At 46.1% G+C, this 144,179-nt stretch overlaps 1 protein-coding gene across 1 annotated transcript; it reads right to left on the bottom strand.

Moving 5' to 3' along the window:
* Positions 1-46,197: 46,197 nt before the first annotated feature.
* On the bottom strand, positions 46,198-116,358 carry LOC138480450 (vomeronasal type-2 receptor 26-like). The gene is made up of 3 exons (XM_069612235.1): positions 116,257-116,358; positions 111,161-111,284; positions 46,198-47,099 (listed from the first exon to the last, which is right to left on the bottom strand). Exons 1-3 carry the CDS (start codon positions 116,356-116,358, stop codon positions 46,198-46,200), a joined length of 1,128 nt encoding a protein of 375 aa, XP_069468336.1.
* Positions 116,359-144,179: the final 27,821 nt, after the last annotated feature.

Raw genomic sequence — 144,179 nt, 5'->3', positions numbered from 1 at the left:
GTCCCATACTTGCTGAGTGGATATTACCAGATCCCAATGCATCTGCCAAATTGTGAGAAGATGGCTTTCATCTGTCTGTTGGGATTTTACAAGTTTGTCTGGATGCATCAGGGGATCTCTGGTGTGCCAGCGCCTTATGGAGAAGACGGTTGATGATATGAACCTCCTGGAGGTACTGGTTTACCTGGATGACATCATTGTGTTCGGGAGGACCCTGGAAGAACACAACAGGTGGCTCATGAAGATGCTGGATCTCCTGTGGGAGAAAGGAAAGGTCAGTGTGGACAAGTTCTAGTTTTGCCAGACAAGTGTCAAGTACATTGGACACATCGTCTCAGCAGACGGCATCACTGTGGATCCAGCAAAGATGGCTGCTCTCCTCACCTGGCCAATACCTCAGACCCCCAAGGAGTTACAGAGTTTCCTGACATTCTGTAACTACTACATGGGGTTTGTCCTGGAATATGCCAACATTGTCTGACCACTTGTGGACCTCCCCAAAAGACACCCACTTACTCAGAGGAGATATAGGAATATCGTCAACTCTGAGGGCCATCTATATGGTTATTGAACATTTATATAGCGCCCTATATATCATTGGTATGATCTCAAAGTGCTTGTGAGTTGAACGCCCTTGGGGACCGCAGTCCAGGCCAGTCGAGAGAGCAGGGTAGTATAGGATGCTTGGGTGCACTCAATATGTGTGCAGCAAATGTGATTTCCTGATGGTAGCTTCATCCTAACATTAGGTGTGGTGGGACTGAGAGATCAGTTGAATGTGCGCAGTCAGGTGGTTGGTCTCCGGGACTGCATTCTGGCAGCATTAGGCCTATGTAAGATATTTATGTATGCATTGAGTTTCTGGGGGAAGGTGAGGAAAGGGAGAATGCCTCTGAGGAGGTGCAGCTGAAAGTGGGTCTTATTGACGTGGTCCGTGATGTGAAGCCGGAAGGAGAGAGAGGAGTCAAATATGACACTAAGGTTTTTTTGTCTCACCAGAGGATGAGGGGAGGGGGGTCCATGGAGGGCGGCCAGAGCATAGGAGGGAAGGAGGGAGCTGGGGTCCCAATGAGAAGGAACTCAGTCTTACTAGCATTAAGGGAGAGATAGTTAGCAGTATACCATGCCTGAATGGCAGGCAGACAGTTAGGAATGAGAGAGGAAGAGGAGGAGGCAGAGGAGGGAAGCTTGAAGGAGAACTGAGGGTTGTCCGCATAACAGTGGAAGTTAGTAGAGAAGGCAGAGATCAGATGGGTTAGAGGGGCAAAGTAGAAGTTGAAAAGCCATGGCGAGAGGATAGAGCCCTGAAGGACACCACATGTGGAGAGAGAAATGGAGGAGAGAAAAAGGCTCAGTTGAACCTGGGAATGTCATTCAAAGAGGAAAGAGGTCAACCAGCCCAGAGCGAGGTCCATGATGCCAAGGGTATCACAGAGCCGATTTATAAGGGTGGCATTATTGCCCATATCAAAGGCAGAAGAAAGGTCAAGAAGGATGAGATTGGAAGGAGAGTTGGAATCGGGATTAGAGAGCAAGTCTTCACAGGTGTTCAGGAGAGCGGTTTAAGTGCCTCTGGCAGCTCTGAAGCCAGACTGGTGGTCGAACACAACCAACAGATTCAGTGTGGGGGATCAGCTGGGAGATGACCAGCTTCTCCAAGAGTTTACCCAGGAAGAAGTTAATGGATATAGGATGGTAGTTAGCCAGGCAGGAAGGGTTTGCAGAAGGCCTTTTGAGGAGAGAGGGCGTACAAGAGAGTGCTTGAGGAGTAACGGGAAGGATTGCAGTGGCAAAGGATTGCAGAAATCAGCCAAGGCTGGAGCAAGGGAGGCAATGTTGTCCTTGATAGTTCTAGAGGAAGAGGGGAGCATCTGTTTAGATGTGACTTTCATAGCGGGGATTTGTCTAGAAACCTGATCAGGTGAAATAGGGGAGAAAGAGGAGAATAGGGGGGAAGAGGGAGGGGGGCCAAGGGAGGCTTGAGAGCGTGTGAGGGAGAAGGAAGAGGTGTACAGGAGTGTGAGGACAGGATGTCCTGAGTTTTAGTGATGAAGTGAGAGGACAGTGCACTGCATAGGGCCAGCGATGGCAGAGGAGAAATTGAGACTAGGGTAGGATTGGTGAGTTCCTTGCAGTTTTTGAAAAGTTCAGCCGTGTTGGTAGTGGCCCCCGAGATGCGGGCTTGGATGTAGGCCCTCTTCTTCAAGCAGATGGAAAGTCTGTATTGCCTTTGGAGCCGGCAGCAGGCCAGTTTGTCAGAGGATGTGCTTGAAGCCTGCCATTTCCGCTAAGCTACTCTGCACTTGCATTTCAGAGAGGTTAGGTCAGAGTCATACCAGGTGTTGCCCTTGGAGGCAGGTTTCATACAGATCCTCATGACTGGGGCAAGGAAGTCCAGAGTGTTGCAGATGGAGAGATGAAGATTAGTAAGCGTTGTGTCAGAGTGAGAGTCAGTGGCAGGTGAGGGAAGGGGAATGAAGGTGGCAGAAAAAGCAGCAGTTGACACTCACTTTGTAGGTTGAATAACAGAGAAGGATACCGACAGTGCGGGCAGAGGCTTTGTTGGGGGACCCAGGCTGTCCAGGTGAGAGGACAGGAGAGCATGATCCGACCAGGAGAGAGGAGTAGTCAGAGGGTTGGAGATGGGGAGGTCTGCAGAGATGAAAACATGCAAGGTGTGTCCTGCTAAGTGCGTGGGACCGGAGGGAAGAATGGAGAGGCAAAGAGAGTTACAGAGGTTGTGGAAGAGTCTAGAGGCACATCAGAGGAGTCAAGGTGAATATTGAAGTCTTAGAGGAGGAGAAGCTTGGAGGTGGAGGCCAGGAGAGAAGAGGTGAGGTCATCCCACTTTGAGAGGAAGAGGGAAACTGGGACAAGAGGCCAGTAGGTGGTGGCCAGAGTCAGTGAGGGGATAGGAGAGACACCAAGCCTGAAGACAAAGCATTCAAAGGAGGAGTAGAACTGAGTGAGTATGACAGTAGCAGGGACCCATTCATGGAAAATCAAGGCCACTCCGCCCCGAATGATTAGGCTATGGCTTAGAGAGGATCTTGTAGCCCTTTGGGAGGAGGGTGTCAAAACTCATGAGAGAGCTGGCCGTGAATCACGTCTTGGTGAGAGCAAGGACGTTGAGGATGAGGTCTTCCAGGAGGTAGCAAATGTCAGAGGAGTGTTTGACGGCAGAGCGAGAGTTGAAGGTAGATAAGTGAAGCTGGTTTCCACTTTTGAAGGTCTTCCGAGGAGGGGTACAAGGATGTGATACACCTGTCGGTGGTGACACAGGGACCAGAGGGGTGGCAGAAGGAGGAGTTGCAGGAGAAGGGAAGAAGTTGATGAGCGATGGAAGACGCCTATCAAGAAGAAGGTGATTAGGCTGAGAGCCCTGGACCATGACAGTGCCATTTTGGTAGACATTATGGATGGCCCTAGAGGAAAGGAAGTGTGCCAAAAGTGCTTCCCAATGGGTTCCACCATTAATGGGAGAGGAAGAGAAATGGCAGAGCACTGAGACCATATGGGGAATACAAAGGTGCGGAGCAGGAAAGACAAAGAGGATGTCAGTGACAGACTGCCTAGAAGAAGCATTGGCATAGGTGTCAGTAATGGGCAGGTCTAGATTGGAGACCAGGAGATCCTTCTTGAACGTTTTCCTTCCAGACTTCAAAAGAGAGATAAGATAAGTGATAGAATAGCAGTTAGAGAAGATAGGGGAGATTGAAAGCATCATGGAGGGACAGCATGGAGAGCAGGAAGGAGAGGGTGAGACTGCTGTGCATGATACCAAACTACAACACATAGCAAATCAACAATCTAGTATCAAGTGTCTGGGATAAAGGGAAAGCCCTAGGTTTCTGCGTACAGTAGAAGTTAGACAGCTAAAAGCAAGATATCTGGTCAGAGGGAAAGAATCCTAGATAGAGGGACGAGGGAAAAGCCTAATGTTAAAACACAAAAACAAATGCAAAAACAAACAGATTCAACTTTTCCAAACAACCTCATTTTTTAATAGAACAGCAATAGAAAAACACGCACACATGACTTTCCCAGAAAGAGGGGAAAAGCCCCAGTGGCTAACTACAAGAATTCACCTAGTGCCAGATATGGATAACATACAACTGCAGTGTGCGGCAGACTGCAAGATGAGCTAATAGGAGTAATAAGAGAGAAGGGAAAATTAAATAGGGAGCAGTAATGGCAGTCCCCCCTACCCGCTCCTACCTTACCTTGTCATTTGCTGCTGGTTGATGGCTGCGCTGCATGCACCAACAGCGAAAACTGGCAAACACCATCGGGACCTGCTTTTTTAGGACCTGCCCTTTGCCTCTGGGCCCTTAGCCAAAGTAGCTGCAACGGACAGTGGGCTGCCCTGGGGGATGGTCCTAAAGAGAAGCTGGAGCCATTCGGGTGGTGGGCAAGCTTCGAGGAGCAGGGAAACCACAAATCACAAATCACAAGGATCCTGAACACTGGTGTGCAAGCCCGGAAAAAGATGGTGCGAGAGAGCGCACATCTGGAACAGATAGAATAAAATGCCTTTTTAAAGTATTCTGAAGTATGTAAAGCCACCCAACTCATCTACGAGGCCGCTGAGGGAGAATGCACAACTCAAGGCTATTATTCATGTGTTCATGTTTTCCTCTTCAAGACTGGTCTGTAGTGTGTTTAGGTATGATGTGTATTTTAGTAATCGGTTCTGTTATTATATAAATGAAGCCATCAATGTACTTCGAAGCATCGCTCCATAAAAGATAACATAAAAGGATATTAACTTTTCTAAAAAAAATATCAAAATACATTAAATATTACATCCCAATTCATTAATATTTCAATAAAAAAAGAAAATCCATGGTAGAAATCTCATTGCAGACACAGTCTATTTTGTAACAAGTCTGCAAGAAGCTGCTTTGATGCTTCTAAAAACATGTGAACAGCTGCTGCTGCTGCCTCTCTGGATGGTAAAGAGAGTATGCATTGCAATGCCTTTTTAGTCGACCTGCAATTTAACAATTTCAAAAACATGTAAACAGCCGCTGCTGCCTCTCTGTATGATATGACATGATAGTTTATTTATATAGTGCCTACACACAATGTGTTTCAAAGCGCTTCAAGGCAAGGAAGGGAACAAGGGAAAATACAACATTCTTACAGGCCATGAACAGTAAGGATGTGAAATTAAATATCGCACTCGGCCTGACGACATTTCAGATGGTGCAAGAGCTAAGGCATAGATAAGGAAGGGAGGGGGAGAGTGGAAAGGAAATGGAAACAGACAGGCGACTACCGTACTAGGCCTGATGACATTTCTGGTAGAGCCGGAGAAAAACCAAAAGGTGAGGGAGAGAGGTGCAGAAAGGGAGGGGAGGAACAAAACAAGCGACTATCATACTAGGGCTGACGACATTTCTGATAGTGCTGGAGGGGATCGAGGGGGATCAAGCATGGCGAGGGGGGAGGAGACAGATGAGGTTGCTATCATACTAGGTCCAGGGACAATTCTGATAGAGTAAGTGCATAGAAGAAAGTAAGGGGAGGAGATAGGAAAAGGGAGAAAGGGAGAGGAGGAGAGAACAGAGAGTAAGCAGTCAAAAAGAGAGGAGAAGCAAGAGGGGAGAGTGAATACAATTGCAGAAGTCGGTAGTAACACATAGGGCCTCATTACGACCCAGGCGGTAAGTTACCGCCTGGGCCGTGACTTTACCACCATGGCGTAAACTACGTTTACGCCATGGTGGTTGGCGGACTTACCGCCCCATTCCGACCTTGGCGGGGCGGTAAGTCCCCAATCCCCATTTACCCTTCCCCATTCCCATTTTTGCCCCATAGGGCATAATGGGAGTGGGGAAGGCGTTAATTACGCCACCGTAAATTACGGTGGCGTAATTAACTCCATGGTCCCTTAGCGCCATGGATTTTAACACCTGCTAAAAGCAGGTGTTAAGTCTGCCATGGCGCTAAGGGACCTCGTACTCAGGCGGTAAGGGTCGGCGCTGTTTACGCCGCCGTAAAACCCTTACCGCCTGGGTCGTAATGAGGCCCATAATGTTGCAAGCCAGGATACAAGATTAAGATTGGAACAGCATGATTCAGGGCCACCATGAGTACAAGATGCAAAGCAAATCCAGCATGAGAGTTGAGAAAGGGTGACAGACTGTGATTCAATGAAGTCCATAAAAGTCAAATCCAGCATTGGCTACAAGACGGTGGTGGTGAAACCAGAATGTATCAGGACAGACTCCTGCAGAAGTAGGGTGGATGGGGGTGGGGGAGAGCAGGGTAGAAGAATCAAGCAAACAGGCAACACCTGTGCGTGAGAAGGGAGGTGGACACAAGGGTGCATCACGGGGGGATCAGAGGGGGTGAGGATGGCCTGTGGGGACAGAGGGAGTAAACACATGTTGGTGCATGCTTACCTGCTGTCTGAGCAGGGGTTCAGTACCGGGAACCACCTGGTCTGATCAGGTCCAAACAAGAATTGCCCTTTCCTTTGTCTGCCCTTTGCTTGGGCTAGAGACATCTTTCATGTAAGAGTTAAGAGCTGGAAGGAAGAGGCAGAACTAAGAAGGTGGGTGTGCTTAGGCCAGGTGACCTAGATCAACTTGCACCTGCTCCCCACCTGCAAAGGATAAGAGGCTGGAGGGTTCCTTAGTGTGGTAAAGAGAGTGTGCATTGCAATGCCTCTTTAGTCGACCTGCAATTTAACATCGGTAGGACTGGAATTAAAAACGTTTTTCTTGGTCATAATAAGATGGACATAAAAACAAAAAAGGACCACATATGAAGCATTGATTTCTGATCAGTGTTTCTGCTGCCACAGACCTCACTTCTGTGGCACTATACACCCGGACCTGAAATCAATGATTTTCTAAGTGATTTTACCGCATGATATGGTTCTGTGGTATAGAGCCACCCATGGGAAGTATTTACCACCTTGTTGTTTGGAAGCTTCCACAATTGACCTACCGCTTTGGAGAGAACACCCAGTCCTGAGCCCTTATTACCAATATCAGCCTAAGGTGCAGTGTTATCTATGTTTACCTGTTTATTTTTATTAATGAAACAACCAAGTTCTGGTACAGATTTGAGCACATATCAATGCGTGTTCATGTTCACTTGTGTATCATACAGTGGACTGTTCACTGTTCTTTGAATGTGCAAATCTGAGGCCAGCACACCTTTACATTCAAGGAATAGCGCATTGGTTTTGGGACACTCTGGGATTCAAGCAAAGCATCCCAAGCCTGGGAAAGACTCAAAGGGGAAAGTGGTAACCTCGCTGTGCTAATGCACTTTTTATATCTTCAATTTCTCTTTCCTGTATTAATGCTTTGTATTCCTGTCTATCATCTCTTACACTTCCCTTGAACAGGTCAAATGAGCGCGTTATGCACTAGAAGTATGAATGTGCACACTGCAGAATACGTTACCTATGTGCGTGTGCAAGAGTAAGGATTCTGCTGTGCAAAGAGACCTATGCAGAAATGCACCACATCCATCATATACAAACCCTGCAGGAATGTGCTCACAAAGCACACAATAAGAAAGACAATGGCCTTGGGAAAATATCTATATTGACTTTCCTTTACTAAGTGATCAAAGGGTGCTTCCTGTGACATCATGCTTCCACTACAGGCTGCACCACCAGAGGCGTCAAAGCCCCTCTTTTCGTTTGAGGGTTGCATCAGGCTGAGAGGCGCTGTTATTGCCCCCAATACATCCTTCTATCAAGGGATCATCCTCGTTTTTTTTACACAAAAAGGGTCTTACATCTTCTCTTTCCTTTTCCCTCAATCAACATAAAATCCAGCTAATGGGGTCGAAAGCACCAGCATTGAACTGCTAAAATCCTAGTGCTCTAGAGTACATGTGAAGAGCCTCACACCGTGTACATCCTAAAGCACTGACAAAGCATCACACTACTGGAAGAAGCTTCATTCTGCCAAACCTCCAACTAAAGGCCACAAAAGACTCCTCTGGAAAAAACAACAAAGAAAAAAAATCGCCTCATCTCACCAACTCCACGAACAAAATCACAGAGACGAACCATTTATTGACTAGGTGATCAGGTGACTAGAGTGTGTGATGTTACATCTGGTTTCTAGCTTCACCTACTGTTTGTGGCTCGACTTCCTGTCAGTGACATCACTTCCTATGGCCATCTTAATACAGCCCAACCTCCAGCTAAATGCCACAAGAGACTCCCCTGGGACACCAAACAAGAAGATATCACATCACCCCAGCAACATCTGGGACAAAATCAGAGAAAGCAACAACTGATTGATTAGGAGATCAGGTGATGAGAGCGTGTGATGTCTTAACTGTACTCCCTAGGGGGATCCAGCAGGGGGCGTCCCAGTTATGGGCCAAACAATAAAGGATGAAGACCAGCCTCTTTGCCTCATGGCATATGAGCTTTTGCATATGCCTGCCCACCTGCCCCACTTGAGAGCACAGCTATCTTGCTAATTACTGTGCTGTCTTTCCACACTGCAGTACTCACCTATAATGCATTCACTCCTGCTTCTCCTGCTGCTCCCACTACTCAATCTCTCTTGCTCCTCCTACTTCCAACACACCACCCTAACGCCTATTCACTTGACCTCTCTTCTTCCGAGGCTCAACTTTTCCCCTCTTCCTTACCTCATCATCTGAACATTGCACTCTGGAATGCTCAGTCAGCATTCAACAGAACTTCCTGTAGCACTGACTGCTTGCCAGCGCTCCTCCCATAGATCTCCTGAAACATGGATTTCTTCTTCTGACACTGACACCCCGGTGGCCCTGCATGACCCCAAACTATCTCCATTCACTCTCCTCAGAGGTGAAGGCATCGGACACCTACTCTCACCCCCTCATCTCCTCCCAATTCTCCAGTACCACATCCTCTCCTTTCTTAGGTGACTTTAACCATCCCTACCCAATCACTTCTCAGAAATCTGAACTTCAGTATTTTCCCAGTGACCACACTCTCCACTCTAACGATTACCTACCAACCCATCCCGGGAGTAACTCTCTGGATCTCTTAATCATCTCCACATCGCTCTCAGTCACTAATACTACTGGTTCACTGTCCCTATTTGATCACTCCTTTGTTTCTCCTGTGCACCCTCTGACTTTCCTTATCACTTGTCCCACCTATTACTAAAAGAAAATGTAAACCTTTTGCCATTCCCCAATTCCCTCTGACCTACAGTTCTCAATCTCCTCCTTCCTTGCCTAAGCTACTATCACTGCCTTCTCCAGCTTCCAATCCCTTCAATCGGACTCATTCTTCTCTCACCTCTCACTGCTATCCTTGTTAATATGTTGTTGTTGAATTAAATGCTACGAGGGGCTTATGATATGTGTAACTGGCGAAAGCAAATTAATTGATGTTTCATTTTAGAAGTTTCACTGTGCTTACTTGGAGAACAATATTTCATATGGATCTTCGTGTTCACTTTTAGTGAAACTGTACTGGTCTGATCGATAGCCAACGGCAGGGAGTACTAAACTACATGTGCATGTGTTGAGTGTGTCTTGGTTAATGTCAGTGATGGGACGGCATATTGAAAGACTTTGTTTTTCCTTGTCGCAATTTTCTATTCTTGTATTAAGGGTGTGATTTAGAGAAATAGTTGTGATGGTGCATTCACAGGCAACAGTATTTACAGGGAATGCAGAGGAACTGGTTGTAATGGGTAGGTTTTGTTTTCTTTATTGGTGGTATACAATTGTTTTTGTTGGGTTTGGTACTTGCATACGTTGCCTTTACTTTGTTATTTATTTTACGCATCCATTGATTTTAAGGGAATTGTTGTAGGCCTAGCACATTTTCTTATAGATGTTTCTCTGCCTTGCAGGTAGAACGTCACCAGGAAGGTTACGGCATTCTGACCTGCTTGGATTTTTTGCTCTGCATCTTTTGGGATAGTCCTTGACTAACAGTGCATTTCCTTTCATAAGATCTTGAATCCTCTTCCAAATATTTGGATGACTATATTGCAGCCAGATCATATCTGTCTGAGATTGTATTAAATAAACGACATAGTCTGTGCAGATCTTTGGGGTTAGAGTGATAGTTGATAAACAGCCTTTAATTCCTTTGGATGGTCATGGATGAGCAGGTGGGAATCAATGTCCCAGAGATAATTTACACTGTTTCACTAATTTCCTGCAGTGCTATTTGATGGATTAGAGCCTCCACATGGATTATCGACTTCATTAAAAGGGAGCCGGTCTGGAAATAAGGTGCCGGTAATGTTGTTACAGTACCTTTTCTGGACCGGCTCACTCCGTGTTAGCCTGTAGGTGCTGTGAACTACCTGCAGGCCGTACCTGCCGCTAGTTCAGGCCCCTACCGGCAGCTAAATCACTGAAGCACCGGCACCATTAAACACAGTGCTAGTGCCTCAATGTTACCATTGCCATGAAGTCCTATGGGACAACATGGGAATGCGAACTTACCACTCTGCTGACACCCGTAATTTCCCAGTAATACAAGGATATCAGGTGGCATAAACCGTAAGCTTAGGTTGCTGGTAGGCCGCCGGTACTATTGGCGTCCAACCGGCAGCCTCGTAATTAAACCTTGTGTCACTGCAGAATTGGCAAGTATGCTGGTTCCTGGGATTTGGTTGTAGAATTCATCAACTTTTACATGTGTTTATGGAATTCTTCCACTTTTTTACAGTTCAAGGGTTAGTGTGTGAATGCCTCACTGCCTTGCATTTCCAGGATTATAGGTCTAGATATGTTTAGTGGAGTTCAAGTGTCTAATATAAGTGGGATTTTTTGTTTGGAACTGTTAGGCAGAATCATATGCAGTACCCTTTGGGAACACTACACACAATTAAGACTGCAAGTGACAGTACAAATTCACCTTTGGTACAAGCCTGTACTAGACAGTACATTGGTAGTGATGGCTGAGCAGCCAGACTTATCTCAAGAGTAAAGTGAGCAGTACAAGAAGTTACACAAAGGACAGAAATTACTATGGTTCAAACAAACACTGACTCAAGGTTTCTGAGTAAAAGAATATACATTAATTTACACATCAGTTATTAAACAGTTCACTATCATAAAGCAGCAGAAAATCACAGTGTTAATACACTACAACAACACCCAATCAATTATGAACAAGTTAAGCTCAAAATGAAGTGTGAGCAAAATGTCACTCCAGCAATTTTAAAGGGAGAAAAGACAAGGTTATTCAAAATCAATAACACCAACGAGCTATAGGCAGGGCAATCTAGAAAAGGCTACTACAACTAGGATTCAAGGTCTGGGCCAATGTTAATGGTTCAGAGTCTCTGCAGAGGATCACACAGTTCAAAGTAGTTTGCGGTTAAGTCTTTGCCAAGAGTTCAAAACGAAGCTGGTCGGAGGAAATGTTATTCAAAGGAGAAGAGAACGACAAGCCTTTGGAGAGGCGAAAGATTTCAAGCCCTTTTAATGCAGTCGGATGGAACGAATGACCGAGTTGGCACAGTACCATAAAAGAAGAGGTAGTTGTTCCTGGCAGTTCCTGCAGGCTCACGGTTCCTGAAGCTTCAGTCGTGGCGACAAGAAGGAGGATGGCTGGAGGGTCCTGCAATGCCCAGGGAAGAAGCCAGCCACGGAGCAAAACGTTGAATAAAAGGTGCGCTCCTTAAAACCCAAACTGGTTCTCTTCCCACTGGCTATCCGATCCACTGCAGCGATGCGCAGCAAATTCGGCCAGGATGAGGACCGGTGTCTGGCGTTTGGCGAGCTGGTTGTTCCCACCAAGTTCAAGGGGAGAAGATTCCTTGCAGATGTCCTCTGTCGTCGAAGTTTCAGGCGATTCAGACCTACAACAGGGCTTCACTGAGTGTCCAGTAGTTGCAGCAGTCCTCTTCCTTCAGCTTCTCGTTGGTTCTCTCGTTCCAGTGGTGAGTCTGTCTTCCAGTCCCAGAGACTAACGTTTTATGCACCAAATCCCCCATTCACACAGCCTGGCTGTCAATCAACCAGCAGGGTGGCTGTCCTGGCAGGGCAGCCACCTATCCAATCAAACAAGAGTGCGACTTGGGTCTCCAGGGAGACCCTGTGCAGGGGGCCTCAAACCCCTCCGTCACATCCTGCCCACCCAGACACTCAGGTGTCTAAGGAGGGCTTCTGTGCAGAAGCCTGCCAAAGGACGGCGAACAAAGGAACCAAACCTGGTTTGGCACGCAGAGTAAAACACGAGAAAGACCTTTACAAAAAGATATGGCAAAACAACTCGACCGGAACTAAGTTAAATTAAAAGTGGATTACCGGGTCTGAGTTTGAGGCTACCACGATAGCCCCTAATGGTACCAAAGGCTATTTTCATAGCTCACGGTAGAATAAAAATGGTAGATTCCACTGCTACCAGCCAAATCTTAGAGAAAGGCGAACCTACTAATGTTCCATGATAATCAGACAAAGGGGATAACTATTAACCCCTCCAGTACTCAATTAGAAGATAGGGTGTACTGGGACTGTAAATTTAAAAAGACTAGTAAAGTCAATGGTAACTTTACATGTTCTGGGAGACTGTAGTCAGTCCCAGAAAATGGAGTTTATAGTGGGAAGTCTGAAAAGACAACCCTGTGTCACTGCACTGAAGCTGCTGTGTGACACACAGTAAAATGATGATTCTTATGGGGTGGGTGAGACTCCATAGTCCATGAGCAAACATGTACAACACACTTAAAATGAAAGGTTTAAAGCCCAAAAATGTAGCAAAAGAGCTGGAGGGCTCTAAGGTAGAGGGAATTTAGCACTTGTGTGAGAAATCTCCCTAACAGGTGCCAAAAGCAATACAGGAGATGATTTAATTATCACTATTAGTGCTGCAAATATACATTATAAATCATTTAATCACTGACGAGAAAGATACATTTCAGATAACGTCTTTTCTTGGTTGCCAGTGATTGTGCTTTTGCAGTGTGATGTAAAAAAGTCTTACATAGCCCACCATTGCCCTTTTGAAGGCCTCTTAGTACCTGGTACTGGAACGAAGGGGGAAGTTAACAAGACATTAGTGAGGGGTCGAGAAAGAGGCAGATGTGAAACCTGATGTGTTTGGTGCAAGTCCTGTGAAATAACATTATTCTACCTGGTTTGTGGCAATAGCGGTAGGAAATTCATTTGGACCCATACATCTGGAAAATTATCTTCCCAGTATAAAAGAGTTGGTTCAATGATTTTAATAAGATTATTATCACCCATATCTCCAAAGCCCTCCCTCCAGCCCCAGTGGAGTGTCCAAGAAGACCCCCAGCACGAGTTGTGGCATTAATAGAGATAGGGAAGAGCACACACCTGTCACTGCACATCAGTAAAGACAGCAGGCATTCAACCCAGTGCAGTGGGGGGCTGCTACTCATCCAATAGCACGGGAGAGGTTTACTAATGTCACATTCTTTGTTACTGATAGCTCACTTTTCATATCTTCCAGTATCCTTCCATAACTGTACTAAAATGCAGGTACTATGTACAACATCAATACAAAATACATTTAAATAGATGCCCCACACTTAATATTCAAACTTCTCAGTAATGAAAAATCCCTACATGCTTCTTACACTCTCATGTATAAAGTAAATATGTTAATTATGAGAAATAAGTAATAAAGAAACACTGCTACCATAATGAACAGTATGCACGACACACTTAATATGGTAAAGTAACCAATGCACATGCAGCATTCATTTGCAAGTTTCTTCTACATCTACTCCAGACTTAGGACTCATCAACCTTATCCAGGCCTTGCTCGAAACTTCACCAAATACTGCAAGGCAATCTTCATAGAATCCTAAAAGCACTTCCCGTTTCAATACCTCAATACCTTTCTCCATGTGATATCAATGAACGGTACGCATCTTCTCACCCTCGCTATTTGTAGAAAGTAGGGTGATGAAAGGGCTGGAAATTGAGACTGGACGTGATGCTTTGGACGGTCTACAATCCAGGAAAAATGCCAATGTCAAAAACCACCTATTAAAGCACCATGATCTTGAAAAATAGGAACAATGATTCAAACAGAGTTCATGTCAATTGGGATTGACCATGGTGCCAGCATGTAGCCAAGCAAGAATAAGATCTGTTCAAAGGTGGTGAGCTGATTTGCCTTGGGGGAGGGTGGGAGCAACATATTCCCCATACTGCATAATCAAAATCAACAGTGTATCACCCTGAGAAGAGCCGGCTGCAGCAGGTACTGGTCAGCAGACAATCTTCAGTTGTTGATGGTCGCTGATGAATCAGAGATGGGTGGTTTTTCTTCACACAAAAGGATCCTAACAGTTTTCATCAGTTAGTCAGGATACAGCTTTGGTGCATTGAACACGTTCTCTGTTATTTCTCATGGCAAAACAAAAAGATGATCAGGATGAACACAGCTGCGAGGATGTAGAACACAGGGGAGACCCCCGAGGCTATCTTTGCAAAAAAAGTCCAGAATGCTTTTCAATGGATTGGAAGAAAAAACTGTATTTGTCAGTCAGTTTGTAATGGATCTCAGGATGGAGTGCCCATTTGTTGGAGTGGAGCTCTCAAGTAGGGCTTGAATCTCTTCTGACCACCCTGGTTTTCTCTCCATTAGGTCTATGTCCAACCACAGTGCTCTGTTTGATGCTTCCACGAAAGTCTCTGTGGTGCTAGTGATGTGTATCTTAATATCCAGGTGGCATGCCAGTCTCAGTGACAACAGTGGGAACCTTGTATGTGTTAGCTTCACCTCAGTCCAATTGAATAGCACTAGCTCAGTCCGCACTAGTGGATGAAGAATGAATAATGATGTTGCAACATTTTCACACCTTTGAGACAGTGATCAAGCTGGCAATCCCCACAGTCACACCACAATATGAAGCGTTAAACTGCATGATGTAGGATTCATTAGGTAGTAGTAGAACTTTGCTACTGTAGGTTTTCATTCGAATTGCACTCAGCGTGCAATTGATTGAGTTTGAATTCTGCTCACATAGACTGATCTTAGCAATGTTCTAGCATCTTGTATAGGGTGTCCCCACACAGTCTTTCAGGGAATAAGGTTGTACTGTAGAGTCTTCATGAGTCACACAGGCATGGCTATACGACACCTCATTGATGTTCAGAATCCCATGCACGGTCCATGACATAACGTTTTTATCCCATGCTGATATTCCGACATACATGTAGACACCTCTAGAGAGTGTGTCTAGGAAGTCGTTGATATTCAGAAGTTCACCATTGCTTGTTGTTCATTCTGTAGTTTCCAAGTCTTCTTGGATAATCTGCACCATATCTACTACCACTGCTCTCAGCTTGTAGATTCCTTGATGCAATGCAATGAAGTTGCCATCAGCTGCAAAATAGCTCATCTCGATGGGCAGTTCAGCCAGTCCTTGGATTTCCAGGACAGCTTTCTTCCATGTAAGTTCAGCTTCTTTTGCCTCCTATTTGTTCCTAGCCCTTTCTAGGTGACCTATCCTGTCTAGGATTGCTGACCAATTACCTGACCTTCCCCATGTGCCCATTTCACTAACAACCCCATTTAAAGGTGCTTGCTTTCATTTAGTTGACACAATATGATATTTTATTTGTATGGCACCCATACACAAGTGCCAGGAGGCAGTGCAGTGAGTGGCTGAGAGGGCAGGTATCTGAGGGTAACCAGGTGCCCGGTGCCAAAGCAGACGGATTAGCAGGGGAGAGGAAGAGTGAATGCAGAAGCAAAGAGGAAGGTCTTGAGTTGCTTCCGGAACCGTAGATGGTTCTCTTCAAGTTTCAGAGAGGAAGGGAGGCTGCTCCAGAGGAAGGCACAAGCCGAAGACAGAGATCTACCCCCAGCTCGTTTCTTGGAGAAGCGACTGACCCTGATGGAGTTGGAGGTGAAGGAGAGAAGAGCTCGAGTAGAAATGTATTTAGGAGGGAGAGTTGGAGGCATTGTGGATACGATCCCAGGGCTTGAGGCCAAGGACAAGTCTCGCAGTCCTGTTCTGGATGAGCTGCAGCTATTGCAATAGTCTAGCCTAAAGAGAACCAGAGCTCTGGAGACAGGGAGCTTTTGGGGTAAAAAGAGGAAAGGAAGAATACATCTGAGGAGGTGCAGTTGGTAGCGAGACTTTTTTGAGACGTCAGAGATGTCAGGAGAAAAGGAAAGTGTGGAATCAAAGATGACCCTGAGGTTCTTAGAATCGCAAGTGGGAGCGGGGAGATAGCTAATGGAAGCCAGCCAGAGAGTGACAGAAAATGGAAGTGCAGGTTTGCCAATGAGGAGGATCTCTGTCCTACTGGCATTGAGGCAGAGGTTGTTGGCGGCGCACCACTCCTGGATTGCAGACAGACAGTCGAAGATGAGAGAGGGTGAGGAGGTGACAGAGGGGGGCTTGAAAATAAGTTGGGTGTCATCCGCATAGCATTGAAAGTTTGAGCAGAGAGCAGCGATGAAGTGGGCGAGCAGTAGCAGGTATTGGTTGAAAAGCCAGGAAGAGAGGCTAGACCCCTGGGGAACACCACAGGTAGAAAGTGAGATAGAGGAAAGGAAGATCCCAAGTTAGACCTGGGAGGGTCGATTGGAGACGAAGGAGGTCAGCCAGGCGAGGTCCTGATAAGTTATACCCAGAATTTCACAGAGGTGATTCAGCAGGATGGCATGGTTGACCGTGTCAAAGGCAGAAGAAAGATCGAGTAGGATGAGGACAGATGGGATATTACAATCAATGTTGGAGAGCAGGTCTTCACGGATGTTCAGGAGAGCAGTTTCTGTACTTCTGGCAGCTCTGAAGCCAGACTAATGATCATGGAGACAACCAACAGAATCGATGTGAAGATAAAGCTGAGAGATGGCCCGCTTTTCCAAAAGTTTGCCAAGGAAAGGAGTAATAGAGATCGGGCGATAGTTAACCGGGCAAGAGAGGTCGGCTGTGGGTTTTTTGAGAAGAAAGTGCACAAGAGAGTGCTTCAGAGGGGAGGGGAAGAGTCCAGAGGTGAAGGAGGGTCTGCAGAAGTCAGCCAGAGCAGGATCAAGGGTGTCAATGTGGTCCTTGATGGTTTTGGACGAACAGGGAAGCATCTGTTTTGACAAGACTTTCATACATCGAACTTGTCTGGAAATCTTGTCAGGGGAAAACAGAGGAAAAGATGAGAAAGAAGGAGGAGAGGCAGCTGCAGGGGAGCCAGGGGTATCGGAGCGAGAAGGGGGAGGAGGAGGAGAGGACGAGAGGGTGGACAGGATGTCCTGTTTTTTATTTTTATTTTTAGATGAAATGAGATGCAAGGGCCTTGCAGAGAGCCTGGGAGGCAACAGGAGAGGTAGAGACTGCAGCAGGGTTGGCCAGCTCCTTACAGATTTTAAAGAGGTTGGTCGAGTTGTTAGAGGCTGCAGAGATGCGGGCTTGGACAAGGGCTCTCTTCTTAGTGCAGACAAGGATTCGGTATTGCCTTTGGAGCAGGTGGCAGGCCAGTTTGTCAGAGGATGCACAGGAAGCCTGCCATTTCCTGTCAGCCACCTAGGTCAGAGTTGTACCAAGAGTTGCACTTGGCTTTGGGGTTCAAGCGGATCCTCATGAGAGGGGCAGGAACATGAAGAGCATCGGAGATAGAAGAGTGGAGCATGGAAAGGGCTTTGTCACGATGTGAGTCAGCCAGAGGTGGAGTAGGGGGAGAGAAAGTGGTGGCGAAAGCATCAACTGACACACGCTTTATGGGTCAGATGACTGAGAAGGTGGGTTGCAGTGTTGGAGTTGGCTTGGCCTGCGGGGTAGAGAGGGTGAGATGGGAGGAAAGGAGAGAGTGATCACTCCAGGAGAGAGGAGTGGTCAGAGGGATAGAGAGGGAGAGGTCTGAAGAGATCAGAGCATCCAGAGTGTGTCCTGCAGAATGAGTCAGCCGGAGGGGAGATTAGAAAGAGAGAGAGAGCCGCAGAGATCGCGAAAGAGTCCAGAGGAGCAACAGGAAGCATCCAGATGAATGTTGAAGTATCCAAGAAGGAGGAGTTGAGTGGTCGCGACCAGGAAGGAGGAGGAGAGGTCCGCCCACTTAGAGAGGAAGGAGGAGGTCTGAACAGGTGGCCGATAGATAGTGGCCATGGTAAGGGAGTGGCCTGGAGAGAGAGAGCCTGCAGACAAGGCATTCAAAAGAGGAGTAGGCCTGCATAGGAATGACAGAGGCAGGAATCCACTCCCGGAAGATCAAGGCTTCACCACCTCCAGGGCAGTTGGGACTGGGCGCCGAGAGAATCTTGTATCCATCAGGGAGGAGAGTGTTGAAGCTTGTGATAGAACTAACCGAGAACCATATCTCAGTGAGACCGAGAATATCGAGGTCAAGTTCTTCCAGGAGGCGGCAGATGTCAGAGGAGGGTTTGACAGCTGAGCAAGATTTGAGAGTGGTGATATGGAGAAGGTTGCAATCCTTGAGAGACTTTTGTGAAACGGTACAAAAGCCCTGCAGAGGTTTAGAAGGAGCCTGAGGGGGTGCAGAAGAGGAAGGGGTAGAGGGAAAGGTAGCCAAGGCAGAGGCAGAGGGGGGGAGGCAAGGAAGCTGAAGAAGGGAGAGACAGGACAGCAGGAGAAGAAAGGAAATTGATGAGGCGAGGGAAGCATCTATCAAAGAGGAGAAGGTTGGCCTGAGGGCCTTGGACCACGACGGTGCCATTGAGCTAGACATTCATGATTATCTTAGAGGAATGGAAGGGGTCCAGGAGTGCCTCCCACCGGGTGCCACCATTAATGAGTGAGGGAGAGAAGGGAGAGAGCACAGAGACCATATGAGGAGTCCAAAGCTCCGGAGAAGGAACAACGAAGAGGACATCCTGACATCAGTGAGGGTCCGTCTGGAGGAAGCGCTGGAGTAGGTGTCAGCGATAGGGAGACCAGGGTTAGAGGCCAAGATATAATTTTTGAACTTCTTCCTACCAGACTTAGTGAGAAGGGAAGGATAGTCAATGGACAAATTGGAGAGACAGAGAGTGCCATAGGTGTCCCAAAGGGGGGAGAAAAGAAAGAGCAGTGGAGGGAGGGTGAAGGGAGACAGGATGTGGAGAAAAACAGGATGGGGTAACACAGGCTAGTCACTGGGCACAGCGACATTCAGAATAGCAGCAGATGGTATGAATAGCAACAAATGGTACAAACAGCTAACTTCAAAAAACAGCAGCAAATGGTACTAATAGCTAATTCTGGAGTAGCAACAGATGTTACTAACAGCTAAATTCAAAATAGTGACAGATGGTTCTAACATCTAAATTCGAAATAGCAGTAAATGGTATTAACAGCTAACTTTTGAGTAGCAACATATGATACTAACAGCGAAATCAAAAATTGCAGTAAATGGTACTAACAGCTAACTTTGGAGTAGCAACAGATGGAACTAACCGTTAACTTTGGAGTAGCAGCAGATGTTACTAAAAGCGAAATTCAAAATAGCAGTAAATGGTACTAACAGCTAACTTTGGAGTAGCAACAGATGGTACTAAAAGATAAATTTGGAGTAGCAGCACAGCTAACTTTGGAAAAGCAACAGATGGTACTGAAAGCTAACTTTGGAGTAGCAGCAGATGTTACTAAAAGCTAAATTTAAAATAGCAGTAAATGGTACTAACAACTAACTTTGGGGTAGCAACAGATGGTACTAACAGCTAATTTTGGAGTAGCAGGAGATGGTACTAACAGCAAAATTTGAAATAGCAATAGATGGTGCTAAACACAGTCCAGTCGCAGGCAATAAATGTGGGAAGAAGGGTTAGATGGGGTGAGGGTGGAAAAGGTCTGGGGTGTAGAGTGTCAAAATAGGGGTGACTAACCCATGGTTGCAGAGGTGATAGTTTCATGGTAGTCCGGTTCTCGGAGAACGTGAGAGCTTTTTCCTCAAGGTGCTTGAGAGGGGTCCAGTGAGACCTCACGCCCCAGAACTGGCAGCGGACAGGGAGCAGAGAGGGGCCTTAGAAAGTGGGCTTTTGAATGAGGGGGCCGGCTAAAACTTGCCGGCCCCTGATAGGCCACTTTAGGAATGCCAGGGCCCAATCAGCGCGCAGGGAGACCCACAGCACACAATCAGGGAGCCTTTACAACTGGAAAAAGGTGGTGGCCCTCTTGTAAATGCCACAAGATGGCATGAAAAAGGCACAAAGATACAAAGATGGTACGAAGGTGTACTTGTACCTTAAATTTATTTATTTAATTTATTTATTGCGTATTTGTAAGGCGCTCATACATCATGTAATTTTTGTTTTAAAGCGCCCACAGGGGACAGGGGAGGAAACATGGGAATGAAAGGCAAATACAAGAATGAAAGAGAGAGGTTTTCCTACTAGGCCTTGTGAGCATTCAGAATGTGCAAGTGCGGAGAGAGAGAAGGGATGGGGCAGGGGGCATAAGTGCTAGGATTACCACAGATGGAAGTGCTAGGGAGTAATATGTAAGCAGCTGTTAAGTGACTAGCAGAGATCACTTGGTAAGAGTGGTCAGCTACCAATAAATAAGTGCAGGCCTGTGCTAGCATAGGCCTGTGGATACCAAGACAAGTGTTGTGAGTGGGCAGAGGCTGAAGGTATTTGAGGGTGGGAGGCCAGGACCCAGGTGGACACATAAGGGCCCTGGTCACCAATATAAGCGACTGTGGGATTAGCAAAGGGTGGAGAGGGGGAGTGAGGGGGGTGAAAAGGAAAGTTTTGTAGAGCTTCTGGACTACGAGGAGGTCCAGCTCAAGACTAACAAGAATGGGGAGGCTCTTCCATATTAGGGAGCAAGCTGAGGAAAGAGATCAGCAACCAGCCTGCTGTTTGGTGAAGCGGTTGACACACAGAGAGTTGGTGCCGGAGCACTGTAAAGATCTGGAGGTAGAGTATTTAGTAAGAGCCATTTGAAAAAAGCATGGTCAAGGCCCCAGACAACCTTATGGATGATGCAGAGGGATTTGAATTTGATCCTTGTAGCAACCGGAAGCCAGTGGAGAGATTTTAATTCTGGAGAGAGGCGGTTCCTGGGCTTGAGGCCAAGGATAAATCTTGCAGCCCTGTTCTGGATTAGCTGGATGGGACGTAGAGAGGAAGAAGGTAGATTAAGGAACAGGCTATTTCAATAGTCTATCCTAGAGAGAATCAGAGCTCTAGATACATTGAGCTACTGTGGGGAAGTGAGGATATAAAGGATTCCTTTGAGGAGGTGGCGTTGAAAGTGGGCCTTCTTGGCAAGTTCCTGGATGTGAGGGAGGAAGGAAAGAGAGGAGTCGAAGATGACTCCAAGGTTTTTGGCATCAGATGAAGGAGAAGGGGGAGGAACCCATAGAGGGTAGCCAGAGTGAGGGGAAGTAAGAGTGAGCAGGAGTCCCAATGGGAAGGATCTCAGTCTTGCTGGCATTGCGTCAGAGGTCATTGGAGGCATACCAGGACTGGGTGGCAGATAGGCAATCAGGAATGATGGAGGAAGTAAGGAGAGGATCATAGGGGAGTTTGAAGAAGAGTTGGGTGTCATCTGCAGAACACTGGAAGGGGAGAAGGTGGAAATTAGGTATGCAAGCAGAGCAAGATAGATGTTAAAGAGTCTGGGAGAAAGGTTGGAGCCCTGGTGGACGCCACAGGTGGAGAAAGAGGTGGGAGAGGAGAAAGAGTCCAGGCTAACCTGGGAGGGATAGTTATTGAGGAAGGAGGTCAGCCAGTCCAGTACCCGCTCTGAGATACCTAGGGTATTGTGGAGCCATTTTATGAGGATAGAGTTTATGACCATGTCAAATGCAGAGGAGAGATCAAGCAGAATGAGAACAGCTGGAGAGTTGGAATGAAGAGGTGCAAGCAGTTTTCACGGGTGTAACAGTTTACGTGACTCTGGAAGCTCAGAATCCAGATTGATGGAGTAGCCAATCAACACGTTCAGTGTGCTGTGTAAGTTGGTGGGGAAGACCAGCTTCTCCAAGAGTTTCCAAAGGAATGGGGAGAGAGATGTGATAGTAGTTAGCTGGACAGTCTGTAGAAGATTTTTTCAGGACGAGGCGCACAATAGAATGCTTGAGGGAAGAGTGGAAAGACCCAGTAGCAAAATAGTGATTGCAGAAATTGGCAAGTGCAGGGGCAAGAAAGCCAATATTGTCCTTAATAATTAGTGAAGAACAGGGAAAAACCTGTTTGGAGGAGACCTTCATAGGGCTGACAACTCTAGTGAGTTGTTCAGCTTGTTGTTATATGTTGTGCGTCTCTGTGGGTGCTCTAATTGCTATGGGCGAGTTTGTGCTGTAGAAAAACAAATATAGATAGATAGATAGATAGATAGATAGATAGATAGATAGATAGATAGATAGATAGATAGATAGATAGATAGATAGATAGATAGGAGAAAGTTGGGGGGGATGGGACGCCATAGGTGGCAGGGAGGTGGGGGAACAGGAGGGGGAAAGGGAAGCAAGGATGCTCAGGTTGTCCTGAGTTTTCACAGTGAAGTGTGTGGCCAGTGCATTGCAGACAGCCTGGGAGGGAAGAGGTGAGGTGGAGACTGTGGAAGGGTTGGCTAGTTCCTTGCAGATTTTAAAGAGTTCAGCCATGTTGTTGGATGCACCACAGATGCAAGCCTGGATGTGGGCCCTTTTCTTTGGAGCGAATGGAGAGTCGGTATTGCTTTTGGAGCAGGGGACAGACCAGTTTGTCAGAGGGTGAGCCTGAGGTCTGCCATTTCCGTTCTGCAGCTCTGCACTTGCATTACAGGTCTGTAAGTTCAGAGTCTTACCAGGTGTTACGCTTCGGGGCATATTTCAGGCAGATCCTCATGACTGGGGCAAGAATGTCAAGAGTATTAGTAATGGAAATGTGGAGGTTGCTGAGAGCGGAGTCAGAGGTAATGTCTACGGTGAGGGGCAGGGGGGAAGAAGGTGGATGTGAAGGCAGCAGCTGACACTCGTTTCATCAGACAAATGTTCGTGAACGAGGTTGGCAGGGCTGGGGGAGGTGCGATCAGACAGCAGAGTGGACCCAGGTGAGAGGAGAGGAGAGAATGGTCTGACCAGCAGGAGAGTGATGTGGTGAGTAGGCAGGAAAGCAAGAGATCAGTGTGGATGATGGCATCAAGAGTGTATCCAGCCGAGTGGGGAGGAGCAGAGGGGAGAATGGAGAGGGGGAGCGAGGTGCAGAGGTCACGAACGAGAGTAGATGCAGTGACTGAGGAGTCAAGCTGGATGTTGAAGTCACCCTTGAGAAGAAGTTTGGAGGTGGATGTGAGGAGAGAGGAGGAGAAATCAGCCCATTCAGAGAGGAACAGGGTGGTAGAGATGGGTGGCCTGTAGACAGTGGGAATGGTCAGGGTGGAAGTGGGAGAGATGACCAGCTTGCAAATCAGACTCTCGAAGGAAGAGTAAGACTGGGTGGGTATGAGGGAAGAAGGGACCCACTCAGGGAAGAGAAGGGTAACCCCACCGCTATCACGGTTAGGACAAGGCTTGTAGATGATCTTGTAGCCATCAGGGAGAAGGGAGTCAAAAGCAGTGACTGAGCTGGCATTGTTCTCAGTAAGAACGAGGATATCTAGGTCAGGGTCTTTAAGGAGGAGGCAGGTGTCAACAGAGTGTTTAATAGCAGAGCGAGCATTAAGCATGGCTAGATGCAAGATGTCACTGCCTTTGAAGGTTTTCCCAGGAAGGGTACTGGGGTGTGGTACACTAATCGGAAGGGGGGCAGAGAGAGAGAGGAGGGAGTTGCAGGTGTGGGAAGTAACTTTATGCGGGACGGCAAGCACCGGTCAAAGAGGAGGAGGTTGGGTTGAGGACCCTGAGCCATGATAGTGCCATTGCGATAGACATTAATGATACACCTGGATGATGAGAAGCGCGCCAAGAGCACAGGTGGCGAGTTCAGAAAAGGAACAGGACAATGATCCCAGTAGGTATCTCTAACCACTGTACTGGTTTTTGCATATAGAAAAGAAAGGTGTCAAAATATGTCACAAACCATACATGATCTGCCATGTCATCTAAACTTTCTAGATCATCTTCAGGATCTAACTTTGCTTCTCCACCCCCAGGGTCAGGATACAGAGCAATGGCCTTTCCCTGGCCCCCTGTGCAGAGGATCCCAATGGATCACATGGTAGACTGGCCATCTTCTCCCACCAAATAAATGCCTGTGTGTCACCACTGGATCTTGAATGATACCTCTCCCTCTTACTTGTTTTAAACAGATGCTGGTGTAAGAATTCATAGAATACCTCACTCCTGACTGTATAACCGCCATTTGAGCCTTGTCCCTGCACACATAACCCACTGAAACCTCTGAATTATCCTCTCCTCATGTGAGGACGAGCCACTCCGGCATGTATCAGGCTATTGCAGGGCAACTGTGACACAGAGATAGCACAAAGAGTACGGCCTAAGGTCCTTTCCTCTGGGTGCTCCGCCCCCTCAGAGCTGTGCATGAGCAGGACTCTGGTAGTAATACCTGGGGCATCGCAATGGCCCAGTGAACTCCAAAGGAATCGGAAGTCAGAAGTGTCTATTAATTTAATTAATTAATTGTGTATTTTTTATAGTTCCTTTCACCATAATTATGATCCCAACGTGCTGTTGGTTGAACAGACTTAGAGGGACCAGAGTCCACATGTGGGAACATTGGGGGGTAATTTTATTTGTGTGTGCATTTCAGCCATTATAGATATGTGAGGCTGGCCAGGACCCTGATAGTCACCCATGTCTAAATGGTGTGTGGATGGGCACAGCCACGTTACACAATGAACTAAACAGGGCTGGATTGTGTTTAAGGAGGGAGATAATTATGTGGGAAGCTACAATTCAAATTTGTGTCATTACAGGTAGCTTCATTCTTATGGCGGGGGTGTTGTGCAATAGTGTTTGCCTTATATGTGAGTGCAGGGTGTGTGGAATGTGCCTGAGCCTTCCGCTAGGTTACGAAGGTTCAGTGTGCAAGGGGAGAAATGGATTCGCTGTAGAAACAACAATTTCTACTTCCTGGCTTCCATCTATGTATCTTACACAATTTGGACTATTGCAAGATATGGCTGCCCAACATATAAGGGTCAGAAACAACATATGGCTACCATACACAACTATGCCAAGTGTGAGACATGACCGACTAACACAAATGGGCTTGAAGCAACGTAAGGCTACCTTACACAATTAGACAAAATGCAAAATATGGCTACCTTACACAGTTATTCTAAAATGTAAGATATGGCTGACTAACACAAATGAGCTAGAAGCAAGGTAAGGCTACTGTACACAATTAGGCTAAATGCAAGATATGACTGGCTAACACAAATGGGCTAAAAGCAAGGTAAGGCTACCTTACCCAATTGGGCTAAAAGCAAGATATGGCTGGCTAACACAAATGGGCTAAAAGCAAGGTAAGGCTACCTTACCCAATTGGGCTAAAAGCAAGGTAAGGCTTCCTTACACAATTAGCCTAAAGGCAAGATATGGCTGGCTAACACAAATGGGTGAAAAGCAAGGTAAGGCTACCTTACACATTTAGGCTATATTATAATAGGTAATAAGAGTGGTGGGGTTTGAATGGAGTACAGTAATGGCTGTACTCACTGCCCACACCAGGCATAACTTATCCTTTGCTGTAGGTAGTCTGTGTCAGGCGTTCCAGGTGAACACGGCCAAAAACAGAATGGAGCTGCTTTGGAGGGAGCTGCCTTTTGCCTCTGGCCCGTAGCCAATGGCTGCCCTGGCAAGGATGCCCTCGGGAACTTTCTAAAGAAGGCTGGTTCCAGCCACATGGGACAGTGCAGGCCAATCCACACCAGTCTTGGAGGGGAAGGAGGAGAAACAGGGGAGGGAAGGGGGTTTCAAATACAAAATTAAACTATAGGCTCGGTGTGGGTGAGAACGGGCAAAATAACTATATAAATGCGGGCGGGAAGGGGATAAATATATAGATGTGTGCAGGAAGGGGATAAAAATATATAAATGCAGGTGGGAAGGGGATACATAAATATATATAAATTGGAGGGGCTGGGAGGAGCAGGCATCGAGAGTCAGGGGACAGAAGCGAGACCAGAAAAGAGAGGGCAGGGAGGAGGCATTTACCTGCAGGTGTTTCCGATTTGCTTGTGCAATGGAAAGGGAATTCCCTGGGTTCAAGCCAACTGAGTGACCCCCATGGCAGGACTGCAGCTCCGGCCACGTGGAACAGTGAAGGCCAATCCGCACCGGTCTGGGAGGGGAGGGAGGTGGGACAGGGGAGAGAAGGTTGGTTCATTAAACTATAGGCTGGGGTGGGGTTTCTTGGTGCACTTTCACTGTCTTCTCTGTGACATGCTCTGTCCATATATGTGCGTATGTCTGTTCCACGAGTGCCACAGTTCTTTCAGGAACCCAAAAAGTCCTTTAGCTTTAAACATGAGGGTCATTTCTTGACGCGTGTTGTTTACGTATTTCGCTCCTTCGATCACCAAGTTGGGTTGCTTTAAACAGTTGGAGTTGGTCAGACTTTTTTTTCATTTCTGGGCATTTGAATCAATAACTTCTAGATGCACATTACCTGCGTGGAAAGTGCCTCTGAGCCTACATAGCGCAAGATGAATCAGGCATTGTGCCTCTATAATTGTTACTTCTTGTGGTACTAGAACCTTGGGTGCCCCAGATGTGTGCCGTATTAAGGAGCACACATAACAACTGCTTTTAGTTGTTTGCCTTCCCAATACACTCCTGTCGGAATACCAACTGTTGGGAGTGCTCGGGATGATGGATATCTTCCACTGCATCGATTCCTAAGCCATGGTATGTGTCATATTTAGGTTTACCTGCTTGTCTTTTTATTATGTTATGGTGTGATATGTGTCTTTTTGTCCATCTGTTTCTACTGTTCATGATCTTTACACTATTATTTGTACTACACAAAAGGTTTTGGACATTTGCATGTAATACTTCAAACATTTTTCAGTACACACACTCAGGCGGGTATTGCTTTCATTAGTTGGGGTTGTGTAATACATGTATTGGTCGTGTTTTCTTGTTCTGATAAACCGAAGGATGGGCTTTCATTCAGGCTTTCATTCAGGTTCAGGCTTGGGGTCAATTCAGCTAAATTAAAGGGTGTACTTTCGTTTAAATTACAGTTCCCCGTGTTCCCTCCCCCAGATGAAAGATGCCCCCCAATATATCCCTAACAAAAACATTAGAAAGGTAAACAAAATGAACGCAAAATAATAGGCCTCACTGAAAGGAATGCATTCTAGTGCTACTGATTACTTTCCTTTCACTAGGCAAAGAACAATTTGATGCTGAAGTCTTCATCTTTTCAACACCTGCAGTGGGAATAAGAAGGGGTAAAACAGAGGGTATTGGGAATGGGAGGGTAAGGGGATGAGGTTAAATAGGGTGAAAACTGGGGAGGGGCAAGGAGGAAAGAGAGAGAGAGTTTTAATTTAAGCAGCGTGTGCCTTTAGCAGCAATGCATGTTTGTATATCTCTTGTACAGGCACTTATACAGTTAGCATTAAGCTACATGAGATGAGGTAGACTTGTTGGGTTAGATTTGAGTAGCTGGTGTGGAATTGGGTGGGACCCTGCAAATGTCTGAGAGGTGTATCCAACATCAGCCCTTTCACCTTCACTGCGAGAGGGGTGGAAAACACAACCTTGTATGGTCCATGGAACCTGAGGTTGTTCCATTTTCTTACAAAACTTCTGACATACACCAGCTCCACTGGGAATAATGGTTGGGTGGGTTCTGGGTTAGCTGGTGGAGCTGCCACATTTTGTTCATCCTCTGGGTGCAGCAGTGCCATCTGTCGTGACACGCACTTGATTGCACGTGTTAGCTGTATCAAATATCGCTTGAATTCCACCGTCAGACTTGCTTCCACTCTATGGGCATCTTATCCTCACAGGGGAGATGGGCATTTGCAGGCGTCTGCCAGTTACCATTTCGAACTGAGGGTAGATCTTTGTCTTCGGCTGGGGCCTCCCTTTGGAACAGCCTCCATGCAACCTTGAAACTTGAGGAGAACCATCTCTGGTTCCGGAAGCAGCTCAAGACCTTCCTCTTCGCTTCTGCCTTCTCCCCCTTTCTCCTCTGCTGATCTGCTTTCTCTCTCGGCACTGTGCACCTGGCCACCCTCTGTTGTCCGGGCCTAGGTAGCTGCTTACTCTGCATTCCCTCTGCACTGCCTCTGGGCCACCCCCTGCACTGGGGTCTGTATCTGTAGCCATACATTGCCCCACTCTTTTATTCTGCACTTATCAGATACACCCTATCTGACCAACCCTGCACTTTGCCACTTGCTGGCTGCACTTTTTTAATCGCCATATCTATCTATTTATTTTTTATTTATTATTATTTATTCTGTTTCTCTCCCCTGTTGCACTTTCCACTACTCCTCCCTTCTTTGTACTTTCTCCCCTTTTTCACTTCCTCATGCACTTTCCCACTCTTAATTGTCACTGGGTCTCGTATGATTGCTGTTTATTTTTTTGTTCTCCCCTGTTCCCCTCCCTTTGCCGGGTCACGCTCTGAAACACTTGTGTATGAGCGCGATATAAATAAAATATCAATCAATCAATCAATCAATCATGGGGGGAGAGGTGGTGGTCCTTGTTGGACTGAGTACCTACATTGAACAGGGCCAGGGGTAGGCAGTATACCCAATTCTTTTTCAGGGTGTTGCATAATTTGGAGAGCCTACTTTTGACGAGGCCATTCATCTGTTGCACAACCCCATTTGCTTGACGGTGATAAATCGAACACATGCAGTGTTTGATACCCAACAGTGCTGTGATCTCTTTGAAGAGTTAATTGAAAAAATAGGTGCCCTTGTCGGATCTTAGAATGTCACATACCACCTATCGGGGAACACCTCATATATGAGGAATTTTGTGGTACATTTAGCATCTGGGTGGGAGCATCGACCGGCCTGAACCCACCTCGAAAATGGACACTCCACCACAATAAGGTATCGAGCCCCATTACATCTCTCCCGCATAGCTGCATGGTCAATGTGCAGCTCGCGAAATGGTCTGATTGGGGCGGGGTAGGGTGCCTCGCAATGTTCTGATTGTCATCCCTGTACTAATCTCTTGGCAGGTGGTACATTGAATGACCATCGTTGAGAGGTGGTCTTGGAGATTAGGTATAAAACAGTCTTCCTGGATGTCTGCTGTAATGTCCTGTTTGGAGCTGTGAGACGGGTGGTGCAACTGTTCAAAGGTTGGGTGCAGCAGCTCCACGGGCATCACTACTTTCTCAGTGCATTGTTGTCTCCATAAGAGGGTTGTCAGGGACTGCACGCACCCCCGTTTAAGTTGCAGTTCTTGCTCATACTGTGGTACCCTACGCTGAATCTCTATTATCTCCGTTATGGGCAGGGCAGTATATGGATCTGTCTCTGGCCCTGTGGTGACAGCTGCAACAACATACTCAGCGTGCGTGGGCACCGAAAGGTAGGCTGCAGCCTTTGCTGCCGCATCTACGGCTGTAATCCCCAACGAGATTTCACCAGTGTTGTTGGTGTGTGCTGTGCATTTGATGACTCCAACTACAGATGGTTCTGCGAGGGCGGAAATGAGTGTGTTTAGCCGGGCGGCATGTTGCACTGGTGAGCTGTCCACCTGGCTGAAGCTTCTCCTTCTCCAGCATGAAAGACCTGCATACACCACTGTGGTGAGGTATGCAGAGTCTGAGTAGATGGTGGTATAACACCCCTTGGAAGCCCGATATGCCTCAATAATTGCTACGTGTTCCGCTGCTTGGGCTGAGTAGTGCATGGGCAACCTTTTCATTACTAGTGTCTCATAGTCCTCATAGTCATCCGCCTCTAAGTGCACCACTGCCACCCCAGCATGTCTCTGCCCTGTGTCCTGGTGAATTGTCGCTGACCCATCAACAAAAAGTACCTCACTTTCCTTGGCTTTGAGGATATCATCTTCCATGGATCGATGGGGCTAGCAGATCTCCATTGTGGGATCTGCCCAGGCAGGAAGGAGGCAGCCTATGCAGTGCCCTGGATCCCGCCCTGTCCGGGGACATATTAAAGTTGCAACGGGCACAGATGGACTAATTCCCAAGCCCTCTCTGGCTGCAAATATTTGTTTACTCCAAATAAAGCATTGCTTCAGAGATTTTCCTAGTCCTATCCCAGCACGGCTGATGCAGCCCCTCCTCATTGTGAGGGTGACCCTTGTTGCAACCTAAATATTGCTATAAAACACCTACCATTGCATGTTCAGGAAGAAGTGTCTTGTCATAAAGCCCTTTATCAATATGTGATTTGATTATGATAATTAAAGTAAACATCAATCTTGAGAACGTTTCCTGACACTAGGAATCCTTCTGGTTCTACATCTCAGCAGAATAGAGTCACTTATGAACTTATATCTCTAAGGAATGTGGATTGATTTATTTCTGAGCTGCTTCAGTTCTGCTTAAGGTGAGGGGACATCTAAAAATAAATGGTCATCAATAGTGGTGTGAGTAATTGCATGCCGGAGACAACTGAGAATAATCTACGTTTCCAAACTGGAGTGGAAAAAACAAAGATTAAAAACAGACAAACTCACCTTTACACCTTCCTTTTACAGTCCCTTCTCAAACAAACTGTAACTACAACCTCCATATAATCACAGCATTGCCATGGAATCCTTCATGGTCAAAACAGGGAGGTTTCATAGGAATCATTTCTTTTACGCGATGGCTGGGTAAAAGCCTTTGAAGGAGGTCCTCAGGAGGAGGAGGAATGGACAGTCGGCAGCTCATTCCGCAAATTAGGGTAAATTGCCTGGTGAGGAGCGCTTATGTTTGCACTTACGTTCAAACAGGTACCCTCCGGGCAGTTTTCATCATTTGCACTGCTGAGTGCATAAGAACAGTGTAAAGTGACGCAAACACCTGTTTATGCCCCTCTTCTGCACACTGCAGTGCAAAATGAGTAGTTGCCACTGCATGGCAGGCAGCGTTTACAATTATTTCCTAAATCTGCCTTTTTTCTGCTGGTGTAAAAGGCAGGCGGATTACATAGGATATCATTGGTTTTACGCCAACGTGTAAATCTCATGCTGGAATAAAACCCAGATGTTTTTGAAGGTTGAGGGGAAAAGAGAGGTAAAAATGTAACTCTTGTTCCGTCCCGCCCTCTGCTTTAAAAAGCAATGAAAATGCCCTGGAGCGTGAATGCAAATGTTAAGAGAGCTTGACGTAGTCATGTGTTTTATTTATGATATTATATAACGATACGATCCCTTAGGTATCTGAGCGCTGCTTATTTCCCACAGTGTGTGGTGCTCATTTATCAACCTCAGAAGGATGAAAGGCTGAGTATGGCCCCACCAGCAGACTCTGCACGGATGTCAAAGTGAGCTCTCTACTGGCTGTGCTATCTGACCCGCAATCTGACCGGCTTGTGAATTTGTAAGGCTATTATATATCAGGTAAATTGTGTTTCAAAGTGCCCACAGGGCAACAGGGAGGGAACATGGGAATGAAAGGCAAATATAACAATGAAAGAGAGAGGGGGTCCTACTAGGCCTTGTGAGCATTCAGACTGTGCAAGTTCAGGGAGAGAGAAGGGATAGGGGATGGGAGAGGTAAGTGCTAGGAGTATCACAGAGGGAAATGGTAGGGAGTAAGTTGCAAGCAGAAGTTAAGTGCCTGGCAGAGATCTCTTGGTAAGAGTGTTAGGGAGAATTCTCTGTTAAGGCTAATTTCCCAAACCTAGTGAGTCCCCAGCAGCTTTGCTGGATTTTTGGGGTTTATTTTTTTCTCCTGCTAAGAGTGAGACTCTTTTTCTCCCACTCTTAGGCATGATTTGAGAATGTCCTTTGACTGTGAATGTGTTTTATGGGCTATGGGGTCTTTTACTCCATAGGGCTTCATGTGTTTTTGGTATGTGTGTTACACAGCACCATCAGTGCAGTAACACAGGGGTGTCATAGTGACCCCCAAACATAGACTCCCTACCCTGGGACTGATTACTGTCTCCCAGGGCATGTAAAGTCACCATTGACTTTACTAGTCTTAAATTGTGAACAGAACCAGTACAAACTATCATATTGTGGAAGTACTGGTAGGGGTAATTCGATTGCCCCTGGGTCTGTTTTCCAAGGGGGCACTGTCCAGTCCCCCCTTGTCGAGTTTCTGGCTGGTGGCAGTGGATACCACGCAAAATATTCCACCAGAATATTTCTTATGGGATTTTCCCATTGATTTAAGAGCACCACTTATTTGGTGCAATGTTAAAGATACCGCTGGGTTATTTATTTAATATTTATTGCCCGGTTGGGTCTTTTTGCCAGGACTCGGTTTTAAAATGGCGTTTGTGTTCGCCTCTGAAAGTCTAACCCAAGTCGAGCCCTTTGTTCCACTTTTTGGCGGGCTTCTGCACAGAAGCCCTCCAAATGGTGCCACTCTGGGGTCAACAGGATGTGTGGGAGGGGGATTAGGCACCCTGGACTGAGTTGCCTCGGCAACTCAAGTCACACTCTTGTGTGATTGGCCCAGTGGTGAGCCACCCAGCTCAACACTTAGCATGTTTGAGTGACAGCTAGGCTGTTGAATAGGTTTTTTTCTGCATAAAAGCAGGGCTTTGGGGGCTGGAACTTCAGAAGTAGCCACAGGACCTAAAGAATCCGAAGAGGGGAAAAGCTGAGCCATCTACAACGATGACACCACCGGTGGAGCCCTGCTGTATGAACTCACCACTTCCCCAACAACAGAGGAGATCTTCTTCCAGGAGAGCCTTCTTCCCTTTGAGCTGGTGGGACCAACTAGTTCGCCTTTTTCGCCTTCCTGGATGTCTTGTGGTCGAATCGCCCGTGCCAAGCACCCCGGCGGCCGGATAGCCACGCTTCACCAGTACCACGAATAAAAGGGTTGTACCTTTTAATCGGGATCTCCGCGGCTGGTTTCTTCCCTGGCAGTGCAACAACCTCCAGCTTTCTTCCTCGTCGAGATCATCTCTTCCTCTGGTCGAAGCCACGACTTGCACCCGCTGCCAGGAACAACTGCCATCGCTGGAGCTTTCTCACCATTTCAGGTACTGTGCCCCGCCTGGTCTCCCTTGGAACGGATTGTCCAAGGTGTCCCATAAATCCTTGACCTTCCAACAGGGGTGAACTCAGACCTGCTAACTTTGCCTTTCTGAACTGATCCAACCTCTTTTTGACTTTTCTGCAAAGACATTGAGTGCATTTCCACTGTGTGATCTTGGGCACATTCCGCCTTGCTCTCTCCAAGAGTGGGCCTGGCCTATGAACTTTTGGCTCTACAGTAGTCCCTGCCTTTCTTGACTTGCTGTGTTTTCTTAAAAGTGTTGGTACTGTGTTATGTCCATACTCTGTCTTTTCTCTCCCTCTTTAAACGGATTATTGGTGTGCCATCTATGGTTACGCACTCACCTCTGTTTTACTAATAAGTGGTGTCTTAACCTAGACTTGTCGAATAATTAACTAGGGGGGTGTATATACTTATAGTGACTGTGTTTGAACTTGCTCGATATATTAGTGCCAGTGTATTTTCATAAGTGTGTTTTTTAAATAAATAATTATATACTCATATACCAAAGCTCTGGTCAGTGTTTGCTTGTTCTACTGTATTTGTAGTACCTATTGTGTATACTCTATATACTGCCTAACTCTTCTTGAGAGAAGTCTGACTGCTCAGACACAGCTACCAGGAAAATCTGGGTGGTGCAGACTGCTACCAATTGGGTTTAGTGCTTACTCCTGTAGTCTTAAACGTTTTGCAGTGGTCCCTAAGGGAACTGCACAGGTTTCTGCCTAACAAAGAGTAGTTAACTGGTATAAATAAGTGCAGGCCTGTGATAGTCTAGGCGAGCAGGCGCCCAAGGCAAATGCTGGGAGTGGGTGGAGGCTGAAGGCGATTGGGGGTGGGAGGCCAGGACCCAAGTGAACACATATGGGCTCTTTTCACCAATCTCAGCGACTGTGGGGATTAGCAAATCAGGGAGAGAGGGAAGGAGGAGTTGAAAAGGAAAGTCTTGAGGAGCTTCAGGAATTTGAGGCGATCCGGCTCAAGACAAAGAGGCAGGCAGAGGTTGTTCCATAGGAGGGAGCAAGCCGAGGACAGCGATCTTCCACCAGCTCGCTGTTTAGCACATAGCTTGACATACAGGGAGTTGGTGTCGTAGGAATGTAAAGATCTGGAGGGAGACTATTTCGTGAGAGCAAATTCCAGATAGTGCAATCCCTGGCTCCAGACAGCCTTATGGATGATGCAGAGGGATTTGAATTTGATCCTTGCGACTACCGGGAGCCAGTGGAGATATTTTAGATCTGGAGAGATGCAGTCCCTGGGTTTGAGGCCAAGGATACGTCTTGTAGCCCTATTCTGGATTAGCTGGAGGGGTTGTAGAGAGGAAGAGGGTAGTTTGAGGAAGATGCTATTGCAGTAGTCTAGCATAGAGAGTACTAGAGCTCTAGAGACATTGAGCTTCTGGGGGAAAGTGAGGAAAGGGATGATTCCTCTGAGGAGGTGGAGTTGAAAGTGGGCCTTCTTGGCAAGGATGTGAGGGAGGAAGGAAAGACAGGAGTTAAAGATGACTCTGTTATTTTTCTCTATTCCCCCAGTCTTGCCCTTACAAACAGTGAGAAAACCATCAATATTCATGCTGTAGATTAGTTTACAATGGTCACTGAAGTTTGATGTTTCTATTATTATTCAGGTGACCAATGGAAATATCAGTGTTGAAACCAACATATAATCGACTGCTGTGTCAGTATTTCTCATTGGTCTAGTAAACTGTCCAGGGCCAGATTATAGAAACTTTGCGCCAAGGGAAGGGCAACGTTGCACAGTATTAGCACTAGGGCAAAGGTTGCCCTATTTTTTAAAAACAGTGGCACACACTAGAAAACGACTGCTCCATGACAAGGGCAATTTGGCATATTAAAAGTGCCAGAGAAAAAATTGCCCTAGTATAAAAAACATGCATTTCTACTGCATTTTTGCACCAGGGCAAAGTTTGCCCTAGTGCTAATACAGAATGGTATTAACACTAGGGCACACTTTGCCCGGATGCAAAAATGCATAAAAAATGTATCTATTTGGCACTGGAGCATTTTTTGCTCTGGTGCTTTTAATATGCCAAACTGCCCTTGTCATGGTGCAGTAGTTTTCTAGTGTGTGCCACTGTTTTTAAAAATAGGGCAAACTTTGCCCTAGTGCTAATACCGTGCAATTTTGCACTTGGTCCGGTGCAAAGTTTCTGTAATCTGGCCCCAGGTGTATTACCTGTTTTCCTGACACTTAACATAATAAACCCACCTACGGGTCAGATTCCAGCCCAATTGTGGAGACGGAGTTACTTTCTGTTGCACTGATATTGTCTCAGGGATAAATGTTTCTGACATTATTGGATTGTTGCTGGCAATATAGGTTCATAGTGAGGTAATATGGCGCTTAAGTCGCCTGCCAGAATGACTCAAGCTGGCATAACAGCCATGGTCTGTTTTTGCAAAATACTGTATGCATTAACTGAAATTACATTTCTTTATGTCGACCCAGGTGGATCGATAGCAGTAATTAAATTAGGGGCATAACAAGGTTAGCATTGGAGTGGGCTGCCAATCAAATCCCACCATTTTTCCATGCCACTTATTCTGATCGACCAATGGAAAACCATGCTGCCATTCTTTGCCGGTTACCAACAGTCCACCGCTCAACTTTGAGGAGCCACTCGGGGGTCCCGGTCTCCTCGTGCCACGTAGTCTTTGCAACTGTAACCTTAGCTCTGGGTGTCCAGGATTCCTGTTCAGTGTCTTGGGTGACACATTCCTCGTCTTTTGGAGCTACTTGATATCCTAAGCAGAGGAACCTCTCAATCCTGTCAAGAATGAATGCTGCAATGGTAAAAGAGGGGCAGTGCCCTTTATTACAGTGGTCCAACACCTCAACATGGTCAAGGTCCCGGGTATAGACAACCTATAGAACTGACATTGGTTCAGATATTTTTCAAAAGTGTGGTTAAGGAGACCTAGTACTTGAAAATAGATCTTTCATGCGGAAGAATTCGGAACAGGATTTACGCATATTTTTATATGTCATTTGCAAAACACTGCTGATAGAAGAGCAGGTTTGGCACATGTGAGCTTTGCGCTGTTATCATTCCTTTTGGGAAGAACCCTCTCTATGCCCGGACATCTCAGCCATGAGACAGTTTTGCTTGAGGGTGTAAACAGTGTCCTACCACTAGATGATTGCGTTTATTGAGGGACATTATACGATCCTCTTCCCCTGATCATTTGAGCCCTCCAGGAAGGTCTTCTGTCCTGCAAGGCTGAGCATTTGGCTTGCTTTGTTCTTTACTTTGCAACATTCTACATCATGTAAGCCTTGTTGTAGTGTTTGCAATATAAGAGGTTCTTGGGAGCTTTGTGGCTTTGTAAACCTTCTTCCAGATTCCATTCCTAAACTCCCTTTTCAGACTTGCAATCATTGTTTGTTTAATACTCCACAGGTGCTTGGAATGTTTCTTGATGGTGTGATAGAGGAGGAATTCTTGTTTTCTTGAGTTCATAAATACTCTTCGGAAGAGTTCTGATTGAATGACACAAACAGGCTCCTTGCAGTTCGATTGTGTTTCAGATACAGGTTCTCAGAAGGGACAGCAGAAGGTTTGTCATTTAATCTATGAAGGTCATTATTCTGATCCTGCAGCCTGTGCAATGCAGCACATTCCTCTCCATTCAACGCTTCATCCGAAACTCTGGAGGAGGGTAGATGCCCAAAATAACTAACACATACTTTTTTCCTCCCCCCTTGTTAGGCAAACTTTGTATGCAGTACCCTCTGGGACCACTACACACAACTAGGACTACAGGTATACGCAAAACCAACTTTTGGTATAAGTCTGTACCACACAGTTTTTGGTAGCAAGCTGAGCATCCAGGCTTATCTCGAGGGAATGTGAGCTTGTAAGGATGTTACAAAAAGGTCTAGAATAACAAGTATTCAGATAGATACTTATACACAGTTTTCTTGGTAAAACACTTCTTAATTCATTACACAATCATTTAAAAAGCATCCACTAAATGAGGCAACCAATATCACACAAAATTATACTAAAATACTGATTACTAAGCAGTTGAGCTCCTTTGAAGTTGGAGCTAAATACCATTGAAGTAGGAGCAAAAAGGCATACGTTGATAAAACGAATATTACAGTTACTTTAAAACAGTGAAAATAGTTTGAGTTCACCAGAGGAGTTGATTCAATGCAATAGGTAGGCCAAAGTCAATGGACTGGAGTATTGTATAGGTAAAAACGGTTCTGGTATTTAAAATGGAAAAGTATTTGCCACGGTTCTTCGAAGTAGTTCACGGAAGAAAGGTTTGTATGTCAGGTCACAAGCTGACTAGGCCTGCAAGTTGCCAAAGTTCCACAAACTTTCACGGTGAAAGGTAAGTTCTCTCGGTCGGGTTTTCCCAGTACCTTACAATGATGAAAAAGATGCAGCTGAAGACTCTGTTCCTGGCAGTTCCTGCAGATCTCGCAGTTCCTGAGCATCTGTCGTGGGAAAAAGAGGGAGGACGTCGGGGAACTCCTGCACTGCACGGGGCAAATATTTGATTCCGGTTGCTGTTCTTCAAGCACACAAGCTGGTGTCCTTCTCCCTGGTTAATCCTAACCAGTTCCGAGAATGGTATCCAGGAGGCTTACAAGTTGATTGGTCCCACCAACTCAAAGGAAACATTTGTCCTTGAAGGGGCTTCTCTGTTGAGGTGAACTTGGCGATTCGGGCCTGCAGCAGGGCTTCACAGGGCAAACCAACGGTCCAGTAGTTCCAGCAGCTGTCCTTTTCCAGCTCAACTTCGGTTCTTTTATTCCAGTGGTCGACTCTGCCTTTTAGTCCAAGAGACTCGCCTTTTAAACAGTTTTCTCCCATTCATTCCAGCCTAGCTGTCAGTCACCCAGCAGGTTGGCTGTCCTTGCCGGACAGTCAGCCAGCCAATCATGCCAGAGTGCATTTGGGTCTCCTAGGAGACTAAGCACAGGGAGTTTCGGGCACCTCCCTCATGTCCTGCCCACTCCAGACACTCAGGCACCAGAGACGGTCTTCAGTCCTGAAGCCCGCCAAAGGCATAGAAACTAAGGGACCAAACTTGGTTTGGCGCACAAAGACAAACTCTAGAAGAACCTTTCCACAAAGAAATGGCAAAAAAAAGAAGACCGAGACCTGTTGAAACAAAAGGGGCTCAGACGCCATCTTGAAAAACATGGCTCTCGCGATTTTTAGCTATCGTTGTTCACGGTCGGGAAAAATAATGGTAGTTCATTGTAAAACCACTGCAACCAGCCATTTCGATAAGGAAAGGGTAGTATTTGAGTGCTACATGACTTTCTAGACATAGGGGATACTAGGTAACCCCTCCAGCACTCTTTTGTAAGATAGTGTGTGCTGGGTCTAGGAATTTAAAAATACTAGTAAAGTCAATTTAACTTTACATTCTCTGGGAAAAAGTAGTTTATCCCAGAGAAGGTATTTAAACCTTGGGACAGCCTAAAAGGCTTCCCTGTGTCACTGCACTGAGGGTGCTGGGTAACACACATGAAAAGATGATGCCTATGGAGTTGTCTTAAAACACCATAATCAACGAACACAAGAGTAAAACACACATCAAAATACATGAGAGAGTGGGAAAAAAGGCTCACACTCTTTCCAGGTAAAACAATCAAGTCCTTAAAAGTCTATTGACCTGGCTGTGTATCAGATTTGATTTGTTTGGAGAGGTTATAGAGACAATGGTGGTTAACTGGGGAGTGCAGGAAGGGTTCAAGCAGGTGTAGTGGGGCAGTTATTGACTAGAGAGCATGTTCAGGCGCTGCCCCCTGCCTTCCTCAGAAGAAACAAAATTGTAAGATAAGAAAGGACACATTTGAAACTGCACTTTAAATTCTCATGGAAATGAAACTGATACACAGAATAGTTATTTTGTGCTAGACAAGTAGGGAACAGATAAGGCATTAGCTCACACAATTATCGTGTTTTAAAATAGAATAGATTAGGTGACAGGAAGTTGTGTACACAATATGGGGACTCACTACACAAGTGGGGCAGAAAATTGTAGGTAGATAAGGTTGCTGCTACCCATAGGAAGAGAAATAATGTGACAGGCACGCACCAGGAAATTGGTAGATAGCAAAGCAAATGTGTCCTGCGGAGGATAAAATGTGACAAGCAGTTGCCACTTTAACAGCACAACCACAGTGGAGAGTAAAGGGGATGTACCTTTAAGAGGCCTCACAGCTAAGCACACTATTTGAAACAAATACATTAAATTCAGGAAAAATGCTGCAGTGGCTGGGAATAGCTGCCTCAAAGGAATGTCAAAGCCGAGGACACCAGAGAGGAAGTTTACATAAAGGAACAAGATACCATCATGAGCGTTCAACCATTAAGGAAAAACAGTTACAACAACACAGCAGATGAGGACATTTCATAAGTGGTTGACAGATTAATGTCTCAGCAATCATCTATGCGTGACGGCTAAAAAACCAAAATAATTGCTGTGATGAAATCTTAACACAGCGAAAGCAGCATGACTCATAATAATAGTTATTCAGAATGTGTCAAGAACAGAATACTGTTGCAAGACATGGGGCCTCATTACGACCCAGGCGGTCCGGAAATAACGGTGGCGGTAAACCCGCCCCCACCGTTGTTTCCGGACCGCCTGAGTCCGACCACTGAAGGCGGGAGGTGATGTTCCCGCCAGGTCTGACCTGGCGGGTTTAACACCTCCCGCATGCAGGCGGACGAGGAAACACCAGCAGTATTACGAGATGCTGCCGGTGTTTCCATGATCCCCATTTCCATCGAGTCCCATAGGACTCAATGGGAATGGGGATTTACACCATTCCGCCTCCGTGATTCCCGGAAAACCGGGGTTGTAATGCCTCGGTAAGTCCGGGAATCACGGAGGCGGAATGGTAATATGAGTCCGGCGTTAACCAGGCGGTTTTACCGCCTCGGTTAACACTGGACTCGTAATGAGGCCCATGGAGAGTTGGACAAAGGGAATGTTGGCACGGACAAAGTACTTGAAACTCAGGGACATCATGGTGGAGATAACATAGTCTGTTTTATTTAACTAAGAACAAAGGCGATGCACTTGTCCTCTCCTCCCATCTACATATACATGCCATCATGCCGCCAGTTCCCGGAGAGTGTGACCGCATGTTAACCGATAAGCATACGCCCTTTTCATGCAGAAGTAATTTAGAGCTTACCAATAATATTCAAGCATGATGAGGTCGTACATTTTTTTGGGATGTTTTATGGTGGGACCTTAGATAGAGAGTTACCCAATCTGTAGGGTGGAACATATAGATACTATATGTAGGTTAGCAATTAGGACCAATGACCAGTAGAGAAAGGTTTTCATAGCTCAGTGATTAGGATGACATCAGGATGACTCAGAAGAATTTGAAAGAGCTTTGCTGTTAATCTTGTTTTCTCCCCAGCTTTTGCATACTTTCAATAAAGTTGGGTTACCTTGTATTTGGCATATCCCCATCCACTCTGTGTTGTCTCTTTATTGGCAAATAACACGTAAAGGGCTGTACTATTTTTGGACCTCTGATTTTCATCTGGCAGCAGAGTACGGTTTGAGGTTTTGTGGACTTTGGGGGGCCCCTGCTACCCTCCTTTTTTGGACAGCGGATCGGTCAGGACAGCAGTATTTTTAAGAGGAGGTCAGCAGGAGCCAGATTTGGAGTTGAATCTTGCCTGGTCTTCGACCGCCCACTGCAAGCAGAGGAGGAGCTGGCAAATTGAGGGAGCCCTCATGCCCTCAATCCTCAAAGGACCACGGAAGTGAGTATGCTATGTGCATGGTAATATTGATAAAGAATATCCCTTGACAAGGTCTTGGAAGACTGCGCAGTAGTGCCCCTGATGGCCCAACCTTCTTTTGAAGGTAGATTAAAAGAGATAGAGAGGTAAGGATACCCAGGGGCAAGAGATAAACATGTAAGACAGCTGTATTTTATTATGTTGTATTGTGTTTTAATTAATTAAATTGTTGATTGCTGGCATTGTTGTGTTGTAAGGTAGGTCCTGTAGAGGTGTTTTTCCTTGTGTGTTGTGAGCATAGCAAATTGTTTGATAGAGGTTGATGGGGTAAGTATGAACATTTAGATTGTGAGCAGATTTTGTTGCTGTGACCCAGAGATAGGATTTGGAGATTGGCGCCTGGCCCCAGACAATGAAGACTGATTTAATAGGTGGTGTATATTTGAAGTGGGGAGGAGATGTGAGTAAGGAAAAGTGTGAGAGAATTGTGAACAATATTTTTGTTATGATTATTGGTAAGCTGAAAACACTATTTGTATTGTTTATTCAGTGTAAGTGCCAGGCTGCACGCTACTTAAAAGTTGTCACCATGTAAGATCCCCCAATAATTCACCTATGCAAAGCACTCCCTAGATATAGTACTAAAATAATTAAGTATCATGCTGAGTGGGTAAAAAGGACTGCTGGAAAGATGCACATGTCATAGACACAAGAAGACACTCACTCTAAAGATGTACTGCAACATATGTGCACATACATACATGCCATACACAAGGGCAGGAAACTTAAGAACAGGCTAGGTATATTAGAACTCTGGACGGTCTTTGAGGAAGGGACAGAGGAGTCTAAGAAGGAATGGATGCTTAATATGTGTGAGGGGGAGTGCGGGTAGCCTACAGCACTGTCGCCTCCTTCCTCTGAAGAGAGCGCTCACACACAGCCAACAGCCCTGCCATGAGCAGCTGAGGCAGGCATTCACACACAATTCACAGTACCACCTCTGTATAAGGAGAGCACACCAGACCAGCCCTGACCATCCCAGGAATATACCCGCTACAAGCAGCAGCTGTAGGGTATAGTTCTCCCAGATATGAATCCCCTGATGAGGAAAGTGGTGATAGTAGGGGAGGGCGAAATTGGTTAAAGGAATGCGCCATTAGTGCCAATGGAGAACGAAGCATTGCACAGTTCAGAGACACAGTTAAGAGATGCGGAAGAGAATAGAGGGCTACATAGCTTAGAAAAGCAGCTAAGAGCAGCTAAGGAAGAGCTCCAGAGATTGAGAGGCATGCAGATAGATGGTGACAGGGTGAGAAGTGTACCCGTGGGTAATGGAGATAGTGGAGATTCTATGATGGGACCAGAGAAATGGGTAGGAGGAAAAATATTGTTTAAACTCAATGGGAAAGGCACAGAAAATAATTATGTGAAGGTAGTGGAGTATGAAGAAATGAAGGAGACACAGGAAGATATAGAGCAAAATGCTCAGAGGGAAAAAGAGAGGGAACAGAGAGAAGCATCAGAGAAGATGCAGAGAGAGGAATGGGAAATGCAAAGAAGGAAACGGGAGGTAGGAGAAAGGGATGAGTACGTAAAGTGGCTAAATGGGAAGAACAGGAGAATGGCAAGAGTAAGTGAAGTAATTGAAAAAACTAGCAAGGGTATGACCCAAAAGGTGAGCAGAAATATGATGACAGAGAAGTGGGGACAAGGGAGTTGGACAATAACCCTAGAGACCAGGGCCCGAGATGTGTTGTCAGAGATAAGGGAGCCTGTTAAGGGAGTGAGTTTTGATCTCATACATGAGGATGACGACAGTGGAGAAAGTGACAGAGAGACAGATTGGATAGGGATTGATGATGAAGAAGGGGGAAAGGAGGTGGCGCAAACCCCATCAATAGATAGCACAGGACCAGGCGTAGGAGACATAGCAGATTTTCTGGGGCCAAACTTAAGCCTTTATCCACCCCTCACATCAGTACTCCCCATAACTGAAGACCACAGATCGCCATATTTCTTAAGAAATTTGCCGGAACGCCAGCAACACCATCTAGTGAGACATTGAAAAGGAGAACCTGTGCTGCATCACCTTTGTGCAAGAAAAGGATAACACAATTCCCACTGCTCCACAGGGGATTAGGACAGCCCCACTATACGCCATGAAATCAGACAGACAAAAATAACTTGTTGGATAAGCTGCCATCACTCACAACAGAGGCAGGCAGGTGGATCTACAAGCTAGAGTGAGAGACAGGTGGGATAGCATTAGCTATAGGTGACATGAAAAGTATATTTGCATCCATATTGGGTGACCAGCAGAGGACGTGTGGAATCGAACACGCTATTTTGAAGTGACAGAACATAATGGCACTAAATATGATGGGCCTCCATTTAATAGGTTTTAACACTAACGTGTCGAAGGCACCGAGGGTGCTATTTCCAGATAAATCTGACATGAGCACCATAATGACTAGGACGATGGCACCTAGTGAGGACCCTGCTGCCTATATTCAAGACATTAAAGAATGTTGGCATTTGGAAACTAAAGACCATTGAGATAAAAATATACCAGTGTTTTATCATATTTTATGTCAGGGCCTTCCTGAAGAAGTACAGAGACAGTTAAAGATTATTGTGGGGATTGAAATGAGACCATGGCCAGAGATACAATTGACAATTGTCCATCACTTTAGGTTAAAGCAGGAGAAGGATCAAAAGAAAATAGAGGAAAGGCAAAAGGAAGAGGAAACATTGGTGCAGAAGAAACTATTCAAAATAGTAGTAGAAGGAGAGGTATTGATAAATACAGGAGACTGGAATAATGGACAGGTAGCTGTCATGCCACAGCAGGGCATGGGTGGTTATTTTGCAGTAAGAGTGGAGAGTAGTATTTACCCCAGAGGAGGAAGAGGATTTGTTCACAGAGGGAGAGGGTTTGGGTTTGAAGTGCCACAAGGAGGGTTTTGCGGGGAGCAGCCCCGCTTCTGAGGACATGGGTGCACCAAGCAGTATGTTGGACATGTGGCAAAGGAGGACACATTTTACGAGTGTGTATAAATAGAGGAGAAATTCAGCAAGGTGCAATGCAGTATGGGGCAAGAGGGGGTATGGAATATCCAGCACCACATGGTGCACCACAGCAACACTATGGTTATTATAACTACACACAATATTCACCAGATCAGACACAAGCACAGCAGATTCACCAACCACAACGGTCTCACATACAGTCACAGACAGTGCCCCAACAACCACAGCAGATGTGGACACAGCAACCACAGAATGCAGCGCAATCACAACAAGCAATGACACAGTGGGATACAAACATTTTGCTACAGACACCCCGGATAGGAGGACTGACAGCAGTCGGGGGGGGGAACCCTTTTACAGGGACAGGACTGAAAATGAATCCTCAATAGGACAGCCCACAGAATAGCTTGATGTTCCCTATCCTATCAGTAACCACAGACCCTGAACAGGAACTGAGGGTGGAGGTATCTATAGGAGACCAGACTCTTTCCTTCTTAGTTGACACTGGGGCAACAAAATCCTGTGTCAGAGAAGGCATATTTCCGATGTCAGGAATATTCATGAACAATCAAGTCTTTTCTGGGGCCACAAATATGGTTCCTTTCACTGACAGTTTACCTGTGACAGTAGGAGAGCAAACAGTAGCTATCCCATACCTTTAGTCCAGGAAGACTGTTAGGGAGAATTCTCCAAGAATGGCTAATTTCCCTTACCTACTGAGTCCCTCAGCAGCTTTGCTGGATTTCTAGGATTTATTTTTTTCACCTGGTAAAAGTGTGAGCCTTTTTTCCCATTCTTGCATGTGTTTTGCTATGTGTTGTACATTTTTGTGTTCATAGACTGTGGAGTCTCACCTACTCCTTTAGTGCAGTGACACAGGGTTGTCTTTTTCAGGTTTCCCACTTTAAACTAAATTTTCTGGGACTGACTACTGTCTTCCAGAACATGTAAAGTTGCCGTTGACTTTATTAGTCTTTTTAAATTCACAGACCCAGTACAAACTATCTTCCATAGAGTACTGGAAAGGGTTTATAGTTATCCCTTTTTGTCTGTTACTCATGGAAAATTATTTCGTTCCCCTTTCTTTAAGATTTGGCTGGTGGCAGTGGTATCTACCATTTTTTCCCTACCGCAGACTATGAAAATAGCCTTGATACTGTTTTAAGCTATGCTAGTAGCCTCGAACCTTAATCCGCTGGACCCCTTTTAATTTTATTTGGTTCCGGCTGAGTTTATCTGCCATTTCTTTTTATAAAGGACTTTTTCGTGTTTTAATCTGCCCGCCAAACCAGGTTTGGTTCCTTTGTTCGCTGTCCTTTGGCGGGCTTCTGCACAGAAGCACTCCATAGGCGCCTGAATGTCTGGGTAGACAGGATGTGCGAGAGGGGTTTTAGGACCCCTGCACAGGGTTCCCTTGGAAACCCAAGTCGCACTCTTGTTTTATTGGCTAGGTGACTGTCCTGCCAGGACAGCCACCCTGTGCGTGATTGACAGCCAGGCTGTGTGAATGGGGGAAAACTGCATAAATAGCAGGTCTCTGGGACTTGGAAGGCAGAGTCTCCACTGGATCAAGAGAACCGAAGAGAAGCTAAAAGAAGAGGACCACTACCACGACTGAACCTGCCGTTGAAGCCCTGCTGCGGGTCAGAATCTTCAAACTTTGATGACACAGAAGTAAGTAAGTAGGCAGGGCAATCTAGAAAAGGTGTGCTACAATGAGGATTCAAATCAATAGCTTGGGCCAATCTTAATGGTTCAGAGTCGTTGCAGAGGATCACAAAGTTCAGAGAAGTTTGCGGTTAAGTCTTTGCCAAGAGTGTGAAATGAAGTTGGTCGGAAGAAAAGTTACTTAAAAGAGTAGAGAAGGACAAGCCCCAGCTTGTGTTCTTCCTCATTCATTGTGCCTGCTCTACTTTAAGTATAGAAGATGCTTCCTTGCACTTATAACTTTGTGCCAGTAGTAATCTATTTTGTTCTCACTGCTATAGTTTTCCTCTCGTTGTGGGTGCTGCTATAGATTTGTGGAATTATATAATGAGTGTATTTATTAGTTTGTTCATTGTGGATTCTATCCTATTTTTCAGGAATTCATAAGAAGGTAGGGCCTGCATAATAAATAAGTATATCTATGATACATTGATTCTAAGCTCTTTCTTGAGGTCCAATGTGTTTTCATCTGTTTTGATGTTAGTTTTTATTTATGCCGTTAACAATCATTAGCTGAATATCAGTTTGTATTGTTTTGTCCTTTGATGGATGAATTTTCTGACTAAAGTCTCTTAATTTCCACTTCAAAATGGACAAGCAGCGGCTCCTCCTGACACTTAATGGGCCTATATTCAGCAGGTATAAAGTTCTGTCTTTGATCCCAAGCTTTATTGGCTCCAAATGCTGTGATAATAACATAAAATAATAATGATAGCAATAGGAAGGGTTGTTGAGATGGAAAATGTGCAAGCCATCTAGATTCATTTCATTTTTTAGGTTGTCTTTGCATTAAGTGCTGCCTTGTGTTCATGTCGGGCCTCCAAAGGATAATATAACACTTGGGAATGAAGATACAGCCCAGAAGTCCAGCACCAGAAGACAAAATGGCGAAAATCTCCACGGCCACCATGTACTTCCCCTGCGTGCTCAGGTAAGCCGGGATGAAGGAGACCCAGACGGCCAGGAACACAAGCATACTGAAGGTCAGGAACTTGGCCTCGTTAAAACTCTGGGGCAAATTACGGGCATGAAATGCAACCACAAAGCTGACGCTGGCCAACAATCCCAGATATCCCAACATCAAGTAGAAAAAAACAACAGACCCCTCATCGCATTGGAGGATGGTCATGTTAATGATTTGTATCTTCACTGGGAATGGAGGTTTGACAAACAGCCAGGCCATGCATATGAGCATTGGAACAGATGAACACATAAGGACCAATGCACATGTCACTCTGGTTCGCAGCCACCTTGAAGAGTGACTGCTGGGGTCACGGGCATTAAAGGCTATAATCACAGTTAGGGTCTTTGCCAGAATGGTAGAAATGATGATGGAAAAGGCGATACCAAAGGAATTTTGTCGGAGCATACAGCTGACCCTCATAGGATGGCCAATGAAGGTGAAGGTGGAGAGGAAGCAGAGCATGAGGGCGATGAGGAGCAGGTAGCTCAGTCCTCGATTGTTCGCTTTGATGATTGGTGTGTCCTGGTACCTCCTGAAGACCCAGAGCACAAAAAATGTGACAAGGAAGAGGAGGCCGGCCACACATGATAGGATGAGCCCCAAAGGATCTTCAAAGGAGAGGAACTGGAGGGTGTTCATGTCACATTGGGTGTGCCCTTCATTTGGCCAGTGATCTTCAGGACAATTCCTGCAGTCAACAGAATCTAGAAGGAAATAAATATCTGTATTATTCATTAGAACACGTCATTGAATGCTTGTTTATTTACTGTCATCCAATCAGGAGTTAGTAATTCCAGACTTTCGCCGGAAATAATCATAACATATGCTGAGCTGTCAAATGGTCACATGATGAGCCTTGGGCTTCATGTTGTAATATTTTTCTAAGCATTGTTTAGTTTAGTTTAGTTTTTTTCTATTTGTATAGCGCTCCAGACCCAGGGGTATATGGGCGCTCAAGCATATGGTTACAGGCATAGGAAAGTACATTGCAACAATTGTGCAGCAGTTATACATTTACAAAAATACAATTGACACAGATAGCAAACAGACAGTGTGCTATGTCGTTATACATTTAGAAAATGGATACACAAAGATACGAGGGCTGTAGAAGCTAGTATCAATAATGCAGCGTAGTGTTGGGTGAGTGCTGGTATGTATGTGAGGTGTCCCGAAGGACCTGAGGTGGTGTTATTTATTTAGCAGCCAGGTGATGACCTGGGTTCTGAAAGGTTGAAAAGTGGGGATGGATTTGATGTCAGGAGGAATTGTATTCCAGAGTTGGGCGTCTAGAACCGGGAAACTGGTTCCGCTGGCTCTTTTTAGGGTATATTTAGGCACTACCAGGCATAGAGTGTTGGTGGATCTGGTGATTCTGGTAGCAGGTTTCAAGGTGAATTTATTGGTTAGATAAGGCAGTGCAAGGTAATTTAGGGATTTGTAGGTGAGGCAGATCATTTTTAGATCCATTTTGTATTGGATGGAGAGCCATTTACATGATTTTCTGATAGCAGAGATGTGTTCTCTCCTAGGAATATTAAGAGCAGCTCGGAGTGCGTTGTTTTGAAGGACCTGCAATTTGTTGCGCCTGCATATAAGCCGTTGCAGTAGTCCAATTTAGACTGTATAAGTGCTCTGGCTAATGTGAGGCAACTGTTAGAGGATAGCAGAGGTCTACAGGCCCTTATCAGCTTACCTGTGTAAGCAGTGGCTGAGGCGGTCATGTTGATTTGTTTGGAGAGGTTAGTGTTGGTGTCTAGGTAGAAGCCGAGGGTTTTTACACTTTTTGCAATAGGAATAGTGTTTCCATCAATAATGAAGCTAGTATAGCTGGTGCTGAGCTTCAAGATGGTGTTGGGGGATCCGACAAGGAACAGTTCAGTCTTCTCATCATTCAGGCAGAGGCCATGTGTGGCCATCCATGCCTGAATGATGGAGAAGACTTTGTTGATCCAGGTGTAGTCCGAGTTGTAGTTACCGGATAGAGTTAGGAGTATCTTGGTGTCATCTGGATAGTTGGTGTAGGTGACACCCAGAAGGTCCAGCTTGTTGAATAGTGGCTTTGTAAATATGTTATACAAAGTAGGCGAAACACAAGAACCTTGTGGGACACCACAGGTGATGGGAATTGGGTCGGCCGCTGCTAGCGGTGAGAAGACGTGCATAGTCCTGTTAGCAAAGAAGGATTGGATCCATGTGACCGCAGTGTGAGAGAAATGTGCTGCCGATGACAGGTGGTTGCATAGGATTTTATGGTCAACCAAGTCAAAGGCAGCGGAAAGGTCTAGGAGAAGAAGGATGGCAGCCCTACCTTTATCTTTGAGTTCGTCGATCTGACTTTTGAGATCAACAAGGGCCGTTTCTGTTCCATGTTGAGGGTGAAAGCCAGACTGACAAATTTCTAATAGTTGGTTTGTCTCTAGGTATTCTTGAATTTGTACGTAGGGCACTCTATCAAGAATTTTTAGTAAAAACAGGACGGTGGTGATAGGTCTATAGTTGGTAGGTATAGACGGGTCGAGTGTTTGTTTTTTCAACAGTGGTAGAACCCATGATCGTTTCAAATTACTTGGGATTGAGTTGCTAGTGAATGACAGGTTTATAAGTTTGGTAATGAAAGGGGTAGATCCCTAGCTGCGTCTTTTATAATCTGAGCACAGATTGTATAACTATGTATAACTATGTATAAGATGTATAACTGGAACACAGTGGGAGATGAATGCATGAAGCTGTCATTCCTCATAATTTCTAAATAAAATATATTAAAATGTATTATACTGGGAATGTTATATTGGCACAAACCATCTTGGAAAGGGAAGTACTGTGGTTACACACATTGGAAACGAACATTTAGAAATATTTCTTGGGACTGCCAACATGTGTATCAATATAGGCTATATATTGTGAAATGGACGTAACCTCTTTGAAAACAATCTGGAAGATTAATCGCAGGGCCTTCGACCTAAAATTGTTGGACATGGACACTAATTGTGATAATCTATTAAAGAATGTCTCCCTTATGGCTAAAGGAAAATTGCATAAACCAAAATATTTTAAAGATTACAAATTGAAATCTGCAAATTTGATGACGATATTAGATTTATGGTAACCTTTTATTATAACGGCAGCCAGAGGTGAATTTAAAGTGAAAGCATAACTCTGGGATAGATTTCAATGTATACTACATCTGTCAACCAAATCTAAATATTTGCTGTACATAATGCAAGGGTTCCAGTTTACTCATCCAGTCAACTATCTGGTAAAAATGCAATAATAAGAGGGCTCAGGATTTCATGCTACATTTGTGATTAATCAGCTGCCTTACCTGTGTATTTGTATTTGGGTATTTATAGCACGCATATGACGGACTAATCTGTATAGCGCTGCAGCTTGAACAACAAATTCAAACAGAGCAAGAAATGAGCCCATAGAAGGAACAGTGGCAAGATCAGCAACTATGGTGAGGTATTTACCTTTATCTGAACAAAAATGTCTTGAGTCCTTTACGAAACTGATAGAGTAATTCAGTGGTCCTGATTTCTCTGGGGATAGTATTCCGCAGTTTTGGACCAAAGACCGCAAATCTTGCGTCTCCCATTCAGATGCAAACTGAAGGGGGGAAGGTCAAGAGTAAACAGTCTCTAGATTGTAGGCATCTAGATGGTTTATACCCTGGAGATATTAGAAGCATGGAAGGGAATTCCTCAGGCTGAGAGACTCTGCCGATTAGGTGGATCAAAGGTCGAAACCATTCGCCATATGGCCACCAATTGTCCTCTGCTTAGAACTAATTACAGCCGTGGTTATAGCTCCCTTGTTTCTAAAATAGGAGGTGTTGTAATGGATCAATTTTGGTGAGCAGTGTTTTCGGGGGAATGCTTGAAAATAACTCTCTCCGTCTTTATATATAAAGCTGAATGTAGGTATGTGTGTGTGTATTGTTGTTCGGCTAAACAAATCCACACTGTTGAACGCACATCTACCAAATTTTGTATGGATTCCTCTTTTATCTGGGGCAGGATTGTAGTCTATGTTTGGATGCAAAAATCTTATATGCAAAACAAATTTGGATGAATGTGTGTATGTTTGTCCGGCTATACAAATTCACACTGTTGAACCCACTGTTACCACATTTTGCATGGATTCCTCATTTGTCTGGGCATGATTGTAGTCTATATTGGATATAAAACATTTACTTCTTAGGCACCCTAATTTACTGATTGTCACCCCAATTCACTACAGTAGGCACTAGAAGGAGGCACAATTTGGAAAAGTGTCTGAAGCAAAAAGTTCGATGTGTTGGTTATTCCTTTGAAATGTATTACTATTGTATGCATTTCGAAAGGGTGTATTAAAGCATTTTGAAAGGTAATTAAAACAAATATTCCTTTTTTATATCTCGCCACTCCAAATATGGGCAATGGAATGGTTAAAGTTTAATTAAATTCATTCACGAGAAGAGAGCACAATCAATCAATCTTTCTTGGAATTTTCTCAAATGTGCTGAAGCCATTGAGTGACCGCACACAAAAATGCAAATCACTTTGAAAAGTTCCATCTGAAGGAAAGCGAAAATCAATATCAAGAGCTTCTGAAACACAAGAAAAAACAGCAACACGTCTTGCTGACCAGAGGACAAGAGCAACATCTTCCAGGGCACATGAGACACCAGAGCAAACTGAGGTACTACTTGCAGACATGAGGTCAAGAGCAACATCCTCCAGGGCACATGAGACACCACTCGATCAGGACATGGGCAACGGTGGGTACTCCGGCTAGTATTTTATATTTGACAGCCATTTCTTAGGAAAATGTATATATTTTTTACAATCACATCGACATTGCAGCATGACTGACAGGCAACTTGGTGGGGGCAACAGTGTCACAAATGCATGTCCGGAATGGTCCCTGTGCATGCAGCACCCACAAGAACACCACCCAAGTGACTGGTCACAACACACAAGAGTAGGAGATGACTGGGGAATCATTAGTCACTGACCGGTCCTACCCAACAGTGAACGGCTTCACATGGCCACCTAGGGTAATCATATGTAGATCCAGGGGCAACCCCAAGCGTCCGATGTCAAGCCTGGAGATGACTGAAAGCAGCAACTAAGACCAAGCAAAAAAATTACTCATGTTCTTTTGGAAGAATTATCCTCACACGGAATAACACATTACAGTGATGCACATTTGCCTGTGTCTATCCAATGACACGCACATGACCAGAACAGTTTGTCCCAGCCCACACGCACCTGGCGTAAGCTCTGGGGTACAGGCCAGGTCTAGTGTCATGGGTACCAGCATGGGAATCCAGACCTCAGTAATACAAACACATGGGGGAAAGCTGGAGACACAATTAGGGTCTAGATGGGTAAAGGCCTGGCAAGCAAAACATGCATTGAGGGAGTCTTAGAATGTACATCATTCACATAAGCTTGTTCTGGCAAAGCTTTCACTTCCTAGTCACGTCCAGTGCTTCCAACATGGATGCCTGTATGACCTCCAGGAACTGAGTGGAACTGTGAAACTCTACTAGTGTTTGAGTGTGGCTGCCTATATAAGCCACACCCAAGAATTGGCCCATGCTTCATGTGCATTTGTAGATTTGAGCACACGTTCACTGCAGCCCGGATCCTTACCTTTTCTGCTGCTCTGCAGCACAGTAAAGCCTTACCGGTTTCAGCTTCATCGCAGGCCTGATATCCAGTGGAACTGTCGCCTGTTGTTTCTTCGCGATTGATGCAAGATCCTTACCTTTTCTGCTGCTCTGCAGCACAGTAAAGCCTTACCGGTTTCAGCTTCATCGCAGGCCTGATATCCAGTGGAACTGTCGCCTGTTGTTTCTTCGCGATTGATGCAAGTTTTTTTCTCGGCCCTTCTCTCCAGCGCTCCGGACCCGATCTACGGAAGAGGAGAAAACAAGTCAGAACTAGTAAGCGCGCACATGCAATTAATGCCTCAGCCTCCCGCGCGGCCACAGTTACTTACCGTCATATGCGAGCCTAGTGGAATTCTTCTTCCCGCACCCGCATCCAGCTAGCAGCTCCGTTTCGGAGACCTGCAATGACAAAGAACTCAAAATTAACGCTCAGCATTTCCACAACCAACAACTCACCTATGCAACACGCACTCAAGCCAGTGAAATAACTGGCCTCCATTGGACTTATCTTCCGCTCGCTGTTGAACTTATCTGCAGCTTCTGCTTCGTGGGCTCCTGGAATTAAGCCTGTGAATTGAACTTACAAACAATTCCCAGTGTTGTAACTGGGTAAACACCACAGAGTGCGTTTCTCATCTAAATCTGCCTGAACCTAGTGAAGCAACTTGTCCCGGATCCGAGACTACTGCACCCCCTCAGATGCAGGATGGAGAGCGTGCCACACTAAACCAAAATGTGAGCCACACCCAAAGCAAGGGAATACATCTCACTAGGGACACCGGGAGGGCGGAGGGAGGTTTGGAAAGTCTATTTACGGAAAGCCCTCTTAACACCCATTCTTTTGGCAGGTTAGCTTCCCAGCTCAGGGGCAACGAGAGGAAGAGACTGGAGGAATCCATTGCTCCCACAGAGACCCAGGTGAGCATGACAACTAGGTGCAGGGCACACAAACAACAACAATTCCCATGGCGACTTCGTAAGTTGCATCACCCAATGACTCACCCATAGACAGAATGACACTGTCAAACAACTATTGAAGGTCACTACCCTGCCATCAGACCTGGCCTGCACTGGGTTAATAAGTAATGACACACACCATCATGGATGCCACACAGACCACCTTCACCTTCACATGTGACCCAGACTCTCATCAGAATCACATCAGGTACCACACATGGTGGCAATGCACAGACCCAGCCCACACCATTATGGCATGGCACCCTCACATTCAGACAGCAAATTGCAATGTGTGTTGGCTGTGCGCTGTGTGCAAGAATTACCATGCCAGAATGGACAACCCCCTTGGTATTGCAATACACATTCAAGGCCTGGAATGTGAAACAGTGTTGCACAATGTGAAATGAGACATGCATCCACAGATTGACCACTGAGATGCCGCGTGACAGGTAATACCACTGGCGGGCATCACGAGTCCCACCTGTTCCTTTCCCCCTTGTAAGTGACTCTGGATACCAACTGCTTCCGTGGCTGATGACCTTTCTGAGGAGTCCTCAGACGCTCTAGGAAATGGCAACCAACAGGGCCCACGTGAGGACCAGGGGGCCATTGAGAAGACCATCGGCTTCTTGAACGCCCAGTTCAGATGCCCACACCAGTTTGAAGGTGCATTCATATACATACCAGACAGGGCTGGTCAGATAGTCCTGGCCTGTGCAATGTACCATTGCGCCCAGATCTCACAGAGGATGATGATTAAGTGACAGCTGGTCTCATGCCTGTGAGCACAGAGTGACTAGAGGCCAGGGATGGGCACATTGCCTGGCAAGAACTGCTTGAGAACTTCTTTGAATTTTACCCTCCACTCTGCACACCGCTTGCACCTTTGTGAATATCATGCACCAGCACAGTAGGACTTGTGTGAAAAAAGGAATGTACACTCATTGCTTCAAATTGCTTCAAGCAAAACTTTTTGCATTCAAACGTGAACAGTGGCAACCCCAAACGCACGCCCTTGTTTGGGAGCCATGTTTGTGGGTTTGCATTACACCCATGCAACATTGTGTTTGTCCTGTCTATTCATGTGGCCGCTTTGGTGTCATGCTCCAAATGTAGCTAGTGGGAGTTCAGATTGCCTGTTGTCATGCCAAGGTGCCTTTTTTGTGTGCGTGGTGGGCCAAAGATTCATGTCATGGACTTCCTTGCCAGTCATGTGCGCTTCACATGTGTCCATGTGTGGGGCTGTACACATTTTGCTACAATGCTTGTGCATGGCTACGTACACCGGCATTCCCTGGCATGTGTGTATGCGATCTGCCCATTTGCTGTGTCTGACATGCATTGGGCCAATTCACTTGCACATTAGGTGGTTCTGTGCTTGGGGATGCATGTATTAGGACACAATATTTGCTTTTACAGGGGGCTTGTTGTACTTACCACATTCGCCCTGGGTCCCAGCGCCTGCCTCTGTCATTCCAACCCCAACAATGCCCTCCATGTGCAGGATGAAGCTGTATGTCTCCTCCCAGGGCATGAGGTGGAAGGGTGACACTCTCCCCCCTGCTGTGGTAGCTGCCTCCTCCCTGTGCTGGGAGATGAGGTTCTGGACCATCAGGCACAGAACACAGCCATCACCATGTCCACCACCTCCTGCCATATGACAGTCTTTCTCTGCCTGCCGGTGAGATTTTTTCGGTGTGCTGCACCACTGTGTCTGCCAGTGCAGTCAGCACAGCCTCAGATGTTAGGGATTCAGCTTTTCTGGTTTCCAGACATGTTTGCCACCTCCCGCAACAGTGGATGGCAGTTGGAAGTGGGGGATTCAAAGTGGATTGCGGTTTCTTCCCGTTCTGGCGCCAGTAATTCCGGTGCTGGTAATTCCAGTGCTAGAATTGCCGGCAGTTTGTGTGCCGGTATCAGTATTATTGGCACATTTCTGCAGGTAATACCGGTGGATTGAAGCCGACGTCGGTAATTCAGTCATTGGGTATTACTGTTTATGGCAGGGGTGTGTGCGCACACGAAGGACTTGCAATGCACCGGTATTTATGGAAGTTGCCCTGCCAGAGACGGTTATACCGGCATCGTGGAAATGTCCAGCATTTAACCGGCAAACTTGTGATGACCGCCAGTGTCATCTCCTGCATCATGAATGGTGCACATCCATGTGAGGATATTCCCAGTAGCAATATTTTTTTTTGTAAATGACAGGTAGGAGAATAATAGACAGATACCAAACTCATAGAGAAATGTATGGCTGTCATGTGTCAAACATACATTTGTATTTATTTGTATTTATTTAGTTTATATAGCGCTTTACTCCAAAACGCTGCATGTCAGATAAGCTCATCCATTTCCATGGAAATGGCCCAGGTTGATTCACAATGATCTTTCAGCATTACACACCTTCCAAGAAGCTTATATCAAGTATCCCTTAGCAGTCAGATGGGCACCATGTCCCTTAGATGAGAGAGGGGCAGGCACTATATCCATTACAAGTCAGATGGGCACTATGGGCCTCATTCTGACCTCGGCGCAAAGGGATACCGGGCACCGGTAAGGACACCGGTGCCCGGTATCCCTTTGCGCCCTATTCCGAGTTCCCCCTATGGGACCCGTAAGTTACGTTTGGTCGGACCAAACGCACCTTACAGTTCCCGTTATGGGACCAGGGTGCAAATAACGGCCTTGGCATGCACCGGGCCGTTATATGCACCCAATGCCATTTTCAGTGGCCACTTACCAGTCCCGCAAAGGTCGGAATAGACTGGTAAGTCCCCATTGAACCAGGGCAGACTCAGTACCGTTATTGGAGGTAGTCATGGCGCTAATAGCGCCATGACTACCTCCAATCTCGGAATGAGGCCCTATGTCCCTTAGATGAGAGAGGGCAGGCACTAAATCCCTTAGGCGTCAGATGGGCACTATACCCTTTAGATGAGATAGGCACTATATCCCTTAGGTGTCATGATAGACACTATGGGCCTCATTCCAAGTTGGGCGGTAAGGGTTTACCGGCCCCGGTAAGGATGCCGGTGGCGGTAAACCTTTACCGTCCTATTCCAAGGTCCCTTAGCGGGACCCGCAAAGGACATGTGGTCTGACCACACGTCCTTTGCGGGTCCCTCTAAGGGACCAGGGTGCTAATTACGGGCCTGCTATTTGCGGGCCCGTAATTAGCACCTTCCCCATTCCCATTGAGCCCTATGAGGCTCAAAAGGGAATGGGGAATGGTTTACTGAATGGGGACTTACCGGGTCCTTCAAGGTCAGAATGACCTGGTAAGTCCCCATTCAGTCAGACAGGACCCGGACCCGGGTTTGGAGGCAGGGGCAGTTCTTGCTGGTTTGTTTCGTTGTGCTGGGTAGTTTTTGTAAATGTATCCATCGCACCATTTCTCTTTCCGCTGCCAGAGCCGTTGGTCATAGCTTCTGTTGGTGAAGTGCACCCGGGGGTCAGTTCAAGAGTGGGTTTTACCTAGCTGAGTCAATAGGTGTGGATATGCCCAGTGGGTTTGCTTCTAGGGGATGAACAGTGCATGAACTGTCAGGTGTAGGCCAGAAATGTCAGCCAGGTCAGGCGTGCTAGGATGGGACACACAGTGGCATTTCCTCTAGGTCTTGGCCGTGGAGTTTTGGCGCATGATGTGGAGCAAAAGTTGCTTCTCGGTCCCTTCCCCCGGGGTACGATTGAAAGTTGCCCGGGCCCGTTGTGTTTATTGGATATAGAGCCCTGCATCAACCTCCCTTTTATGGATTGACGTTTGCCTTATCTGGACTCTGGGCAGTCTGATACCTTATTGTATATGTGTGGACTCATAGAATAACAGTGTGGGAGAGGTAAGCATACACAGCGTGGTGGAGAGGAGTTAGTATATCCCGGGGTTGGGGACCAGTTTGCTGCCAGTGCGTATGTAGGATTATGTTTGTGTTCTTGACCTAAGTACGTGTCTCCAGATCGCCTGTCTTCTCCCAGCACATCTCAAAGGTGAAGCGGGTCACAACTCCAGTGAGATTCCGAAGCAGGGATGCTGTCTTGCTTGTGTTGTCGATGGTCATTGATCAGGAGGGATGCCTAGGATTAGGGGCATTTGCACACGCCCTTAGAAGGCTATGGGGAGGGCTGCCCGGAGCCGCAGGCCCTTGGCGAGTCTATCACCTTTTCCCAGGTCAGGGCCAATCCAGTAGTCTCGGGACTAGACCCACCCGAGGGTCGGAGCCCCACCAGTTGCAGATTGTGGAGCGAGATCAGTCAGCACCTCAGGCAGGGCGCGGCGCTAAATACTCCACTATGTGCTCAGTTCGGTAGTCCCTCCCAGCTAGGGGGCCACGAATGCCAGTCCTCCAGCGGGCCCAGTGGCTTGATGCAGGTAGTACGCTCCGTGTAGGGAAGAGTGGGGTGCATCGCCAGGCTTAATTAAGGTGAGGTGGGGAGAAGACAGCACAGAGCACTAGTTCAGGGGGCTCACCTTCCCTCTGCCAGGCATCCGATCCATCAGGCTCCGGCTAGGTGAACCTGATCTGGCTGGAGTCTTCCCTCCGGTTGTGCCACAAAGCTCCAGAGCGCAGCATGGAGTAGACTTGTAGAGGAGGAGCCAAGTACCCCTGCTCCAACTGCCCCGCCTACAATACCTAAAACGTATGAACCAAAGTCTGTGACGTATACTGAACAGTTAAACCAGCAAAGAGTAGAGCGTGGGCTCTGTGCAGTACCCATAAGAATACCTATACCTAAGAGAATATGGGAGGTGAAGTACCCATTGAGGAAACCATACCTGCATACAAGACACTATGATGGTCATTTGAACGAGATTCCTGAAGAAACAAAGAAACTAAATGACAAGGATGAATGGTGACGTCATATAAAGTTGAATCGACACCCATATAAAAAGATAACCAGACCAGAGAGACAGATGATTTATAAAGTACAATAAGGTGCCAAGGATAAGTGACATCTTGGGATCAAGATGAAGAGACTTATGCTACAGACCTGATGAAGACACTTAGTTAGTTTAAACGTGTACAGATGCAATGAAACACAAGCAGCAAAGCAATCATGAAGCTAGCCATATGCTTTTAAATAGATTAGACTGTGGCAAGCACCAACATATACATATATACCTTTATAGATACATATGGACAAGTAAAGGATGAATGTTTCCACTACGTACATAAGCAGTTCTGAACGAAGCAAGAAGGCCTCATTTTAGTGTCGCAGTTGAGATACGCAATTGAATTAAACAGAATACAAGTTCAGCTAACGAGTTCACTGAGCCAAGAAAGCCAAGGTCTTATCAAACTGGAATTGGCTGACATTGGATACAATTAACGTGAAAGAACAGAAGCTCCTGTTCAGAAAGGTCAAGCAGAAGCAAAGACGTCAGAGGACTATCGAAAATAAAATCAAATACACGAAAAGGCTCAATTTCATGGTGTCCAATCATGGGATAGAAGGAAGTTGGACAAGCGAGATGATCACACCTACGCACGGAAGCCGGCTAGTGCCCATACTCCTTAAAAATTCTCAGAGAACCTTACAAACTCGAGGCCAAATTCAAAGCATTAATTGACACTGGACCATTGACGTGATGATGGATGATATTTTAATTGGTGGGAAGCTGGTGCAAAGACAAGCTCACCCGCACCTGGTTGTTCAGGCTGCGTGCTGCTACACGTAGGTGGAAAAGTACTGATGGGAGTTAGAAGCCAACCAATGGTACAGGACCACGTTGTTGGGGGTCCTATAGTATATGTACCCAACGGGATGTCAAACATTTAGTGAAGTTCATTGTGGCCATTTTGAAGGGAGGGCTTAGTCGCCCTACCTGATGTTAACTATCCAATTACCTCTTTCTGTTACTCTATACAGATATAGAACCTATTCCTAGTTATTCACTTAGAACCAATCCCACCTCCCGATAGGTTCTTGTAGTTTGCCACGTAGGATGACGTAGGTAATGATGCAGGTCAAAATGTTGATGATGACCAGTTACGGGTATAAGAACCTCCCTTTTTTATGAACTAAGTAGAGTCAGAGTAGCGAGCAATTGTTGATGTTCGTTGTACTCCCTGTTTTAGATACTTGACATTAAAACAGACAAACCTTTACCGAACTATTTGTGTCATCTTGATTATTGATGTATGAATAAAACCTGCATTCCCATCTATCTCCAGGGTACCACTACTCATCTTAAAGGGCTGGATGGAGCCTCCAGTTCAGACTCGTATTTATTAGAGGATCACATCTGCAGAGGAAAGTCTTCCGATGTCCTTAGTTATTCAGCTTGCGGTCCTCTGGGCTCGTCTACGTGCCACCTCAGGCGATTGTGCTGCGGCTGGACCAGTCTCCACTTGAAGCCGGAAACGCGGTGAATGCAGTGTGTAGGTGTCAGGATTACCACCAACCATCCAGCCCTTAGTGTTCGACAACGTGTGTTGCACAGTTCAAGGAAACTCTGTTCCTCTGTTAACGAGCCAAAATGCCTTTTCTGAACGCATGCTGCCACGTTACCATGGCGACTATGGCGTCCCCTCACGACAAGTGAGACTACCATGCTGCAGGGAGGAGGAGGAGCCAAACGAGGTCGCGGCTACCCGTTATAACGCTTCCGGGTAGCCGTACTTGCTGCTTCTGATTTAGTTTGAATCACAGCTAAACTCTCGTTCCTACGTCCTGTTCCCCCTTGACTGCACCTGTTTATGTTTCTGGCCTTGACCGCAGTCTGTGTTCTTGACCGCCTTGTTTTCCTGTTTATCTGCTACTGAACTGCTACTCAGAACACTGTTGGCCTGTCTTCTTCTACTGTTTGTCTGCTCCTGAAGTGTTACACGTTGCCAAACCCCGGAACACTGTTTGACCTGCCTTGCCTGCTGTTCTGTTCTGTCTACTGTCCGCACGTTGCCGAACCCCGGAACGCTGTTTGAACTGCCTTGCAACAAAGTTGTAATCACCCTTGATTGACATTCATCTCGCCGCATCAAAAGGAATAACGGCCACACCTTACCTGAGTGAATCTGCATAACCCAAGAGAATAGCGCACGAACAAGAGACTGCCACCTTGAGCTCAGGTCGTTAGGTGTCCTCGTTTCGTCGGGTAGTCTGTGGACTAGAGACTGCTGAATTCCGCCTAGGTGTCCTCGTTTCGTCGTAAGTTAGGGATAGGTTGGGTTTGCAGAGTTCTCTCAGTGTTGTTTTCCCGGTGCCTGTCCATTGGTAAGTCAATTTATGCTTGTTATTTGTTCATCTTCCAAATGTTCTTATTTGTCGCTTCATGATTTTTCTCTCACCTTCTGTGTCTTGAACTCCTCTGATATACGGCTTTACTTTCTACAGTCCATGCTGTCCGTTTCCATCAACAGCCACTGCTGCGTTCTCAAACTGGCTGCCTTTTCTACGCTCCACGGCGTCCGTGTCCATCTCCAGCTGCTGCAGTAGATCCATCTTTCGACTAATTGGTTCCTTTGTAGTTTATTTTGAAAATACAAAGGGGCAGATTGGTAGGAAGAACTCATCGACTACTCTTCGAGTTCTTCTACCGGGCCTCCTGATCAAGAGTTGGACTATGTTGACATAATCAGAAGCCTATAACAAGTGAGATGGATGTTAATGACACTTTGGTCAATCTCATGCAAGTGATGGCTGAGGTTAGGACCAATATGACGGCCGCTCATACTGCCACTCAAGCAAGGATTGATGAACTACAAGCACAAGCCCCACCTACGGCATCAGTACCCCCACCAGCAGTTGCTTCTGGTTCTACCTCCCCGAATCCCAAGCCAGCCGTACAACCTTCAGTGGTCATGGCCACACATTTTCCATTAGCTCCTCCTGAATGATTTCATGGCGACCCCAAAGTTTACCGGACTTTCCTTAATCAATGCGGTCTGCTTTTTTTGTGTCATCCCATGGCCTTTCCTGATTCAGCTACGAAGGCAGCTTTTGTATTGTCCCATTTAGCCGGTACCGCAGCCACATGGGCTAACCCTTTGTTTGAAGCCGGTAGCCTGCTACTCTTTGATTGAGATGCCTTGTTGGAGGCAATGGGTCGAGTGTTTGATACTCGTTATAGGACCCAAGCCACCGAGTTGGAACTTTTGGCCATTCAACAAGGAGACTCATCTCTGTTGTTCTATGTAGCTAAATTCAACCAACTGGTGACCGAATAGGCTGGCCAGATGACAAGAAGGCCTCATTATTCTATAAGGGCTTATCGGATAATATCAAAGACATCCTTTCTACTGTCCCAGTGGTATCTACGGCCTTCCACGAATTGTTGGTTCTCGTCCTTCAGATAGATGCTCGGAGAGCAGAATGAAAAGGCGAAAAAAGGGGCACAATGCCTGTGTTGGTCACCCCTTCTCTTGCATTCTCTAATGCACCTGAGCCCATGCAAATTGGTGCTGTACGGGGTCCTTTAACACCCCCGGAAAGAGACAGGAGACATTTGAACAATCTCTGTTTCTATTGTGGATCCCCCGACCATCTTTTGAAGGCTTGCCCAAAGAAACGCAAGAAGTCGGGAAACACACTGACTCGGTAGCGGATGGGTTCCCCCTACTGAGTCCAATGCCTCAGGGTTCCACATTGTCCTCTACAGTCACGCTCAATGCCTCTTTTCAACCCGTGTCGAGTCCTTCTTGGCTCGGTGAACCGATTCTGGATTCAGGAGCCACTGGAAACAATATTGACCTCTCTTACGCTCGTGAGAAAGGCGTGAACTTTGTAGCCAGAACCCATCCAGAGGTTGTGAATGCTATAGATGGCACCTCGTTACTGTCAGGTTTAGTCACTGAGCAAATAGTGCCCTTGGTTATGACCACACTCACAGGTCATGCTGAAATAATCACCTTCGATGTTATCAAAGCACCACAGTTCAGAATCATTCTTGGTTTACCTTGACTTAGAACGCATAACCCGACTGTTAACTGGAACGAAGTGAAGGTTTCCTTTAACTCTAAGCACTGTGAGAATTTTTGTAAAATACACCAAACCTCTAAGGAAGGTCTCTGTCGAGCTCTCATGGATATCACACCCACGGTGGGTGCTCTTGTTGTCATGTCTTTGCCTCAAGAATATTCGGCTATCAGGATGTCTTTGATGCCAAAGGAGTCGAAGTTCTGCCACCCCACCGGCCCTACGACTGCCCCATTGATTTGATCCCTGGAGCTAAAATACTAAATGGAAAGGTATATTCCTTAAATACCAAAGAGGACGTTATCCTGAAGGAATATATAGATAAGGCCCTCAGTACGGGCTTTATCCGTCCATCTCGGTCTCCTGCGGCTTCGCCTATGTTCTTTGTACCAAAGAAAGAAGGGGATCTTCGTCCCTGTATTGATTAACAGGAATTAAACGCAGTCACTGTCCAAAATCAGTACCCAATACCATTGATTTCGGTACTCTTAGACCAATTAGGCAGTGCCAAGATATTCACTAAATTGGATCTCAGAGGTGCATACAATCTTGTGAGAATGCGTTCAGGGGATGAATGGAAGACTGCATTCGGTCTCTATGAGTATTGTGTCATGCCCTTTGGGCTATGCAATGCCCCTGCTGCTTTTCAGCATTGTATCAATGATGTCTTTCGAGACGTGTTGGATACTTATGTGGTGGCATATCTGGACGACATTCTCATCTATTCTCCATCGTACCAGACCCACATTAAACATGTGTGTGCGGTTCTCCAGCAATTACGAGACAATCATTTGTACGCAAAGTTAGAGAAATGTGTGTTTCATGTCACTTCCATTGAATTCTTGGGTTATAACTTCACAGACAAGGGCGTACAAATGAATGACACCAAGGTCAAGGTGGTTTTGGAATGGCCGGTAACATCTACCCTTAAGCAATTAAAATCCTTCTTGGGATTTGCTAATTTTTACTGGCGTTTCATAAGTTCCTTTTCTAGTATCGCTGCTCCCCTTACTTCTTTGACCAGTTCTAAACAATCCTTCGATTGGAATCCAGCAGCCCAAACGGCTTTTGACCATCTAAAGTCCTCGTTCACCTCCGCTCCTGTTTTGATGCATCCTTACCCAGACCTACCGTTCGTGGTAGAGGCTGATGGCTCATACTGGGGCCATCCTTTCACAGGAATGCAAAGATAGCAGGCAGTTACATCCGGTAGCCTTTCATTCCAGGAAACTCACCACTTACGAGGCAAATTACACTATTACAGAAAAATAACTTTTGGCTATTAGGGATGCTTTCCTCGTATGGCGTCACCATCTCTTGAGGACTGCTCTACCGGTTCAAGTTTTCACAGATCACCGAAATCTACTGGCACTGCAGCCGGTAAAATGCATTACCGTCAGACATGCCCGTTGGCATGAGTTTTTCTCCATGTTTCATTTCCAAATCATCTACAGACCCGGTTCCCGACACTCTAAAGCAGATGCTCTTTCCAGATTACATGGTGTTTCTCCATCATCGGTGGATGAATGAACCGTTCTTCGACCTGCTCAGGTAGCGTGTGCTTGTGGAATACAAAAGCCCTTACTATCGGCCCTGATACAATGGGCTAACTTTAATATGCAAGTCATCCAAGACCTGAATCTGACTATGATTCATGGCATTCCTTACCATGATGGAATGGTGTACCTCCCTGACTCAGAAACTCGTACTACTGCTATGCGGTGGTGTCATGAAACCAAATTCTCAGCCCATCCTGGCAGTCGAAAAACCCTGGAGTTACTACGACGCTGGTCTTGGTGGCCGAAAATGTCTAAAGACGTTCTGGATTACGTAGCCTCCTGTGCCATTTTCGCTCAATGCAAGGTTTTTCCAGCCAAGCATATCGCTCTGTTACAACCATTGCTGACTCCTGGAGAACCATGGGTCATGATCTCTATCTATCATTGTCGACTACTTTACGAAATTAGCCCTTTTTGTGCCCTGTAAAGGGCTTCCTACGGCACCTGCTTTGGCAAAACTATTTCTGCACTATGTTTTCAGACTGTTTGGTCTTCCTTGTGTGATTGTAACAGATCATGGATCACAATTCACGTCTCATTTCTGGCGAGCTCTTACTGCCTCCTTGGGTATCGAGGATCATTTTTCCATCACATACCATCTCCAAACGGATGGGCAAACAGAAAGGTTGAATGCCACTCTAGAACAGGATCTTCGATGTCTTACCTTGCAACATCAAGAGTCCTGGTTACCCTTGTTGGACATGGCAGAGTTTGCATGCAACAACTCAGTACACTCTTCTACCGGAACATCGCCCTTCTTTGCTATGTATGGGCGTCATCCCCGCACCCTGCCCATGCAGCCAAATCTGTCACCTTCTAGCCCTGCCACTGGTGCCTGCGTACGGGACTTGGCTAAAGTATGAGATGAGGTCTCAAAACATTTGCAGAAGGCTAAGTTACAACAAAAGGCTCAAACAGACGCTCACAGACTCCCAGCGCCCGAATATAGGGTGGGTTCCAAAGTTTGGTTGGAAACTAGGAATCTTCGTATCCCAGGCCGTTGTTTCCTTCTGCCACGTTTTGTTGGCCCCTATCTGGTTACTGCTATCATCAATCCCGTTGCAGTACGTCTGGATCTGCCAGATAGTTGGCATACCCATCCTGTGTTTCATGTTTCTTTGTTGAAACCTTGTCTTCCCTCCACTAGGTTGCCCTTGCGCCCCTCTCTGGTCAACGTTCAGGGATGTGATGAATATGAAGTGAGCCACATCCTGGATACTAAAGTGCGTAGGCGGGTTTGTCTTTATGTAGTGGATTGGAAGGGCTATGGTCCGGAGGAGAGGACCTGGGAGCCTGCTGTCAAATACATGCTCCCCGATTGGTTGCTGAATTCTGGTCCGGGAAAGGGAGGCCTTCTTTGAGGCGGGGAACTGTCAGGATTACCACCAAACATCCAGCCCTAAGTGTTCAACAACGTGCGTTGCACAGTTCAAGGAAACTCCGTTCCTCTGTTAATGAGCAGAAATGCCTTTTCCAAATGCGTGCTGCCCCGTTACCATGGTGACTATGGCATCCTCTCCACAAGCGAGACTACCGTGCTGTAGGGAGGAGGAGGAGCCAAACGAGGTCACGGCTACCCGTTATAACGCTTCCGGGTAGCCGTACTCGCTGCTTCTGATTTCGTTTGAATCACAGCTAAGCTCTCGTTCCTATGTCCTGTTTCCCCTTGACTGTGCCTGTTTATGTTTCTGGCCTTGACCGCAGTCTGTGTTCTTGACCGCCTTGTTTTCCTGTTTATCTACTACTGAACTGCTACTCGGAACACTGTTGACCTGTCTTCTTCTACTGTTTGTCTGCTCCTGAAGTGTTACACGTTGCCAAACTCCGGAACGCTGTTTGACCTGCCTTGCCTGCTGCTCTGTTCTGTCTACTGTCTGCACGTTGCCGAACCCCGGAATGTCAATTTATGCTTGTTATTTGTTCATCTTCCAAATGTTCTTATTTGTCGCTTCATGATTTTTCTCTCACCTTCTGTGTCTTGAACTCCTCTGATATACGGCTTTACTTTCTACAGTCCATGCTGTCCGTTTCCATCAACAGCCACTGCTGCTTTCTCAAACTGGCTGCCTTTTCTACGCTCCACGGCGTCCGTGTCCATCTCCAGCTGCTGCAGTAGATCCATCTTTCGACTAATTGGTTCCTTTGTAGTTTATTTTGAAAATACAAAGGGGCACATTGGTAGGAAGAACTCATCGACTACTCTTCTAATTCTTCTACCGGGCCTCCTGATCAAGAGTTGGACTAACTTGACAGTAGGTATCCAATGGGTAACTGCATGTTCACCCGTGTTGAGGCCGAGTCCCCAAAGAGCCGTTTACACTCAGCGGTCATTCACCATTATTCGTTGCAGTGTCAGAAGTGGCGGTCTCAGCGGGTGCCGTACAGCAAAGTCGGGAGCAGTGGTGGATGCAGGGTTTCTTGCCGGGCTTCGCATGGCTAGGTCCTGTGGGCCTGTATCATCTCCCCAGCCTCAGCTCCAAAACATAGCTCCGAAAAGACCAGCTCGCATTTACAGCGCCCAGGGCTTCACGGCTCCAGTGAGTAGGACGCCAGCTGCACTAGGGCTTCCTCTAATCTTTCCAGCAATTTTAGCGGATTTCAGGAGACAAAGCCGCCACCAACTTGTTAGATTTTGCAGTCGTGGTACGGAGCATTCAGGCTAAGCAGCCATTTTAGTTGGCTGCTCAACAGTGCCTTGCGGAAAAGCTCCATCTGATGCAAAGCGAAAATCAATATCAAGAGCTTCTGAAACACAACAAGAAACAGCAGTAGGTCTTGCCGACCAGAGGACAAGAGCAACTTTCTCCAGGGCAAATGCAAACTGAAGCAAGACTTGCTGACATGAGGACAAGAGCGCCATCCTCCAGGGCACATGAGACACCAGAGCAAACTAAAGCGAAAATTGCCGACAAGAGGACAAGAGCAACATCCTCCAGGGCACATGAGACACCAAAGCAAACTAAAGCAAGACTTGCCGGCATGAGGACAAGAGCGCCATCCTCCAGGGCACATGAGACACCAGAGCAAACTAAAGCAAGACTTGCCGACAAGAGAACAAGAGCACCATCCTCCAGGGCACATGAGACACCAGAGCAAACTAAAGCAAGACTTGCCGACCAGAGGACAAGAGCGCCACCCTCCAGGGCACATGAGACACCAGAGCAAACTAAAGCAAGGCTTGCCGACCAGAGGACAAGAGCGCCACCCTCCAGGGCACATGAGACACCAGAGCAAACTAAAGCAAGACTTGCCGACCAGAGGACAAGAGCGCCACCCTCCAGGGCACATGAGACACCAGAGCAAACTAAAGCAAGACTTGCCGACCAGAGGACAAGAGCGCCATCCTCCAGGGCACATTAGACACCACTCGATCAAGACACAGGCAACGCCGGATACCCAGCTAGTATTTTATATTAGACAGCCATGTCCTAGGAACCTTTATATATTTTAGGGAGTGCCTGTGATTTGTAAAATGGTGTTTAAAGAATGTTTTAAAATATCTTATAAATGTTGAAAATTGCACTTACTTTGTAATATCATAAAAGATGTATTTTTGATGATGGTACATTTAAAAATGTGTTTAATTACTTTATATGTTAAAGGTTTGTAAGAAACCAAAATTACAAAATAAAACAAACCCAGACATTTCTTTTTAAAGCTTCAACCATGGCCATACTTCACTTCAGGGAAACATTTGAGACAAAGTCTGCTATCCACTGGGACTCTGGTTATTGTTCCAGAGCATAGTTTAATGCCACTTAGTTTCTAGCAACATCTGGCTACTGAGGATGTTTATTCCTGCCATAGTGTGGCATAGAATCTCCAACCGTGGTGGGAAACCTGTGGACCGCCAGATGTTTCACTCCACGACTCTCATAATCCATCACGATTGACGGCACTGCAGAGGGTGGATGGGCATTGTAGTACAAACATCTGGAGGGCTGCCCAATAACCACCACAGCCCTAGTGCAAGACTTTCCCTCCTGACTGGAGGTGACTTGGGGACCTTTTACAAAGCATTTTGCAGGCTCCTAAGGTTCTTGACCTGAGTGTTCGTGGGACCCGCATTTGTTTCATACAGTCCCATGAATCACTGGGGGGTCTTGTGATGGTTTGGCGATGTGTGCGTTTCAGAGCATGGCTCATAGCAACAAAACAAAAGCATTGCTAAGATTTTGTGACAGGGCAGAAAATCTGCAGGAAGAGTAGGTATTGGGGAAAGAGCTGTTTGGGGATGAAATAGTAAATAGAGTTGTGTGCATCAGTCATTAGTCATTGGTATCTGAAAGGAGAACATGCTAAAGTATAGGAAAGAACAAATTGGCAGAAAAAGTCACGATCCACAGCGCTTGTAAGTATAAATTAGACAAAGAGCGTTAAGGCTGCAGGCATCTGGGTAGTGTGGATATACCGCCAGTATGATTCCACTGAGCTAAGTACAAATGCAAGACAAACAAGTCCCAGTTTCACTGCACCAAGTAGAGCAAAATAAACATCGGCAGTCCAAGTGATGTGTATGAAAGAACAGCCTTTAAAGTCCAAGGTTTAGTACAAACGCATTGATTTTTTCAGTCTGTCTAAACAGCCGACCAGCTTTAACCGCAATTGCGAAGCCTTCAGAGTACTTTTTGGGCATTGTCCCTTCAGCTTAAATTTCAGGCTCTATCCCTATTAAGCCTCAGATGAAGAGCCGTGGAAGGCTTGAAACACGTGTTAGGCTGTTGCTTGTACTAAAACTTGGACTTTAAAGGCTGTTCTTTCATGCAAATCACTTGGACTCCCGATTTTTATTTTACTATACTTGGCGCAGTGAAACTGGGGCTTGTTTGTGTTGCATGTTAAAGTATGTGCAGTATGCTGTCCCAGTAAGTTAAAGAACATGCTGCAACGGTGAGTTATAACATGCAGGTCATTGGTTCAAATCTGCCAAGCAAGGATCATGCCTTCCAAATATAGAATATGTGCCGCTGGGGCGGGTACTTCTCTGTAGGCCCGTTGCAGTGACAATAGGGGGAATTACGCGTTTGCCTGTGTACAGTAAAAGTGCTGATAAAACTGTTTACTGGAACCTTTACTGGTCCAGCCAAGTACGGGATTGCTGGAACACAGTTGCCAGAATTACCCATCTCACCTCATCCAGAATTACCAGCACCAATACCAGATGGGCCAGAAACCTGCGCTGGTGACACCAGCACAATGGGATCACTGGCACATTACGAGATTCGATTTGTCGATAATGCCAGCAAAAACAAGCCAAAGATAACAACACCCCAGACCAGCCGGTAAATGGACACAGGTGATGGAAATAAAGCCACAGGTGCACCCAATCTACTCAAGTGCACCCAATTCACACAGGAGTACAAAAGGGCCACGCCTTCCACGGAAACACTTCCCATAAGAACCATGCTGCGAGTCATTGACGAAAACAATGAGCTGGAGGGTCTGCATGCCAATTCACAGGTGCAGGGTCTGGAGTACCAGCAGAGGCAACAAGAGGCTCGGGAGAGGTGGAGGCGGTGGATGACAGGGATGCAGGTGGTCAAGCAGAGGCATGCAGGGATCCCCTGCACAAGGGACACACCCTGGGCCTTAACAGACAGGCAGATACTGACAGCACGCTGCCAGCCTACATGGAGCATCACAGATGACAAAAGACCAAGATGCTGGGTGAGTAGATGTACAATCACATCTACATTGCAGCCTGAGTGGCAGGCAAATGGGTGGGGCAACAATGTCACAAATGCATGTCCGGAATGGTCCCTGTGCATGCAGGACCCACAAGCACACCACTCAAGAGACTGGTCACAACACACAGGAGTAGCACATGACTGGGGATTCCTTAGTCACTGACCAGTCCTATCCAACTGCAACAGGACAACCACACACAATGCATTAGAGGTACCCGAATGCAACACCTCCCACGCCACACCTGCAATGGGAGTGAACAGCTTCACATGGCCACCTAGGGGAATCATATGTACATCCAGGGGCAACCCCAAGCGTCCGATGTCAAGTCTGGAGATGACTGAAAGCAGCAACTAAGACCAAGCTCTAGGTACAGTCACACGGAATAACACATTATAGTGATGCACATTTTCCTGTGTCTATCCAATGACACGCACATGACCAGAACAGTCTGTCCTGGCCCACACGCACCTGGCGTAAGCTCTGGGGTACCAGCCAGGACTAGGTGCAGGGCACACAAACAGCAATGATTCCCATGGCGACTTTGTAAGTTGCATCACCCAATGACACACCCATAGACGGAATGAGACACTGTCAAACAACTACTGAAGGTCACTACCCTGCCATCAGACCTGGTATGCACTGGGTTAAAAAGTAATGACACACATCATCATGGATGCCACACAGACCACCTTCACCTTCACATGTGACCCAGACTCCCATCAGAATCACATCAGGTACCACACATGGTGGCAATGCACAGAACCAGCCCACACCGTTATGGCATGGCACCCTCACATTAAGACAGCAAATTGCAATGTATGTTGGCCATGCGTTGTGTGCAAGTATTACCATGCCAGAATGGACAACCCCCTTGGTATTGAAATACACATTAAAGGACTGGAATGTGAAACAGTGTTGCACAATGTGAAATGCGATACAATAAGGGAATGACAGATCGACTACCCCTATCTATATAGATTTGACGCCCTGTCATCAAAAAAGGGGAGTACCCAATTCTTAATTTCACAATGTGAAAGGGGACATGCATACACAGATTGACCACTGAGATGCCGCGTGACAGGCAATACCACTGGCGGGCATCGTGAGTCACACTGGTTTCTTTCCCCCTTGTAGGTCACTCTGGATACCAACTGCTTCCGTGGCTGATGACCTTTCTAAGGAATCCTCAGACGCTGCTGGAAATGGCAACCAACAGGGCCCACGTGAGCACCAGGGTGGCCATTGAGCAGATCATCGGCCTCTTGAACGCCCGATTCAGATGCTCACAGCAGTCTGAGGTGCACTCATATACAGACCAGACAAGGTTGGTCCGATAGTCCTCGCCTGTGCAATGTTGCATTGCATCTGCGGTATGCACAGCATACCATTTCCCCCAGATCTCCCAGAGGATGATGATGCAGTGAAAGCCGGTCGTATGCATGTGCGCACAGAGTGCCTGGAGGCCAGGGATGGGCGCATGGCCCAGCAAGAAGAGCTTGAGAACTTCTTTGAATGTTACCCTCCAGTCTGCACACCCCTTGCACCTTTGTGAATATCATGCACCATTACAGTAGGCACTTGTGTGAAAAAAGGAATGTACACTCATTGCTTCAAGCAACATTTTTTGCATTCAAACGTGAACAGTGGCAACCCCAAACACACACCCTTCCCAAACACCCACCCTCCCCATCCCTCCACATCCCTCTGTTAAGATGGATTTCTGAACTCTGACCTGGTGGCCAGCGGTTCAGGAGGCCAGCTTAGTTTCTTTGAACAGGGTAACCTTCTGGACAAGCCAGACCAATCAAGGTAACATTGGCGGCGATCGAGACTAGGTCTCGGGAGGAGTGAGGGTGACTAAAAGACCTCAATGAGCACACAGAGTAAAGGACACTTACAAATCACTTCCAGTCAGGTTTAGATATATTAAAAATACATGTACATTTATTTCAAGGCCTTTGAGTTTCAACATACAAATCAAATCACAGTAATACTAGTTAGCCAGCATAAGCCTATCTAAATACATATATACAAGGTGGAGGCGGTGGATGACAGGGATGCAGGTGGTCAAGCAGAGGCATGCAGGGATCCCCTGCACAAGGGACACACCCTGGGCCTTAACAGACAGGCAGATACTGACAGCACGCTGCCAGCCTACATGGAGCATCACAGATGACAAAAGACCAAGATGCTGGGTGAGTAGATGTACAATCACATCTACATTGCAGCCTGAGTGGCAGGCAAATGGGTGGGGCAACAATGTCACAAATGCATGTCCGGAATGGTCCCTGTGCATGCAGGACCCACAAGCACACCACTCAAGAGACTGGTCACAACACACAGGAGTAGCACATGACTGGGGATTCCTTAGTCACTGACCAGTCCTATCCAACTGCAACAGGACAACCACACACAATGCATTAGAGGTACCCGAATGCAACACCTCCCACGCCACACCTGCAATGGGAGTGAACAGCTTCACATGGCCACCTAGGGCAATCATATGTACATTCAGGGGCAACCCCAAGCGTCCGATGTCAAGTCTGGAGATGACTGAAAGCAGCAACTAAGACCAAGCTCTAGGTACAGTCACACGGAATAACACATTATAGTGATGCACATTTTCCTGTGTCTATCCAATGACACGCACATGACCAGAACAGTCTGTCCCGGCCCACACGCACCTGGCGTAAGCTCTGGGGTACCAGCCAGGACTAGGTGCAGGGCACACAAACAGCAATGATTCCCATGGCGACTTTGTAAGTTGCATCACCCAATGACACACCCATAGACGGAATGAGACACTGTCAAACAACTACTGAAGGTCACTACCCTGCCATCAGACCTGGTATGCACTGGGTTAAAAAGTAATGACACACATCATCATGGATGCCACACAGACCACCTTCACCTTCACATGTGACCCAGACTCCCATCAGAATCACATCAGGTACCACACATGGTGGCAATGCACAGAACCAGCCCACACCGTTATGGCATGGCACCCTCACATTAAGACAGCAAATTGCAATGTATGTTGGCCATGCGTTGTGTGCAAGTATTACCATGCCAGAATGGACAACCCCCTTGGTATTGAAATACACATTAAAGGACTGGAATGTGAAACAGTGTTGCACAATGTGAAATGCGATACAATAAGGGAATGACAGATCGACTACCCCTATCTATATAGATTTGACGCCCTGTCATCAAAAAAGGGGAGTACCCAATTCTTAATTTCACAATGTGAAAGGGGACATGCATACACAGATTGACCACTGAGATGCCGCGTGACAGGCAATACCACTGGCGGGCATCGTGAGTCACACTGGTTTCTTTCCCCCTTGTAGGTCACTCTGGATACCAACTGCTTCCGTGGCTGATGACCTTTCTAAGGAATCCTCAGACGCTGCTGGAAATGGCAACCAACAGGGCCCACGTGAGCACCAGGGTGGCCATTGAGCAGATCATCGGCCTCTTGAACGCCCGATTCAGATGCTCACAGCAGTCTGAGGTGCACTCATATACAGACCAGACAAGGTTGGTCCGATAGTCCTCGCCTGTGCAATGTTGCATTGCATCTGCGGTATGCGCAGCATACCATTTCCCCCAGATCTCCCAGAGGATGATGATGCAGTGAAAGCCGGTCGTATGCATGTGCGCACAGAGTGCCTGGAGGCCAGGGATGGGCGCATGGCCCAGCAAGAAGAGCTTGAGAACTTCTTTGAATGTTACCCTCCAGTCTGCACACCCCTTGCACCTTTGTGAATATCATGCACCATCACAGTAGGCACTTGTGTGAAAAAAGGAATGTACACTCATTGCTTCAAGCAACATTTTTTGCATTCAAACGTGAACAGTGGCAACCCCAAACACACACCCTTCCCAAACACCCACCCTCCCCATCCCTCCACATCCCTCTGTTAAGATGGATTTCTGAACTCTGACCTGGTGGCCAGCGGTTCAGGAGGCCAGCTTAGTTTCTTTGAACAGGGTAACCTTCTGGACAAGCCAGACCAATCAAGGTAACATTGGCGGCGATCGAGACTAGGTCTCGGGAGGAGTGAGGGTGACTAAAAGACCTCAATGAGCACACAGAGTAAAGGACACTTACAAATCACTTCCAGTCAGGTTTAGATATATTAAAAATACATGTACATTTATTTCAAGGCCTTTGAGTTTCAACATACAAATCAAATCACAGTAATACTAGTTAGCCAGCATAAACCTATCTAAATACATATATACAACCTAAAAGGGGAAGGAAACAGGCAGTGCAAATAGTCTTTAGTCCCTTCTGCATCCAACATACTCCTAACTAAGAGACAGTCCAATCCCTAAGAAGAGTGGAGCCTATTGCTGAAATGTTCCTATGCTGCTGACGCAAGCGGCTGTTCAAATGGGCAATAAGGGGTCTCATCAGGGGTCTGTAGCAGCTCAGGAAAGTGGGTGAGGTGATGAAGAATAGGTTCCTATTATTCGAGGAGAGCCTCCACTTGAAGGCAGAGTCGATTCCAAGAGTTGGGAATAGCTTGCTAGTTTGCACTAGCAGTGGAAAGGAGAGGGCCCTCAGGGGCCGCTCATGCAAAAAAATGGATGGAGGCGCTAGGGTCCGCTGGTTAGGGTTGCGATTACTCACCGACCCCCGGTGCACTCTGGACCAAACTGCGGCAGTCGTGTCCACTTTCAGTTGCAGATTCAAGTGCAGCCATTTGGCGGCTTTGCGGCTTTCAGCGATGAAGATACAGTGATGATTCCCAAGCGGGACAGTGGCGATTTCTCTGCTCCTGATGGATGGATCAGTCCAGTTTCACTGCAGCAGGCTTCAGGGGCAAAAGGGGCACAAATGAAGCACACCGGAAAAGTTTGTTACCACGGGTGGGCAACACGGTAACCGCGTATACTCCAGTTCGGGCGCACTCACTTCACTCCAGAGCTAGGAACGCCAAGTGTACTGAATTTAGTATGAGCGTGCCGTGAAAACAGAGCTAGCGACGTACCAAGTTTCAAGGGACTCACACCCCACTCCCTGCACACGAGAATTGACTACATATTTGTGGCCAAGGGACATCAAACGCAAATTGAACTAGCACAGTACTTGGGTAGGACAATATCTGACCACTCACAATTGCTGATTAACTGGAAAACCCAGGGGCCTAGACCGCCCATATCACAATGGCGAATGGCACCAGGCGCCCTAACAGAACCGGCCTTCACTGAAGAACTGCAAGATAAAATAGAAGAATTTATGGAAAAGAACGTAGGAAGCGTTGAAAGATGGGGCACAATCTGGGAGGCAATGAAGTAGTGGTGAGAGGAGAGGCCATCACGAGAGCGGGGGCCATATGGAGAACACTGAGAACTGAACTAGACAAACTAGAAGAGGAGATAAAACAAAAGAATCAGGCACACGGGGAACAAGGGAAGAGTAAGTGGCACTAGCAAAATTGAGAGGAGACTGCCAAGACGCATGTGGGAGGCTTGCCAAATTTGATCACACGGTGAAAACCGCGAAAACACACGCTGAGGGCGACAAGCCAGGCAGGCTGCTGGCCTGGCTGTGCAGGAGAGAACACCCACAATCTCTGATTACGGAGATCAAAGACACTACGGGCACTACACGTAGGACGCAGCAAGAAATTAACGACACTTTATGAGAATTCTACTCTTGCCTCTACAGCCACGACCACCAGGTCCCACAAGTAGACATACTAAACACCCTGGACAAAATAGGCCTTCCCATTAGTCAATTAGACTCGACACAGCAGGAAACTTTAGAGGCCGAAATAACAGAAGAGGACATCGCCCACTAGCAATGTTGAATTACGATGCCAAATCTTGACCACTATACTAGCCAAGCGCCTAAATAAGATAGTGGGAACCCTGATACACAGTGATCAAAACAGTTTCATACCTGGGTGCAGCACAGCGCTGAACTTATGCAAACTACAACACCTACTCGAACAAACGACCACATCCCATACTACGCTATGCTTTCGCTAGATTCCACAAAGGCGTTTGATTCAATATTTTGGGAATGGCTAGTGGCGACACTGAGAGAATTTGGATTCTGGGAAGGATTAATCCGGTGGGTGTGCATACTATACACAAACCCTAAAGCTAGGGTTAAAACAGGGGGCTGGTGTCTGCGATTTGGGACATCAAGAGGGGGACAAGACAGGGGTGCCCACTATCCCCAATGTTATACGTGCCGGGCCTCGAGCCCATATATCTTAGGAAACAACACCTCGATGCTGCCATCTGGGTCGGGGTGAAGGACACCTGCTGTCACTCTACGCAGATGAAGTTCTGCTGTATGTGAGAGACCCGCACCTGAACGTACCGGTAATCCTCAACATAAATGATAATTATGCGAAGGTGTCAGGGATCAACATCAGCAAAACCAAATCCTGCATATTTACGCTAACCGGGCTGAACGGGAAGGAAGTAGGAGAACGATCTGAGGTGGGACTCAAATGGGAGGTGGACACATTCAAATACTTGGGAGTGAACATCAGACATACGCCGGAGCAAATGCACGACCACAATACAGCAAAGTGGTCCAGGGACTGAAGGGGTCCATGAAGTTCTGGTCGAAGCTGCCACTATCACTTTTGGGTAGGGTGGCCATTACCAAGATGATCATCCTCCTGAGGTTCGTGTACTTCTTCAATAATGTGCACTATTACATAAAGGCATCCTTCTTCTGCTCCTTGGAATGGCTGCTTCGAGACTTCTTGTGCGGCACCAACTGTCATAGACTCTCATTTACAACCCTATACCTACCCTATGATAAGGACGGGGTGAAACTACCAGACCTTGAAAGGTATTACCTGGCGGCACAACTCAGCCATGTAACTAAATGGTTAGCTGATGATTCTCCCTCGGAAACGGACCTGCTACAACACCTAATTGTCACTACCAGAATGAAAGAAATACTATGGGTGAAACAAGGGGGACAGAAACACACTCCACTAATCATAACACTGGGGAGGAGGATCTGGAGGAGAACACTTAACCTACTGAAATTGGCAGACCCCTAGTCACCGGAGATGCCAATTGCGGCAGACACATGCAAAGACAACACAGACATGGCTGTAGCGAGAAAGTGGGAAGAAATAGGGATATACACGTGGGGTGATGTTTATGAAGAAGGGGTCTTCCGCAAATTTGAGTCATTGCAAGAAAGGGAGGGACTACCGAATGGCAATTCCTCTGGTACCGCAGAGTCCGGGAAATGGCCAAAGACAAATGGGAAGGCTGGCCGGAGGAACCACAGGCAAAACCATTACTGACCCTGATGTACAATCTAAATGACGGCTGGAGGCTGACCTCCAGGCTCTACTGTATGCTGATAGATGTACCCAACCCCAAGAGCACAGTACTAAAGGAACAATGGGAAAGAGACATAGGTGCAACCATAGCCGAGAAAGAATGGCAGAGAATATTAGGCTTCCCGAAGGCTGTATCAAGGAACCAACGCTTCAAGCTGATACAAATGAATGTGCTGTATCGCACATATATGACCCCGCACAGGATAGCCATGTTTAAGAAGCTCCCAATGACAATGGTGTTAAGGTGAGGATGCTGACATGCTGCACATGTTCTGGGGGTGCATGAAGTGCAAAGCTTCTGGACGCGTATAGAGCAAGCATGCAGGGGGGCCGGGATACAGAGGTCTGAATGGTCTTCGAAAGAGTGCCTGCTAGGTGCCTACCCCATGATGAGTAAACACAAGCATGTGGTCAGGTTCATGGATCTGGCATGTATACTGGCTAAGAGAACTATTGCCATGGCCTGGAAAACGGCTGCTGGGCCACAATATGCAAAATGGTGTAAGGAATTTGAAAAATGGACAGAGGCGGAGAGCCGGAGACTAAGGCTTGGGTGGAGGGGGCAACAGGTCGGATGCAGATGACACGGACAAATGCGTGGCATGGAAAGCCCTGATCTGGGACATGTTCCACCCGTCCGATGATATGCCTCCATGAACACTCCGACTATGGTAGGAACACTCAGGATGTGCCTGATTGACCACCCCCTAACGATAAACAGCACTCCCCAACAGGAACACTGAAACTGTAACATCAGCCCCCAACACTGAGGCGCCTGACCCGGCAAAGAGCGAACACAGCAAAAGCACGTGTAGGAAGTTGTTTTGTTGATGATTGTTTGTTGTTATTGTTTAAATACAGGCACGCGATACGCAAACCAAAATGCATGATTGTAATTATATAAATGCCAATAAAACATTTCAAAATAAAACCAAATTTCAAGGGACTCCTCAAAACGGTGGTAGTATCAGGGCAAAGAGTCTGCGTAAGCTGGTCAGCCCACTGGTGTGCCTAGGGACACTTCCGAGAGAGCTTACTTGCAGGGTTTGATGAAGGTGCCGAGAATAGTTTGTCCCACTATTCCAATGGGTCGAAGCATCTTCGCAGACCTTCTAGGATGATCAGATGCAGAGGGGTCCCATGGGACAACAGCAAGCTCAGAGTGCCAAACCTTCCAGAACCAGCGGTTCCTCCAATTGGCTTCTTGGTTTCAGGATACTTGGATCCTATCCTTCGTTCAGTGAGAACTCCAGAGATTGACATGGTATGGGTGTTTGGGGCCTTCTCTTATCTCTTATCCAGAATCTAGTTTGTGCCAAAATGAAGAGGACCCAATGGGAGATCTGCTCACATACAGGCATACCATACGTGGACCAATCAAGGACTACAGTGGCCCCATGCATTCACAGCACTCCAGACTCTTTGCACCCAGGATGTGTATTGGAACCAGACGTTCCAGTCCACATCCTGGAGGCACACACACAAGGCATGCAGAAGGCCGCAAAAGCTTGGCGTTTTGCGGGAAAATGCATGCCCAAATAAGAACTGCCCGGTCGGCTCAACCTGGGGAAGGTGAAGGGGCAAGATGGCCAAAGGACAGGACAAAGAACCTCGTGGCATGGCCATTTCGGAGCCAGTCCATCTGTTCATGCCAAACGCTGTAATCACGGTTTACCTAGCAGGAAAGGGTTAAAAATATGAGAAATGGTAAGCTGTCTACAGCCCTGTCCAAGTAACATCTGCACTTCTCCTAAAAAATCCTTCAAGAGTACTTAGGGTCTTTGGAAATGACTAATAGACCCAAGTGCACTGTACTGGAAGGTACACTGTACACTTGTTACATTTTGCAGAAAAGTTTTTGGAAAGGACTAAAGGAAACACAGTCTTCCAGCACTGAATGTCTTAAGGGCATGTCAGTTTCCCCATAAAAAGTGAACGAAAAGCCCACAGCCCACAGGAGTGCATCAGAAGACTGGGCTCCTTTGGTAATGTCAGACTATGGTGTTTCACATCAGCAAAACGTTGGGGGGTACACAACTGGAGGGAAAATTACACATAAATGGGAATCTTTCCTAACAATATACCTGTTCTTTGTCCAGGTTCTTGTTGTTAAGACCTGGGAGAGAACAGGGAGGAGATATGTCTAAGAAATCTTGCATATCTCATTGATTTGCTTTTGCCGCTGTAGATAGAGGTGGAGTTTTTTTATTGGTCTCTCTAAAGTAACCTATGAACTGGTCTCTAAGGGTTGACTCGGGTTTCATAGGTTCTGATTTTTCACAGTCCCATATTGGAGAGTTTGGGAGTAGTAATGTTACTGCCAGCAGTCCTGGAGTAGAACATCTCCAAAGGGAGGTGGGGTTTCCTGCAAGAGTGTAGAAAAGGTAGGGAAATCCTGACCCAGAATAACTTCCTCGGGTAGTTCAGTAATGATGGCTTAAGATATTAAACAGTTCTCGCCCGGATGTTAATGTGTACGTGTATTGTGTGGTATACTTCACTGTCCCCGTGTACGCAGGGAACTCTAAATAGGGCATTATACTCGAGGTCCTTTGTTGTGACCAAGTCAGCTTGTATAGCAGTTTGCTTGCTACCCAAGTCAATTAATGCCTTTACTTGCTTCCCATTCAACCACGCCTTTTCATATGTGAAGTCAGCAGAAGACTGACATAAACATATGCTAAAGGATTCTAACTCTTCTTTGGGTTCTTCCTGCTCTAACCCCTTTAAACAGCCAATTTCCATAGGTTTGTTCCTTAGATTCTACAGGCAGTGTCTAGCTAAATGCCCCGTTTCTCTACTGGAAAAGCAGATAAGAGAGGGGTGGTCTTCTTCCTTTAGTTTCCTCCTTTCTGCTTTGATCTTTGGTTTTAGTGTGAGATTTTTTATTTCTATTCTTTCTTTTGGTATCCCTTCCTTGATTCTATATGACCACCTTTGTTTGTATACTCCCTGAGGTTGAGGTCGGTGGATAGGTTTGCAATCTTTCCGTTCCTCCCCTTGATGTGCCGAGTGGAAGTGTTAAGCTGCATCTGAGTGGGATTTTGCAGTTTCAGTGGCCATGGCTAGAGTAGGTCGACTTCACTGTAAGACGGCTTTTTGCAAAAAAGCGGGTAGTGAATTAGTGAACTGTTCTAGGGTTATCATCTCTGTCAGCTCTTCAAAGGATTTGTTATTGATCCAAATGCCTATGGTGTTTTTGGCACTCTCAACCATTTCGAGGGGGGTTTCGCCCGGGTTTAATCTAATGACCCTCAATTTCTACCAATAATAATTGCAAGTTTGCCCCTCTCTTATTCTATTTTAATTCGTCATATCGTACAATATCGCGCAAAGGCCTCAGGCACACATGTATGACAAACAAGAACAGGGAACAAAAGAACAGTGAAACAGTGTCAGAAAACATTGACAACCAGCTAGAAGGTGCATTAAAGAGGAAGGTTTTCACCTTCTTTTTGAAGTCTTTCAACAACCCTTCTTTGATGGATATAAACGTGGCTCCCTGGGCAAGATTAAGTAGTTGATAGGTGGTTTGTAGTTCATCTTTCACCAGAGGAACCAAATAGCACATTTTAAGGTTCTCTTACATTCCTAGTTGTTCGTCTAGGCATTGGTTGATGTACCCCCGGTGGTAGCAAGGGTCTAGCTTGCAACTCAACCAATGTACTTACATTTTCATGGATTCTAGTTTCAGCCTGCATTTGATGGGCTATGACATTGTCTAGGTCGGCCATTTCTTCCAGTGGGTTAAGGGTCCTTTCTGTATTTTTTTCTGAATCACAAAAGAAACAGGTCTCGACTCCCCCAGATGAAGATTCAAAGTTGTCTGATTCTTCTGAGTCTGATTCTGCCGAAGGAATTGAATTCAGTAAGTTGGTCTCAACCCTGATGGCCCAGCAACGGATGGCAATTGGGTGCCAAAAAAAAAAGATTCAGGAGCAGGGAGTTTTAAGGCACTAGGTCTAATAAAGGTAAAGGCTGGTCGAACATTCAGTATTATTTGATCCCACTGCTGTATATTATAATGGGAGAGAGGAAGGGTGTCTAATAATAATTGAGTTTTAAAGAACAGATCTTGTTGACCAGTCGGGATATGTAGTTGAGAGAGCAAGACCTCTTTTAGCATGGATACGTGGTCAGAGTCGAGGAGTTCAATGATTATATTTTCCCCTTCTGATGGTATGACAATTATCAGCATGGATTTCAATTGTTATTCCTTGAATCACATCCCACTATTGACACCAAATATAAGGAAGGCATGGTATCAAACTACGACAGACACAAGTTACCACAGTTCAAGAGTGTTTATTGAACTTAATCAAGGGTGTGATAAACAGCTACCTAAACCAAAATCTAAAATGGGAGCAAGCTACGACTATCAAATAATAATATTGCAATCCTAGCTGGGACTCATCAAATAAAAACGGCCTATACTAAAAAAAAAAAACTATTGCCAATCCTTACAGCTAAATTACAAATAATTTGGGGTAATGTTCATGAAATTATAAATCAAGATGTTTAGGCTGTTGGCCTCCCTTACCCACGTTTTCATCACGGGACGAGGCATACTCTTGTACTTCTTTAGCACAAGGACACACTTCCATTACTGACATCAGGGCCTTCTGTGCCCAAGTCTCTTGTTTTGTCAAAGTTTCTTGATTCAGAGGGCCTTATATAGCAAAAACAAAGAAAAGGTTTTTTCAGAAAATATGCAAGTCAGGTTAGTTCCTCTTCAGTCGGGATCCCCCTCTTCTGGGCTCAGAACCCCTTTTATACCACTAGTCTCACTCAGCCAGATTTGGACCAATCTTAGTTCAATTAGTTGGCCCCTCTCAGTTGGGTTCACATTTGCCACAGCGATACCTTTTTGCAGGTGACTCACGGTTCACCCCAGATCCCCCTCTTCTGGGCTCAGATCCCCTTTTCACCATTAAAATTCACAATTTTGCTATCAAAGACTTTCAAATGTGCATCGGGTTTGGCTTGACCCATTGCAGGACCATTTCGATTTCCCAGTTCACACTTTTACACTCATCAGAAAGTGGGGGTTCCCTTCCCCTATCTTTCTCTCGACATCCCTCTGTCAGATTCACAATTTTGCACTCTCATTTGGATACCTAATAGAGACATTTTGAATGAGCACCCACGTGGTGCTGGACCACTTTTTTTTATGGTGTCCACGTACATTTCAAACGTTTAGTCACCCCTTGGATATTTGGCCAATTTCCAAGGTTCCATACACTGAGGAGTTGGACGTAAAGGTGGGAGGGAAGTAGTACAGGCACCCTTATTATATTCTGAGAGTTCCCCTGTCAATTTAATGGGTAGTGACCTACTCAGCAAGTTAAACATGACTATATCCTTCACAGATCATAAGATAGTATGTTCCACGCCTGGGATGTGCGCTGGTAGGGGAGATGTTGATAATACACACAATGACAAGGGAGGTGGTAGTCTGTGGGATTCCCGTAGACCCGGACATGTTTATTTATGGTATCACAGTGCTTTTGAAGGCAGTACCCCAGATTGCCAAACAGTGTTGGCGAGTACCCACTGATTTCATCTTTCGACCAGCAGTATCACGGAGGTGGTGGCAAGAACAATATTAACGCTGGATTTACATGGGTTGTTGGTGTCAGACAAGAGGGTTGTCCTATAGGGAATGGGCAGATATGGGTGTGAGTGTTGCACAATGCTTTGTGTAGATCCAATAGTGCAGCTAAAGTAGATGACGGATGACAAATTGTTTGAAAATAATGACAAAGAAGGGGAAATAATCCTAGAGATCTTCATCCCATGTGACATAATGATACAGTACCGAATAGTGCAGTGTCTCTTAATCGCAGCATGAACTCCATCTCCATTTTTCGATGAAGATTTACAGCATGTGCCATCACAGTTGTGGACTACAAATTCACATGATGTCAGATTATTGAAAGATGTAACACCTGTGCCTATAACATTGAAGCCATGTGTGGTGCTGTCCAGGGTAAGACAATGGGCCTCATTACGAGATTCGCGAAATGGGTTAACAGGCTCTGCTAATGGAGGCAGACCCATTAAACTCGTCCCGCAAGATTACGAGGTCCCCTCGTGCGACCCGGTAAGGATGCCAGGTAAAACCAGACGTTGTTACCGGGTCCCGCAAGGGGAAGAGGGAGCTAACAACGGGCTGGTCGTAATCGGCCCGTTGTTAGCTCCCTCTCCCATTCCCATTGAGCCCTATGGGGGCTCAGATGGGAATGGGGAAGGTCTGGGCCCGGGTTCCCAGAGGGAGGAATTACTGGGCCCTCTGAACTCGGAATGGCCCTGTAATTACCCATTCTGGGAACCTTTGTAAAGGAGCCCGGTTTAGCAGAAGCCATGGAGCTATTAGCTCTATGGCTACCACCAAACACGTAATGAGGCCCAATATCCACTATCGAGAGAGGCGGAGGAGGGTATTTGAAAATCAATACAGGCCCTACTGAACAAGGGGATTATGGTGCCATCTACGTCCCTGTGTACCAAAGCAATATACCCTGTTAAAAAATCAACGGAGGGCAATTGGAGAATGATTCAGGACTTGTGCCCCCTAAATGATGCAGTGCAGAAAGAAGTCCAGTGGTTCGGAATCCTGTGACAATTTTGAGCAGCATCCCCAAAAAAGCCACATATTTCACTGTAGTGGATTTAAAAATGTTATCGATTCCACTCCATCCGGAGTCAAGGTACCTCACCGCATTTATACAGGTCTTGATGCAGTTAAAACACACTAGATTAGCTCAGGACTACTCTATTTAACAGAATACTGAATGCCGATCTTGGGAATATTCAGGTACCTAGCACGATTATCCAGTTGTGGATGATCTGCTAGAGTGTGGTGATAGTGAACAGCACTGCCGAAGAGACTCCATTGCACTCCTACAATTGCTGGCCTATAAGGGACAAATGGTCAACACAGCCAAATTGCAATATTGCCAACAGGAAGTAATCTATTTGGGGCAATTTATATTTGCGAATGGTAAGAAAATACTACCTGACAGGGCAGCCTCCAAACGCAACACACCCAGACCCGCCTCAGTTAAAGAGATGCAGATGTTTCTGGGCCTGGATTATTATTGTAGGGCTTGGATCCTAGGTTATGCAGCGTACACAAGACCACTTCTACAGGCCCTTAGGGAAGCACAAAAGACAAAGGAGATGAGCAGACAGTTTGACAACTTAAAAGAAATGATTAGTCCAATACCCATACTGGACACCCAAGAACATACACAGGAACTGTATTTGTTCCCACATTCTGAGGGTCAACTTATGACAGCGTTGTTGATGCAGAAAAGCACTGTGCACCATAAGCCATTGACCTATTATAGTGGCACTTTAGATGCAGTGATGGAAGGGCATTTTGCGTGCAAACAAGGTCTGGCAGCTGCTGCCTTTGCAATAGAGAAAAGTTCTACGATTGTAACGGGGTGTTCAGTAATGTTGTATGTGGTTTAACAAAGGTAGCGGGCGCCCCTCTCTCGCAAGAACAGACATGATAACCTGTTCAGTGGTTATTAACCACTTGAGAGTTCGCAGCCACTGCTTTTACCCACTGTGCCTTTCACAGATGGAAAATATCCATTTGCATATCAGTCTTTGTCCTGCCCAGGGGCAGTCCAGCACCGAAATACAATGGCAATTCCAATCTGAACGAGAGTACCACCAGCAACCCCATACACGTGTTTCACCCTTGTTGGGGATCATCAGTGAGGTGAAGCTGATGCCTCTCTAAGCACAGTGAGAGGGAGACCACGTCTGGTTGCCCCCAGGAGACCTAGGGTTACCAATCCCAGGTTCCTTAAAAAATAGTTTAACAAAGGTAGCGGGCGCCCCTCTCTCGCAAGAACAGACATGATAACCTGTTCAGTGGTTATTAACCACTTGAGAGTTCGCAGCCACTGCTTTTACCCACTGTGCCTTTCACAGATGGAAAATATCCATTTGCATATCAGTCTTTGTCCTGCCCAGGGGCAGTCCAGCACCGAAATACAATGGCAATTCCAATCTGAACGAGAGTACCACCAGCAACCCCATACACGTGTTTCACCCTTGTTGGGGATCATCAGTGAGGTGAAGCTGATGCCTCTCTAAGCACAGTGAGAGGGAGACCACGTCTGGTTGCCCCCAGGAGACCTAGGGTTACCAATCCCAGGTTCCTTAAAAAATAGTTTAACAAAGGTAGCGGGCGCCCCTCTCTCGCAAGAACAGACATGATAACCTGTTCAGTGGTTATTAACCACTTGAGAGTTCGCAGCCACTGCTTTTACCCACTGTGCCTTTCACAGATGGAAAATATCCATTTGCATATCAGTCTTTGTCCTGCCCAGGGGCAGTCCAGCACCGAAATACAATGGCAATTCCAATCTGAACGAGAGTACCACCAGCAACCCCATACACGTGTTTCACCCTTGTTGGGGATCATCAGTGAGGTGAAGCTGATGCCTCTCTAAGCACAGTGAGAGGGAGACCACGTCTGGTTGCCCCCAGGAGACCTAGGGTTACCAATCCCAGGTTCCTTAAAAAATAGTTTAACAAAGGTAGCGGGCGCCCCTCTCTCGCAAGAACAGACATGATAACCTGTTCAGTGGTTATTAACCACTTGAGAGTTCGCAGCCACTGCTTTTACCCACTGTGCCTTTCACAGATGGAAAATATCCATTTGCATATCAGTCTTTGTCCTGCCCAGGGGCAGTCCAGCACCGAAATACAATGGCAATTCCAATCTGAACGAGAGTACCACCAGCAACCCCATACACGTGTTTCACCCTTGTTGGGGATCATCAGTGAGGTGAAGCTGATGCCTCTCTAAGCACAGTGAGAGGGAGACCACGTCTGGTTGCCCCCAGGAGACCTAGGGTTACCAATCCCAGGTTCCTTAAAAAATAGTTTAACAAAGGTAGCGGGCGCCCCTCTCTCGCAAGAACAGACATGATAACCTGTTCAGTGGTTATTAACCACTTGAGAGGTCGCAGCCACTGCTTTTACCCACTGTGCCTTTCACAGATGGAAAATATCCATTTGCATATCAGTCTTTGTCCTGCCCAGGGGCAGTCCAGCACCGAAATACAATGGCAATTCCAATCTGAACGAGAGTACCACCAGCAACCCCATACACGTGTTTCACCCTTGTTGGGGATCATCAGTGAGGTGAAGCTGATGCCTCTCTAAGCACAGTGAGAGGGAGACCACGTCTGGTTGCCCCCAGGAGACCTAGGGTTACCAATCCCAGGTTCCTTAAAAAATAGTTTAACAAAGGTAGCGGGCGCCCCTCTCTCGCAAGAACAGACATGATAACCTGTTCAGTGGTTATTAACCACTTGAGAGTTCGCAGCCACTGCTTTTACCCACTGTGCCTTTCACAGATGGAAAATATCCATTTGCATATCAGTCTTTGTCCTGCCCAGGGGCAGTCCAGCACCGAAATACAATGGCAATTCCAATCTGAACGAGAGTACCACCAGCAACCCCATACACGTGTTTCACCCTTGTTGGGGATCATCAGTGAGGTGAAGCTGATGCCTCTCTAAGCACAGTGAGAGGGAGACCACGTCTGGTTGCCCCCAGGAGACCTAGGGTTACCAATCCCAGGTTCCTTAAAAAATAGTTTAACAAAGGTAGCGGGCGCCCCTCTCTCGCAAGAACAGACATGATAACCTGTTCAGTGGTTATTAACCACTTGAGAGTTCGCAGCCACTGCTTTTACCCACTGTGCCTTTCACAGATGGAAAATATCCATTTGCATATCAGTCTTTGTCCTGCCCAGGGGCAGTCCAGCACCGAAATACAATGGCAATTCCAATCTGAACGAGAGTACCACCAGCAACCCCATACACGTGTTTCACCCTTGTTGGGGATCATCAGTGAGGTGAAGCTGATGCCTCTCTAAGCACAGTGAGAGGGAGACCACGTCTGGTTGCCCCCAGGAGACCTAGGGTTACCAATCCCAGGTTCCTTAAAAAATAGTTTAACAAAGGTAGCGGGCGCCCCTCTCTCGCAAGAACAGACATGATAACCTGTTCAGTGGTTATTAACCACTTGAGAGTTCGCAGCCACTGCTTTTACCCACTGTGCCTTTCACAGATGGAAAATATCCATTTGCATATCAGTCTTTGTCCTGCCCAGGGGCAGTCCAGCACCGAAATACAATGGCAATTCCAATCTGAACGAGAGTACCACCAGCAACCCCATACACGTGTTTCACCCTTGTTGGGGATCATCAGTGAGGTGAAGCTGATGCCTCTCTAAGCACAGTGAGAGGGAGACCACGTCTGGTTGCCCCCAGGAGACCTAGGGTTACCAATCCCAGGTTCCTTAAAAAATAGTTTAACAAAGGTAGCGGGCGCCCCTCTCTCGCAAGAACAGACATGATAACCTGTTCAGTGGTTATTAACCACTTGAGAGTTCGCAGCCACTGCTTTTACCCACTGTGCCTTTCACAGATGGAAAATATCCATTTGCATATCAGTCTTTGTCCTGCCCAGGGGCAGTCCAGCACCAAAATACAATGGCAATTCCAATCTGAACGAGAGTACCACCAGCAACCAGCTTCACCTCACTGATGATCCCCAACAAGGGTGAAACACGTGTATGGGGTTGCTGGTGGTACTCTCGTTCAGATTGGAGTTGCCATTGTATTTCGGTGCTGGACTGCCCCTGGGCAGGACAAAGACTGATATGCAAATGGATATTTCCCATCTGTGAAAGGCACAGTGAGTAAAAGCAGTGGCTGCGAACTCTCAAGTGGTTAATAACCACTGAACAGGTTATCATGTCTGTTCTTGCGAGAGAGGGGCGCCCGCTACCTTTGTAAAACTAATGTTGTATGTGGAACATTCTTTGTTTGCCATTCTAGAAAGGTCAAAATCTGTCGTGACTACGCAAAGGTCATCGACATATGAGATTATCATTTCTAAACCACATATGCATGTGGCTAGGTGAAAAACACTGAATCTTGCTATATTTATAACAGACATGCCTACTACAGAGGACCTGACGGTGCGCAACTGTGCTACATACGAGGGGGAGGAGGATGAGGCTCAAAAAGCAAGGGACTGTGCATTGACAGTGGATGAGATACTCTTTGTTGATGTGTGTCACGATCCATGCCCCTGACCCCCTCAGGTATAACAGCCCCCTGGCAGCATTTGGGCTAAAGCCCTTCACACTGGCCCCAAGGGCCTTGATACTCCATCAGAGACATACATGGAGTCAGTCCTGGCACCTATGGTGCCACGCTCATTATAAGGAATAAAGCAGTACCAGTTTTGGACCTTACTCCAACATGGAGCCCTATTACACAACTCAGTTCTTTAGAACCAATCCATGCGGTCTAGTGTTTTGGGTGTGGCTGGGTTTGGAACTACTTGCCCTGGAACTACTTTACCTGGGCTATTTAAACCACACCCAAACAGCAGAACATGCTTTGCATTATTCTGCACTCCAGCAGCGTAACACTCACACGCACCAACCACGCACCCCTGCACAGAGACACAGGACCGAGAGTTCAACACACAAAAACCTAAGGTGAGCAATAACCCCAAGGGAGGGGATTTGGACCAGAGGGAGGTGGGAGTCCACCCATCACAAAACCAGTATCTTAACCCTCCATTCTCCTGTTAAGTATCTTAACCCTCCATTCTCCTGTTATAGACGCTACCCAATGTCTGGCACATAACCAAGCAGAGGGGGGTCCGGGATTGCGCTTAGACCTCCATCCAGTATCGTGTGGCACCCCCGTGGATACCAGGTGAGCGTAACAATGTGTCATCCCCAATTGATCAGTATGATGGGCAGAGATAGGCAGTGGTGGTGCAACTTGAGGAGGTGGAGTACAAGACGATGGTTATGAATAGGTTGCCTATGTGTTATTCTGCACAATCAGCAGAACTTGTGGCACTCATCAGAGCACTGAGAGAATCACAAGGGTGTCCTGTCACAATATAATCTGACTCAGCGTACATTACAACAATGGTACACGCAGGTCTATCCCGCTGGAAAAGGAGTGGGTTTTGGAAAGCGAATGGATCCCCAGTTCAGCATGCAGCATTGTTAGAAATGCTGATAGAAGCATTAGTGCGGCCATCTGCCATTGCGGTCATTAAGTGTGCCTCCTACACTAACAGTACAGACGAAATATCAATGGGAAACGCAGCCGCTGATGTGGCAGCCAAAATGGTGGCGTATCTGCCAAATGAAATACTGACTGAGTATGTTGTGTGTGGCAGGCGGACATCCAGCACCTAACACAGCATTGCCCATCTCCCAGATTATCAAGCTACAAGGAAGGGCACCTGAAAGGGAGAAAGAGTTGTGGTTACGGAGAGGTTTCAAACAATCCCTGACAGATCTGTTATGGATGTAGGAGAGCAGGTGACCTCTTGGAAGACAGTAATGCCACAGGAGCTGCTAGCAGTGGGCTTCACACAGTTACATTTTCCATCCCACAGTTCAAAGCAACACATAGCCGCAGACATACAGGAGGATTGGTTTATACCAAACATCCAGGAAAGCATTACATACATGGTCTACATTTCAAAGTTTCAGTACAGTGATGACACTACGGATGTCACGGGATACCTTGTCCCATCCTACTGAGCCGTTATGGGAATTACACAAAGATTATGCTGCTATGGGTGAGCGGTGTGATGGCTCTAGGCACCTCATTGTGGTGGTCTATCCTTTCTCTAGGCGGGTGGAAGCAGGGCCATGTGCATACCCGGATGCAAAGTGTGCTGCAAAGTTTTTAGTGTGGGAAGTATTCCTGCAATGGTGTGTGTGTGAGAGATTTCGAGGTCAGACAACGGCACACATTTTTTCAATGCATTATTTCAACATGTAACAGCAATACTTGGCATCATGCACTGGATGTGTTTGATTTATCACCCACAGGCCAATGGCTTTGTGGAGAGAATAAATGGGCTCCTTAAAACTAAATTATCCAAACTGTGCACCACACTGACAAAAAATTCAGGGCACAGTTTGCCCCTGGCCCTTTTCAGTTTTTGCATGCAGCCAAGCAAAGACCACCATTTGTCACCCCACAAAGTGGTCACTGGCCGGTGTATGCATACTTCCATATCACCTGTAAGAAGGGCTTCTGATGCACATAGGATTGCAGCGGTGCTAGGGGAGGAGTTCAAAGAAATTTTGACTACACATTTAATGGTGGCCATTAAATGTGTCTCCCGACAGATTGCACCTCGCAGGATTGTGATGACAGAGAAGCCAGATAGTGTGACTTCTACGGTGTGTAAAGGCTCACTCCCTGACTTACCAATACAAACTCATAAAGTATAACACATCCTAGTAGGGAATGAGACTAGGAGAACAGGGTGCAGGATTAATAAGTCTTTATATAAAGTTGGCATCCAAAGAACTCTGCTGCCTCGAGAGCGCTCTGGCAAACAAAACATGTGCATGGAATTATGAAGCAAAACAGCATCATCGATGGCGTCATTAACATAGAGTATTACATTAGTACAGGATTGGTTGAGGAGCGTGGGTACATATGTTCGTGTAGGCGCTGCTTCTCCCGGATAGGCTGTCCAGTTGGCAGGAGGGTGAGTGTCACAAGGTCGGGCTGCCTGTGTCCAGGAGGAGTGAGGGTTAGGTCACAGCAAAATAGAGTTGACACTAACTGAGCTGGCATGAGAAACTACCACTAGACATATAATAAATGATAGTCATTAATATAACTTTGAGTAAATCTTTACAAACCTATAAATTGCATTCACATGATTACATCTTCTTTCATTGAGACTGTTATGCGATACAGGGCTTGGGGGTCTTATCCTTATTGATAACCTGAGTGACTGGGTGGTTCTTAGCACATCAAGGTGAGTGGGGGGTATAATTAACAATTAAAAAAATGTTAGTTTTAGGACACAATATACTGTGACAGAGGTCTGGATTTAGTGGGGGCACTCGGGGATAGGCTGCACAGCAGGGTCAAACTTCAGGTACATCAAGAGAATACCTTAGGAGGGCACATGGTTACATTGGTAGTTATTTTCCAACAGCTGGGGCATGAGGGTAGGAGCAGGCTTGTGGAGATGAGATGTATGAGTTACAAGACATGGTTTGAAATGGTTCACACACAGGACAGTGATCACAGAGGAAGAGTGAGATGATACATTTTGTTATTTGTTTCAATTATCCCCGGGGCATCCGTGAGAAAGGGATTTGTGAGGCTTTCAGACAGAGGAAGAAAAAGGTGGGGGCCATTAGCGCGCTGTGCATGGCGCTGCAGAGGGGGGAGAAGCCTTTTCGTAGTATCGGAGTGAGGCCTAGCCCAAAGATGGAGTCGAGGGCACACAAAATGAAAACCAAGTGTATCCCGCAATAGCCCCATTCATGCTAATGTTAGCATAAGGGCAATGGAGGCATCCCCAACTAATGCATGAGCAAATGGTTCATTTCGTGCAGCACATATGGGGAGCCCAAACGACCTCTCACTCGCACATATTCCCCCTTTTGTTACATCTAAAGTAACAAACTAATCCTTATGATTATTTTAATTCCAATAGTACTCTGCTTCTTGTGGTGTTTCGTCCCATGCAGGTGTCCCTTTGATTGGCATCCATGCCCTACATACGCTTCATAAGTTCTGACCCCTTCTGGCATATTCATCAGATGTACATGTCATGTATATTCCCCTATCCCCACCCAGGTCCACCCAGACCTCTCTATACCACTGTAATTCTCGTGGCGCTTTGATTGTGGTGTGGTACAAATTATCCACCCTATCCCCAGGATGGCGGTATACTGCAGTCATGCGATATTTAGAGGGACCTAACTCCCCAGTTTGGATCCGTACATCTTTCATATTTTGCACCGTTGTCGATTTGCCCATTGTTACCATCATCATTGCAGAACTAGGCATTGATTTTGCACAACATCGAATTCCCACCTGGCACACACAGAAAAATAACAACAGGAACACGATGAGTGGGACAAATATTTTCATCATCACGCTGAACCAGGACGGTATCCAATTGAAGATGTTGTTGAACCAGCTACTTAGCTCTATCCCTCTTTCCTTCCACATTCTTTCCCCCAAATTATGCGTGGCCGAGATGACGTGGGAAAGGGTGCCATTGTCCACGTCTTCAGAAGGTACGAATGTGCAGCAGGCACTCCCGATTCTTTGGCAAACACTGCCATCCATTGCTGTGAGGAGATCCAGGACGTACCGTTTCTGCATTGTCACTAACCGCAGAGCACGGAGTGCCACCTTGATCACGTTGAATCCTTCTTCAGTGTTGTTAGCCAGTTGGATAAGCTCCCAGCAGACGATCTGCAGCCATTTGATGTTTGTTCGCGCCTGAAGTCCTGGCATCAGGAGGGATGCAAAAAAATGTCGGCAGAGTTGAAGAGCTTGTATTTATCTGGAATCTCAGCCAGGAGTTCTGATGACTTGCTGGAGATGTAGTTGGATGACCTTCTTTTGTGGGACACTCTGTCTTGTAGTTCGTTTTCAGACAGAATGTCGTATGTGGAGGGCTCTGCAGTCGCTGGCTGGGGTGCTGCCGACATGTCAGCTGAATTTTTCCCCCCTTGGATATGGCTTTCTGGAATCACCATTAATGCCGAATGCAGTGTGGCCATGGCACAGGTACCTATCCACGATGGCGGGAGATGCAGATATGCTTGCTTGCCACATACCCAATACATGTCCATGAGTGCTGATATTCCCTTTTTCATATCTGGAATGATGATTGTTTTGTTGCATTGTCTGTTAGACCCCATCTGTACCTTCCCTTCGCCATGGAAACAAAGTTCATGTACAATTTCTTTCTGTGCTTTGATGGGTTTCTCGAGAGCTGTAACCCACGTGAGTTTTGCGATGTGCTGTGACCAGACCGGAGTGCATGTCTCTTTGACCCATTGAAAATTCTCATCCGTTAGACCTCGCAATGCTTCAGCTTTGCACGTGATTGTCTCGCCATGCCAATTGTTTTCTGTATACCGTGTCCCTTTGTTAGGCGGAAACCTGTGCAGTTCCCTCTGGGACCACTGCAAAAGATTTAGGACTACAGGTGTTTGGCAGTAAACCCACTTGGTAGCAGTCTGTGCCACACAGATTCACTTGCTAGCTGTGGCTGAGCAGTTGGACTTCCCTCAAGAAGAGTTAAGCAGTATGTGGAGTATACAATATAGGGCAATTCTTCACAGTAAGACAAGCAAACACGCAGCGAGGCTCAGTGTAAAGATATTAAGGTATTTATTTATAACGGAACATCTATGGAAAACACTATGGCACTATCACGGCAAACACTTCAATCACAATTACTCTACGAAGAAGAAACGATCAATCCCCCTAACAATATTTCGACAAGTCTAGGTTCTACCAGCATCACTTATATACAGACAGAGGTGTATGCCTCAACCTAGATGGCACTCTAATATTAGTCAGGACGGGAGAGAAAAATAAGCAGGTTACGAAATCAACACAGTTCAATACTTCATGGAAAGAATGCAAGGCAAGAAGGCAAGAACCACAATAGATCATAAAGTTCAGAGGCCAGGCCCACTCGGAGAGAGGCAAGGCGATTTGTCCCAAAAAGTCTCTTAGTGGAAATGCGTTCGAGTCTTTGTAGCAAATCGTTATCGGCAGATTGAACCAGTTCAGAACAATACGGGAGAAAGCCTGTAGGCGACCCAACGGAAAGGAGTGGATTAAGACACCTCACTCGAACCGATCAAATGGGAAGCCAGGCGGACGCGGTACCTTGTTTGTGGAGAGACAGCTCCGGCGGGGGCAGTTGTTCCTGGTGGTGGATGCACGTCGGGTCTTTGCCAAGAGTAGAGATGATCTCGTCGTCAAAGAAAAGTGAAGTCCGGTGCACCACCAGGGAAGAGACCAGCCGCGGAGTGCTCCGTCACAAGACACCACCTTTTGGTCGCAGTACAGCGGTAGTGGCTATCCGTTTGCCGAGGTGCTCTGCACGGGCAATTTGACCACTGCGTCCTGAGGCGAAGAAAAAGCAAAGGGGACTGGTTGTTCCCACCAGTCAGGGGAAGAGACTCTCCGGCAGGGAGATCTCCTCTGTCGTCGGGAAGTGGTGAGTCGGTTCCGCAGGGCTCCACCGGGAGTGTCGTCGTGCAGGTCGGCTCAGCGTTACCCTCGTCGGATTCTTAGGTCCTGTGGTGACTTCTGAAGATCCAGTCCCAAAAGTCCTGCTTTTATGCAGAAAACCCCCATTCATTCAGCCTAGCTTTCAATCAACACATGCTAAATGGTGAGCGGGGAGGCTCACCACTTGGGCCAATCACACCAGAGTGCGACCGGAGTTGGCAAGGCAACTCGGTCCAGGGTGCCTAAACCCCCTCCCACACCCCTATGGTAACCCAGACAGAATAGCACTACTTTGGAGGGTCTCTTTACAGAAGCCCGCCAAAAGTGGAACAAAGGGCTCGACCTTTGGTTTAGGAGTCACAGAGACGAACACAGACGCCATTTTAAAAACCGAGTTCTGGCAGAAAATACCACCCGATAAACTTATTTAAGATAAGTAGACCGGTGATATGTTAGAGATTAACGAGGAAAAGTATCAATCTCCAACAATGGGAAGAATCCCATAGGGTTATGTTCGGGGTCGAACATAACAAGTAGTTTCCACTGCCACCAGCCAAAACTCGACGAGGGGGGACGGGACAGTGCCCCCTCGAATAACAGATCCAGGAGTAATCGAATTACCCCTACTAGTACGTCCACAATAGGATGGTTGGTACTAGTTCTGTTAGTAAATTTAGGTCTAGTAAAGCCAATGGTGACTTTACATGCCCGGGGAGACAGTAGTCAGTCCCTGGGTATTGAGTCTATGATGGAGGTCCGCTAGGACGCCCCAGTGTTACGGCACGTAGGGTGCGGTGTAACACACATAGAAAAACATATGAGACCCTATGGAGTAAAAGACCCCATAGCCCATAGAACACATTGACATTCCAAGGAATTACACACATTCATGTCCAAGAGTGGGAGGAAAAGAGTCTCACTCTTGGCAGGATGGAAAAAACAAACTCCAGAAATCCAGCAAAGCTGCTGGGGGACTCACTAGGTTAGGAAATTCTTCCTAAACAGAGAATTCTCCCTAACACCCTTTGATAACGAACAATGGTTCTTTGATGCAAATCACTCCTTGTGGCTTACTCATGCAGGTTTTTTCATTCTGCAGCATTTCTATTGTAACTGTGTGTGATTGGAATGTGCTTTGAATCCTACATAATACTAGATGAATCAAACATTGGGCTTCTGACACGGGCACTTCTTGAGGTACGAGAACTTTGGGTGTGCCAGAGGCATGAGGAATGAGAGAGCAAACATAACAGCTCTCATTCGTTGCTTGTTCTGCTGTTGCACTCATGTCTGAGTACCACTTGCTGGATGGATCAGGGTGGGGGGGTCTTCAATCTCATCTAACCCCAGGCCATGATATGCATCATAACTCTTCCCTTCCGCCCCCCTTCTTCGCCTCCTGCTCCCCCCTTGACAATTATACAGAATTTTTACCATCTGATACTTTATAGGAAAGGTGTCTGCCCATGTCGCATCGCTCCATTCATTAGCATTTTGCCAGGACTGTGGTACTGAAGGATCTTGGGTGATTGGGGCATTGGGGCTAAAGTGCATGTCAGTGCCATATGAGGTAGGTTCTGTGGTTGCATGTGTGTTTGCATATGTCAGGTCAGGCGTACGGAACTGGTAATAATCACCATCATGTTCATTGGTTTCATCATCATTATTGAAACCCATAGCAGCATATGTAAGAACAGGGGTTTTGACAGTTCAGTTTTTATACAACATTGTAAGATTATCATTCAGCGAGGCATTATGTATCCAAATTGTCTTAACTCCAGTCCATATAAGGCTTGATCCTTCTTGTATTAGGTGTACCCCACTCCCCCCTCTTTCATATCTCCAATTATGAAAGTCACGCTCCAGTACATACTAAGGCAAAATAACATTACAGAAAACACTATTGCTACAAAATATAAACCGCTGTCATATCTATAATTTCCATTCACTCTATTATCTACCCTATCACTATCTAAGTTGGAGTCGTTGTTAGTGAGGGCCCTCCTCTCTGTCATATTTCCACCTGAAGGGGCGATATAAAAGGGTTAAGTATCCAACAATACTTAATATATTTATACACAGTTTTCTTTTCAACAAAAACACATATTACCATACACATATTTTTTACTTATTTCTTTTAAATACATTGTTTTGAAAAACAAAAATCTTTTTAGTAGGTGCTGACGTAATTTTCCTGGCATTCACTTTTCTACTTGTATTGTTTTCACTCTTTTTATAATGTGTAAAGAAAATTGGAAATATAATGTATAAAGATAATCGGAAAGGTAAGTGGAGCTAAGGACATGAAGAGATACTAAGAGACAGAAAGAGAGAGAGAGATAAACTACATACTATGTTTTTTATACATTGCTCAATTTAGTACATTTTTCTTTTTGCATGCTCTTTTCAATTATTTTGTTTTCCCTGTTTTCCATTATCTCATTTTGTTCCTTATATTCCTTATCTCTGTTTCAGGGAATTGCAATGGGTTGGCTCTGTTGTTGCTCACTTTGGGGTGTTGTACTATCATGTGCCCTTCTCACATCTGAGAGATGCACCCAGTACTTCAACCCCTTAACCTTTACCGCTATGGGAATAAAGTAAATCACCTCGTAAGGGCCATGAAATTGTGGGGAGTTACATCTCAGCATGAAACTGCGCACATACACATTTTCTCCTGGCATTAGCTGTCCTGCGGGGCTGTCTTGTGCTGGCGTGGTTGTATCTATTTCATTATCCTGTGTAAATTGTGGTGCTATTTGCTTTGCTATGCTTCGCACTGCACATGTCAGTTGGGTAAGGTAGTCCTTAAATTCATCCCCTAGCACTGTGGCAGCTCTGTGAGTGTCTGATGCTCTTCTCACTGGGGATAATGGCGTATGTATGCGCCATCCCATCACTATTTCGTGCGGGCTGAAATGATGATCCTTACTTGGTTGCGTTCTGAGTTGGAACAGTGCTGGGGCAAGCAATACACCCAGTTCTTTTTAAGTGCGTTGCATAATTTGGACAATTTACTTTCTACCATCCCGTTGGCTTGCGGGTGATAAATCAAACACAATTTGTCTTTTACTCCCAACAACATTGTTACCTCCTTGAAGAGGTCATTTACAAAACCCCTACTATATCATGAAGACTGGCCAATAAATTTGTTGGGACGAGACCTCCTAAGCAAATTGAATATGACTATCTCCTTCACAGATTGAGGGATAGTGTGCTCCACCGCGGCGGTATGTCCCGTAAGAGCTATGTTGATGATAAGTACTATGACAAACGAAATTGCAGTAAGGGGAGTGCCCATAGATATAGACATGTTCATTTACGGGCCCGTTATTAGCTCCATCCCCATTCCCATTGAGCCCTACAGGGGCTCAAATTGGAATGAGGATGGGTTTTTTGAATGAGGAATTACCGGGTCCTCCAAGGTTGGAATGACCTAGTAATTCCTCATTCAAGGAACCCGGACCCGAGTTTGGAAGCAGCCATGGCGCTAATAGCACCATGACTACCTCCAAACTCATAATAAGGCCCACTGTCCGCAACTACAGCTGTGCCTAGAAAAGTTGCTTGAGCCCCATTTGCAGTTGTTGCAAAAATGTTAGTGTTTGCGTTTCCCATTGTGTTCTGGCGTGCTATCTGTTGTTGCATACCTTGCTGCTGAGGTTGTTGTCTTGGTGGCATTTGTTGTGCTCTCTGCTTGTACTCATTATAACATTGTTCGTGTTGCCCACTCCCACCCATTGGTAACCCATAGGGACTGCCTGGATGGGGTTGACCAAATTGTTGCTCATTTCCCATGAGAGGCGGCCCTTGGTAATATCCCATCGGTTGCATCTGGCATTCTCTCATCCCCTGTCCTCCAAATCCTCTATTTCCCATACCCCCAAACCCTCCTCACTGTCCCCTGTACCGACCTCGTCCTCTCGCGAGTCTGCCCTGCCATTGGGGGCTTTCGTATTGCTCCTCTTCCGTCCATTGCTCCTGTCCATTTGCAGACCAAGTTGCTGCTATCCTCACTGGTGTACTTCCTGAACCCTCCTCTCCTTCCTCCTGTCTTTCAATGGGTAGCGCTAAATTGATTGCTGCGACCTTCACTAATTTATTCTGAACCAACTTTGCTTCGTCTGCCAGCCTTCTCTGTGCTATCTCCTTTTCTCTCTCTTTGATCCTCCTACAATGGTGCACTATTATGCTCTGAATCTCCGGCCACCCTTTGGCTTCTATCCCAGCTATTTCATCAAAGGCCTTCTGTACCTTCTTTGGGAGCCCTCGCTTAATTATGAAGTAAAAAAGGGCAGTTGATTTTTCCCATGCCGGGCCCGTTTCTGATCTCCACATGTCCAGCCCCGAAGGATGAATTGCGCAGCTTCTTCCACCTCTCCCATGATGCATTGCATCACTAAATGTAAGTCATGGGTGTCTGGGAAGGTTCTCCACAATGCATCCCACACTTGTGCCCTCACATTGTTGAACGACGAACCATAATGGCGATCACAGTTTATTGTTACTCCCGAGAAGTCAGCCTTCACACAGACCCCGTCTGCTTGATCACCAACGGCGGACACTAATATGCTTTTTACATCCCCTATGGCCAAGGGTACCCCTGCTGTGTTCTTTTCAAATGCGTGTATCCATTTCCCCGCCCCACCCGAAAATGGGGGGAATAGTTTCAACAAGTTATTTTTGTCCATCTGTGCCCATGGTATTTAGTGGGCCTCCCCGTTCCCTTATGTATCAGAGGCATATGTAGCTTTGCCTTACTTTCTTTCTTACTTACCGTTACCTTCTTTGCTTTGCTTAACAACATGTCCTCTACTCTTTGCCTCAGTCTGCCCTGCCATCTTGGGAGCCCTCCTCCATCCTCTGGGTCCTCCCGTAATGGAAGCGAATATCCTGATGCTGCTACTCCTTCTTCATACTCATCCAGATCACTCCATACTTCATCTATCCCCCCATCTGAGTCTCTCTCTCCTTGTCCCTCTCCTGCCGGTCATTCGCGGATTCTGCTCGCACTATTCTTATTGGCTTGTCATTTAAATGGAACTCTCCTGATTGCCATTCATGTTTGGGTCCCTTAGGCACATTCCCCTGTGGCGGCGGAGAAGGTGTAGATCCCCCGCTATGCTGGGTGGATGCATCAAATCACTCGCTACACTGGGTGGTACCTCTCCGCCCCGGGCAGCATCTGTCCCCTATCACACAGTGCTCTTACCCGTGTTATTTGCATCTGTGTATTAGCAAGTTGTCTTTTTAAATCCCCAGTAAGCCATGCTATATCTACCTGAGGGGCGCTAGTGGGCCCATATAGCTCTCTTGAGTCATGAGGTGGCGGTGCGTGGCAGGTGGGGTTGTCAGGGCGCTCGGCACAGGCACATACATGGGATCACTGTATCCTGCAGCAGGCCTAGTTAATAATGGGTAGAGCCTAGTGAGGTCATTTTATCCTGTTTTTACTGGACACTCCTCCGCAGTTACTCCTTCTCCCCCTGTCGTGGCTATAGGCCCTTCTGGGGACACTTCCTTATTTGCGTCACTGCTCGGGGCTGTTTCTTCAAACATCCTCCATAAATCCAGTTCTTCACATCTGTTTTGCAGTTGCTTACCTCGATACTTTGCTAACAAATGGATTGCTAAAAGATCTAACACTCTTTTCTCAAAGGACCCTCCTTCTGGCCATATTTGGGATGAGCCCTCTCCTTTTATTTCTGTGAGCCATTGTTCATGGTACTTTTGTATTTTCTCACTGTACAAAAGGAGGTGTTGGCAAATATGTGCTAATGATGTATTCCCACCCATGATGTCTTATCCCAATTCCTTTTTGTGTTTTTTGCTCTTACACTGGGTATCTGACACAATGTAATCAACAAAAAACCTTTTCGAGTACTCTTCTTCAATACCCTTTGACCCGCACCAAGTAAAATGTCAATAACCTTTTTTACTTACACCTTATTTCAGAAACCACTTTTCATCAATGCTTATTGTATATATTGCCATAAACATACAAATACTTTGTCGACAGGCGAACATAATACACTTCAATACATTGAACATGTAACATGTACTACCTTCTAATGCAAATTGGATCTTTACTTTGTTATAATCTGTTATTCCTTATTCTTATTTTCTCATTCACTCTCCACCTCTAAGCCCCTTTATGCTACCTCCTTTAATAATTCTTCTCACACGGAAAAAGCATATTCTAAATTACTACTCTGAGCCTACTAAATATATGCACTGGTCAAGACAATGCCACGAGGCGCTGCCTTCTACCCCCCTTCGGAGATAGGATCCTGTATTCCTTTTTATCTATTCGTCCACAACAACCTAATGGCCATATAAAGTATAGATAAGAAAGCCTAACAGTTTCACTCACACAGTCCCTAACGCCCAAATTTCAATTTCCCCTATTCTCTTGTCCTTATCTTTGCACCAACTATTTTGCAAATTTGCCCCTCATTTGAGAATCTCGCAACCAGTCCTCACGTGTCCGGGTGGTCCGAGAGCCTCCGTTCACGTTCTATCCACAATCGGGGCTGCACCCCAACCAAGCTGTGACCTTCCTGGGCGAGCAGTTGGGTATTTGCAAAAATGACAGGGACTATTGGAACCTTTGGGTGTCAATCTGGAAAAATCAATACCCTTCATTTGGATGATAGACGTATCTTGATGGCCAAAGGCCAACCGTCTTATGCACAGAATTATAGAAATACAGACGGCTATGCTTAACCAACAAGCGGCCATTTTAAACGTAGCAAGAATCGCCATTTTGCTTGTTCACCATTGCTCATTGCTTTCTGTCTAAACTGCTTTGCAGCTTGCAATTCTTGCGAATTCTGCTTACTCTGCTCAACTGTTAACATTGTTGTCTGAATATGAAAGGGCAAGGCCGCGGGACTGAGAAGTTCGTTGAAACTCCTCATGAGCAGCCCAGAAAGGAATGCCCACGCTCCCTCTCTGTAGCCTTGAGGGAGAGCTGCAGGGCATTTAATAATTTCACAGCTGCCAGCCAGTCTCGTACTGTGGTAGAATATGTTAGAATAAAGCAGCTAAATGCTTGAATTATGCTCTTCTTATGGCCCCCCTTCACAAAACCCTTTAGAGCGTGTCGGCTCCCAGGACACGAATAGCACCTCATAGATAGCAAAGCTTGGAGTGTGACTCTTTCCCCATGTGCAGCTTGCTTCCAAGAACAGAAGCACCGTGTTCTGTTCAACAACTTTAAGATGCCTCCGCACTTTCTAAATTGCACATTGTTACTAGAATAGACATCGAAAGTGTCATAATTGTCATACTCGTTGGAAATGTCCATCATCATCCCGAGTTCAAAGAAACTCAATAAAGGGGGGGTATTAAACATGTCATAGCTGATTGTATGATATGCATTTTGTATATATGTAACTGATGTACGTAATTCGCTCTCTTGCGTCCCTCGAGGTCTAGAGAATACACGTCGCGGGGCGTGAGACCACAGTTGGCCAATTGGGACTATTTTGCTTGCAATAAACCCTAGCATTGGGAATTTGCACCTCGTGTCTGGCGCATCCTTTCTTGTATGGTTATTGCCTTGTTTCCATATCGTGAGGGACCCCTAAGGGCCCCTTTCATCGGTTTGTGCGCACACTGGTTGACCGCGGAGGCGATGGTTTTGCTGGGGCATCCCGGATCTCGCCGCATGGCACAGAGGCCTCTCTCAGCAAACTCTTCTCGATCACGTCGTGGGGTCACCAAATGTAAAGGCTCACTCCCTGATTTACCAATACAAACACATAAAGTATAACACATCCTAGTAGGGACTGAGACTAGGGGAACAGGTTGCATGATTAATAAGTCTTTATAGAAAGTTGGCATCCAGAGAACTCTGCTGCCTCGAGAGCGCTCTGGCAAACAAAACATGTGCATGGAATTATAAAGCAAGACAGCATCATCAATGGCACCATTAACATAGAGTATTACATTAATACAGGATTGGTTGGGGAGCGATGTTACATATGTCTGTGTAGGCGCTGCTTCTTTTGGATAGGCTGCCCAGTTGATGGGAGGGTGAGCATCACGAGGTTCAGCTGCCTGTGTCCAGGAGGGGTGAGAGTTAGGTCACGGCAAAATAGAGTTGACACTAACTGAGCTGGCATGAGAAACTACCACTAGACACATAATAAATGATAGTCATTAATATAACTTTGAGTAAATCTTTACAAACCTATAAATTGCATTCACATGATTACATCTTCTTTCATTGAGACTGTTATGCGATACAGGGCTTAGGAGGCCTTATCCTTAGTGATAACCTGAGTGACTGGGTGGTTCTTAGCAAATCAAGGTGTGTGGGGGGTATAATTACATACGTTAGTTTTAGGACACAATATACTGTGACAGAGGTCTGGATTTAGTGGGGGCACTCGGGGATGGTCTGCACAGCAGGGTCAAACTTCAGGTACATCAAGAGAATACCTTAGGAGGGCACAGGGTTACATTGGCAGTAATTTTCCAACAGCGGGGGCAAGAGTGTAGGAGCTGGTTTGTGGAGATGGATGAGTTACAAGGCATGGTTCGAACCAGTGCACACACAGGACAGTGGTCACAGAAGAAGAGTGAGATGATACATTTTGTTATTTGTTTCAATTATCCCCGTGCATCCGTGAGAAAGCGATTTGTGAGGCTTTCAGACAATGGAAGAAAAAGGAGGGGGCCATGAGCACGCTGTGCGCGGCGCTGCAGAGGGTAGAGAAGCCTTTTCGTAGTATCGGAGTGAGGCCTAGCCCAAAGATGGAGTCGAGGGCACACAAAATAGAAATCAAGTGTATCCTGCAATAGCCCCATTTATGCTAATGTTAGCAAAAGGGCAATGGCAGCATCCCCCGCTAATGCATGAGCAAGTGGTTTGTTTCATGCAGAACGTATGGGGGGCCCAAACGACCCCTCACTCCTACATAGGTGACAGATCTTGAGCAAATGACCACACAACCACTGCTGCCTGGGGACCTTATTTATGCTTGCAATTTTGTATGTAGGTGGAACAATCCTCGGTTACAAGGACCTTATGAGGTGGTGTTTTGTACTCCCCTTGCAGTTAAAGTGATGGAATTACACTACTGGGTCCCCCTCTCTGATGTTTGTAGGGCACCACCAGAGAACACACTGGTGGATCAGTTATCTTACAACAAGGGGTAACAGTACTTGTACCCCGATTACCACACCGGCATGCCCAGTGGCGATACGGGTGGGGTGGCACAATCAAGTGGAAGGCCAAAGTTCAGCTACTAGCTCTGTATGTTTCCTTTTTTCTGGAAGCCCTTTTATTCCCTCTCTCCCTCTCTTTATCTCTCATCCTCTCTCTTTTCTCTTTTCTCCGTTATTTCTCTCTCTTTCCCTGTTTAAATATCTCACTCTCTCTTTTCTCTTTCCTCTGTTATTTCTCTCTCTCTCTCTCGTTTCTTCTTCTTTTGTGTACAAAGCATATCTTGTGCATGTCTCCCTTTATCTTGTCTTGTATGTCTGTGCTTCCAATTCAGGAAAGAAGAAGATGGACGCAACTCCTGTAAATAATTTGTTAAGTAGGGATCCGAGGTGTAGACACACGAATGAGAGTATATGGACCTATATCTATTATTGTGGGTTGGTTATTGTTGGAGGACTGTGGGTGATATTGCTAGTACTGTTGGGAGTATATTGGGGGCTGGGTATTATAGGGCGAAGTCATATAAAGAGGGGAATGAGGAAAATAGGATTGTATATTACCCAAATGGTCGCTATAATATAATGGATTTCCATATATTAGCACTAACGTCAACACTAACAATAATGATATGCAGGATACATCAGTGGGGGAAGCAGAGAATAGGTTGTTTACAGCAAGTAGGGGATTGTCTACCACTAGGGAACAATATAATGTTATTTCCAATAGTACTGACAAAGCAGCCATCCCTGAGAATGTGAATAGCAGAATAAAAAGCGAAGTACGACAGAAGTACGACAGAAGTACGACAGAAGTACGACAGAAGTACGACAGAAGTACGACAGAAGTACGACACGTATCAAGGGCTGGGTTTTGATGTGATTGAGGACATTCATCACCCTGAGTTCCCTAACTCATGGTACTCTGATATGAGTGGTGTGGGGAGAAACGCTGTGAATGGGAGCTTTTATGTGTGTTCACTCATTCCACATGCATCAGGGGCTCCCAAGGTGTTAGTACCAGAAGCAGGCCCAATTATAGAGGCGCAATGCCTAGTTCATCTTGCACTATGCAGAACAAAAGGAATGTTCCAGGCACATAGTGTGCAAATTGTGGGCATAGACTTTGTAAAGTGCAATGAAGACCCGAAAAACATCGAGTGTGTGGAGCTACCCTATATGATGGCGAAAAGGCAGAAACATGTCAATAACAACTGGCAGGCCATCACACTACCTTGCTTGGCAGAGAGACTAGAAGCATACAGCAAGGAAAGGATAGCATGGTCACTTTCTGTGCGCAAATCTGGACAGAGCCTATCACAAAGTTGACATAGATTGCAACAATGGAAAAGCTGGTACGAGTGCACAAGGAAGGAGAATATAGACTCTGCTTCCACAGCAAGAGTACAGTCTTTGTCGGCACAAGTGAACACTGCAGTAAAACTCTCTTGATCGCAGACATGAAGAAGGAACAACACCGCTGATGGATTACTACTGGATCTGCGGCCGACAAGCTTACTTGCACCTCCCACCATCATGGAGGGGTTGTTGTTTGCTGGCCACAGGGCATTCAGCCCTATTAGTAATCCCAGAAAAACATCTGAAGGGGTAGCACTGCCTAAAGAAGGACCAATAAGTCACCCCACAGTCAAAAATGAAGATAAGAGCTTGGTACCCAGACAAGAGCCCCATATCTGGCTAGGAAAAGGACAGTTCAAACCTCAGAGGATGAAAAGATTGAATTACATATCCAAAACACTCTTCCACATTGCTTGCTGGAATACCAGAATAATACAGGCGTTTCAGCTCAGCAAAATCCTTTTTCACATCTTTATTGTTGCCGAGAGTGCAGGCTGCAGCAAATGCTAAATGGTTGCAAATAATGAGATTGGAACTGGTCCAGCCAACAAATGACAGAAAGAATGGGTTCAACGTGATCAAGGTCGAGTTGCGGGCATTGACACTTATGACAATGCAAAAGCACTACGTGCTGGACATGTTAACAGTGATGGAGGGTGGGGTTTGCAAAAAATGTGGTGATTCCTGTTGTACAATTGTGCCTCCAGAGGACACGGAGAAGGCATCATTATCCTACATCATTGCAGCTGTCCTGGGTGTTCGCATAATGGAGGAGGAAGGAATGCAGGGCAGTGATTGGCTGACTTTGGCATTTAACTGGTCCCCATCATGGCTAGGAGCAATCATGAAGATGTTAATGCCCATCATTGTGTTCATCCTGGTCATTTTCTGCACTTGTCATCTGGTGCTTCGATGCTATGCCCCTTTGGCACCTGATAGAGCAAGAATGATGGTGTCAATTCGGGTCCTAAGAGCACCTCACGAAACATAAAATATTGAAGTGCAAACTGATGTCCCACAGGGTGGCCCGAAGTTTGAAATATTCCCCATCCCATATGAAGATGAAGTTGATCCTCTTTACCATTCAAACATTTCCCCATCCCCTGTTCCAGAAAATTACACAAAGGTTTGGGTGGACTCGGTGGGAGAAAGAAGAAGCATTTATGTCACTTGTTCATCTGAAGAGTATGCGCATAGGTGGCAGAATTTGCGATCAGTGTGTAGGGCTTTGGTGTTACGCTCACCTGGTATCCAGGTGGCACCACACGATACTGGATGGAGGTCTAAGCGCTATCCTGGACCCCTCTCTGCTTGGTTATGTGCCAGACATTGGGTAACGCTTATAACAGGAGAATGGAGGGTTAAGATACTGGTTCTGTGATTGGTGGACTCCCACCTCCCTCTGGTCCAAATCCCCTCCCTTGGGGTTATTGCTCACCTTAGGTTTTTGTGCATTGAACTCTCCGTCCTGCGTTTCTGTGCAGGGGCTCGTGGTTGGTGCGGACGTTCCATGGACCTAGTTGCTTCACTGGTCCGTGTGCCCTTATGTCGGGTCCAGACCGGCTGTGACTCCGACTCTGCTTGCTCTCTTCCAGGTGAGTTATAATGTCTTTTCCGTCTTTATTCTGTCTCTTTCTTTCCCTCCATGTTCTCTGTCTTCTCGGCGTCTTGCTCCACTACACTGTTCCCTAACAATGGGCCTCATTACGAGTCCGGCGGTAACCGTGCCGGAAATTCCGGCAGGTTACTGCTGGACTCGTATTACCATTCTGCATCCGTGATTGCCGGAATCACCGGGGCATTACAACCCTGATGACCCGGTAATTCCAGAGGCGGAATTCTGTTAATCCCCATACCCATGGAGTCCCGTAAGACTCCATGGGAATGGGGAAGTGGAAACACCGGTACCATGCTGTAATGGTGCCGGTGTTTCCATGTCCGCCTGCAAGCGGGTGGTGTTAAACCCGCCAGGTCAGACCTGGCGGGAGTGACACCTTCCGCCTGCAGGACTCTTAATCAGCCGGTCCAGAAAGAACGGTGGTGGAGGATTTACCACCATCGTTCTTTCCGGACCGGCAGGGTCGTAATGAGGCCCAATGTCTCTTTTTGTTTTCACAGGGATGGTTGTGATCTCTGAGTTGCCACTTCGATGGCGAAGACAACAGTAAGTTATTAATGCTCAGAGCGCTAGACTGTTTATTGGTGTTAATTGCTAAGCTATGTCCTCTTCTCCTTGTACGGTTGCAGTGATGATCCGGAGTGATGAGCGATCGAAGCGCTGCTTGCCCAGGTAAGTTCTTTGTTAATGCTGACCTTGTTCCTTCTCCCCTGCAGGTTGTGGTGAAACCCAGAGATGGGCGAGGTAAGAGAAGCACAGGGTGCTGCCAGGACTCACTGCTTGCCCAGGTAAGAATTGTTATTAATACTGTCCTTGTTTCTTTACCTTTGCAGGTTGCGGTGAACTCCGGAGATGGGTGAGGTAAGCGAAGCGCAGGATGGATTCAAGACCGGTTACTTCACAGGTAAGTTTTCTTGCTCGCTAATGCTGTTCTTGTTCTTCCAGGGTATTAATGGAATCCGGATCTAGGGCTTCAGGATCGGGCCGCCGGAGAAGCAGATGAGCAGGAGCTGGACATGGTGAGCGTTACGCTGCAAGAGTGCAGAATAACGCTAAGCGTGTTCTGCTATTTGGGTGTGGTTTAAATAGCCCAGGTAAAGTAGTTCCAGGCCAGGTAGTTCCAGGCCCAGCTACACACAAAAGCTGCATGGCTTGGTTCTAAAGAACTGAGCTGTGTAATAGGCCTCCATGGTGGATTAAGGTCCAAAACTGGTATTGCTTTATTCCTGATAATGCCAGGACTGACTCCATGTATGTTTCTGATGGAGTTTTAAGGCCCTTGGGGCCAGTGTGTGAAGGGCTTTAGCCCCACTGCTGCCAGGGGGCTGTTATACCCGAGAGGGTCAGGGGTATGGATCGTGACATTTGGTGCCAATAAAGGGGCCTCAGCGATATGTGAATCAAGAGATGGGGGAGGAGGAGCGCAGAAACATTCCAGAATGTGTTACTGTAGAAGTAACGAAAGGGGGGAATGTTGGGAAGGGGCGGCCCCATCCTACCTGCTTTAGAGTGAGGCGATATGCATTCAAGCACTATGATGGGCCAGCGGGAGGGGGGGTTCAGTGAGAAAGAGACCTTCCCATTTTTTTTATTTTCAAATTTGTTTATTTATAACACAGCACAGAGGAAATAGGACATTAATAGCATGTAAGTCTCACAGGCAAGTCAAACAAAATAGATTAAAATCCCCCCCCTCTGCTCCCCCCTCAGGATCCCGCGTCAGCGGCAGGGGAAGTCTCATTCGGCCTGAGCAAGATGGGAGCCTATAGAGCCACACAGGCGCCAGCATTGGGGATCCAGGGCCCGCTGGAAATGATGGAGGCATGAGGGGGGTAGTACCAGCGCAACAAGAGCTTATGGGCGCATTCCCGATTGGTAATGCATTGGGACGTCGTACGTGTTCTCGTCCAAACGTCTATCCATGTGTGTTCTTCGATCGCTCGACCCAGGTCCGATTACCATTGGGCCATATAGGAGGGCCTGAAGAGGAGGGGGTCATCCTGCAAGAGTTTGTATAGGGCCGAGATTTTACCCCGGGCTGGCAGGTCCTTAACCATAAGCTCTAGGGAGGCCAGGGGTCTGGTTGCAGAGGTTCGAGTTTGGGGGGGAGTGCACCAGTGCCTCAGTTGGCCATAGGAGAATCTATCCGTCTCTGTAAGCTGGAAAATCATTTTGCATCGTTCAAAGGTGAGAGAAGCATCGTTCTCAAAGAGCTGTCCCAAAGTCTCGAGGCCTCCCGCCACCCAGTTCCTGAAGTTTTGCGGGCGGGCTCCCGGGGTGAAGGCGGGGTTAAGAAAAATTGGGGAGGCTGCGCTAAGGGATCCAGGGATGCCGCCACGCCTGTGGGCCCACTCCCATGCTTTCAAGGTCTGCTTGGTGGCAGTCAGTATCCCTGGCCAGTTGCGTCTAAGAGTGGTGGGAATGAACGGGAGGAAGCGAAGGGGAAGAGGAAGGCGAGATTGTTCAATTTCCACCCATTTCGGGCGATTGGAGGCAAGATCCCAAGCTTGAAATTGGGCCAGATGTGCTGCAATGTGATATTTCGGGAGGTCCGGGACTCCCAACCCTCCCAGTTTCGTACTGGACATCATTGTTCTCCGGGGAATCCGGGCTTTATTGCCTTTCCATATAAAGCCAACGATTTTCCTCTGGAGCCGCTGCAGAGGGGGTAGGGGGATTGTGGTTGGGAGGGCAGCGCATAAGTAGAGGAATCGGGGGAGGAGGTTCATTTTGCTTGCCGTAATGCACCCCAGAAGCGAGATTTCCTGTGTCTGCCAACGGGCTAGGTCCTTCTCCAGTTCCGCAAAGAGTGGGGGAAGTTGGCCTGGTAGATCTTCGCAGGATCAGCGGGGATCTGAACACCCAGATAAGGGATCGCCTGAGTACTCCATTGAAGTGGACTATGGTTCTGCAAGGCTTCTCTCTCGCCTGGGAACAGTCCCACGCCGAGGGCAACTGACTTGTGGAAGTTGATAGCGAAACCCGAGACGTTCCCAAAAGTCTGGATCTCCGCCAGGGCCGCCGTCATGGAGTTTTTGATGTTCGTGATGGTCAGCAGCACATCATCTGCGTAGAGGGCAACTTCCCATTTAACAATATAGTTGAACTCCATAGTACAGTATAAGGCGTGAGCAGCATCGCTATTTTGCGTAGTTATTAGTAATGATAGGTTGAAGGGAAAGACTGAGCTGAAATGCTGCATTGCATGCACTAGGCCCAAATTTCGCGAGACCACAGAAATCCCCAGCCATGCCCGAGCTCCCAGAAGGACAGTCCACACCCCCAATCGCCAAAACCTCTATTCATTGTTCCAAAAGTGTTGCTAAGAGGAGTTTTTTACATCCAAGAGGAGTGTGCCCTACAAGGCAGCGATCAGAGACCGGCGCCTGGTGTGCATGTAATCTCACACTGGCCAAATCATGACCTGGCTCAATCCCGGGAAACCATGAATTATAGCCCATATAACCGGCTAAAATCTAACAACCCAGAAGTCCATGGCACCAGGTGCCCTTTGACCACCAGCGCCAAATGAACGAGTCCTGATTTGTTCAATGAAGGATGGACAGGGCATTTCCGCGAAGTGATAATTGTGTGATTTGTATTGTGAGGTTCTGGGAGGGAGACATTAAAGTTCAAAAGGAGGGTGGAGACTTGGCGTCTGTTGGTACGGAAGGAGTGAGTGAAATGTGTGTTTGAAGGTTAGAGTGCTCCAGAGCCTCCTTTGTGTCCATCTTAAGGCCTGTAAAGTGCACCGGATGAGTGATAAAGTAGTTGTGTGGTTGGAGTATAATACATTTGTTTTCTGACCTTCGACATGAGAAGAAGATGAGGCCTGCAGTGCCCACGTGATGGAAGACGGACTGGGCTGGGACCAATAAACTGCCTTCCCTTATGGAAAAAGGAGGTACTTGTATAGGGTCCATTCAATAAGCCGTGTGGGTTTTTACTGTATGCTGTCACACCATCATGACGCTGTGTACCTTTAAAGGCTTCTGCTTGTACCTCTCTTTTGCAGAATGTTCTTATCAGCAGCGTGCTTTCATGTTGCGCTCATCTGCTTGTGAGATTAAAAGTTGTTATCCTTACAAGATCGACTTGGGCTTTTCTTCATTAACAGGTTATATTCGCTTTGGTGTGAGCACTCAGGGGCTTGCCTTCAGGAGTCAGAAATACAGTGTCTGTGCAGACTGATGACAAGGTTCGACCCAAGGTGGAGGCAGGTCAATCACAGCTCTATTTACTGTTCTGTGCACAGTCCTAGGCAGTGTTCGAAGTGTACAAAAAGAAGTAGTGGAACTATGTTCCCTACTGGCCCGCACCAACTCCCCACAAACCCCATTACCACACCCACTCCCACACACAATACAAACCCCCAAACACTTGGACCTGCTGTTTAAGGGAACGTTCAGTGCAGTGCACTGAAAGTGCAAGCTGCAACGTCTTACTACGCTTTTATTTTAAAACGAAACCATTCTGGAACAGTTTATTTTTAAAATAAAAGTATAAACGTAATTTAAAAAAAGTAGCGGAGCACCGCTCCCGACCGCTCCCGCTCACTTCGCTCTACACCAGCTTGCTTTAGGAGGGACCAGTCCCATGTTTAGGACACTAGGAGAAAGTAACAATGCAGGTGTTATTGGATTCTACCAATTCTGCCCTGCAGGGGGAGGGAGGAGTAGGGAATGGACTGACTCATTCATCAGGTTTGTCATAACAGAAGACTTTTTTTTTTATTGGTTTATAAAAACCTTTAAAAGGGGTAACAGAACAAAACCACAAAGACACTCCACTTTCTCTACGTCAAGTGCCATGGCTTCTGTCAACTGATTTTCTAGGAATCCAGTGGGAGCGGGTAGAGTGGGGGCAGGATCGTCTTCCCAGGGGCTGGAAGTTTTCTGAACCTCATATTAAAGCATATTAAGGGCCTCACAAAATCGGCTGAAAATAATTGGTCTTTTTTGTTTTCGCCCTTTAAAATGCAGAAATATCACATAGAACCGCGACCCCCCCCCCCCCATCACTGTGTGATCTTAGACGGTTGACTATTCTGGAATGCGCAGGTTAGTGAAAGACCTCAGACAGACTCAATCTGTCTCAGGAGCCAATTATGGATAATATTTCACCTTCTTTGAATCTTTGAATGTAATGCAGTGTATAGCACTACTACTCGTTCTGTAGCTTAACATGGCAGTGCAATGTTCCAACATCAGAAATGTCCCCACTATTCCAGAAACATTGCTTTTGTCTGAAGTCATCTGTGCTGCAGTTGCTCCAGAACTTGACTAGGGAGCAAGAGTTAAGGCCGGGACAAGGAAGAGGCAAAGTGATGGATCTGAGCAAGGCAGACACACCTTAGAACACACATGACACAGAATGTTTCTTTGCATCAATAGGAGGTTCAGTCACCCGTCATGTTGGAGATCTCCCCCGCCGGGCAGGGGACACAGTCGAAGCAGCAGTGGGGCTCCCCTTTCCTTTGGGACTGTCTGAACCCCGGAAGGCAGCTCTCACTGCAGAAGGACCTGGGGACCTGGTGAAGACACAAGAAAGAGAGATTCAGAGCAAAACTAAGTTAATGACACACATCTGAACAAGGGCATTGAGAAACAAACATTAGTCTACAGACAGGAGATGCTTTCATGTCTTCTGAGTTGGACATCTCTACATATTAAAGGGTCCAATCAAAGAAACATTTATTTCCCAACATGTGTGACTCCTGAATAACTAACTGTGTGTCGGTGGGAACTTCCTGAGACCTAATTACACAGGGGTAATGCTCATGCGTTGCTGTACTTTGATCTGTACCAATCATCGAAGGACACTAGACGTTAGTGGCCTCAGTCCTCCAGAAAGAGTTGTTCTGCTCTGCACTTGAGTGTTACCATGGATGGTTTCTGTTAAGAGTCACTGTAATGTGATGAGGGTGTGGGGGAGTTGCTCAATTCATCCATCGCTGGATATCCACAACGCTGTGCTGATAGCTGGCTTTTTGTGAGGTCAAGCACGTTTTTGGGAGGGCTACAAATAGAATATTGCTACAGTCCATCTGTGAAAGTACCAGTTGAATGAATGTTTAAGAAACATTAGTTCATGGTCATTGTCTGCAATAGAGATATTAACACTACTATATTGAGAATTCTGGAGTGATGAGCAATATTGAATCCTGCCAAGAAGTCCTAGGCCAGCCTCTCATTTGGTATAACAATGGGGCTCCTGGCAAGTCCCTGATCTATCCAGCTAAGTAAAGCGGTAATGTGTACAAATGATCAGGGCGCCCCAAAACAAACTAGGCAACTTCCAGTGACTCATAGACTCAAATAATGAGTATCACTCACATCAAGTTTTGCACTCATATTTTAGTGATCAAAAGCTGATGACCTAATACACACAAATAATGAACTTATTTACACAGGAAGAAAACACAAATAACAATATTGTGATCTGAACCAGTTAATTGGCCAATGCACATGTGGAACAAAAAATGAAAAACATTACTGACATTACATGTTGTGCAGAATAAAAAACAAGTTGGTCCCGTAAATTCTTCTAGGACCGTACAAATAATTCAACATTGGTTAATCTAAACAACTTGAAAGTAACAGTGTTAATATTGGACACGTGGAGGGGAATGACAATTAACTGGTTCAGATCAACATTTGATGTGAGTGATACTCATTATTCGAGTCTCTGAGTCACTGGAAGTTGCCTTTTTTGGTTTGGGACTCCCTATCATTTATACACATTACCGCTCAGCCTATCATTTGTGCATTATTCGGATAATATCATCCGTGCATTATAGGGTAATGCATTTACTAGGTTGAGATGCTCTGCAGCCCTCCATGCTTAGGTTAGGAAGGATTAAATGGTAATAGGGTGAAGGGTATTCAGATCTGTGGCCTGGGTGAATGTTTTTTTATTTTTCAGGAGACCTGTGATACGTCCTGTTTTACGGAACTGTGCTTGTCCCAGTGATGTATTCCTGAGTCTGAGCCAGAAGGGACCCGCGCTTTCGGAAGTCCATTTGACCAGAAAGCTTGATATTGGATCTCCAATGAAGTCTGATGGTTTGGGATTAGCAACTGTTTTCTTGAGGGCTTCATGGGGAAGTGGGGTGAAGGAATTGGATTCATGAATTGTGTTTAAATATTCTTGTTAGAAGAAATTAAAAATACAAGGCAAGTGATACAATCATCATAAGTCATAAATTGTGGCAAAAAAGAATACCAGACATAAAAGATATGATAGAAGATTAGTGCAAATGTGAGCCAAGTATCATATTGTATCAATCCACATTAAGATCATTTAAATATAATCGAGGATGACATTACAGACCACAGACAGGACAAAAACAGGACACGACATATACTAGAGGAGAGAGAAAGGAAGGGAAGGGATAAAGGAGTGTGTGCACATATACCAGGCAATATTGCAGGATAATTACTCGCAGGTTACTGATGTGGGTTCACAGCAGATAAGTAGTCACGAAAAGATTGGCATTTCAACTGAAACTTATTTAGTAAGTCAGGGGTAGATGCATTACAGCTTTCTAGTCTGAATATTGCAAATAAAGTTCCACCAACATTTGTAATGAATATGACTTAAGTCTTTCCAATTGGTTGTGATATTTTGAATTGTCACCATTAAGCATAAATCAAACAGATATTGAGCATGTTTGTTGATTGAATTATTTTGTAGCAAGGAGCTTCCTAGGATAAGAAAATCAAAACAGAAATCCAAATGAAGATTGAAAATACATTTGATGGAATTCCACACAAAGTTCCAAAATGACTTCACATATTGACATTCTATGAACATGTGCTTGAAGGAACCTCAGACATGGTAACAACTCCAGCAGCTATCATTAGGTGACAAACCACATTTGAAAGGAGATACAGGGGTAATAAAGGCTCTGTGATGAAAAAAGAATAAGGTTTGAATAAGGCTAGTAGAGGCAGTCATTTTAGAAATGTAGTGCCATTAAGGGGGGCCAGCAAAACTGACGATCCAATACTAAGCAACCTCCTCTCCAGTCATTATGAAGACAATCAATCCTCAGGGTAGGCGACGTTACTAGTAGGATGTTATAGTAATAAGAGGCCGTAGTATTAGAGTTCAGCATATGAAGTCATCTCTGCGCATAGGAATATTGGAGCTATACATCAGTAATTCAAAATGTCCTGCTATTGCGGCAATAATGGCAAAATATTGCTTCAGGGAGGAGGCAGGTAAACGGTACTTAGCGGCAAATTCCTCAAAAGTAATGGGGATACCTCGCATAAAGAGTTGTTTACAAAATGTGATGCCTTTTGAGAGCCATAACTTCCAAAAAATGGATTTACCTTTAATTTCAATCAGGGGATTATACCAAATGAAAGGGGAAATGAATGAGGATTGCTTAGCTTAGTATAGGAGTATGTATAACTTAAGGGATAGGATAGGTTGACGAATACAGGAGTTTTTAGTGAATTAATTTATTTTTTTATTTGTATTTGGTTTATAAAAATGTTTTGTTCTTGGGTTCCTGTATATAAAAGAAAAAGAGAAATACAATTTGGATTTCTACAAGACTAAAATAAAGACATATCTTGGCTTTGTCTTTTTGTGTTCATGTCAATTGTCTTTTTTCCATTTTAAATTCTGTTTAAACGACCGGTCTTCTTCTTCTGGTTCCCAATTTTCCAGTTCTAATTAAGAAGATTGAGGGCCCGCAGTACTTCCACCACTGCCGACGTGAGGAAGATTTTGTGTCCCGATATCAGTCTATTCCATAGATGCTCTGAGGTTATTCCGTCCACCTCCCTGACAAATCTTCCAAATGTGTCTTGCCTCAGGGTCAGAGTCCCTTCACATTCCATTAGGAGATGCTAAAGAGTCTGTTGCGACGGGCTGGCACAGATTTTGCAGAATGAGATTGCTTTGTCACTCTGATGTCGTATTTTTAGAATTTCGCCTGTAGACAATAAATTAAACCTGATCCTTAAGAAGCTGTTCCTAAACTTGTGATTGGGATATTTCTCCGAATATCTTGAGAGAGAACCTAGTTTTGTGTCTACTACCAAAAAGGTGTTCCTTGGAACCGAGTTCCGCACTTTTGATATTGTCTTGATCTAGTCTAGTGCTTCCAAGTCTCTCTTCGTCTTTAAAGGATTGGTGGCAAGGGTTTCTGGGTATAAAATAATTCTGGCCAGAACGGTTTCCACTTCTCCTTTTAATCTTTCCAGAAGTAGCGATTTCAAACTGGTGATCATCTTATTAATGTCCTTGTATAGAGAATTTGGTCTAGGATTTACGATACCTCTGTACAGTGAAACTAGCTTCCATTCCGCCAGACAGTTGAGTGATCTAAGCCCCAGTTCAAAGTGTAGATTCCACCCAGGGGTACTTAATGTAAGGTCCAGTGCCTCTTTCCACAATATTCCTTCTATTTTGGAACAGTTTAGACTCCATAGATATGGTTTGGCCTCCAGGCCAGAGCAGGATAGGGACCAATTTTGTTGTATAGTACCCAATCATGGGCAGAATGGAGAATTTACAGTACTTGTTGTTAATTTTTTTCATGTGTGGAACCAGCTTCTGCATTTTGTGTAGAATGTCCAGTTCCATTTTAGATTCTGTGGAGTTTGCAAAGATCTTGTATCCCAAATGTGTTAAGTCCTCCACCTGAGGAATGCTTTGGCCGTTCAATGACCAGTTTTTGAATTTGGTTTTCTTCAGTGGGTTCTTCAATACCAAGATTTTCGATTCCCCAGGATTTATTACCAGACTATTTAAGATGGCGTACTCTCCCAGTCTTGTTAGGAGTCTTTGTAGCACCATGGGTGTCTTGTCCAATAGGACAATATTGTACACATAGGCCAGCCAGAATATTTTTCTCCCATTTAATTCTGGACTGGGCAGGGCTGATGACTCTAAATAGTCTCCCAGGTATGATAGGAATAGTTTAAATACCAGGCGTGCTCCTAGGCACCCTTGCCTTACTCCCCTCTAGACCTGAAATGAGTCTGAAAGGTGTCCTTGTTCGTCTAAGTGACCCTTACTGTGGTGCTGCTATGGCGCTCGATCAGCATTGCCAGCAAGGTGTCTGGTATTCCTTTTGCCCTAAGTTTGGCCCAGAGTTTCATATGTCAATCTGGTCAAACGCCTTGGATAAATCTATCCAGGCACCATAGACTGGTGCTCCCCCTTTTCTTGTGGCTGCTTCACTAACCAGGCTCAAACTCAGTCCATTTATTGATGTGGCGAGACCTCACCTGAATCCTGTTTGGAAATGAGACATGATCTCCTCTTGATCCACCCATGTGTTCAGATCTCTCAGCAGCAACTTCATAAAGATTTTACTCTCAATGTCCAGGAGGGCGATAGGACGGTAACTCTCCGGCTTTGTCCTATCGCCCCACCTTGAATAATGGAATAATTAGCACTGTTTTCCATGAGGGAGGGACTTTCATTGTTTTTAATATTTCCTCGTATAGATGTTTTAGGAGTTTCAACCATAGATCTACCCCGTTCTTAAATATTTGGTACGTGAGTCCATTGGGGTCAGCGGCTTTCGATGTGGACGATTTGATGATTATTTCTGCAATTTCTTCCTCCTCAATCGACATTTCCCACTCCAGACTCCATGGATTTTGGACTTCTTCATCTTTTAATGTCTTAATAGATTCTGTGAGTTATTGAACCCGTGTCTCTTCTGGCACTAAATTACATAGGGAACTGGTTGCCTATGAGTCTAGTTCACCCATTATTGACCAGAAGGTTCTTGTGTTGGTGTCCACCTGGATTTTAGCATTAACTCCCCGTCTTTTTGCAGTCGTAACATTTTATGGTTTTTTGACCAGTGTGTGTAATTTCTTTTAATTTCTTTAACTTCTTTTTCTTATGTTTCTTCATTTAAATTAGCTGCTTTTATCCTACGAATATCTTTCCTAACTTTCCGCTTCTTATTCCAGGTACTTTCATCAAATTCGTGTATATGTCTTTGCCCGATCTCCATTTTTGGTGTTTTTGGAGGGATCACTGACCATAAAAAATTCACAAACTTGTCTGGATGGCAGTGCCCCGCAGCCCAGTTTGCAGAACTTCTTTTAATGCTCTATTTAGTTCCTTCCCTCCATAGCCATATTTTACTAGTTTGATTCTTACTTTCTCGCCTATGATTTTCTGTTTATGCATCAACTTCGTTTACCTGCTAGGTCTTTAAATGACAGTTTTAATCATGAATGGTCACTTCCTCGATCTTGTTTGACCACCGTTTTCGGCGCATAGGAGAGAAGGCCCTGGCTGACAAATATATAGTTTATGATTGATGAGGAGTTGCCTCTGTGCCATGTCTTACTGGGCCCTCATTGCCACTGGATATCTCATTTAAAATGTTTGGGTCCAACTCTTCCATAAATTCTAGCCAGCATTGTCCTTTTTTAGAGATTGTCTTCTTTTTTACAGCCTCGTTCCCAATTTTTGTGTGTACACATTCCACATTAAAATCTCTGGCTACTACAATGTTAGCTTCGCCCATTTCTAATTTAATTTGTGTCAAGAGAGCTCCTAGTTCTGCCAAGAATATTTGGAGTTCTGAGGAGGCAGGCTTCCAGTAGATATTTATTGTTACTAATTCAGGGTTGCCTGTGTTTATGCTTAAATCAGTTTTACCTGCCGGAATTCCCAGCTTGTTTTTGCAAAGTAGGGAGGTTTTCTTTATTATGCTACTAGCCGGTACACAGTATGTTGTAAAGACCTCCAGAACAATGGGATTTACTAGCCATGTTTCCTGAAGTAGGAGAATATCCATTTTCTCTAGGAGGTAGTCCCTTGTTTCCATTAGTCTAATTATACTCGAACCCGGCGTGTTCCAGCTTGTTATATTAAGGCTTTTCCGACTAAAGTTGTTGTATCCCCAGTCCCATATTCTTGAGGACCTGCAATAGTAACTCCGGCAGGGCTTCTAACACATTGGGCCTCATTACGAGTCCGGCGGTAACCCGCTGGTTTTTCCAGCTCGGTTACCGCTGGACTCGTATTACCATTCCGCCTCTGTGATTCCCGGAATTACCGGGGCATTACAACCCCGGTGACCCGGGAATTCCGGAGGCAGAATTCGGTAAATCCCCATTCCCATTGAGTCCCATTGGACTCAATGGGAATGGGGACCATGGAAACACTGGCACCATCTCGTGATGGTGCCGGTGTTTCCACATCCGCCTGCAGGCGGGCGGTGTAAAACCCGCCAGGTCAGACCTGGTGGGAATGACACCTCCGCCTGCAGGACACCGAATCACCCGGTATGGAAAAAACGGTGGCGCTGGGTTTACCGCCACCGTTATTTCCATACCGGGTGACTCGTAATGAGGCCCATTGTCTTGAGCTTTGCTTTTCTTTTCTCTCTTTTGATCCTCTTGGGCCAATGCATTCTATTCCATGTTTCTGAATGTAGTCCCTTGAGGTTTCCAGGGCCTGACGAGGCTCTTCTCCAGTTGATTCAAATGGTCCTCTTGCTATTGAATTGATTTTTCTTTAAGAAGGTAAAGGTTGGCAAGGGATATCGGGAAGGCCACAGCTTTCTCCAGGCAGACCCATCTAGGCACTTTGAATGATTCATCCTGAGAAAACCACCACTGTGTTTGCTTGATAATAAAAGCCAATTGATACCTTTTGAAGTCAGGGAAACCTACACCACCTTGAGAGCAGGACTTTTTAAGCTTACTAAGAGAAATTCTGTGTTTCTTTTTCCCCCATAAGAGTTTAGTAAGATAGCAATCTATTGATTTAAAAAAAATGAAGGAGAAAGTGGAATAGTTAACATATAGAGAAGATAGAGTATAATGGGGGAGATCATCATGTTAATCGATTCCAGTCGGCCCCACCACGAGAGATAAAGGGGGGACCAAGAGGATACTAGTTCTCTAACTCTGGCTAACGGGCTATCTGACTTATGTTTACAAATACAATTAATGGAGGCAGAAATGTGGATACCCAAATATTTGAATCCTTGGGGGCACCATTTCATGCCTAAAGTGCTAGTGTGAAAGGCAGTGTAATGTATATTAAGTGGGAGAATCTCTGATTTATCAGTATTAAGTTTGTAGCCTGAAGCATCCGTAAATCTTGATATTATATATTAGTAAATATTGGGCACTTTGCTGAGGGTTTTTAAAAAATAAGAGAGCATTATCGGCGTAGGCCACTGTTTTAATATGTTCATGACCAAAAGGAATTCCCGAAATGTTATTTTGTTTTATGGCATCTAGAAATAACTCTAACGCTAGAATAAAAAGAATTGGAGATAGCGGGCAACCCTGATGTGTTCCTCTAGATAAAGGGAAGAAAGGGGACAGTTGACCATTCAGAAAGACTGCAGCCGTAGAATTTAAATATAGGACCTTAATTATAGATAGAAAAGGGGGACCAACACCATGCCACCTGAGAGCTTTGAACATTAAATCCCCTTCATCTCTATCAAAAGCTTTTTCTGCATCGAGGGCAATCGCAGCATAGGGATCATTTGATTTGTATAAAATGTCAATGATGTCTGGAAAACTTGTAATATGGGAGGCGGGCACTCTGCCTTTTACATATCCAACTTGATCTTGCTTAAGAAGATTACTGAGCAAGGGGAGGAGTCTATTGGCTAAAATCTTACAGTCTGTATTAATAGGGGAAATAGGATGGACATTTTGGGGGAGTTTTGGATCTTTATTAGGTTTAGGAAATACTATTAGAATAGCTTCTAGAAAAGAGCTTTGGGCCATATCGTTTGAGATGAAGTGAGAATACAGTTCACTAAGCTTAGGGACCAATAGATTGGAAAAATGGGCAACAAAATCAACGGGGAAGCCATCCGTTCCTGGGGCTTTACCTTTTTAAGATTTTTAATAGCCAAATGTATTTCATGGGCAGTAATTGGAGTATTAAGTGATGAAAGATTGGTCTGAGGATAGGAGTTACGGGGTATAATATGTAGGAAATCATTCAAGCGGCATTATAAGGAAGGATTTCAGAGGTATATAGTTTGGAATATAAATTCTTAAAGGCTTGAACAATCTCCTTTTCTGAAAAATGCCCTAATCCTTAAGTGATCTTTAATAACAACAATTTTGGTTTTCTCCTTCTTAGGTTTAAGGTAAGAAGCCAAAGACTTACTAGTTGTATTGGAGAATTCATATATTTTGGCTTTATATTTAAGCAGATTAGAACATGATATTGTGTGATAACATTATTATATTGAAATCTTAGTTTCAGAATGTCCTTGAGGATGGAGGAGTTAGTGCGGGCAAATTGAATTTCTAGCTGTTTAAGCCACTTGAGAATGGATTCAGATTCAAATGTAAGTGTTTTCTTTTTGTTAGCCACGAAAGGAAATAATATGACCTCTAAGAACGGCTTTATAGCTTTCCCAATTATTGGTAATGGAAGTGTCTTGAATCTTATTTTCTGAGAAAAAGTTATTGTGTTGTTGTGTGATAAACTGCGTACATCATCATTTAATAGACTAGTATTAAATCTCCATCTGCTAGAGTTGCAAGAATGTACAGGAGTAGCAATTTACTGGGCCATGATCAGAGATCGTGATGGATTCTATCTGGGCATCAAGTAGAAGGCTAACCATAGAATCACGTACAAGGCTAACCATAGAATTGGGCATACAAATATACTCAAGCCTTGAAAAAGAATTGTGGGACGTAGAATAAAAGTTACATTCAGAGGTTGTTGGATGTATAATACGCAATGCATCACTAAGGCCTAATTCAGATATAAGGTTAATGAATTGTGTGTGGATGTGGTGTTAGAATACCGCACATCAGATTTCCTGTCCAGAAAGGGTCTATGACCTGGTTACAATCTTCACATGCAATCAAATTTTGGGGGTTACAAAGAAGCACATGATTTCTAAGTTGTATCCAAAAGGAGGGATCTGCGGAGGATGGTCCATATATATTGAGAATGGTGAATGTTGTAGAATCAACAGATATGTTGAGAATGACCGATATCCCTGAATGGTCAGATTAGTTAGATAATACTTTTCATTTAAGGGTTTTATTAAAAAGTGTAATGATGCCATTTCTTTTCCCATTTGCAGAAATAGAAAAGACCTGACCCACCCAGTGGCGCTTAAGTTTCCCAGCTTCTTTATCTGAGAGGTGTGATTCCTGTATGGACGTTATTGAGGGCTTTAATCTATTGAGGTTTGAGAGTACTTTTTGTCTCTTGATAGGATTATGTAATCCTTTAACATTCAAGATACTATATTGAGAGGCATTAATGAAGAGAAAGGATTTGCATATATTGACATAAGCAGTAAAACAAATAAAATAACTTCTTTAAAGCATTAAATCCTGTTAGCATGTAAAAAATACAAGTACCCAGCAAAACAAATGACATCATGAAGGGAATGAGACTTAAGGAGGAGGGTAAGACAAACGATGAAGAAATGAAAATTGGTAAAAGAGAAATATATTTAAAAAAAGTCAAAAGAACAGTGGCTAACAAAAACCAGCCACACCAATCCATGTTGAAAAAAGAGCCTATGGGGGAAGGAGAGCCATAAAAAGGTAAGGCCCACCATTCTCTGCTCTGGTGAAGGAGGTTAAAATACAAAATGAAGAACATACAGAGTCATAGAAATCATTCAAGTGATAGGGTTAGAGGTATCCATATCATTCCTTTTGTGAGATTGGATGTATCGTCTTAGATCCACCAAATTTTGGAAGGTTGAGGTCTGTCCATTTAAGGTAACTTTCAGGATAGCAGGATGGATGATGCCATATCTGGCTTTAATTGCCTAAGAGTTGGCCAAAAAGCCAGGAGTTCTTTTCGTCTTGCCACCGTTATTTTGGAGACGTCTTGTGCTATGAAGACTCTGTTTCCCCCCCAGGTTAATTGCTTGATTTGTCCAACATTTTCCATAATGAGGGTAATATGAGTGAATTCTAGGAGGGCCAGAAACAGAGTTCTAGGTGGACGACTGGTATTTGATGGTGAATAGCCGGAACCAATTCGATGTGCTCTCTGAATGTTGAGCTGCATAGAAGCCGGCAAGCTGAGAATTTGAGGTAAAAATATATATAGGAAGGCAATGGGATTATCTTTTTCAATTCCTTCCGGAAGGGCTACAATCCACAGGTTATTTCTCCTGTTCCTGTTTTCAAGGTTCTCAGCCTGTTGTGCAAGGATGCAACCTGGATTTCTAAGTTAGTGACCTTATTAGAGACATCTTCAGGTGTCACTAACTCGTCTTTCAATTTCAGTTATGAGAGATTCAAAAGCAGACCATTTGTTGTCTAATTGCTGCAATTTAGCATTTGTATCCTCCATGAAGGGCTTAAGGACCCTAATTTCTAATAAAATGGTCTGCATGACTGGGTCTGCTGTATCTTCTTTGGGTGTTGGAGATTCACTCTTCTGTCTTTTTAGGATAGTAGAAGCCGACACAGAAGCCTCTTTTTTTTGTCCCTTTTTAGTAGCTATAATGTAAATATATGGGGATGAAGGAACTCAAATTGACTCTTCCCAATATCTTTGGTTTCACGTTTCCTTTCTCCCCTTCTTCTCTCTTCGCACCAACTTGGTAAAAGAGAGAGGAACACTTCAACACGCCACTATAGAGTAGTTTCTAGATACTCTCCAAGTGTTAGACTAGTTTAGTTTAGGGATGAAACCATAAGGAAGGAGCACAAACAATATGAGGCGGGATGTGAGGCAATACATTTGGTATTACTCCTTGCAAACAGGTAGTAGCAATGAAGGTCATCAAGATGAGGGAAATACGAACAAACCACTTGAAAAAAGCTCAGAGTTTCACACAAAATAGTTCAGCATTGATATCAGGGTTCAAAATGAAGTGAAAAAGAGAAAAAAGAGGGAGAATTAAAAGACCCCTATTGTACAGGAAACCTCATCAACATGAGGCAAACATGACCAAAACCACTCGAGAAATGCTTATAGTTTCAAACAAAACAGTTCAGCATTGATATTAGGGCTCAAAATGAGGTGGAATGGAGGAAAAAGAAGAAAAAACCTTTGTTGTTCAGCAATTCAGTGTACCTAGGCGAGGTGTGCTACCCGCGTCACAGAAGCCGACCAGCTGACAGCTTCTGGTATTGCAGGATGACGTGGCTTAACTTTGGCCTTCTGGAGGATTCACAGATTGAAGTGCAGCCACAATCATCCCCAAGCAATCCACAGACTTCAGGCAGCTTGTAAAGTTTAAACAGGGCTGAAAACAAGATTAATTGAGGTATGATGAGAGGGAAAAAGATAAATAAAAGGCTTCACCGGTTTGGAAGCATGTTTAACAGCGCTCATCAGGTTCATGGGATCTATGTTGTTTATTAGAGATTTTAGGAACAATGCTTTTGACAGACAGATATTTTCCATGTCCAGTTTTTTAGGTGCTCCTTGGGGGAATAGCGGAGCATATACATCTGCTTCAAAATAAGGAACAGCCTCTGGAACAGCAACAAAAGGCCTTCCCCATCATCCCAGCAGAAGCACCATCCCATGGGAAGATGCATATTAGGAAACAGAGAGGCACCAGCAGGTAACTGCTTCCTCTGCTCCACTATATCACTGATGATTTCTGTATTCTCTGTTTATTCTGGGGTGTAGTGAGGGGGGAGACTGCCATTGAATATGCACTGAGTCTGTCTGGGAGTCTAGTACAGTCTTCTTGCATAATACACTGTTTGTTGCGCTGGCTCTGTATTGAGTGTTGTGTTTATTGCCACACCAGGAACACCTACAGTGTGAGTGTGCACAGTTTGATGGTGTGAGTATGAATGAAGGGGGTTGGGTTCGATCCTTTTGCCCAATGCTCAGGCACACTGCACCTGACCCTGATTCCTACCTGGGTGCTTTCTGTGTTCCACATCATCACATCAGCTCTCATGTTGATCTTCTCTCCTTCAGGGGCACTGGAGTCATACACCCCCACTTTCACCAGCCTGTCGGTGCCATCTGAGGAAATCTGTATGTTTACAAAATCAAAAGCAGCTGGAACAGCCCCGTTCGCATCAAAATAGATTTCCTCTCCAGAGCTGGTGTTAAAACGCACACTCCTCACATAGGGCAGCATCTGGAAACATAAACGACAAGACTCTCAGGGAAACATTCAAGGACATTAGAAATATATGACACTCAGGTTTCCATGGATCACAAATGTTTGTTCAGATATTTATGAAATGACTCTTTATAGCAAGTTCCTACGACTTTATTTACAGCAGTCATTGGGTTCCTCTTTCATCGGCCTGTGAATAAGTAATTGGACCCTGTGAGGCAGGCATGGTATCACAAGTAAGGAGACAAACACAAAAGGTATACATTTCAACACCTTTATTAAGTTTGACTGGGGTTGGAGACTTCTTAGCTGGCCCTAATTGTATAATGGGAGTAGTCCCGACCATCAAAGTAAAATAAAATGGCCCAAGTCCGTCAGTCAAACAAAGGAAAAGTCTGTGTCAGAAACCTACACTTGCCCTCACGTTTCACAACAACTAAGTGTGGGACAAACGTATGGAAATAAAGAGGTTATCAAAAGATTGTCAAAATGGCAATGAAAGTGGCTCAGCACTCCCTTCCCCAAGTTCAGCTCACTGGGGGTCTTACAAAGTTCCTTCAAGGTGGGTAGCATGCACAGTTCAAAGGTTTCCCATAAATCTTTTAGACTTCCCTCACCTATTTCAATAACAGTTCAAAATGCATGAGAGTTCTCTTCAATGGATTCTTTGGGGCTTCCCTCACCCAGCTTCACAATTGTCAAACAAACAAATATTCACAAAGTTCCTTCTTAGTTACTTTCACAGGCTTCCTTTTCCTGTCTTCAGACCCTTAAACATGGCTGAAACACTTTCCAGCTAAAAAGTTCTGCTTCACAGAGCTCGGCAGAACTCCCTTCCCCAACCTTTGTACTTCTCTTTCACAATGTTCACTTGTCAGAGACCTTCACAACTGCATAGTAGTTTCACCCCCATGTTTGACCACTCCAACAGCAGGGTCCTCATCATTATCGACTTGCCAGAGACTTTCACAACCATACAGTATTCTCACCACTATGTGTGACCACTCTGAGAATAGGGTTGATTTGTTTCTCATCAGTTTCCTCACCACCTAAATACATTCAAGCCTTCAGTTCAATGTCTTTATTCTTCAACGCGTAGTCTTGCATGTAACACTGTAGCTTTCCACAATCTTGTGTTTTGCAAACCGGGCTCTCCCTTTCTTTGAACCCACCGCCCACTGGCTGTGATTGCTTTTGCGCGTCCTTCTGTTTTCTGCTCGTCAAGGTCAGGGTCTTGTCCACCTGGCGCTCAGACACTCCCTGGTGGCCTTGCGGCGCCGGCGAGAACACAAGCAGGTTTCGGGTGCATGGAGGAAAGGGATTAGCCAGCCCCTCAGCTCCCTTCTCTGAACTGTCATGGCTTCTTGGAGATACGGCTGCCTCGCCATGCATTCTCCTGCCTCAACTTGCAGCCTGTCAGTGTCCCAGCATCCCATTCTCCCTGGCCTGGTTCGCTGCAGCTCTCTCTCTCAGCTACTCCTCCGTCTCACCATCCAGCTTGCCTTCCTTTTTGGCCGCTGTCTCGCCCTGGTCTTTCTGTGCTTCACCTTTTATAGTTTGGAAAATGGTCCATGGGTTTCAGGTGTGGGTGAGAGTGACTGAGTGTGTGACCCTGCCTGGCCTCATTAGTGAGACAAGGCCAGTGCATGTTACTAGTGGTAATTTTCCTAGTCTCCGTATTCCTCTTCTCAGTAGTTGGGCTGATAAGGAAAGGGTGGAAGTAGAGGGAATATGGGGTAAATAACTGTCAGGAAATGGGGGATACCATGTCTCACATTCTGGTGTTTCCTCCCCACTCCCTGAGTACCCTCTACCTCGAGGACCCTTCACCCATGTGATCCTCCCTCTCTTGTCCACCCCCAGGGTCAGGATCAAATAGCGATGGCCCTTACTTAGCTACCTGAATAAGTGATCCCTGTGGACTGAGTCGTGAAACACCTTTAGGTTTCTTACAACCACAAAGTCTCATCTGGCCCTTCCTTACATTACAGCTCCGTTCAATAGATGAACATTATCAGTGTCAAAGGTACCTCATTAGGCATGCACGTCAGTGTTGTATTATGTCACGTCTTTTTATCTAAAGCATGTACATCACAGGTCCTTAGTTTACCTGTCAACACCGTCTATGACTATGGCCGACTCCACAGGGGTGTACTTGGGATGTACAATTTGCTTAGTGATATAAGCTGTGGCCACCCACTACATGCAATGTGCTGTGAGGTCATGTGCTCATGAAGGAGCCCTCTACAGAAGTATTTGACAAGATAAACCACAAAACAGCAGCAATGGTTAAGTCTAATAATACATTTGTTATAGTTTCTGGCATTATCTCAGCACAGCAATGCAGTAACTTCCCCTAAACGTATTGACTAGCGTGGACCAGTGCAAAGGGCTCTAATCTTTATTCCCTGGAACACAAGGGGATTCAGGTTACTTTTTTCAGAATGCTCCTTAGAACTAGGAAAATATAATCTTGTGTGCTTACAGGAAACTTGGTTGAGAAGTACGCCTGTCTGTGATGGGTATGCCACTTTTCTGAATCCGGCCCCAAAGGTGATTACCGGTCAACTCTACTCTGGACTGTTCACTCTGTTTAAGTTAGATTCTGGTTGGACCATAACAATCATCAATTGCCCAAATCTATATGTACAAATCATGTTATTAGAACAGAAGAAAAAATCCTGGCTAAGCCCGATATTCATTATTAATATATATTGGCACGTGAATATGATTAAATAAATGAAGTTAGTGGAGTGTGTGGAAAAGACGATGGATGAAATGATGGTGGAGAGGGATGATGTAAAAATCCTCATTTGCGGTGACTTAAACATCAAACTCTTAAGAAAAGGGGGATACCCACTGAGTGAGAAAGAATGGAATGCAAGGGAAAAGGAGTGGATGGATGCGATGATAGCAAGAAATATGTATATGCTGAATGGCCAAATCCCCGGTGATATACCAGGGAATTGTACATGGAAACGTGGTGAGCAGAAATCATGCATCAACTATAGTTTTAACTCTGGAAATCTTAGAGATAAAGTAGAGAAGTTTAACATCATGAATCAGCAACTGAGTGATCACGATCTGTTGGCAATCTCCATTAGAAACAACGTGGGAGATAAACCAAGGAAAGACATGGGCGATGTGGAATTAGAGAGGGGAGGAAATCGCCTTAGACTAAAACAACTTGAGGTAACCATGATTATAAGTCACTGCAGGGATTCTGCTTGAGCCGATCCTTCCTGGGTGGAATATCAGGGGATTTTCCAAGAATTGTGCCCTCTGGGAGGAGGGAAGAAAATCAAACAGGGGGATCAGAAACATTGGTATGACCATTCCCTGGTAAAGAGGAGAAATTGCTGCGTAAGTCAATTAGAGAAATAAAGCCAGCGATAAGTCAGATCGCTATGAGAGGATTAGGAGAGCTAAGCAGCAATATAGGAGTAGGTGCATTGCAACTAGGAGTATGAGGACCCAAAATGATTCTGAACACATGCTGAAAGTGGTCTGTGCAAAGAGCACTAGAAACCTTTGGGAACTGATTAACAACGATGGCTCCCTTAGGCATAGTTCTATCACTTCCATGGTTGCAGAGTCTGACTGGGTATCTCACTACACAACATTATTTGCAGATCCAGGAACAAAGCAAGGGGAGAGACTTAAACCCCCAAACTTGGAGTTTTGCATTTGAAGACCTAGACGCAGAACAGATGATAAAGAAGCTAAGTTCATCTCGAGCTGAGGGACCGGATGGTCTATCAAACTATGAACTTAAAAAAAATCGAACTGAGTGGAGTACATTTCTACCAGTTCTGTTTGCACAGATCATGGAAAACAAAAAGATACTTCCATCAGAGGCAAACATAGTGCCCATTTTTATAAAAAGGTGATAGAGCGATTCCTAAAAACTATCGGCCTATTGCTCTCCTGGACTCAATAGGAAAATTGTTTGCAATTGTCCTGTTGAGAGATCTTAGATCATGGGCAGAGAAAAGGGGTATGCTGGACGCGCGACAAACAGTTTCTGTTAAGGGTGTTGGTACGACCTTAAATCTGTTCATGATTAAGGTCTTGAAAGAGAAAGCCCTGGAAACAGATACGTCTTTATATCTAGCGTTTGTTGATCTAGAACAGGAGTTCGATGGAGTCATTAGGGAAAAGCTTTGGGCCAAATTAAGAGCATGGAACTGCCGGAATTCCTTAGTGGAGGCCATAGAGGCGCTGTACACAAATACCTTGGTGAGAATTCGACTCTCTGGCAAAGGTAAACTGTCACAAAAATTCCTTACGCACCGTGGCTTAAAACAAGGGTGCGCCCTGGCCCCGATCTTATTCTGTTTATATATTGATGATTTGGCTGATTAACAGGGAGATGTCACTGCCTTCCCGCCTAAGATCAAAGGCGTGCCAGTTCCATGGATACTCTGTGCAGACAACCTAGTCTTTTTAGACTTAACCCCGATTGGTCTGCAGCGTAGGATTAATGCATTCAATTTGTATTTGAGAGTGAATGGCATGAAGATGAATGTGAGAAAATCTAAGGTGCTTGAAATTAAATCGGCCTATAAAAAGAAAGTAGACAAGTTTACTTGCAGAGTGGAGGTTGAGGCCCTGGAAGTAGTAGATACGATGACCTATTTGGGGATTGTGATTAATAGAAGTATTAGAGATCAGGGGCATTTTATTTACTTGAGATCTAGACTAACCTCTCTAATAAACCAGGGAAGAATATTCCATAGGAAGTTTGGCCGATTTATGATGATTCCTATTCTGTCTTTTTATAAACAGAAAATTGCTTAAGTCTTAACCTATGGCACAATGGGTATACTACATCTACCTTGGGAAACATGGGATACATTAGAGGGTCTGTTTTGGTGATCATTACTGCGACTCCCTAATGCGGTACCCATGTGTACCATTAGGCAAGAATTAAAGCTTCAGTCACTTGAGTCTATTGTCCAATGGAAATCAGTGGCCTTATATAGGAAGTGCAAATATGAGACAAATATAGCCCCTTTCGTGATCTTTGATCCCCTTAAAAATATGGAAGACAAGTATGTAACCCTGTGGAAAGGAAAGATTGAAAGGATCCTACAAGAGAAGGATATTGGTCACAATGTTCTGGAGTTTAATCCGACCAAAGTCAAGCAGAAATTGCGAGACAGTGATCGGATGAGTACTCTGGAACAATGTGATCAATTGAAACTGAGTTGTGCAAGAACTACTGAAAGGAAGGGTTTAAATTCCATCCCAAGTTATGTACAGAATTTTCCATGACAACACTATCGCAATATGCTCATTAGGTGTAGACTTAATAGTCTTGCCACTGGAGAAGTCTTGTGGGCTCGGAAAATGGCAGGTATTACAAATTATAAATGCAGTTTCTATAATTGCAGTACTGACATTCATTGATAGAGTCCTAAAGATGAAGAGCGAACAGAATTTACAGGTTTAATTGAATGGATATCCAGGCTTAAGAACTGTGAGGTAATGTCAAAGGTTGTTGTGGAAGAAAAAAGGGAAGTTTAATTATTGTTTAATTATAGTAGTTAGGAATGTGAGGGAAGGATATTGAATGATAAGGATGCAATGAATTAAAGGGAATGTAAGAATGAAAGTGAATTAAGGTTTTAAATTCTCCTTCCATTTTGAATGTGATGTAACAATGTTAAAGGTTTATGTAAAAAATTAATCTTTCAAACTAATAAAACATTTAATAAAAAAATACATTGAAGAAGTCACCCTACCACTACATTTATTTCTACTCAGCTCTATTACACATTGCAAGACACAAGCTAACTTGGACATTGTTAGGGAGAATTCTCAAGAATGGCTAATTTCCCTTACCTACTGAGTCTTTTTAAATCCGCAGATCCAGTACAAACCATCTTACATGGAGTGCTGGAAAGGGTTAATACTTATCCCTTCTTGTCTATTTCTCTTGGACCATTGTTTTGTCCCTTTTCATCAAGCCTTGGCTGGTGGCAGTGGTAACTAGGCCCACGCCACCGAAATAGCAAACCTTCTTCAAACAGAAAATATTGACCTCCTTGCCATTTCTGAATCTTGGCTTCACCCTGCAGCAGGCCCAGAAATTATGCTAGCCATCCCGGATGACTACACCCTCCTAAGATTAGATCGTACCACTTCCCGAGGTGGAGGTCTTGCTATAATAGCTAAAGCTAGCTTAACACTAAGACTCTTTACGCCACACAACACAGACTCCTGTGAATCCCTTACAGCCAAGCTAACAATCTCTAACACCCATACCATTTCCATTCACCTTATTTACCGCCCCCCAGGCCCGCTGGCTACTTCGTGGAAGACCTAACAAATAACCTATCAGACAACCTCAAAAGCCTGCCTTATCCTAGGAAACTTTAACCTCGGTTATAGTGAACCTTTAGACTCCACTGCCTCACAGGTTAACAACTCCCTAGAAGAACTAGGATTTACCCAAAATATTACAGGTGCTACTAACATCAAAGGCAGGACCCTTGATCGGATTGCGAGCATAATTGCCCAACTGCTATCACCTCTATAATGCCACAGTCATGGTCCGACCATCACTTGATCTCCTTCTCCTTTGAGGCCACACCCCCCCTGCATGTTGATAGCATAGCTCCAGCTGTTCCTACCAGAAATAAAAGAAACATTACGTCTGAGAGACTTGTCCCTTTATTACTACCTACTCTGGATTCCATTCCAGACCACACACACCTATTTATTATGGTAGACGTGTATAACAAAGTGATGCTAACATCTCTTGATACTATAGCACCACTGAAAATCAGAAAGAGCAAACCCCAAAAACATGTCAATACGTAGTTCTCTCTGTGATGCTGGAAATGCATCGGAGGGACAGGACCTCTGTATCCTTGTCCTTTTCTGCTTTTTATTGTGTGTTCTGTCGTGTTTTCCGCGCAGGAGTTCATGTGGGACTCCTGGCGGTGCAGCTCTCTTTCTTTTGGTTTGGTGAACAGACCCGTGGGATACCCTTATGGCACCCATGGGTGGGGGTACAACCCTGTGTCCCTATTGTATGTTTTTGGGCACCTGTGGGTGGCCCACAGAGCAGGGTATGGGCTGGTGGCAACTCCATGCTGAATTTGACAGGTGAGCGGAGTATCCTCCATTTTGGGATACCCCGCCCTGCCATTGGGATCAGTTGATTCCTGATGGAAAACAAGATGGCCCCGGTGGCCTCTTGCTTTCTATTACCCATTACCTTGTTTTCCCAAAGTCCTGGGAAGCCCTGACTCTGTCCCTTCCCCCTGACTGGCTGTTGGGTGGAAATGCCATATATGGTGTTGTTGTGAAGACCCAGCCAGACTAGCTGGAGCCTTCCCAGTGATGTATGTTGTGGGTACCTCCTGTGGGTGGGACCTGGGTGAATAGAGTGTGAGACGAATATACATTCTGTGTTGTGGGTGTCTAGTATCTGGTGGTTGACACAATGACTGAGACAACCCTGCCCGAAACCGGTATGAATGCAGCTTGGAGTGTTGAATGGCTCGGTACTTGTCCCAATACACATAACTTGTTGTGAGTGTCTGGAGAGAAGTGAATGGCCTGAATACCTTGTGTGCCTGATTGGCTGCCTGCCTGCATGAATGCCCGTAGTCGTGATTGGATGCTTGAGTGTGACCCAGCGGAATGAATGGGATATCAACAGTATATCTGGGGACCTCTCACTGCTAGGAATCGTGTTCAGAAGCTGAAGTCCACTACGACGAGTAACTGGAGTAACTGACGCTTGACCTTGAAACCCCCGCTGGACGAGAAGGAGTGCTGTGGCTCTCCCTTGCTATCTGAAGGCTGCTGTGTTTCCAAGGACTGACCCAGAGAGGACCTGGCAAGGTGCCCTCTTCCCAAGCTACGAGGGACCATCGTGCACAGCTGATCTTTGCCAATGCTCCCTGGTAGACAGACCTTCGACAGGCTGCCAACCCGATACGGGCACTGCTGCGGAACTCCAAGGAGAAGCACCCGCGCTGTTGTCCGCCACTGTCGACGACCGCTGTCACCGGCCAGAGCCGCCGTGCTCCCGTTTGCCTAAGAACTTCAATTGATCATCGGACGCTCTCGTCTGCATCGTCATCCGCTTGTCTCCCGCTGGAGAAGGCCCGACCGTCGACGCACCGAGGAGCATCCACCGGTGGGTTTCTCGCCACCTAAGGACCACAGAGACGCCGATGACTCGACGCCCTTGCTGGGCCACAGTTCTTCATCATCTCTTTGCGGTCCAGAACTATCATCACCGAGGTGCCCCGCATGCCTCTTCCTTGCAGGACGCCAGCGCTCTGCCGTCGACGAGCAATGCTAGGAACGAAGCTGCCACTTCCCTGCCGTAGTTCACCCTGTTCACCGTCGGACGTTCGACGACCCGTGACTCCTGCCTTAAAGGGAGGGCACTCAAGAAGGGCCATCGATTCCCCGACACCGAACACCAAGTTCCCCGACACCTCTCGACGATCCGTGGCTCCCACTTGAAAGTGAGGCACTCAAGAAGGATCGGTCGGCGCATCGTCGGAGAACTCTACTCCACCAAGTACATTGGGGGGGGGTAAAACCTTAATAGGAAGAAGTGAGACTATCGAACATTATATGGACTGGGCTTGTGCTACATATCTTTATTTACAGGTTGCCCAGGTGGGGGGATCTCCACTCAGAACTGCGCCTAGCGGTAGGGGTCAGTGTTCTGCCTAGTGTTCCAACCATCTTACGTTCTTGCCTATCGCTATTGCTGGTTTCCTCGTTATTGATCTGTGTGACATTTTAACCATACAGTTGATGCACTTTAATGAGATTCGATAACATTAGTGGTACCACTTTAGAGTTGTATATATTTATCATTATTGACTTCCGAGTACAAAGTGCGTTATTGTGATCGTGTACATACCGTTGAATATTAATTATATAAAGACTGTGTTTTCAGTAATACAGTGTGTGGACATTCCTTTGTGGGTGCTTGGGGACTACACTGTACTTAAGAACCAGCCCGCATCACCTCCTGAGAAGCTGGGCCTTGATTGCTCATCCATTGCTACCACAATAGAGAATCTTGGCTGGGATCCTCTGTGCCTCTCCCTCTACCATACAGAGAGCGGAAGTACAGACACCACCTCCGGTCCTTTACACTGGCGGCAGCGGTGGGATGCTTATGGTTTTAAGAATCAGTGTATAACCGTGCCACTTACAAAATATCTGCACTTTATTCGATTAAGGTTTGGGTGTGTACAAAATAACTGCATTACAAGCAATGGAGTCTATTGCGAATGGTAAATTGACTCGGATGAGCTTAGAGGCTCTCCAGAGTGCTTGTGAAGCCAGGGAGTTAGACTTTGTGGATAAGTCTAGGGCTGAGCTGATAGCTGCCCTGGTGGACTACCAGACCAATGGTGAAACTCTTGATGAGGGGGGGAATGCAACCAATGAGGACTCCGCCCCTGGGGTTTCTACTAAATCTGTTTCTGGGAATGCCACCATTCCTGCTGCCTCTGTTCCGAACCCCAGCAATTCCTTGGAACTTGAGTTATTAAGGATGAAATTGGCCTTTGAATATCGCAAGTTGGAAATAGATACTGAGCTTAAGAAAGAGGAGCTGGCTCAACAAGTTGAACTCAAGAATAGGGATCTTGAACTGAAAGACAAGGACACTGAATGTCAGAGAATCCAGCTAGAGAAAGCTCGAGTGGAGACTTCAACGAAACCCAGTGAGAGTGTCAGGTCCCCAGCAACTAAATTTATGAAGGATTTGGTTGGTGTGTTTTCGGAGGGCTCTGATATCCTCCAATGGATTGAAGCATTTGAAATGGCTTGTGCAATTCATGATGTTGACAAAAGAGATTGGGCTAAGTGTTTGCTAAGCAGAGTGCCTCAAACTGGATATGACTGTATTCTGAAGCTGAGTGTGGAAGAAAGGGGTCAGTTTGAGTGTATGAAATCTGCTTTGATTGCCAAGTTTGGCAAGATGCCTACCCAATACCTTAAAAGGTTTAGGGATTTTAAGAAAAGAGAGAATGTGTCAAGGGTTGACTGGGTGAGTGCTGCACACATGAATATGATGGGGTGGATTGATGGTTACAAGGTGAAATGTTTTGTTGAATTGTCCCACCTGTTGTTTTTTGAGCATTTTTCTGAAGCCTGTTCACCAGAGCTGCGTCAGTATGTGGCTGACCAGAATATTTTGGATCCCCTTAAGCTGGCTAGGCTGGCTGACAAGTGGGTCTCCCACCGGGTGTCCCCTAAGGACTCCTATGGGAAGGACAAGGACAAAGAGAAGGGGGCCTCTCAGAAAGCTGAGGAGTCCCACAAGCAGTCACAGTCAAATAAACCTAAACCCTCCTCTCCTAAGACCCAAAAATCTAGTGGGGATAAGTCATCTGTGGGTGGGAATAAGAGTAGTGGTCCACCTGCTGCAAAGCAGGCTCCCGGTGGTTCCAGTACCGTACCCCGCACTCCCGGCACTTGTTGGGACTGTGGGGCTTTGGATCACAAAAGGGGTGACTCCAAGTGTTAAGGTAAGGCACTCGGAGTACAGGCTGTCAGCCTGACCTACCCTTACCCCATGTCTGAGGTGGAGGCCACTGTCCTCCCCTCCTCTACCGGAATCACTTTTTTGGTGCTCCCGTAGAGATTTCCTTAGTGTCCCTTGGGGCCTGGGACCAGTATGCGGAAGTACTGGCGACTATCCGACAGGACACCCGTAGATTTTTGAGAAGGGTCCTCCTGAATGGCCAGCCTTCTACTGGTTTGAGAGACACTGGGGCAAGCATGACAGTGGTGGACAGGACCCTGCTCAAGCCAGAGGACTATGTAGATGCTCCTCTGAGAACCACCAGGTTAGCTGGTGGGCCCCCCAAATTATCGCCTGTAGCCCGAGTCACACTCGTAATTGGAGACAAGACAGCAAAGCTTCCTGTCCTGGTTCAGGACAACGTCCCTGCTAACATTCTGTTAGCTAACGATCTAGTTGATTTGGGATTGATCGCGGATGGTCTTCCCATGACTGCTGCTGCGGTCACTAGGTCACAGGTGACACCGGGTCTGGCTGTGAGTCAGGTACCCGAGCCGAAGGTGCGGCCTAAGGCACGACGAAGGAAGAGCAATAAGGCAACCTCTGTGGAGGGAGCTCCTTCTCTTCCTGCTGTTCCTACAGCACCCATTGGGATCCATGCTCCGGACGGGCTGGGTCCAGTGGTAAACCCCGTCTCAACTCCTGTGGGAGAAGAGACAGAAGACTCTCCTGTGGGAGAGGTTCTCAACCCGGAGGATCATCCCGATCTTCAATGCTTGTTAGCTGAAGGGGGACCCTCCCGGGCAGACTTCTGTAAAGGACAGAGAGAGTGTCCCTCTCTCGAGGGTCTGAGAAAACAGTCCCTGTCCCAGGCACACAGAGAAGTGCCTAGGACTTTCCAGATTTATTGGGAGGGTGAGCTCCTTGTTAGTGAGTCCACTAAGCCTGAACCTGGTGCCCTCAACAGGTTGGTGGTACCCCAGGTTTACCGGCCCTTCCTACTGCAGTTGGCGCATGAGGTGCCCTTGGCTGGTCATCTTGGTACCAAGAAGACTAAGCAGAGGCTCTCTGCCCATTTCTACTGGCCTCGGATGGGAGTAGAAGTGGAGTCCCACTGCAGGACCTGCCCAACTTGTCAGTTGTTCGGCAAGACTGGAGGCAGTGTCATTGCCCCACTGCAGCCATTGCAAGTTGTTGGCACACCGTTTGAGAGGGTGGGCATAGACATCGTCCATCCCCTTGCCCCCCCCTACGTCAGGTGGACATCGGTTCATCCTGGTTTTGGTAGATCATGCCACCAGGTACCCTGAGGCTATGCCCCTTCGGACTGTTACTGCCAAGGTGGTAGCCCGGGCCCTCCTGGGCATTTCCACCTGTGTTGGATTCCCCAAAGAGGTTGTCTCTGACCGAGGGTCCAACTTCATGTCTAGTTACATGAAAACCATGTGGAAAGAGTGCGGGGTAACCGACAAGTTCTCCACTTCTTACCACTCCCAGACCGATGGTCTGGTTGAGAGATTTAATAAAACTCTCAAGGGCATGCTAGGTGCTTTGGAAGAGCCCCTAAGGAGGAAATGGGATCTCCTCCTGCCATGCCTGCTGTTTTCTTACAGAGAGGTACCTCAAGAGGGTGTTGGTTTCAGCCCCTTTGAGTTGCTTTTTGGACATCCTGTGAGGGGGCCCCTCGCCTTGATCAGAGAAGGCTTGGAAGCAACACCTCCCGGTCCCGCCAAGCAAGTGGGGGACTATGTTTTAGGCCTCAGACGGAGGATGACACAGATGATGGGTCAAGTAACGGCGAATCTCAAGGCCAGCCAGGAATTGAACAAATACTGGCATGACCTTAAAGCATCGCAAGTGGATTGGACTCCGGGACAGGAGGTCCTCATGATGGAGCCTACCAAGACTCGGGCATTGGCAGATAAATGGAATGGACCCTTCAGGATAATCTCCAAGATGGGTGAGGTCAACTATGTGGTTGACATGGGAATCCCAGGGGTAGCCCCTCAGGTATTCCATGTCAATAGGCTCAAGCCTTTCCACAGGCAAGCCGAAGTCTCATGTCTCTTGCTGGCTTCAGAGCAAGAAGAGGATGAGAGTGAGCCCCTTCCTGATTTGCTGCATAGCAACCCTCAGGATGGCTCAGTGGAGGGAGTGCAGCTCTCTTCAGATTTGACAAAAGAGCAGCAGAGGGCCTGCCGGACTTTGCTCCAGCAGTATGCCTCTCTGTTTTCGCTGACGCCAGGCCTTACACCGTGGTGTAAGTACGAGATTGACACTGGTGACAGCATGCCTGTCAAGAGCAGGAGCTACCGAATGTGAGATACGGTTAAGAACCACATCCAGGCTGAGGTCGCCAAGATGTTGGATCTGGGTGTTATTGAACCCTCAACCAGTCCCTGGTCCAGTCCAGTGGTCCATGTCCCCAAAACAAGTTCCCAGGCCGGTACCAAGGATTGGAGGTTCTGTGTGGACTACCGAGGAGTCAATGATGTCACCAAAACTGACGCACACCCATTGCCCAGGGCTGATGAGCTCGTGGACACCATAGGTGCTGCCAAATTTGTGAGCACCTTTGACCTCACCTCAGGCTATTGGCAAATAGCTCTGACGGACCATGCCAAGGAAAAGATGGCGTTCTCAACACCAAAGGGACTCTACCAGTTTAGGGTCATGCCTTTTGTGTTGCCACCTTCCAGAGATTGGTCAATCATGCTCTCAGTGGACTGGAAGCCTTTTGTGTGGCTTATTTAGACGACATTGCCGTCTACAGTTCCACTTGAGAAGAGCACTTGACACATCGGGGTAGAGTGTTGCAGGCCTTTAAGAGGGCTAACCTCACTATCAAGGCCACCAAGTGCCAGATAGCTCAGGGGAAAGTCACATATCTTGGTCATGAGGTAGGAGGGGGTCAAATCCAACCTCTCCCCAGTAAGGTACATGATGTACAGGATTGGGAGACTCCCACTACTCAAACCCAGGTGAGAGGCTTTTTGGGTCTCACTGGGTACTATCACAATTTCATGGCGGACTATGGAACCATAGCTGCACCACTGACAGCTCTGACTTCACCCACGCAGCCTAGGAAGGTCAATTGGACTGAAGACTGTCAGAGGGCCTTCAATGGCTTGAAAGAAAGTCTGTGTCGGGCACCTGTGTTGTGTGCACCTGACTACAGCCGACCCTTTATCGTCCAGACGGATGCCTGCGACACCGGAATTGGAGTTGCCTTGTCCCAGTTAGATGACAAAGGGAGAGAACATCCTATCATATTCATCAGTAGACAACTCAAGGGTAGAGAACTTAGGTGGGCACTGTTGAAAAGGAATGTTTTAGTATAGTTTGGAGCCTTAGGCATTTTAGGCCCTACCTTACGGGGTCTACCTTCTAGGTCCAAGCGGATCATAAGCCCCTGAAGTGGCTTATGCAGATGAAGGGTGAGAACCCGAAACTGCTCAGGTGGTCCATTAGCCTGCAAGGGCTAGACTTCACCATAGAACACAGACCAGGGAAGATTCGCGATAATGCAGATGGCCTTTCCAGAAGGTATGTTGACCGTCTCGATGAGGGTGTCTATCCCGTGGGAGATTAGCCACCCTCCACCACAGTCTGGGGGGGGCGACTGTGATGCTGGAAATGCATCGGAGGGACAGGGCCTCCGTATCCTTGTCCTTTACTGCTTTTTATCGTGTGTTCTGTCGTGTTTTCCGCGCAGGAGTTCATGTGGGACTCCTGGTGGTGCAGCTCTCTTTCTTTTGGTTTGGTGAACGGACCCGTGGTATACCCTTATGGCACCCATGGGTGGGGGTACAACCCTGTGCCCCTAGTGTATGTTTTTGGGCACCTGTGGGTGGCCTGCAGAGCAGGGTATGGGCTGGTGGCAGTTCCATGCTGAATTTGACAGGTGCGCGGAGTATCCTCCATTTTGGGATACCCCGGCCCTGCCATTGGGATCAGTTGATTCCTGATGGAAAACAAGATGGCCCTGGTGGCCTCTTGCTTTCTATTACCCATTACCTTGTTTTCCCAAAGTCCTGGGAAGCCCTGACTCTGTCCCTTCCCCCTGATTGGCTGTTGGGTGGAAATGCCATATATGGTGTTGTTGTGAAGGCCCGGTCAGACTAGCTGGAGCCTTCCCGGTGATGTATTTTGTGGGTAGCTCCTGTGGGTGGGACCTGGGTGAATAGAGTGTGTGACGAATATGCATTCTGTGTTGTGGGTGTCTAGTATCTGGTGGTTGACACAATGACTGAGACAACCCTGCCCGAAACCGGTATGAATGTGGCTTGGAGTGTTGAATGGCTCGATACTTGTCCCAATACACATAACTTGTTGTGAGTGTCTGGAGAGAAGTGAATGGCCTGAATACCTTGTGTGCCTGATTGGCTGCCTGCCTGCATGAATGCCCGTAGTCGTGATTGGATGCGTGAGTGTGACCCAGCGGAATGAATGGGAGATCAACAGTATATCTGGGGACCTCTCACTGCTAGGAATCGTGTTCAGAAGCTGAAGTCCACTACGACGAGTAACTGGAGTAACTGACGCTTGACCTTGAAACCCCCGCTGGACGAGAAGGAGTGCTGTGGCTCTCCCTCGCTATCTGAAGGCCGCTGTGTTTCCAAGGACTGACCCAGAGAGGACCTGGTAAGGCGCCCTCTTCCTGAGCTACGAGGGACCATCGTGCACAGCTGATCTTTGCCAATGCTCCCTGGTAGACAGACCTTCGACAGGCTTCCGACCCGATACGGGGACTGCTGCGGAACTCCAAGGAGTAGCACCCGGACTGTTGTCTGCCACTGTCGACGACCGCCATCGCTGACCGGAGCCGCCGTGCTCCGTTTGCCTAAGAACTTCAATTGATCATTGGACGCACTCGTCTGCATCGTCATCATCTTGTCTCCCGCTGGAGAAGGCCCGACCGTCGAAGCGCCGAGGAGCATCCACCTGTGGGTTTCCCACCACCTAAGGACCACAGAGACGCCCACGACTCGACGCCCTTGCTGGGCCACAGTTCTTCATCATCTCTTTGCGGTCCAGAACTATCATCACCGAGGTGCCCCGCACACCTCTTCCTTACAGGACGCCAACGCTCTGCCGTCGACGAGCACCACTAGGAACGAAGCTGCCACTTCCCTGCCGTAGTTCACCCTGTTCACCATTGGACGTTCGACAACCCGTGACTCCTGCCTTAAAGGGAGGCCACTCAAGAAGGGCCGTCGATTCCCCGACACCGGACGCCAAGTTCCCCGACACCTCTCGACGATCCGTGGCTCCCACCTGAAAGGGAAGCACTCAAGAAGGATCGGTTGGCGCATCGTCAGAGAACTCTACTCCACCAGGTACATTGGGGGGGGTAAAACATTAATAGGAAGAAGTAAGACTATCGAACATTATATGGACTGGGCTTGTGCTATATATCTTTATTTACAGGTTGCCCAGGTGGGGGGGATCTCCACTCAGAACTGTGCCTAGCGGTAGGGGTCAGTGTTCTGCCTATTGTTCCAACCATCTTACGTTCCTGCCTATCTCTATTGCTGGTTTCCTCGTTATTAATCTGTGTGACATTTTAACCGTACAGTTGATGCACTTTAATGAATTCGATAACATTAGTGGTACCACTTTAGACTTGTATATATTTATCATTATTGTCTTCCGAGTACAAAGTGCGTTATTGTGATCGTTTACATACATTTGAATATTCATTATATAAAGACTGTGTTTTCAGTAATACAGTGTGTGGACATTCCTTTGTGAGGGTTCGGGGACTACACTGTACTTAAGAACCAGCCCGCATCACCTCCTGAGAAGCTAGGCCTTGATTGCTCGACCATGTACCAATATTTGAGAATCTTGGTTGGGGTCCTCTGTGCATCTCCTCTACCATATAGAGAGCAGAAGTACAGACACCCCCTACCAGTCTTTACACTCTTCTCATCTGAAAGCCATTAGACAAGAGAAACGTCAAAGTGAAAAAATCTGGAGACTAGATCCTTCCGATGCCAATAAGAACAACCGGAGCAAATTAGCCTCCTTCTACAAAAAAGAAATCCTCTTAGCCAAACAAACCTCTTACAACCTCTGTATTTCTCAAGCCAAGTCAAATACCAAAGAGTTATTCGCCATCCTTAACGAGATATAATCTTCTATACAAGTCCCAGACTCTTGCCTCAAGGACACAAACTGGTGCACGAGCATACAGAATGCCCTTGCCAACAAGATAACAAATCCTTCAGGCTAAAATTAACAACAAAAAAGACACCCTCCACTGTGCCATGAATATTAGCAAAACTGCTGCGTCAGTGCCTCAGATTGTCTTGCCTCCACCACCATCACTCACACCCTGCTTCAACTTTCAAAAGTATCTATCAAAGAAGTTGAAAAAGTTATTCTTACCCTTAAACCTTCCAATTGTCATGGGAACCCGTGCCCAGCGCAAATCATAAAAGATGCAGCTTGCAAATTTTCCCCTTTTATCACCAAACTCATAAACGCTTCCTTCACCTCTGGTACCATCCCCAACAACCTGAAACAATCTTCGGTCCTCCCACTTCTTAAAAAACAAACCTTAGACCCATCCATAACAATTAACTACTGTCCAATTACCACAGTGCCATTTCTACTTAAAATTTTAGATAAAATAGCATATTTACAAATCCAACATCACCTGGAAAAAAAACACCTTCTAGGAGTTGGTCAGTCAGGTTTCAGACCCCAACACGGAACGGAGACTGTGCTCACAGACCTTAAGGCACAAATAGAGGTTCTAAGAGACGAGGGTAAGACCGCATTATTGCTGCTCCTCGACCTCTCAGCAGCATTCGATTTGGTGAACCATAAGATTCTCTGCAACCACCTGGATACGCTGCCCATTTCTCTCAAGAGGCAGTAGGCTGGATCCAGTCCTTCCTCCACAACAGAACAATGCATGTCTTCTCCTCTCTACAGCCGCCCACCCCATGGCCATTTCTTGCGGCGTGCGCCAAGGCTCCTGTGTATCCCCCACTTTACAACATTTTTACAAAGCCCCTTTTTGATGATCTAGATGGCCTGGGTATCACCCACACTAATTATGCTGATGATACTCAGATCCCATTGACGGGAGATTATAGCAAGGATTTGGCCTTTGTGAACAGAGTGTACCTTATCATCCAGGCATGGATGGCATCTCACGGTCTATGCCTGAATGATGACAAAACGGAACTCCTCATTCTTAGCACCTCATCCAACCTTAACAAATTAGGTCAGAACTATTCTATCTTCAAAATTGACAATAATAACATCACTGTGGCAAAGGGGGTCAAAACCCTGGGTTTCTATCTAGACTCCACGCTAAACTTCGCAAAACAAGTAAATGCTATGGCCTCCGCTACCTCCGACACTTGCAAATTAATCAGAGCAGCCAAGCCCCTCCTCTCATCCAACAACTATATGTAACGCTCACCTGATTCCCGTAGAGGCGCCGGTCTTGACTGGGCGTATACCGTATCTTCAAAGGTGATGTGTAACACACGGCTGGCTCTTTGGGCTGGACCTCTGTGCACTGTATGTCTGGCTCGAAGGGTAAGATGTCTGCAGATAGAAAATGTGGGATTAATGAACTGGGTTATTGAATGTCTCTCTCTTTTTCCCTTTCTCTTCTCCTGTAGAACCCCAAAGGTTAACGCTCTCACCTTAGGTAAGTGAACGCCGTGCTCTCCATCTGCCTCGAGGCAGGGTGCTGTAACCAGTTTCTTCGCTGGATAAGGGGAGCAGGCCTCTTGACTTCAGAGAACTGCTGTCCGTCGTTTACTGCACGAACGGTAAGTTTCGAGTAATTCTAATGTCTTTAAAGTCTTTAGTAATGATGTCTCTTGTTTTGCAGGGTTCCGGCGATGGCGGATGGCGGGCTGAAGTGAGTTGAAGATGGAGCCCGTGTGATGAATAGAAGCGCCTGGAAGCACGTAAGTAAGCGCTTGTTGCCTGCTTCACGATGCGCTCTAACTGTCTTTTTATTTTGCAGGTACAAGTTCGGGGCGGCTGCAGGGTGCCGGAATACCCACTGGGTTAGATGTGGAAAGGAGTAATGGCACGTGAGTATTAAAGTTCCCCAATGTCTTTAAACGCACCTTGTTTTGTCTTTCCGATGCGGGATGCAGCGCCGAAGGCCTCCGGAGCGTGCAAAGAGTTGGTAAGCTTTTGTCTTTCAGATGCCGGAATGCAGTGTGAAGACCTCCGGAGCGCACGAAGAGTAGGTAAGCCTTTGTCTTTCAGATGCCGGAATGCAGCGCGAGGCGTTGGTGACAGCCGATGGACCAGGTAAGTGAAGAGCTGGCACTGAAGACCGTAATGCTAACCTGTTCTTTCTTGTCTTTATAGGTGTTGCTGAAGACTGGATTCAGAATGGTAAGCCTTTTTCCTTAGGCCCAGGATCAGATGCAGAAGACACGATGAGCGTTCTGCTGCTGAGGATGCAGAATAACGCAAAGCAAGATTCATCCATCGGGTGTGGTTTAAATAGCCTCCTGTAGTGCTTAGGTGTCTCCTTCCACAGCCACGCCTAGGTAAGAAAAGAGTTCCTGCTTTCCAGAAGAGTTCCAGTGTTCTGAATCTAGGGAGTGGCTCCTGCCCCACCCAACAGGAAAAGTAGTTCCAAACAGAAGAGGATCAGAGACTCAACTGGCAGGCAAGTAAGCAGCATGGCCTGCTGCAGGTAAGTCCACCCAAGCATTATGAGCCCAGCACTTCCAGCGCTGGGACTGGGCATATTTATGAGCCTGGTGCCACTGGCGCCAGGACTGGGTCCAAAAGGTCCCAATTGGGACTGGTTGGCACTCGGAACCTGGGTTATGGATCTGCTTCCAAGGGAGTTGGGAAAACCCTGACCTTTTGGAAGCAGAGATCATGACAGTACCCCCCCTCAAGGCCCCTCCCAAACCGGGCTTCTCCGGGGGTTTTGGCTTGTCAGGAAATGTTCGGTGAAATCTTTTGATTAGGCGAGGAGCGTGGACATATTCAGCAGGTTCCCAGGATCTCTCTTGGGGGCCGTAGCCTTTCCAGTCAATTAGGTAGAATAGTTTAGATTTGGAGATCTTGGAGTCCAGAATGCTTTTGACTTCAAACTCAAGTTCTCCATCAACTAGGATAGGTTTTGGAGATTTGGTTAGTCGGGTTTGAGGTTGCACGTGTTTTAATAGAGAGACGTGGAAGACCGGATGTATCTTCATGTGCGGGGGCAAGTCCAACTTGACCGCTACTGGTTTTACTATGGTAGTGATGGAATAGGGACCAAGGTATCTTGGGTTGAATGTGCATGGCCCTTTTAGAGGTAGATATTTGGTGGATAACCAGACTTGATCCCCTACTTGATATTGAGGGGCTTCCTTCCGATGTTGATCTGCTCCTTTCTTGTATTGTTCTTTAGCCCTTTGAAGGTGAGAAACAGCTTCCTTAAAGGCTTCGGTGATTGTAGAATGCAGGTAGTCTACTGCTGGTGTTTCAAGATCTTGGAGGGGATCCAACTCCGAGGTTCGAGGGTGACTGCCGTACAAAAGAAAAAACAGGGTTTTCCCAGTTCCCGAATGGACAGAGTTATTGTAGGCATATTCGGCTATCCAGAGGATGTCTTTCCAAGTGTTTTCAGTTTGTTGCAGCATGCAGCGTAAATACTGTTCCAGGATTTGATTGGTCCTCTCGGTTTGTCCGTCAGTCTGAGGGTGGTGACTGGTCGATAGTCTCACATCAATTTGAGCCGACCGACAGCAACTTCGCCAAAAATGAGAAATAAATTGACTACCTCGATCCGAAATTAGAACCGAAGGAAAACCGTGCAGTCGGACGATGTTTTCGAGAAATTCTCAGGCCAGAGTTGCTGCTGTTGG

Source organism: Ambystoma mexicanum, chromosome 5p (assembly GCF_040938575.1).
Source record: "Ambystoma mexicanum isolate Mex_15411 chromosome 5p, UKY_AmexF1_1, whole genome shotgun sequence".
In the NCBI taxonomy this organism is placed as follows: Eukaryota; Metazoa; Chordata; class Amphibia; order Caudata; family Ambystomatidae; genus Ambystoma; species Ambystoma mexicanum.
This window is presented reverse-complemented; position numbering and strand designations above follow the sequence as displayed.

Coding starts and splice junctions, on each gene's coding strand:
- LOC138480450 (XM_069612235.1), bottom strand. CDS start 116,358: ATGTCGATTGAGGAGGAAGAAATTGCAGAAATAATCATCAAATCGTCC. Junction 111,285..116,256: donor ACCAAATATTTAAGAACGGG/GTAGATCTATGG, acceptor TGTCTTCACCAG/GTCCCCAGGTCCTTCTGCAG. Junction 47,100..111,160: donor GGAGATCTCCAACATGACGG/GTGACTGAACCT, acceptor ATTTCCTTCTAG/ATTCTGTTGACTGCAGGAAT.